This window comes from Macaca mulatta, chromosome X (genome assembly GCF_049350105.2).
Source record: "Macaca mulatta isolate MMU2019108-1 chromosome X, T2T-MMU8v2.0, whole genome shotgun sequence".
NCBI lineage: Eukaryota > Metazoa > Chordata > Mammalia > Primates > Cercopithecidae > Macaca > Macaca mulatta.
In genome coordinates this window covers 79,576,024-79,720,202 of record NC_133426.1, presented here as the reverse complement: position 1 = coordinate 79,720,202, position 144,179 = coordinate 79,576,024, and the positions used below count along the sequence as shown (strand labels likewise).

At 39.7% G+C, this 144,179-nt stretch overlaps 1 protein-coding gene and 3 long non-coding RNA genes across 4 annotated transcripts; 2 read left to right on the top strand and 2 right to left on the bottom strand.

The window, feature by feature from the left end:
* Nucleotides 1-75,623: 75,623 nt before the first annotated feature.
* Nucleotides 75,624-94,035, bottom strand: LOC144338750 (uncharacterized). Its single transcript, XR_013413101.1, has 3 exons — nucleotides 93,665-94,035; nucleotides 78,514-78,657; nucleotides 75,624-75,695 (listed from the first exon to the last, which is right to left on the bottom strand). It is a non-coding gene; the product is annotated as an uncharacterized LOC144338750 (long non-coding RNA).
* On the top strand, nucleotides 88,657-92,416 carry LOC144338751 (uncharacterized). The gene is made up of 3 exons (XR_013413102.1): nucleotides 88,657-89,659; nucleotides 90,158-91,147; nucleotides 91,905-92,416. It is a non-coding gene; the product is annotated as an uncharacterized LOC144338751 (long non-coding RNA).
* An 8,179-nt stretch (nucleotides 94,036-102,214) lies between the features above and the next one.
* LOC106995244 (uncharacterized) lies at nucleotides 102,215-104,539 on the bottom strand. The gene is made up of 2 exons (XR_013413100.1): nucleotides 104,451-104,539; nucleotides 102,215-102,274 (listed from the first exon to the last, which is right to left on the bottom strand). It is a non-coding gene; the product is annotated as an uncharacterized LOC106995244 (long non-coding RNA).
* Nucleotides 104,540-106,273: 1,734 nt separating this feature from the next.
* On the top strand, nucleotides 106,274-109,088 carry LOC106995243 (polyadenylate-binding protein 1-like 2). Its single transcript, XM_028841958.2, has one exon. The coding sequence runs from the start codon at nucleotides 106,958-106,960 to the stop codon at nucleotides 107,558-107,560; it is 603 nt and encodes a 200-aa protein (XP_028697791.1). The 5' UTR covers nucleotides 106,274-106,957; the 3' UTR covers nucleotides 107,561-109,088.
* The last annotated feature ends 35,091 nt before the right edge of the window (nucleotides 109,089-144,179 follow it).

Here is a 144,179-nt window from a genome sequence, read left to right as displayed (position 1 = left end):
TATAGGCTGTGATATTTGGTGCACATATTTTTATAATAGTTTTTTTCTTTTTGTTGAAATGATTATTTTATCAATATATAAAATCCTTCTTTTCTTGTGAAACAATTTTTGACTTCTAATTTATTGTATCTGATATTACTATAACCACCCTGATCTCCATTGTTTACTATTTGTGTGTAACATCTTTTTACATTTTTTAAAAATTTCAACCTAAGTTTGTCTTTATATGTGGAAAATCTTTTGTAGTCTGCATATAGTAGGGTAACTTTTTCAATTGATTCTACCAATCTGTGCTTTATTATTAGGGAGTTTCACCTATTTACATGAGGCGATTACTTGCTGCAAAGAACTATTTCTAATTTTCTATATCCTATAGTGCTTTTATCCCTCATTTTTTCCCTACAGTCTTCCTCTGTGCCTAGTTGATTTTTTGAAAATATATATTTAAAACATTTTTTTGTGTGTGCATTCTATACATTTTTTCTGTGGTTACTCATGGGAGTCACATATGATAAACTAATAACAATCAATTTTGAATTGATATAAACTTAACTTTAATCACATGCAAAGACAACTCCTTTACAGCTCTATCCCCTATCACCACCCTCCACACCTTATTATACTGATGTCACAAATTACATATTTATATATTGTATACCTATTAATATAGATTTATAATTATTTTTATACATTTTTAAATCAAGTAGAATAATTAAAAGTATAGTTATTAACCAAAATTACAATACTTTTCTTGTGTGTGTTTTTTTCCACTTAACCCACCAATCCCATCATTGGGTATATATCCAAATGAGCATAAATCATTCTATTATAAAGACACATGCACATGCATGTTAATTGCAGCACTATTCACAATAGCAAAGACATGGAATTAACCTAAATGTCCATCAACAGTAGACTGGCTAAAGAAAATATGGTACATATACACCATGGAATAGTACCCAGCCATATAAAAGAGTGTGATAATGTCCTATGCATCAACATAGATATCCTAAGCATCAACATAGTTGCAACTGGAGGCCATTATTTTTGCTTCCTTCAGGGTCTCTTGTAAGGCAGGCCTGGTGGTGACAAAATCTCTAAGCATTTGCTTGTCTGTAAAGGATTTTATTTCTCCTTCACTTATGAAACTTAGTTTGGCTGGATATGAAATTCTGGCTTGAAAATTCTTTTCTTTAAGAATGTTGAATATTGGCCCCCACTCTCTTCTGGCTTGTAGAGTTTCTGCCAAGAGATCTGCTGTTAGTCTGATGGGCTTCCCTTTGTGGGTAACCCAACCTTTCTCTCTGGCTGCCCTTAAGATTTTTTCCTTCATTTCAACTTTGGTGAATCTGGCAGTTATGTGTCTTGGAGTTGCTCTTCTCGAGGAGTATCTTTGTGGCATTCTCTGTATTTCCTGAATATGAATGTTGGCCTGCCCTACTAGGTTGGGGAAGTTCTCCTGGATGATATCCTGAAGAGTGTTTTCCAACTTGGTTCCATTTTCCCCCTCACTTTCAGGCACCCCAATCAGACGTAGATTTGGTCTTTTAACATAATCCCATACTTCTTGAAGGCTTTGTTCATTTCTTTTTCTTCTTTTTTCTTTAGATTTCTCTTCTCACTTTATTTCATTCATTTGATCCTCAATCGCTGATACTCTTTCTTCCAGTTGATCAAGTCCTTTACTGAAGCTTGTGCATTTGTCACGTATTTCTCATGTCATGGTTTTCATCTCTGTCAATTCGTTTATGGCCTTCTCTGCATTAATTATACTAGTTATCAATTCTTCCACTCTTTTCAAGATTTTTAGTTTCTTTGCACTAGGTACGTAATTCCTCCTTTAGCTCTGAGAAGTTTGATGGACTGAAGCCTTCTTCTCTCATCTCGTCAAAGTCATTCTCTGTCCAGCTTTGATCTGTTGCTGGCGATAAGCTGCGTGCCTTTGCAGGGGGAGATGTGCTCTTATGTTTTGAATTTCCAGCTTTTCTGCCCTGCTTTTTCCCCATGTTTGTGGTTTTATCTGCCTCTGGTCTTTGGTGATGGTGACGTACTGATGGGGTTTTGGTGTAGGTGTCCTTCCTGTTAGTTAGTTTTCCTTCTAAGAGTCAGGACCCTCAGCTGTAGGTCTGTTGGAGATTGCTTGAGGTCCACTCCAGACCCTGTTTGCCTGGGTATCAGCAGCAGAGGCTGCAGAAGATAGAATATTTCTGAACAGCGAGTGTACCTGTCTGATTCTTGCTTTGGAGGCTTCCTCTCAGGAGTGTACTCCACCGTGTGAGGTGTGGGGTGTCGGTCTGCCCCTAGTGGGGGATGTCTCCCAGTTAGGCTACTCAAGGGTCGGGGACCCACTTGAGCAGGCAGTCTATCCGTTCTCAGATCTCAACCTCCATGTTGGGAGATCCACTGCTCTCTTCAAAGCTGTCAGAGTTGTTTGTATCTGCAGAGGTTTCTGCTGCTTTTGTTGTTGTTGTTCTTGTTGTTTAGCTGTGCCCTGTCCCCAGAGGTGGAGTCTACAGAGAGACTGGCAGGCCTCCTTGAGCTGCTGTGAGCTCCACCCAGTTCGAGCTTCCCAGTGGCTTTGTTTACCTACTTAAGCCTCAGCAATGGTGGGCGCCCCTCCCCCAGCCTCGCTGCTGCTTTGCAGTTAGATCGCAGACTGCTGTGCTAGCAATGAGGGAGGCTCCCTGGGCATGGGACCCTCCCGGCCAGGTGTGGAATATAGTCTCCTGGTGTGCCCGTTTGCTAAGACCCTTGGTAAAGCACAGTGTTGGGGTGGGAGTTACCCGATTTTCCAGGTGTTGTGTGTCTCAGTTCCCCTGGTTAGGAAAAGGGATTCCCTTCCCCCTTGCACTTCCCATGTGAGGCGATGCCTCGCCCTGCTTCAGCTCTCGCTGGTCGGGCTGCAGCAGCTGACCAGCACCGATTGTCCCGCACTCCCTAGTGAGATGAACCCAGTACCTCAGTTGAAAATGCAGAAATCACCTGTCTTCTGTGTCGCTCATGCTGGGAGCTGGATACTGGAGCTGTTCCTATTTGGCCATCTTGCTCTGTCCTGGAGGCCATTATTTTAAACAAAGCAGGAACAGCAATCCAAATACACTATGTTCTCCCTTATAAGCGGGAGCTAAGTATTAAGTACATATAAACACAAAGAAGGGAGCAATTGACACAAGGTCCTATTTGAGGATAGAGTGGGAAGAGGGTGAGGATTAAAAAACTACCTATTTGTTATTATGCTTATTACCTGGGTGACAATCTGTATAGCAAACCCTCATGAAACATAATTTACCTATACAAAAAAATCCCCACATGTACCCCTGAACCTAAAATAGAAGTTTTAATAACTCAATAATACTACTTTCATATATTTGCTCCTGTATTTACCTTTATCAGATATTTTTATATCTTTATACGGCTTCAAGTTACTGTTTAGCATCCCTTTATTTCACCTTAAATAACTGACATGCTTTTCCATTTCTTGTAGGCCAGGATGAATCATAATAAACTCTCAGCTTTTGTTTATTTGGAAATGTCATAATTTTGCTGTCATTTGGAAAGACAATTTAGCAAGATATAGACTCCTCAGTTCACATTTTTTTTCATTCATCACTTCAAGCATATCATCTGTAAACCAAAAGTAAAATTCTTAGAGTCACAACCAAAAAAAGCACCCAGCTCTCAACTAAGGGGATCCAAAGAAACCTGAAAAACTAGTTTAGACCATGATAAGATGATGGGGAAGGGGGATGAGACGTGCCTCATTAAGCCCTTTCTCTTTTGAAGCTTAGACACAACTGACCATAATTAACATTAAGAGGGAGATCAGAAGACTCTTTGGAGCAATAAGATACCACCTCCAACCTAAGTTTTGTATAACATCATATGACAGATAATAGCCACTAAAAGAAATCAAAGTATTTTACCCCACAATGCATTTATTTGACATGGTTCTGCAAAGACTTCTCTTGCAGGCAAAATTTACATTCTACAGAGAATCCTCTCCCCTTTCCAGGTCTTTTCCTTATCCAGTAGAGATTTAATTGAGAGTCAGACACCTTTTAATGTCGGATAATAGACATTCACATCTGTCTCTCTGAAGTCTGCTATCTGGAACCTACATCTATACAAAAAGAACCTTTGCTTCCACAACACACCCCTTACCTTACTCAAGGTGATGTCAACTCTTCATATAGAGCTTAACTCAACCAATTTCCAATCAATAAATCTTTGAATTCACTTATAACCTGGAAGACCCACTTAAAGATGTCCCACCTTTCTGAGCCAAAACAATGTATACTTTACAGGTATAGACTTATGTTTCTGCCTTTAATTGCTATATTCATAAAATGTATAAAATCAAGCTGTAACCAAAACACCTTGTGTACATGTTCTTAGGATCTCCTGAGGCTGTGTCATGGGTCTGTGTCCTCACGTTTGGCTCAGAGAAAACCTTTGGAAATATTTTACAGAATTTGGCTTTTATTTTTGTAAACACATCCCAATGCCTGATAGCTTCCATGATTTCTACTGATAAATCTTTTGAAAATCTTATTGAGATTCCCTTGTATGTGACAAGTTGCTGTTGTTTTGCTACTTTAAAGATACTCTCTTTGTCTTTGAATTTTGACAGTTTTATTATAATGTGTTTCTGTGTGGGTCTCTTTGGGTTTATACTACTTGAAATTTGTTGACTTCCTTTTATTTTTATTTAAATATTTTCTCAAATTTGAGAAACGTTTAGCCAATTATTTATTCAAATAAGCCTTCTGTCCCATTCTCTCACTCTTCTCTTTCTGGAAATTCTATAATATGTATATTGGTCCTTATGATAGTGTCTTGTGTTCCTTAGGTTTTGTCCACTTTTCTTCATTTTTTTCTCCTCATACTCAATAATTTTAATTGTTCTGTTTTTGAATTCAATGATTCTTTTTTCTGTGTGCTTCAGTCATTTGTTGAAGTTCTCTAATGAATTTTTAAATCAGTTATTGAATTTTTAAGCTCCCAAATTTGTTTGGTCTCATTTTATAAATTCTCTTTGTAAACATTCTATTTTTTCTTTTTAGAGATGGATTCTCACTCTGTTGCCCAGGCTGGAGTACAGTGGCATGATCTCAACTCACTGCAACCTCCATCTCCCAGGTTCAGGCAATTCTGCTGCCACAGGTTCTCCAGTAGCTGGGACTACAGGTGCATACTGCCACACTCAGCTAATTTTTTTTGTATTTTGGTAGAGACGGGGTTTCACCATGTTGCCCAGGCTGGTCTCAAACTTCTGAGCTCAGACAATCCATCCACCTTGGCCTCCCAAAGTGCTGGGATTACAGGCATCAGCCACTGCACTCTGCCTAATATTCTAATTTTTATATAAAATTTCTCTGATATCCTTTAGATTTTTGTCTGTATATTTTGACAATTTGAGCACATTTAAGTCTGTTGTTTTAATTACTTTGTCTAGTTATGCTGATGCCTGTGTTTCTTTTTCTTTTCTTTACTTTTTTTTTTTTTTTTTTTTTTTTTGAGACAGAGTCTAACTCTGTTGGCCAGGCTGCAGTGCAGTGGCATGATCTCAGCTCACTGCAGCCTCCACCTCCCAGGTTCAAGTGATTCTCCTGCTTCAGGCTTCCCAAGTAGCTGGGACTACAGGTACTTGTCACCACACCCAGCTAATTTTTGTAATTTTAGTAGAGACTAGTTTCATTATGTTGGGCAGGTTGGTGTTGAACTCCTGGTCTCAAGTGATTCACCTACCTCAGCCTCCCAAAGTACTGGAATTACAGGCATGAGCCACCACACCCAGCCTGCCTGTGTTTCCTGAGTGTTGATTTTCACTACTTTAATTTATTTATTTCAATGGGCCAGGTTTTCCTGTTTCTATGAATGCCTTGTGAGTTTTTGTTGTTGTTTTTGCAGTTGTTATTGAAAATTGCACATTTGGAAAAAAGCCACCTCTTCTAATCTTTGCAGACTGCTTGTGCATGGGACGTCCTTCACTAATTAGCAGGGCATGTTCTGACCCTAGGGATCAGTCTGAGTAGAAAGATTAATATCTCTTCACTTCTTTTCTGAGCATACATATTGCCTGGGCTTATATGTTGCTTTTTCAATTCTCTCACATACATGACTGTTGCAGAAAGTCAGGGACCCCGAATGGAGGGACTGGTTGGAGCTGTGGCAGAGGAACATAAATTGTGAAGATTTCATGGACATTTATCACTTGCCTAATAATACTCTTATAATTTCTTACAGCCATCTTTACTTCAATCTCTGAACATAAATTGTGAAGATTTCATGGACGTTTATCAGTTCCCCAAACTAATACTTTTATAATTTCTTGTGCCTGTCTTACTTTAATCTCTTAATCCTGTTATCTTCAGAAGCTGAGGATGTATGTCACCTCAGGACCACAATAATTTTATCTAACTTTACAAATTAATTGTAAAACGTGTGTGTTTGAATAATATGAAATCAGTGCACCTTGAAAAAGAACAGAATAACAGCAATTTTAGGGAACAAGAGAAGACAATCACAAGGTCTGACTGCCTGCGGTGTCGGGAAGAATAGAACCATATTTTTCTTCTTGCAGAGAGCCTATAAATGGACGTGCAAATAGGAGAGATATCACTAAATTCTTCTCCTAGCAAGGAATATTAAATATTAAGACCCTAGGAAAAGAATTGCATTCCTGAGAGGAGGTCTATAAATGGCTGCTCTGGGAGTGTCTGTCTTATGTGGTTGAGATAAGGACTGAAATATGCCCTGGTCTCCTGCAGTACCCTCAGGCTTATTAGTGTGGGGGAAAAAATCCCACCCTGGTGAATTTGAGGTCAGACCAGTTATCTGCTCTCGAACCCTGTTTTCTGTTGTTTAAGATGTTTGTCAAGGCAATATGTGCACAGTCGAACATAGACCCTCAGTAATTCTAATTTTGCCTTTGCCTTGTGATCTTGCTTTTCCCTTTGCCTTGTAATCTTTATTGGCCTCAGAAGCATGTGATCTTTGTGACATACTCGTTGTTTGTACACCCCCTCCCCTTTTGAAATCCTTAATAAAAACTTGCTGGTTTTGCAGCTCAGGGGACATTAGGGACCTACCAATATGTGATGTTAACCCTGGAGGCCCAGCTGTAAAATTCCTCTCTTTGTACTCTTTCTCTTTATTTCTCAGATTGGCCAACATTTAGGGAAAATAGAAAGGACCCATGCTGAAATCTTGGGGGTTGGTTCCCCGATACATGCTGCTTTAAATATTTTAATTTTCCAAACACTCTCACCTCAGCTTTTCCTCAGGGCCTTCAATGGTTGAGTGTACATCTCCACTTGCGACATCTTGGCCCAGACATCTGTGGATCCTTTTATTAGTCAGGGTTCTCTAGAGGGACAGAACTAATAGGATATATGAATATACAAAAGGAGTTTAATAAGAATAGTTGACTCACACAAATGCAACTTGAAGTCCCACAATAGGCCATCTGCAAGTTGAGGGCAAGAAAACTAGTGGTGGCTTAGTCCAAGTCCCAAAACCTCAAAAGTAAGGAACCCAATAGTGCAACATTTGGTCTGTGGCCAAAGGCCCAGGAGCCCCTGGAAAGACACTGATGTGAGTCCAAGAGTACAAAAAGCTGAAGAACTTGTAGTCTGATAGTCAAGTGCAGGAAGCATCCAGCATGGGAGAAAGATGAAGGTGAGAAGACTCAGCAAGTCAGCTTCTTCCATCTTCTTCTGCCTGCTTTTTCTAGCTATGCTGGCAGCCAGTTGGATGTTGCCCTTTGAGTTTGCCTGAGGGTGGGTCTTCCTCTCCCAGTCCACTGACTTAAATGTTAATCTCTTCTGGCAACACCCAGAAACACCCAGATACACCCAGAAACAATACTTTACATCCTTTAATACAATCAAGTTGACACTTAATATTAACCATCACAATCCTAGTCCTACAGAAATTATACACCATATTTGCTGCTTTCTGCTGCTTTTTCTGACATGAGCTCTAAGATAGATACAACAGAGACTTGTTCTTCAGGCAGCTCTCAGTTTAGGACATGCAAATATTGTCCTCTTTTCTTCCTCCAGTTGGAAGGTGGAAGTTAAGAACTGGGCTACTGCCCCCTCCAGAGCAAGATTGTGTCACTCTGGAGAAGGTAGGTGGAGTGAGAAAAACCAAAAAATGTTTTACTATTTGGTATGTTATCCCGGCCCGCGGGATAGTCGAAGCAGGCCCTGGAGGAGGGGGTGGGAATTTGGGGAACAAGAGATACGAGAAATGGAGACAAGACAGTGCTCTGATCAAGTCTTGTTTAATGGCGGTAATGCAGTGCCTTATATACACTTGGAGGGGAAGGGGTTGGGCCAAGGCGAAAATGATCTCATAGTGGAGGCGTGGCCAGATAGGTATTGGTTTCTCTGGTCGAACGTCATGTTGCACCTGCGCTGTCAGGTAGTAATTTTCGTGAGCGCGGGAAAAATGGGTGAAGAAGAAGCAGGAAGAGTGCCATCTTTTATGAGGTATTAATACAGGGAAAAAGGTAAATCTAGGGAGGAGGTAGAAGGTGGAAATGAATAGAGCTCAGGCGTTTTTAATCGTCAGTTATTATTCGCTATGGCCGGGGCGTGCAGCTCCGGACAGGTCCCCCTTTTAATTATTTTATGATGAGAAAACGACCCCTCGGGAACTGCGCCTGTCTTAGGTTGGGTCAACTCATCCCCACCTTCTAGGCCCGTCATGGGATAAGGCAGCAGCAAGGGCGGCCCTCCTGTCTTAGGCTCCGATGGAGATAGTGTCCTCTTACCCGTCATTGACTGTCCAGTTCAGCACACAGGAGAAGTGGTCTTATTAAGGCAAATAAGACTCACCATTTTCAGTCATCTCAAGGCGATGATAATGGACCTGTATAGGTTTGGCCTGGAAGGCCTCGATTTGTTGTCTGACGAATGCCATAGCTTATTAAAGATTATAGGCCCGAGAGTGAGAAAGAGTAGAAGAGTAAGTAAAGGACCAAGAAATGGCAGGAGATAGGGGAGAAGTCCATCAAGTCCAGTCCACAAGGGATTAGCGACCAGACGTTTTCTGCGCTCTTCTAGTTCTTCCTGTAAAGTCTTTATCTTATCTCTGACGATTCCGGATTTGTTGGCGTAAAAACAGCACTTTTCATTTCCATGACTGGTCTGGCATTAGGTAAGCTGTCTTGCCCGAGCAAGTCACCTGGGTGATTCTGTCTGACGGAGGTTCAGATACCTGTCCCCCTCTGCAATCACAAGGCTGGCCGTATTGTTTTCATAATAATTCTCTTGCCTTACGAGGGTCACCAAAACCTGCATAGACTGTCACTATGTTATATAGAGCGATTATTCTCCAAAGGAATCTCATGTTAGGCTTCATTTTCTGAAAAACAAAAAGGAAAGAACTTCTCAGGGAGATTTATCTTCCCTGGACTGACAATGGTTATGATTTATTTGTCTTACCAATCTTTCAGGCAGCCATCTGGCTGCATCATTTTTTTGTGAGAAGATGCATACTGAGCCTCTTCCCCAAATTAAAACTGGATCGGGGCCATGCCATGAATTATCAAGTGGATCTTTCCATTTTACCATTGCAAACTGTTTTTGAGATTCAGGATGCCAGAAACGATCGGCAGCCGATTTTCCATGACTGTCCAAATTTAAAAAATTAAGGATAAACAGGGCATGATTATGTTTCTAGGGGTACCCTTCACGGGGTACCAGCTCCCCCCTTTTAATTTTGTGATAACAGTTTTTAAAGACAGATGAGCTCTTTCTACTATACCTTGTCCTTGGGGATTGTAGGGAATACCTGTGGTATGTTTAATTTGTAGGGTATTACAGAATTGTAAAAAGGTTTTGGCTATATAACCAGGGCCATTGTCTGTTTTGATTTGTTTGGGTATTCCTAAAATAGAAAAGCAATGCAATAAATGAGCTATGACATGTTTGGTGGCCTCTCCTGTTTGGAGAGTTGCAATAATGAATCCACTATAGGTGTCTATGCATACATGGATATATTTTAGCTGACCGAATTCTAAGTGGTGAGTAACGTCCATTTGCCAAATTTCGTTGGGGATGAGTCCTCGGGGGTTAACTCCTAGATAGGGAACAGGTAAATACGTTATGCAGTTGGCGCATTGTTTAACTATTTGTCGAGCTTGTTCTCTGGTAAGTTTAAACATGAGTCTTAAGGTTTGGGCGTTTAAATGATGCAAGGCATGTGCTTTTTGTGCTTGTTGCAAATTGTCTGTAGTGACTGTGACTATGATTTTTGTTGCCATGTCAGCTGTTGCGTTACCTTGTGTTAAAGGTCCCGGTAATCCTGAATGTGCTCTAATATGCCCAAGAAAAAAGGGAGTAGTCCTTTTTCGAATAAGTTGTTGACATTGTAAAAATAGGTCAGCTGTGTCTGAAATATGTTTAATTTGAGGCACGGTCTCTAAGAGGGGTATTGAATGAGCCAGATAGGTGCTGTCTGTGTAAATGTTAAGTGGCTGACAAGGAAAAGCTGATAGTGCTGCAATTATAGCTTGCAATTCGACCAGCTGAGCTGATGTATAAGTGGTCTGGAATTTAACGACTACATTATTGTAAGTGTAAGCGGCAAGTCCTGTGGAAGATCCATCAGTGAAAATTAATAATGCGTCATTGAGAGGTTCTTTGCTGGTAATATGGGGAAACACAAACGCATGAAGTTTACAAAATTGAATAAGTTTGTTAGGTGGGTAATGGTTGTCAATTGAGCCAGTGTAAGAAGCGCAAGCAATTGGCCAGGCTTCCGTATTTTGTAGGGCTGTATAATGGTAGAGGGTTCTATTCCAAAGTATTTTCTACTGTTTTCTCTTCCTAAGATAATTAGATCAGCTATGGCATCATAATAAGGCAACAAAACCTTTTTAGGGGAGGAGGGCAGGTGTACTGGTAACAAATTGTGTTGCAATGGCATGTTCTACCTGTTGGAGTGCCATTAATGCTTCTTTAGTAATGGACCTGGGAGATTTTGGATTAGAGTCTCCTTTTAATATATCGAAAAGAGGTTTTAACTCTCCTGTAGTGAGTTTTAAGTACGGTCGAAGCCAATTTATGTCTCCCAGTAATTTTTGGAAATCATTTAAAGTTTTTAAATGATCACGACGTATAACGGCCTTTTGATTAATGATTTTGGGTCCATTAATTTGAAAACCAAGATAGGTGTATGGATCTTGTAATTGTACCTTTTCTGGGGCTATTTGTAGTCCAGCTGCTGCTAACTCTTGTTTGAGTTGAGCAAAGCACTGTAAGACTTGTTCGCCAATTTCTCCTGCTATTAAAATATCATCCATATAATGTATAATATACATTTGTGCCCACGTTTTTCTGACTGGCTCTATAGCAGCAGCTACATATTTTTGACACAAGGTAGGACTATTAGCCATACCCTGAGGTAAGACTTTCCATTGATAGCGTTTCATTGGTTGTTTAAAATTTGTAGATGGAAGACTAAAGGCAAATCTTTTCTGGTCAGCAGGGTGAAGGGGAATTGTAAAAAAGCAATCTTTAAGGTCAATAATGATTTTAAAATATTTTTGAGGAATTGCAACCGGTGAAGGTAATCCTGGTTGTAAGGCACCCATAAGGATCATAGTGATATTTACTGCTCTTAAATCTTGTAAACGCAAAGCATGCCTACAAGACCAAAAACCTCATCACCTGGGTACATGGTAGATACGTAAATAATGGTCTGCACCCCAGACACAGCAAATCAGAAACTTGGAGGGCAGAGCTCTGCAAGCTGTGATTGAACAAGCCTCCCAAGTGAGTTTCATGCACTCTGAAGGCTGAAACTCAATGAGAACCATTGTTTTAACCAATTAAAATACAATCTTCAGGTGGTTCATATACACTGCCAAAATTGAGAAAGCTTGAGAATCACTGAATAGTAATAATTATTTTCAGATGGTACTCGACAAATTTACAAAAACTGCAAACATGCAAGACCCGCCCAGCCATCCGCACATCCACTGGGATCCACTCCCACGATCACCCTCGAGGGAAATGAGACCCTCCTCCGTATCTTGTGGAGGCCTCGCAAGGTTAGAATGGGAGCTCACCTTTAAAATATGCTCTGTCTGAGCGACCACAGCCACGACTTGCAGATCGACCTCCTTCCTATCTATTAAATCTCTAATGAGGTTCCAATAAGAGAAAACGGTCACAGGAATTTTTTCTGGCCCAAAAGTATTATAATAGTCCTGAAGACAATCCCCTACTCTACGCCATATTTTAATATCAATAGTTCCTTCCTGTGGGAACCAAGGGCAAGTATCTTTTACAAAATCAAAAAATTTAAACAAGTCATTACCTTTAACCTTTACTCCTCGTATCTTTAAAGCCTTTTTTAATTGTCCTACATATATTTGATGTTGGCTTAATTCTTGTCCCATTTCGGACGCCTCACTTACCTTCGATCCTGACGCGGCAGGTTCCCGCGGTGATCAGTTTAATTCCTTTTGTCTTTGTTAGCGGTCGACCATCCTCCGGCGTCCTCTTCCTCACAGTGTCCCTCGTTTCCAAGTCCCTGTTCGGGCGCCACGTATCCCGGCCCGCGGGATAGTCGAAGCAGGCCCTGGAGGAGGGGGTGGGAATTTGGGGAACAAGAGATACAAGAAATGGAGACAAGACAGTGCTCTGATCAAGTCTTGTTTAATGGCGGTAATGCAGTGCCTTATATACACTTGGAGGGGAAGGGGTTGGGCCAAGGCGAAAATGATCTCATAGTGGAGGCGTGGCCAGATAGGTATTGGTTTCTCTGGTCGAACGTCATGTTGCACCTGCGCTGTCAGGTAGTAATTTTCGTGGGCGTGGGAAAAATGGGTGAAGAAGAAGCAGGAAGAGTGCCATCTTTTATGAGGTATTAATACAGGGAAAAAGGTAAATCTAGGGAGGAGGTAGAAGGTGGAAATGAATAGAGCTCAGGCGTTTTTAATCGTCAGTTATTATTCGCTATGGCCGGGGCGTGCAGCTCTGGACAGTATGTGTTTTTTTTTCTTTTTTGTCCTTTCACTTAGTTGTTGACTCTTTTTCAGGGTTCCCAGAAGATTACTTTAGCCAAATTTTGGTTGCTTTTCAATATTTCCTTGGGGGAACAATGTATTGGACCTTCCTAGTCTACAATTCTACTGACATCACTCATACACAGCTGCATTCACGTGTCTTAATTTTCAAAAGAGTCTCACTCCAGCTTCTCCTCAGAGTGTTAGATGGCCTATTGTGTATCTCATGTATAATCTTTTTTCATTATTATACTTTAAGTTCTGGGATACATGTGCAGAACGCACAGGTTTGTTACATAGTTATAAATGTGCCATGGTGGTTTGCTGCACCCATCAACCAGTAATCTACATTAGGTATTTCTCCTAATGATATCCCTCCCCTACCCCCCACCCCCCCAACAGGCCCCAGTGTGTGATATTCCCCTCCCTGTGTCCATCTGTTCTCATTGTTCAACTCCCAATTATCAGTGAGAACATGCAGTGTTGGTTTTCTGTTCCTGTGGTAGTTCGCTGAGAATGATGGTCTCCAGCTTCCTCCATGTCACTGCAAAGGACATCAACTCATCCCTTTTTATGGCTTCCTGGTATTCAATGGTACATATGTGCCACATTTGCTTTATCTGGTCTATCATTGATGGACATTTGGGTTGGTTCCAAGTCTTTGCTATTGTAAATAGTGCTGCAATAAACATACATGTGAATGTGTCTTTATAGTAGAATAATTTATAATACTTCAGGTATATACCTAGTAATGGGATTGCTGGCTCAAATGGTATTTCTGGTTCTAGATCCTTGAGGAATCATCATATTGTCTTCCACAATGATCCAACTAATTTACACTCCCACCAATGGTGTAAAAGCATTCCATTTCTCCACATCCACTCCAGCATCTGTTGTTTCCTGACTTTTTAAGGATCGCCATTCTAACTGGTGCGAGATGGTATCTCATTGTGATTTTGATTTGCATTTCTCTAATGACCAGTGATGATGAGCTTCCTTTCATATGTTTGTTGGCTGTACAAATGTCTTCTTTTGAGAAGTGTCTGTTCGTATCCTTCATTTACTTATTAATAGGATTGTTTGTTTTCTTCTTGTAAATTTGTTTAAGTTCCTTGTAGATTCTGGGTATTAGCCCTTTGTCAGATGGATAGATTGCAAAAATTTGCTCCCATTCTGTAAGTTGCCTGTTCGTTCTGATGATAGTTTCTTTTTCTGTGCAGAAGCTCTTTAGTTTAATTAGATCCCATTTGTCAATTTTGGCTTTTGTTGCCATTGCTTTTTTGTTTTAGTCATGAAGTCTTTGCCCACGCCTATGTCCTGAATGGTATTGCCTAGGTTTTCTTCTAGGGTTTTTTATGGTTTTAGATTTTCAGTTTAAGTCTTTAATCCATCTTGAGTTAATTTTTGCATAAGGTGTAAGGAAGGGGTCCAGCTTCAGTTTTCTGCATATGCTTAGCCAGTTTTTCCAATACCATTTATTAAATAGGGAATCTTTCCCCATTGCTTGTTTTTGTCCGGTTTGTCAAAGATCAGATGGTTGTAGATGTGTGGCATTATTTCTGAGGCCTCTGTTTTGTTCCATTGGTCTATATATCTGTTTTGGTACCAGTACCATGCTGTTTTGGTTACTGTAGCCTTGTAGTATACTTTGAAGTCAGGTAACGTGATGCCTCCAGCTTTGTTATTTTTGCTTAGGATTGTCTTGGCTATACGGGACTGTTTTTGGTTCTGTATAAAATTTAAAGTAATTTTTTCTAATTCTGTGAAGAAACTCAATGGTAGCTTGATGGGAACAGCATTGATTTCATAAATTACTTTGGGCAATATGGACATTTTCGTGATATTGATTCTTCCTATTCATGAGCATGCAACGTTCTTCCATTTGCCTATGTCCTCCCTTATTTCTTTGAGCAGTGGTTTGTAGTTCTCCTTGAAGAGGTCCTTCACATCCCCTGTGAGTCGTATTTTTAAGTATTTTATTCTCTTTGTAGCAATTGTGAATAGGAGTTTAGTCATGATTTGGCTGTCTGCTATTCTATTATTGGTATATAAGAATGCTTGTGATTTTTGCATATTGACTTTATACCCTGAGACTTTGCTTAAGTTGCTTATCAATTTAAGGAGATTTTGGGCTGAGATAATTGGGTTTTCTAAATGTACAATAATGTCATCTGCAAACAGACACAATTTTACTTCCTCTCTTCCTATTTGAATACCCTTTATTTCCTTTTCTTGCCTGTTTGCCCTAGCCAGAACTTCCAATATGATGTTGAATAGGAGTGGTGAGAGAGTGCATCCTTGTCTTGTGCTGGCTTTCAAAGGGAATGCTTCCAGCTTTTGCCATATTCAGTATGATATTGGTTGTAGGTCTGTCATAAATAGCTCTTATTATTTTGAGATACTTTCCATTAATTCCCAGTTTATTGAGAGTTTTTAGTATGGAGGGGTTTGAATTTTATCAAAGACCTTTTCTGCATCTATTGAGATAATCATGTGTTTTTGCCATTGGTGCTGTTTATGTGATGGATTACATTTCTTTGTTGCATATGTTGAACCAGCCTTACATCCCAGGGATGAAGCTGACTTGATTGTAGTGGATAATTTTTTTTGATGTGCTGCTGGATTTGGTTTGCCAGTTTCTTGAGGAGTTTCACATTGATGTTCATCAGGGATATAGGTCTGAAATTTGTTGTTGTTGTTGTTGTGTCTCTGCCAAGTTTTGGTATCAGGATGATGCTGGCCTCACAAAATGAGTTATGGAGGATTCCCTTTTTTTTCTATTGTTTGGAATCATTTCAGAAGGAATGGTACCAGCTCCTCTTTGTACCTCTGGTAGAATTCAAGTGTGAATTCGTCTGGTCCTGGGCTTTTTTGGTTGGTAGGCGATTAATTACTGCCTTAATTTCAGAACGTATTATTGGTCTACTTAAGGATTCGATTTCTTTCTGGTTTAGTCTTGGGAGAGTGTATGTGTCCAGGAATTTATCCACTTCTTCTAGATTTTCTAATTTATTTGCATAGAGGTATTTATAGTATTCTCTAATAGTAGTTTGTATTTCTGTAGGATCAGTGGTGATATTCCCTTTATCACTTTTTTGTGTCTATTCGATTCTTCTCTCCTTTCTTCTTTATTAGTCTGGACAGCATTCTATTTTTTAATCTTTTCAAAAAAAACCAGCTCCTGGATTCATTGATTTTTTGAAGGGTTTTTCATGTCTCTATCTCCTTCAGTTCTGCTCTGATCTTAGTTACTTTTTGTCTTCTGCTAACTTTTGAATTTGTTTGCTCTTGCATCTCTAGTTCTTTTAATTTTGATGTTAGGGTGTCAATTTTTTTATCTTTTCTGCTTTCTCCTGTGGGCATTTAGTGCTATAAATTTCCCTCTAAACACTGCTTTAGCTGTGTCCCAGAGATTCTGGTACGTTGTGTCTTTGTTCTCATTGGTTTCAAAGAACTTATTTATTTCTGCTTTTTGTTATTTACCCAGTAGCCATTTAGAAGCAGGTTGTTCAGTTTTCATGTACTTGTGAGGTTTTGAGTGAGTTTCTTAATCCTGATTTCTAATTTGATTGCACTGTGGTCTGGGAAAGTGTTTGTTACAATTTCCATTCTTTTGCATTTCCTGAGGAGTGTTTTACTTTCATTATGAGTTAATTTTAGTATATGTGTGATGTGTTGCTGAGAAGAATGTATACGCTGTCGATCTGTAGTGGGGAGTTCTGTAGCTGTCATTAGGTCAGCGCGGTCCAGAGCTGAGTTCGATTACTGAATATCCCTGTTAATTTTCTGTCTCGTTGATGTGTCTAATATTGATGGTGGGGTGTTAAAGTCTCTCATTATGATAGTTTAGGAGTCTAAGTCTCTTTGTAAATCTCTAAGAACTTACTTTATGAGTCTGGGTGCTCCTGTATTGAGTGCATATATATTTAGAATAGTTAGCTCTTCTTGTTGTGTTGATCCCTTTACCCTTCTGTAATGCCCTTCTTTGTCTTTTTAGATCTTTGTTGGTTTAAAGTCTGTTTTATCAAAGAGTAGGGTTGCAACCCCTGCTTTTTTTGTTATTATTGTTTGTTTGTTTTGCTTGGTAAGCATTCCTCCTTCCCTTTATTTTCAGCCTATGTGTGTCTTTGCATGTGGCATGGGTCTCCTGAATACAGCACACTGATGGGTCTTGATTCTTTATCCAATTTGCCAGTCTATGTCTTTTAATTGGGGCATCTAGCCCGTTTACTTTTCAGGTTAATATTATTGTGTGTGAATTTGATCCTGTCATTATGACGCTAGCTGGTTATTTTGCCTGTTAGTTGATGTAGTTTCTTCATACTATTGATGGCCTTTACAATTTGGTATGTTTTTGCAGTGGCTTGCACCAGTTTTTCTTTTTGATATTTAGTGATTTTTTGAGGAACTCTTGTAAGGCATGATGGGTGGTGACAAAATCTCTCAGCATTTGCCTGTCTGTAAAGGATTGTATTTCTCCTTTGCTTATGAAGCTTAGTTTGGCTGGATATAAAATTGTGGATTGAAAATTATTTTCTTTAAGAATGTTAAATATGGGCTGGGTGCAGTGGCACATGCCTGTAATCCCAGCACTTTCAAAGGCTGAGGAGGGTGGATCACCTCAGGTCAGGAGTTCCACACCAGCCTGACCAACATGGTGAAACCCTGTCTCTACTAAATACAAAAAATTAGCCAGGTGTGGTGGCACATGCCTGTAATCCCAGGTACTAGGGTGGCTGAAGCAGAAGAATCACTTGAACCCAGGAGGCATAGTTCGCAGTGAGCTGAGATCATGCTATTGCACTCCAGCCTGAGCAACAAGAGTGAAACTCCATCTAAAAAAAGAGAATTTGAATATTGGCCCCTACTGTCTTCTGGCTTGTAGTGTTTCTGCAAAGAGACCTGCTGTTAGTCTGAGGGGCTTCTCTTTGTGAGGAACCTGACCTTTCTCTCTGGGTGCCCATAACATTTTTTCCTTCATTTCAGTCTTGGTGAATCTGACAATTATGTGTCTTGTGGTTGCTCTTCTCGAGGAGTATCTTTGTGGTGTTCTCTGTATTTCCTGAATTTTTATGTTGGCCTGTCTTGCTAGGTTGGGGAAGTTCTCCTGGATTGTATCTTGAAGAGTATTTTCCAACTTGGTTTCATTCTCCCTGTCATTTTCAGGTACACCAATCAAACATAGGTTTGGTCTTTTCATATAGTCCCATATTTCTTGGAGTCTTTGTTCATTCCTTTTCATTATTTTTTCTCTAATCTTGTCTTCATGCTTTATTTCATTAAGTTGATCTTCAATGTATGATATCTTTTCTTCCACTTGATTGATTCGGCTATTGATAATTGTGTATGTGTTACGAAGTTCTCATGTTGTGTTTTACAGCTCCATCAGGTCATTCATGTTCTTCTCTATACTGGTTATTCTAGTTAGCAATTCATCTAACCTTTTTTCAAAGGTCTTAGCTTCCTTGCATTGGGTTAGAACATATTCCTTTAGCTTGGAGGAGTGGGTTATTACCCACCTTCTGAAGCCTACTTCTGTCAATTTGTCAAACTCATTCTCCACTCAGTTTTGTTCCATTGCTGGCGAGGAACTGTGATCCTTTGGATGAGAAAAGGCATTCTGGTTTTGAAATTTTTCCATCTTTTTGCACTGGTTTTTCCTCATGTTTGTGGATTTATCTACCTTTGGGTCTCTGATGTTGATTAGCTTTGGATGAGGTTTTTGTGTGAATGTACATTTTGCTGCTGTTGCTGCTATTCCTTTCGTTTGTTAGTTTTCCTTCTAACAGTCAAAGCCCTGCAGGTTTGCTGGAGTTTGCTGGAGGTCCACCCCTGAACCTGTTTGCCTGGATATCACCAGTAGAGGCTACAGAACAGCAAATGATTGCTTCCTCTGGAAGCTTCATCCCAGAGGGGCACCCGTCAGATGCCAGCTGGAGCTGTCCTGTATGTGGTGTCCATCATCCCCTGCTGGGAGGTGTCTCCTAGTCAGGTGGCATGGGGGTCAGGGACCCACTTGAGGAGGCAGTCTGTCCCTTAGCAGAGCTCAAGCACTGTGCTGTGAAATCCGCTGCTCTCTTCAGGGCTGGCAGGTAGGAACGTTTAAGTCTGCTGAAGCTGTGCCCACAGCTGCCACTTTTCCCACGTTTTCTGTCCCAGGGCAACGGGAGTTTTATCTATAAGCCCCTGACTGGGGCTGCTGCCTTTCTTTCAGAGATGTCCTGCCAAGAGAGGAGGAATCTAGAGAGGCAGTCTGGCTACAGCGGGTTTGCCAGGCTGCAGAGGGCTTTGCCCAATTTGAACTTCCCATCAGCTTTGTTTTACATTGTGAGGGGAAAACCGCCTACCCAAGCTTCAGTAATGGTGGACTCCCCTCCCCCCACCAAGCTTGGGCATCCCAGGTCAACTTCAGAGTGGTGTCCTGTCAGTGAGCATTTCAAACCAGTGAATCATAGCTTGTTGGGCTCCATGGGGGTGGGATCTGCTGAGCTAGACCACTTGGCTCCCTGGCTTAAGCCTCATTTCCAGGGAAGTGAATGGCTCTGTCTCGCTGGTGTTCCAGGCACCACTGGGGTATGAAAACAAACCCCTGCAGCTAGCTTGGTGTCTGCCCAAATGGCCACCCAGTTTTGTGCTTGAAACCCAGGGCTCTGGTGGTGTTGGTACCTGAGGGAATATCCTGGATTGCGGATTGTGAAGACCATGGGAAAAGTGTAGTATGTGGTCTGGAATGCACCCTTCCTCATGGCACAGTCCCTCACGGCTTCCCTTAGTTAGGGGAGGAAGTTCCCCAACCCCTGTGCTTCCTGGGTGAGGCAACTCCCCACCCTGCTTTGGCTCACTCTTCATGGACTGCACCCACTCTCTAACCAGTTTCAATGAGATGAACTGTGTGCCTCAGTTGAAAATGCAGAAATCACCTGCCTTCTGTGTTGATCTCACTGGGAGCTGCAGGCTGGAGCTGTTCCTGTTCGTCCATCTTGACAGCCATTCTCACCTATAATCTTGGCGGTCAGGTGTGTGCAGCTCAGTAGACACCCAGCAGCTTTTAAAAGCAGGGTCGCAGCTTTTAAAAGCAGTACCACTGCTTTCTGCTGAACTTATTCTGAGTTATGCTGCTTTTCCTTGACTGATATCAGAGTTAAGCAGAACAGAAACTAGTCCTTTATGTAGGATTAGATGGATTAGAACATTGCAAGTACAATCTGTTTTGCTCCCTTGAATTTGAGGGAGTGAATTTGGAACTGGGTTGCCACCTCTTCCAGGATCAAACTAAATACTGTGCCAGGGAAAGGGTTGGGTCAGGGCTTGTAAAAATGCAATAAAATCTCCTGTCAGTTTGAATATGACTTTATACTGATGGGACATTTGCTTGGTTGCTGTAGACTTTTGAATGTTTTCCAAAGCTTAATTTAGCCATTTTTGGCGGTGATTGCTGTGTGTGTGTGTGTGTGTGTTCGTGCGTGTGTGTGTATGTGTGTGTGTGTGTCACCTGGGGAAAGGTTTTGGAGCTTATTAGATATTTTTCTGTCCTCTATTATTAACATCTTACATTGGCATGGTGCATCTGTTACAATTTATGAACAGTGTTAATATATTATGATCAACTAAAGTCCATTGTTTACTCAGAGTTCCTTCATTTTTACCTAAAGTCCTTTTTCTATTTCAGAATCTCTTCCAATGTACTATATTACATTTAGTTGTTATGTCTACTTAGGATGTTTTGGCCATGACTGTTTTTCTTGATTTTGATGTCCTTGAAAGTTCTGAGGAGGACTCATTAGTTATGCCCAGCCACTAGAATTTTTTAATTTTTTTTTTTTCAAATTATACTGGGACTTTGGGTTTTTGGAAGCAAGATCACAGAGATAAAATCACATTGATATAACGTGATACAGAGGTAAAATGTATCACATTATATCAAGGACACATACTGTCCATATGATTTATATCTATTGATGTCAATCTTGATCAGCTGATAGAAGTAGTTTGTTAGGCTTCTTCATTGTAAAATTTTATGTTTCTTCCCTATATTCATATCGTATCCTTTCAAAGCAGGTTAGTATGTGCAGTACGCATTTAAGGAGTGGGTATTTCTGCTCCCCTCTTTTAGGGTGTAGTATCTACATAATTTATTTGGAATTCTTCCACACAAGAGACTTTTCCCTTCATTTTTAATTTATTCAATCATTTATTTCTATCACTATGGATTCATGAATATCTATTTTACTTTTTGGGTTATAATTCAATACTATTTTATTTATTTATCTTGTTGCACAAACTTTTTCAGCTTATGCTATGGCTCGATCTTTCAGATAGCTTTCATACTTTTGACATACCCACTCAATATGATGTTTTGTTTAAGTATTTCCTTACTTTTGGCAATATAACCTCTAGGATGATTTTCTATGTTTCCTGCCTCAGTCCTAGAGGAAGCTGTTTCTCCAAGGAGCCCTAGTTCCTTATTGGAGAATAATATTGGAGATTAAGATCTGAGGGTTAAGTGTGGTTGTTGCTACAGGAATGTAATTTCTTTAAGCACTCTTAGTTGGCAGAACAAACCAATATTTGTGTGCACACCAGCCTGTGTATGTGCATATGCATACACACACACACACACACACACACACATATATATATCCATCTGCATTTGTATTGATTTAACATGAGATCCTACTGAAGTCTTCAATTCTAATCCATTGCTATGTGGATTATTCCCGCCTTCTCCCTTGCTAATTTGTAAATGTCCATTCCAATTGTGAAAAAAAAAAAAAACCTGGCTCCCTCAATTTGCTGTCCATTTACTTAATTAATTTCAGTATACATGCATAGCAGTATCAGGATTGTTCCCCATACCCCCATGGGAAAAACTTTATTTAGTAGAGTATATTACTTGTGTACAGTTTATTTTGTCTTTAAACTGACATATTGTATACATTTGAAGTTACTTAGGTGGGAAATTTTTCCCCACTCCCTTTAGTGAGTTATTTCGTACATTTATAATACAGTTTGGTTTTTTTGTTGCAGTATAAATGTATTCCTAATATCATGCAATCAACTAAATGATTTATTAAAATCTGCATATATTAAGTTTTACATTGTATCATAAAGTTCTGGATGTCTTGATACGTGCATAATTTCATATATCCACCCATGCAGCATGATACAAAATAGTCTTGCCAGTCTGAAAATTTCCTGTACTTCACCATTCATCCTAATTCTTTCCCCACTCCTTCTATACACACCTACCCTCTGGCATCCACTGAAATTTTTACAGTTGCTATAGTTTGGTCTTTTCCCAAATGTATATAACATGAATCACAAAATGTTTAGCCTTATCAGACTGATTCCTTTCCTCACTATATACACTTAAGGCCCATCTATAACTTTTCATGACTTCATGGTTAATTATTCATTTATTTATTTTCTCATTCATTTATTTTGGTGAATAAAATTTTATCATATTGATGTGCTACCATTTGTGTGTCCATTTATGAAAACTCTTGATTTCTTCCAGTTAGGGGACATAATGAATAAAGTGGCTATAAACTTTCATGGACAATTTTTGTGTCAATATAAATTGTCGACTCAACCGGATAAATACTTGAGACCATGATAGTTGGATTGTATAGTAAGACTATGTTTAGTTTGCAAAGAATCTGCCAAACTTTCTTCCAAAGTGGCTGTAACATTTTGCATTCTCATCAGCAAAAAAATGAGAGCTCCTGTTAATCCTTGCCTATGTCTGATATTGTCAAGATTTTTTCTTATTTTAGCCATTTTAATAGGTATGTAGTGGTATCTCATTTCTACTTTAGTTTGCAATTCTATCAGAATATATAATGATAAGCATTTTTTCACATGCTCACTTGCAATATGTATGTCCTTTCAGTAGATTGTATGTTGAGATTTTTTGGTCCACGTTTTTATTGAGTTGTCTATTTTCTTGTGGTTAAGTGTTAAGTGTCCTTTTTGTGTTTAGGATACAATTTATCAAATATGTGTTTTATAAATATTTTCTCCAAGTTTGTGACTTGTCTTTTTATTCTCTTAATGTGTCTTGCAGAGCAGAAGTTTTATGTGATAATAAAATCTAACATGTTTTTCATGGATTGTGCTTAGAGCATGTAAAGTGTTGTATCCGACTTCTCATGATCAAATTCAAGGTAACCTAGATTCTATGTAATTATCTTCTAGAGGTTTCACAGTTTTCTGTCTTACATTTAGGTCTATGATTCATTTGGAGTTAATTTTTGTGAAAGATATAAAGTCTGTGTCTATATTGTTTTTACACATGAACATCCAATTGTACTAGCACCATTTATTGCAACAATAATGGTTCTTCAACTTTGTCTTTCTTTAATATTTTGGTGACTATTTTTCCATTCCATATCAACATTAGAATAATTTTGTCAATATCTACAAATAGTTTGCAAGGATTCTGATTGAAATTACTTTCACCATACAGATCAACATACAAAGAATTGACATCTTAAAAATATTGAGTATTCTAATTCATGAACTAGACTATTTCACTGTTTATTTAGATTATTAATAATTTTATTGTGATTTTGCACATAAAGATTCTGTACATGTTTTGTTACACTTATACCTAATTATTTTATTTTCTTGATGTCAAATGGTGTTATGAATTTGAAATTAATTTCAAATTTTCATTTTTACTCACTGTTATAAAGGAAAAAATGGATTTTGTACTTTACTCTTGTATCCTGTGACCTTACAATAGTAGCACATTGCATCTAGGAGTTTTTGTTGTTGTTGATTCTTTGTCATTTTCTACATAGATACTTATGTTATCTGTGCACAATGATAGTTATATTTTTCCTTTCCAATCTGCATATATTGTATTTCTCTTTCTTGTCTTACTGCATTAGCTAGAACTTCCAGTATGCTATTGAACAGAAATGGTGAGAGGGAACATCTTTACCTTGCTGTCATCTTAAGAGAAAACATACAGTTATTCATCATTAAGTGATATTAGCCATAGGGTTTTTAAAGAAAATTTTTGTCGAGTTGAGGCATTTGCTCTCCATTTCTAGTTCACTGAGAGTTTTTATCACTACTGGGTATTTAGATTTGGTCAAACACTTTTTCTGCATTAATGATTATAAGCATTTGGTGTTTTTTCTTCCACAAGTTGATGTGGTGGATTAAATTATTTGAATTTCAAAAATCGAACCAACATACGTGGAATAAACCCCACTTAGTAGTATTGTAAAAAAGGGGGAAATGGTGGATAGGAGGCAGGACTAACTTGCAACTCCCAGTTAGTCAGACAGAGCAGCATATAGAGACCCACATCATGAACTTTTGCTCCAAAAACTACTACAGGAACATACCAGGAAAACCAAGAGAATTCACAGACCCTTTGAAGGAGGTGGATTGCCACTGCAGTCTTCATACAACAGCCAAGGAACTATGAATTTGCTTGTTTTCTTAGCTGGGCGGCTTGTAGCCTGGGGCAAGTTCTCTGCCCTGCTGACTGACTGGGTGAATTAAACAGTGCTATTGTGAAGGTCATGGTGAGAGTGAGACTGGGCCTTCAGTCTGTGGGCTGCATGGGAGCTGGGTGAGGCAGGTGGCTGCTGGATTCCCCCATTTCCCTGGCAACCTGTGTGACACAGCAGAAGCAGCCACAATCCCCCTGGGAACATAACTCCATTTGGCTGGGAACCACACTCCCATCTCCCACAACAGGCACAGGAAGCCCCGTCCAAGGAGAGTCTGAGCTCAGACAGGTCTAACCCCGCCCCCACTTGGTGGTCTTTCTCTACCTGCCCTGGTAGCAAAAAAGGACATAATCTCTTGGGAGCTCTACGGCCCTGCCCACCGCCAGATCCTTCCTATGCTACCGCAGCGTATGCACTCTTGAAAACGCCACCTCCTGGCTAGAGGCCAACCATCACAAAACCATAGCACTTAAGAAAAACACAATCGGGAAGGGGGACATCACACACTGGGGCCTACTATGGGGAGGGGGGAGGGGGATTGCATTGGGAGTTATACCTGATGTAAATGACGAGTAGTTGGGTGCTGACGAGTTGATGGGTGCAGCACAGCAACATGGCACAAGTATACATATGTAACAAACCTGCACGTTATGCACATGTACCCTAGAACTTAAAGTATAATAATAAAAAAAAAAAGAAAAACACAACCAAGGACCCTCACAGAGTCTACTTTGCTCCTACTACCTCCACCAGAGCAGGTGCTGGTATGCATGGCCGAGACCTGAATATGAATCACATCACAGGACTCTGAAGACACTCCCCAGTACCAGCCCAGAACCTGGTAGTTCTGGCTAAATCCAGAGGAGAAGAAAATCACTGCAGTTCAGCTCTCAGGAAGCCCTAACCCTAGGGGAAGGGGAAAGCACCACATCAAGGGATTGCCCCATGAGACAAAAGAACCAGAACAGAAGCCCTTGAGTCCCAGATCTTCCCTCTGATGTAAGTTACCCAATGACAAGGAATCAGATAAACAATTCTGGTAATATGACAAAACAACGTTCTTTAACACTCCCAAAATATCATACTAACTCATCAGGAATAGACCCAAACCAAGAAGAAATGTCTGAATTGCCAGAAACAGGACTCACTGATCAAGGATGCACCACAGAAAAGTGAAGTCCCAACCTAAATAAATTTAAAAATATATAAGATATAAATGGAAAAATGTCCAGTGAAATAGCATAAATAAAAAGCAATCGCAACTTCTGGAAATGAAGGACATAGAGAATTGGAAATGCACTGGAAAATCTCAGCAACAGAATCAAACAAGTAGAAGAAAGAATGGCAGAGCTCAAAGACAAGGCTTTTGAGTTAACCCAATCCAACAAAGAAAAAAAAAGAATTTAAAAAAAAATGAGCAAAACCTCCAAGAAGTTTGGGATTATGTTAAACAACAAAACCTAAAAATAATTGGCATTGCTGAGGAAGAAGAGTAATCTGAAAGTTTGGAAATTATATTTGAGGGAATAATCAAGAAAAACTTCCGTGGCCTTGCTAGAGATCTAGGCATCCAAATGCAAGAAGCTCAAAGAACACCAGGGAAATTCATTGCAAAAGATCATCACCTAGGTGCATAATCATCAGGTTATCCAAAGTCAAGATGAAGGAAATAATCTTAAGGGTTGTAAGGCAAAATCATCAGGTAACCAGGTAACCTACACAGGAAACCCTATCAGATTAAAGAGCAGATTCCTCAGCAGAAACTCTATAGGCTAGAAGGGATTGGGGTCCTATTTTTAGCCTCTTTAAAGAAACCAATTATTAGCAAATAATTTTGTATGCAGCAAAACTAAACTCCGTAAATGAAGGAAAGTTAGCCTTTTTCAGTCAAATGCTGAGAGAATTTGCCACTACAAAGCCAGCACTACAAGAACTGTTAGAAGCAGCTCTAAATTTTGAAACAAATTTGTGAAATAAACTAAAATATAAGCTCCTTAAAGCATAAGTCTCACAAGGCCTACAAAACAACAACATAATGAAAAAAGCCAAGATATTCAGGCAATAAATAGCACAATTAATAGAATAGTACCTAACATCTCGATACTAACGTTGAATGTAAATAGCTTAAATTCTCCACTTAAAAGATACAAAATGGCAGAATGAATAAGAAGTCACCAACCAAGGATCTGCTGTCTTCCAGAGACTCACCAGACACATAAGGACTTATATACACTTAAGGTAAAGGGGTGGAGAAAGATATTCCATGCAAATAAACACCAAAAAAAGGGCAGGAGTTTCTATTCTTATATCAGACAAAGAGAGACATAATATAATGATAAAAGGAGTAGTCCAACAGGAAAATGTCATGATTCTAAATATATATCCACCTAACACTGGAGAACCCAAATTGATAAAACAATTACTACTAGACCTAAGAGATGAGATAGACAGCAACACAGTAATAGTGGGGGACTTTAATACTCCACTGACAGCACTAGACAGGCCATCAAGACAGGAAGTCAACAAAGAAAAAATACACTTAAGCTGTACCCTGTAATAAATGAACTTAACAGATATTTACAGAACATTATATCCAACAACTATAGAATATACATTCTATTCATTAGCACATGGAACATTCTCCAAGACAGACCATATGATAGACCATGAAACGACTCTCAACAAACTTGGGAAAACTGAAATTATAGCAAGTATTCTCTCAGACCACCTTAGTATAAAATTGGAAATCAACTCCAAAAGGAACCCTCAAAACTATGCAAATACTTGGAAATTAAGTAACATCCTCCTGAATGATCATTGGGTCAACAATAAAATCAAAACAGAAATTAAAAATTCTTTGAACTGAACAATAATAGTGACACAGCCTATCAAAACTTCTGGAACACAGCAAAGGCAGTGCTAACAGGAAAGTTTATAACCTTAAATGCCTACCTCAAAAAGTCTGAAAAAGCACATAGACAATCTAAGGTCACACCTCAAGGAGCTAGAGAAATAAGAGCAAACCAAACCTAAATCCAGCAGAAGAAAAGAGATAACCAAAATCAGAGCAGAACTAAATAAAATTTAAACAGAAAATACAAAAGATAAATAAAACAGAAGCTGGTTCTTTGAAAAGATAAAACTGATAGATCATTAGCTATATTAACCAACAAAAGAAGACAGAATCCAAATAAGTTTAATTAGAAACAAAATGGGTAATATTGAAACTGATACCATAGAAATAGAAAAGATCATTCAAGGCTACTATGAACACTTTTATGTGCATAAACTAGAAAATCTAGAGGAGATGAATAAGTTCAGGAAATACACAACCCTCCGAGTTTAAATCAGAAAGAAATAGAAACTCTGAACAGACCAACAAGAAGCAGTGAGATTGAAATGGTAATTAAAAAGTTACCAATACGAAAAAGCCCAGGAGCAGGAGCAGATGGTTTAACAGCTGAATTCTACCAGAATTCAAAGAAGAATTGGTACCAATCCTATTGTCCTATTGACAATATTCCAAAAGATAAAGAGGGAATCCTCCATAAATCATTCTATGTAGCCAGTATCATCCTAATACAAAAACCAGGAACGGACATAACAAAAAAAAAAAAAAAGAGAGAACTACAGATCAATATCCTTGATTAACATAGATGCAAAAAACCTCAGCAAAATACTGGCTAACAGAAGCCAACAACACATCAAAAAGATAATCCTCCATGATCAAGTGGGTTTCGTACCAGGGATGCAGAAATTGTTTAACAAATGCAAGTCAAAATTGTGATACACCACATAAACAGAATTAAACACAAAAATCACATGATCAACTCAATAGATGCAGAAAAGGCACTTGAAAAAAAATCCAGCATTCCATTGTGATTAAAACCCTCAGCAAAATAGACATAGAAGGAACATACCTTAATGTAATAAAAGCCATTTATTACAAGCCCACAGCCAACGTTACAATGAGCGGGAAAAAGTTGAAAGCATTCCCCCTGTGAACTGGAAAGAGACAAGGGTGCTGCTATGGTTAATACTGAGTGTCAACTTGATTGGATTGAATCATACAAAGTATTGATCCTGGGTGTGTCTGCGAAAGTGTTGCTAAAGGAGATTAACATTTGATAAGTGGGCTGGGAAAGACAGACCCACCTTTAATCTGAGTGGGCACAATCTAATCAGCTGCCAGCATGGGTAGAATATAAGCAGGCAGAAAAATGTGAAAAAGAGAGACTGGCCTAACCTTCCACCCTACATCTTTCTCCCTTGCTGAATGCTTCCTGCCCTCGAACATCAAACTCCAAATTCTTCAGTTTTGGAACTTGGACTGGCTCTCCTTGCTCCGCAGCCTGCAGACAGCCTATTGTGGGACCTTGTGCTTGTGTGAGTTAATACTTAATAAACTCCCCTGAATATGTGTATCTATTCCATTAGTTCTGTCTGTCTAAAGAACCACTACTAATACAGATTTTGGTACCAGGAGTGTTTCTAGAAGAACAGAATATTAAGGATGGAGTTCTTTCATTGGTTTTGGGGTTTCTGGAGTTGGCTGCTTAATATGATTACATCTAAAAATGCTAAGGACTCCACTTCTAATAGTATGGAGAACACCAATAGTCCCTGGATTGAACTGTTTAGAGATTTATGCAAAAAAAAATGCATTTGAAACTCCTGATTTACTGCTCATGAGAGGCAAGGAATTTAGTGACTCTATAAATAATACCTTTGACAATACATGGACAACCAAGGAATATAATGAAGCTGGTTGGTTGGTCCTAAGTTCAGTGGACAAAGTGGTGAAAGAAAATGGTGAACTCGGGGTTTCTATCTCCTGGCTTCAGAAGCAGATACTGAGCCACAAATCTGCTAAGACTGCCCTGAGTGAGAGTCTTATCTCCTATAGAGAAAGAGCTGAGATTGTGGAAAAGTAGACTCAGACTCTTGCCATGTGAGTGGCTGACCTGCAACGAAAGGTGCATGCAGGTGTCTACTGCTAAAGTGAAGGAATTGATTGGAAAAGAACAGGACCTTGCAACTTGGCATGGGGACGTGTGAAAGGACCCTGATGAAGGTAGGGACACTGAGTTTGTAAATGCTAATGAACATTTTTTTCCCAGAGGAAACAGCTTTCCCATCTCCAGTAGTGGCTACACCTGCTCCCTGACCCATGCTGCCATCAGCCTTTCCACTTTTGCCTGAGGAGATAAACCCTGTGCTCCCTGAAGCAATAGTAATGACCTCCTGTGAGGCAGTTGCCAGGCAAAACAATGTTGATTCTCCTCAGGAGTTACCCTCAACTCCCCTGTTTGCTTTTAGATCTATAAATAGACTGAAGTCCTGGCAGGCCCCTTGAGGTGAGGTTGACAGTGTGACCCATGAGGAGGTGCACTTCACCCGTAAAGGGAGGCCAAGGCAGGCAGATCATGAGGTCAAGCAATCGAGACCATCCTGGCCAACATGGTGAAACCCCATCCCTACTAAAAATTCAAAAATTTCCTGGGCATGGTGGCGCACGCCTGTAGCCCCAGCTACTCAGGAGGTTGAGGCAGGGGAATGGCTTTAACCCGGGATGTGGGTGTTGCCCTGAGCCAAGATCACACCACTGCACTCCAGCCTGGCAACAGAGTGAGACCCCGTCAAATAAAAATAATAATTAAAAAAAAAAACAACTTGAGTTTTCTAATTAATATAAACAGAAATCTGGAGAACAGGCATGGAAATAGATATTAAGGGTGTGGGATAATGGTGGAAGAAACAGAGTTGGATCGGGCTGAATTTATTGATTTGGGCCCACTAAGTAGGGACTCTGCATTTAATGTTGCAGCTCATGGAGTTAAAAAGGGTTCTAATAGCTTATTTGCTTGGTTAACTGAAATATGAATTAAAAGATGGTCCACTGTAAGTGAGCTGATCTTCCTTGTTTTAATGTATAGGAAGAAATCCAAAGACTTAGGGAGATTGGGATGGTGGAATGGATTAGTCACTTTAGACCTACTCATTCCAGCTGGGAGGGCCCAGAAGATAAACCCTTGACTAATGTCTTGCAAAATAGATTTGTGAGGGCAGCATCGGCATCTTTGAAGAGCCCTGTAATTGCTCTTCTCTGTATGTCAGATCTGACAGTAGGAACCAGAGTCACTCAACTATGAAATTTAAATTCAATAAAAATAATTAGATCCTGAGTTGGCAGGGGCCAAGGGGTAGCACCCAACCTTCAAAGGCAAGGTGGGCATAGCTACTGTAATGGACAGAAGAGACAAAGCAGCAATCAGAATAGTCTGATTCTTGTAGAGCTCTGGCATTGGCTAATTAATCACAGTGTTCCTGGAAGTGAAATTGATAGGAAACCTACTGCATTCCCACTTAATTTATACAAGCAGAGAACTTCTAGGTCAAATGGACAAAAGACTAATTTGAATTATAAAAACAGAGAATCGTGGCCCCTCAGTCAATTTCCAAACTTGAGCCAGTTTACATACCCAAAACCCTTTGAAAGAAGAGGAGACTGAGTCCCCTTGGGGAAGGACCCCACTACATTACCAACAATTTATGCAGTAAATCTTTCTCCCATCATTCCCCAAAGAGACATCTGGCCCTTTACCAGGGTAACTGTGCTTTGGGGTAATGGAATTTATCAACCATTTCTGGGACTACTGGACACTGGCTCTGAGCTGACGTTGATTTCAAGAGACCCAAAACATCACTGTGGTCCTCCAGTGAAAGTAGAGGCTTATGGAGGTAAGGTAATTAATGGAGTTTTAGCTCAGATCTGACTTGCAGTGCGTCCAGTGGGTCCCCAGACTCATCCTGTGGTCATTTCCCCAGTGCCAGAATGTGTGATTGACATAGACATACTTAGTAGCTGGCAGAAACCTCACACTAGCTTCTGAATTGCCAAGGTGAGGGTTATTATGGTGGAAAAAGCCAAATGGAATCCATTAGAGCTGACCCTACTTATAAAAATAGTATGTCAAAAACAATATTGCATCCCTGGAGAGATTGTGGTGATTAGTGCCACCATCAAGGACTTGAAAGATGCAGGAATGGTGATTCCTACCACATCCGCATTCAACTCTCCCAGTTGGCCTGTGCAGAAGATAGATGGATCTTGGAGAATGACAGTGGATTATTGTAAGCTTAGCCAAGTGGTGACACCAATTGCAGCTGCTATACCAGATATGGTTTCATTACTTGTGCAAATTAACACATCTCCTGGTGCCTGCTATGCAGCCATTGACTTGGCAAACGCCTTTTCCTCCATTCCTGCCCATAAGGCCCACCAGAAGCAATTTGCCTTCAGTTGGCAAGATTAGCAATACACCTTTACTGTCCTACTTCGGGGTGTATCAACTGCCAACTTTGTGTTATAATCTCATTCGAAGAGACCTTGATTGATTTTGCTTCTGCAAGATATCACACTGGTCCTTTACATTGATGACATTTTGCTGATTGGATCCAGTGAGTAAGAATTAACAAACACACAGGACTTATTGGTGAGACAATTGCATGCCAGAGGATGAGAAATAAAACCAACTAAAATTCAAGGACCTTCTACCTCAGTAAAATTCCTAGGGGTCCAGTGGTCTGGGGTCTGTCAAAATATTCCTTCTAAGATGAAGGATAAGTTGCTGCATTTGACCCCTCCTACAACCAGGAAAGAAGCACAATGCCTAGTGGGTCTATTTGGATATTGGAGGCAATACACTGCTCATTTGAGTGTGTTACTGCACCCATTTATTGAGTGACCTGAAAGGCTGGCAGTTTTGAATGGGGTCCAGAACAGGAGAAGGCTCTGCAATAGGTCCAGGCTGCTGTGCAAGCTGCTCTGCCACTTGGGCCGTATGACCCAGCAGATCCAATGGTGCTTGAGTTGTTATTGGCAGATAAGGATGCTGTTTGGAGTCTTTGGAAGGCCCCCATGGGTGAATCACATTGGAGGCATCTAGGATTTCAGACCAAGGCCCTGCCATCTTCTGCAGGTAACTATGCTTCTTTTGAGGGGCAGCTCTTGGCCTGTTACTGAGCACTGTTAGAAACTGAACATTTGACTGTAAGTCATGAAGTCCATTTGACCTGAACTCCCTATCATGAACTGGATGTTTTCTGACTAATCTAGCCATAAAGTGGGTAGTGTACAACAGCATTCCATCATCAAATGGAAGTGGCATATACATGATCGGGCTCCAGCAGGTCCTGAAGTCACAAGTAAGTTACATGAGGAAGTGGCTCAAATGCCCATCGTCTCCACTCCTGCCATCCTGCCTTCTCTCTCCCAACCTGCACTGATGGCCTAATGTGGAGTTTCCTATGATCAGTTGACAGAGGAAGGGAAGACTAGGGCCCGGTTCATAGAGGGTTCTGTATCATATGCAGGCACTACCCAAAAGTTGACAGCTGCAGCACTACAGCCCCTTTCCAGGATATTCCTGAAGGACAGTGGTGAAAGGGAATCTTGCCAGTGGGCAGAACTTCAAGCAATGCACCTGGTTGTGCACTTTACATGGAAGGAGAAATTTCCAGATGTGTTATTATATACTGATTTATGTATGGTTGCACTGGATGTTTAGGGACTTCAAAGAAGCATGATTGGAAAATTGGTAACAAAGAAATTTGGGAAAGAGGAATATGGATGGACCTTCTCTTAGTGGTGAAAAACTGTAAAGATATTTATATCTCATGTGAGTGCTCACCAATGGGTGACCTCAAAGGAGGAGAATTTTAAGGATTTTAATAATCAAGTGGGTGGGATGACCCATTCTGTGGAGCCCACTCAGCCCTCAGCCTCCTTTCCCAGATACCCCTGCCATCACCCAATGGTCCAATGAACAAAGTTGACATGGTGGCAGGGATAGAGGTTACACATAGGCTCAGCAACATGGAATTCCACTCACCAAGGCTGACCTGGCTACTGTCACCGCTGAGTGTCCAATTTGCTAGCGGCAAAGATCAACACTGAGCCTTCAATATAGCACCATTCCTTGGGGTGATAAGCCAGCTGCCTGGTGGCAGGTTGATTATATTGAACCTCTTCCATCATGGAAAGGGCAGAGGCTTGTACTCAATGGATTAGACATTTACTTTGGATATGGATTTGCCTGTCCTACCTGCAATGCTTCTGCCAAGACTACCATCCATATACTCACGGAATGCCTTATCCACCATCGTGATAAACAACAAAGCATTGCCTCTGACAAAGGCACTCACTTTATGGCTAAATAAGTGTGACAGTGGGTTCATGCTCATGGAATTCACTGGTCTTACCATGTTCCCCACCATCCTGAAGCAGCTGAATTGATAGAATGGTGGAATGGCCCTTTGAAGTCACAATTACAACACCAACCAGGTGACAATACTTTGCGGGCCTGGGGCAAAGTTCTCCAGAATGTCATGTATGTTCTAAATCAGAGTCCAATATATAATACTGTTTCTCCCATACCCAGGATTCACGGGTCCAGGAATCAAAAGGTGGAAGTGGAAGTGGCACCACTCACCAGCCCCCTAGTGATTCATTAGCAAAATTTTTGCTTCCTGTTCTCACGACATTTTGTTGTGCTGGCCTAGAGGTCTTAGTTCCAGAGGGAGGAATGACGCCACCAGGAGACACAACAATGATTCCATTGAGCTGGAGGTAAAGATTGCCACCTGGACACTTTAGGCTCCTCTTGCCTTTGAGTCAACAAGCTAAGAAGGGAGTTACTATTTTGGCAAGGGTGATTGACCAGGACTATCAAAATGAAATCAGTCTACTACTCCACAATGGAGGTAAGGAAGAGTATGTATGGAATACAGGAGATCCATTAGGGCATCTCTTAGCATTACCATGCCCTGTGGTTAAATTCAATGGGAAACTACAACAGCCCAATCCAGGCAGGACTACAAATGACCCAGACCCTTCAGGAATGAAGGTTTGTGTCACTCCACCAGGAAAAAAAAAAAAAAAAAAAACCATGACCTGCCGAGATGCTTGCTGAAGGCAAAGGGAATACAGAATGAGTAGTAGAAGATGGTAGTCATCAATACCAGCTACAACCATGTGACCACCGGCAGAAATGAGGACAGAAATTGTCATGAGTATTTCCTCCTTCTTTTTTAAAAAACGTGTTTGTGCATGTGCACACTTGTACTAAGAAAATATCTTCATTTCATTTCCTTTCTCCTTTATCATGTGACATAAGATTTATTGATCTCACATTAGCATTTAAGTATTGTTAACTTTGTGTAATAGTATTTGGGTTGGGGGTTGGTGCCTTTCTGGTTGTACAAAGGATAGTTGCATTATGGTAGGTGTAATTATTACTTTATTATTGTCTTTATTTGAAGATTATGTATGATCTCAGGAGGTATTTATGGGTTCACATTGACAAGGGGGGAGCTTGTGATGGTTAATACTGAGTGTCAACTTGATAGGACTGAAGGATACAAAGTATTGCTCCTGAATGTGTCTGTAAGGGTGTTGCTAAAGGAGATTAACATTTGTGTCAGTGGGCTGTGAAAGGCAAACCCACCCTTAATATGGGTGGGCACAATCTAATCAGTTGCTAGTGTGGCTAGAATATAGGTGGGCAGAAAAATGTGAAAAAAAAAGAGACAGACCTACCTCCCAGCCTATATCTTTCTTCCATGCTGGATTCTTCCTGCCCTCAGACATCAAACTCCAAGTTCTTCAGTTTTGGAACTCGGACTGGCTTTCCTTGCTCCTCAGCCTACAGATGGCCTATTGTGAGACCTTGTGATAGTGTGAGGTAACACTTAATAAACTCATATATGTATATATTGTATATGTAAGTATTCCATTAGTTCTGTCCCTCTAGAGAACCCTGACTAATACAGCGGCCCACTGTCACCACTTCTATTCAACATAGAACTGGAAGTCCTAGCCAGAGCAATCAGATAAGAGAAAGATATAAAGGGCATCCAAATATGTAATGAGGAATTCAAACCATTGCTATTTTCTGATGATATGATCATACAACCGAGAAAACCCTATAGACTCCTCCAAAAAGCTCCTAGAACTGGTAAATGGATTCAGCAAAATATCAGGATACAAAATTAATGTAAACAAATCAGTGCCAAAACCCTAAAATACTTAGGAAGATGCTTAACTGAAAAAGTGAGAAGCCACTACAAGAAAAATGACATAACACTGCTGAAAGAAATCATAGATGACACAAACAAATAGAAACACATTCCATGCTCAAGGATTGTTTGAAACAATATTGTAAAAATGACCATACTGACAAAAGAAATATACAAATTCAATGTAATTTCCATCAAAATACCACCATAATTTTTCACAGAACTAGAAAAACAATACTAAGGTTTACATGAAACTAAGAAAGAGTTCACATAGCTAAAGCAAGATTAAGCAAAAAGAACAAATTTGGTGGCATTACATTACTCAACTTCAAACTATACTATAAAGCCATAGTCACCAGAACAGCATGGTACTGGTATAAAAATAGGCATATAGACCAATGGAACAGAATAGAGAACCCAGAAATAAAGTCATATATTTACAGTCAAATGATCTTCAACAAAGCAAACAGAAACATAAAGTGGGGAAAGAACAACCTATTCATCAAATGGCACTGGAGTAATTGGCAAGCTACATACAGATGAATAAAACTGGAACTTTGTCTCTCACCTTATACAAAAATCAACTCAAAATGGATCACAGACTTAAGTCTAAGACACAAAATGATAAAATATCTAGAATATAACTTTGGAAAAATCCTTCTAGACGTTGGCTTATGCAAAGACTTTATGACCCGAAATACAAAAGCAAATGCAGCAAAAACAAAGATAAATAGATGGGCCTTAATTAAACTAAAAAGCTTCTGTACAGCAAAAGAAACAATCAGCAGACTAAACAGACAACCCACAGAGTGGAAGACAATCTTTGCAATCTGTACGTCAAACAAAGGACTGATACCCAGAATCTACAAGGAACTCAAACAAATCAGCAACAAAGAAAGAAAAAAATCCCATCAAAAAGTGGGCTAAAGACATGAATATACAATTCTCAAAAGAAGATACACAAATGGCAAAAAAACACAATGCAATACCACCTCACTCCTGCAAGAATGACCATAATAAAAAAATAATAGATGTTGGTGTAGATGCAGTGAAAGGAAAACACTTTTACACTGTTGGTGGGAATGTAAACTAGTACAACCACTATGAAAAACAGTGCTGAGTTTCTTTAAAGAATTAAAAGTAGATCTACCATTTGACCCAGAAATCCCACTCCTGGGTATCTATCCCAAGGAAAAAAAGTCATTATAACAAAAAGATACCTGTACACACATTTTTATAACAGGACAATTCACAATTTAAAAAACTGGGAACCAACCCAAATGCCCATCAATCAATGAGTGGATAAAGAAAACGATTATATACATATATATACACACATACATATATATATATATATACACACACACATACATACATATATACACACACACACATACACACTTTGGAATACTACTCAGCCATGAAAAACAACAAAATAATGGCAACCTGGATGGAATTGGAGACCATTGTTCTTATTGAAGTAACTCAGGGCTGGAAAAGCAAACATTATATGTTCTCACTCATAAGTGGGAGCTAAGCCATGAGGATACAAAAGCATCAGAATAATACAATAGACTTTGGGGACTCAGGGGAAAGGGTGAGAGGGGGTAAGGAATAAAAGACTACACATTGAGTACAGTGTACGGTGCTCAGGTGAGGAGTGCACCAAACTCTTAGAAATTAACGCTAAAGAACTTATCCATGTAAGCAAACATCACCTGTTCCCCAAAAACTTATTGAAATTTTTAAAAAAGAAGCAGGAAAATAAATAAATAAATAAATAAATAAATAAATAAATAAAACCCCATTAGTCAGTGTATAAGTCTTTCATACACTGTTGGACTTATTTGCTAATACTCTTTTGAGCATTATTGCATCTATGCTCATGAGAAATCTTGGTCTGCAGTATTGTTTTTCTTGTAATGCTTTTGGTTTTTGTATGAGGTATTAGAGTAATGCTGATCTCATAGAATGAGGTAGAAAGTGGTTTCTCCTGCTTTCTGGACTTGATTGTAGAGAATTGGTATAATTTCTTACTTAAATGCTTTCCAAAATTTTCTAGTGAACCCATCTCGGAAGAGTTGCTTTCGTTTTTGGATTATTAAATCAATATTTTTAATAGTCATTGACAAGTTTAGAAAATCAATTTTTTGCATAAGCTTTGATTTTTGTGCCTTTCTTATTTTTTCATTATATTCACATTTTCATATTTATGGGTATTTAGTTTTTCAGTTGTCCTTTATTACTCTTTTTATGCCCTTAGAATCAGTAATGCTGACCTCTTATTTCTTAAATTTGTAGAGTTTCTTGCATGTGTAAATTAATGTATTTTATAGAATGAGGAACTATTAAAGAATTCAGAAAATTTGGGCCTATAATTTCTTCAAAATTTTTTCTCTTCATTTATTTATTCTTCTTCCACGACTCCCATAATGCATGTGCTCTTATGTTTGATGCTTGTGTTAGTTTCCTAAAGCTGCCATATTTAGGTAGCAGAAACAGAGTGGCTTAAAACAACAGAAATTTATTCTCTCACAGTTATAGAGGCTGGAATCAGAAATCAAGATATCAACAGAATTGATTTGTACTAGAGGCTCTGGGGGAGAATCTGTTTTTATGATTCTCTCCTAGCTTCTGGTGGTTGTCAGCAACCATTTCTGTCTCTTGGCTTATAGACCTATCACCCCAACCACCGCCTCTATCTTTCCATGGCATTCTTCCTCATGTCTATCTTTTCTGTTTTATCTTCCTATAACAATACCAGTAATTGCATTGGGGCCCATCCTAATTTCAGGTTGATGTTATCTTAACTAATTATATCTACATAGACTCTATTTCCAAAAAAGGTCGAATTCTAAGATTCTAGGTTAACACAAAGTTTTTTGGGGGGACTAGGCACTATTTAACCAGGAACAATGATGTTCCACAGGTCTTTAGGCACTGTTCATTTTCCTCTTTACCTCTCCTCAGACTAGATAATTTCAATTCGTCTAGCTTTGATTTTGCTGATTATTTCTTCTCTCTTCTTAAATCCTCTGTTTATCTCCTCTGGTATAATTTTCATTTAAGCCATTGTACTTTCAGGTCTACAATTTATGTTTGGTTCCTATTAATAATTTATGTATTTTAATTGATATTTTCTGTTTGTTGATATATTATTCTTATTTCCTTTAGTTCTTTGTTCATGAATGCCTTTAGATATTTGAGCATATGTAACACAGTTGACTTAAAGCATTTTTCTGGGAAGGTGGAGTAAGATGGCAAAATAGAAGCCTATACTATTTGTCCTCCTGCTGGAATAGCAAATTTTGACTACTATCTGTGTACCAATGCACCATTACAAGAACAAAAACTTAGCTACTAGCTCAGCCACAGTGGGGCAGAGTGATAAACAGGTTCTTGGGGACCCCGAGTCCAGGCCTAGGCTTTTGGACAGCATTTCTAGATCCACCCTGGACAAGAGGGGAGCCCACTATGCTGAAGAGAGAGTCCAAGACCTGGCAACATTCACCATGAGCTGACTGACAAGATCTTGTGCTTTAAGTCAACATTGGAAGTGGATGGGCAGAACCCCTTGTGGACCCGTGGTTGTGGTGGCCACATGGAGAGGCTCTTCTGCCTATGGAAAGGAAAAAGAAGGGTGGGAAGAACTTTGTATTGTTTGAGTGCCAGCTTAGCTGCAATGGACTATAATATTAGGTAAACTGCTAAGGTATTTTACTCCAATTTCTGGCTTCCAACAGCATCTTTATGCCCATCCATGTCATGGGGGAACTTGCTACACTGAAGGGAAGGGATTTCAGCAAGACCCAGTGCTATTCTGGCTTCAGGTCTGACCCAATGCAGAACCAGTGGTAGTGGCCACAGGAGTGCTTGCATAACCACACCTCTATTCCCAGGTGGCTCAGCAAAGACTTTCTCTTTAGGAGAAAGTAAAAGAAAAGAACAAGAGTCTTTACCTGGTAATCCACAGAATTCTTCCAGATTTTATCCAAGACAACCAAGACAGTACCTCTACAAGTCTGCAAGAACCACAGCATTATGGGACATGGGGCTCATGTCTCTCTGAATACCTAAAAAACCTTCCCATGAAGGACGGGCACAAACAAGTCCAGACTGTGAAGACTACAGTAAATACCTAACTCTTCAATGCCCAGACACTGACAAATATCTGCAAGCATCATCCACTTCCAGGAAAACATGACCTTACCAAAAGAACTAAATAAGTCACCAGGGACCAATCCTGGAGAAACAGAGATATATAACTTTTCAGACAAAGAATTCAAAATAACTGTTTTGAGGAAACCCAAGAAATTCAAGAAAACACAGAGAATGTATTCAGAATGCCATCAGAAAAATATAACAAAGATTGAAATAATTAAAAGAATCAAGTAGAAATTATAGAGGTGAAAAATGCAGCTAATATGCTAAAGAATGTATCAGAGTCTCTTAATGACAGAATTAAATAAGCAGGAGGAAGATAGTGAACCTAAAAGCAAGCTACATGAAATCAGTCAGAGGAGAAAATGAAAATAAAAAACAACAATAATAAAACATGCCTTCAAGAACTAGAAAATAGCCTCAGAATGGCAAATATAAGAGTTATTGGCTTTAAAGAGGAGGCAGAGAAAGAGACAGGGGTGGAAAGTTTATTCAAAGGGATAAAATCACCAGATTTCCCAAACCTACAGAAAGATATTAACATTCAAGTACAAGAAGGTTATAGAACACCAAGCAGATTTATATCAAGAAAGACTGCTTCAAGACATTTAATAATCACACTTCCAAAGGTCAAGGTTAAAGAAAGGATTATAAAAGTAGCAAGAGAAAAGAAGAAACAGCTAACATACAATGGATCTCCAATATATCTGGTAGGAGACTTTTCAGTGGAAACCTTACAGGCCAGGAGAGAGCGGAATGATATATTTAAAGGGCTTAAAGAAAAGTAATTTTATCCTAAAAGAATATATCCAGTAAAAATATCCTTCAAACATAAAGGAGAAATAAATATTTTCCCATGCAAATAAAAGCTGAGGTATTTCATCAACATCAGACCTGTCCTACCAGAAATACTAAAGAGAGTACCTCAATCAGAAAGAAAAGGATGTTAATGAGCAATAAGAAATCATCTGAAAGTACAAAATGTGCAGGTAAGAATAAACTCACAGAAAAAAAACAGAATAACATGACAGTATAATGGGGGTGTATTAACTACTCTTATCTTAAGTAGAAAGACTAAATAATGAACCAACTAATAATAATCACAACTTCTTATAACATAATACAATAAAACATAAAGAGAAACAAGAAAACATTAAAAAATGAGGGGATAATGTATAGTGTTTGTTAGTTTTCCTTTTGCATGTTTGTTTGTTTATACAATCAGTGTTAAGTTGTCATCAGCTTAAAATAACGGGTTATAAACTAGTATTTGCAAGCCTCATGGTAACCCCAAATTGAAAAACATACAATGTGTTTTAGGCCATTCTTACATTGAGGCAGGAAAATACAGTCTAGAGGCAGCGAACATAAGGCCAATTCACACTTCAGCTATAAGAGGAAATATCCTCTCCACAGGGCATATGCCATAAATGACTTTGTAACTTTACTTCATCCTCTTCATTTACACAGGGCGTACCCAAAGTAAACAATGGAATCCTCTAGCGGGGTATTTAAACTCCCAAAAATTCTGTAATGGGGACTTTGAGCCCCTAGGCTCAGGCCCACTCCCACACTCTGAGGTGTACTTTCATTTGAATAAATCTCTTCATCCCTTCCTTGTTTTGTTTGTATGTTTTGTCCAGTTGTTTGTTCAAGATGCCAAGAACCTGGACACCCTCCACCTTTAACATATTTTGGCAAGCCTGCCTGGAGGAAGAGGTAAGCCCAAAGTTTGGGATTTATTCTTCTCCTTTCTTCTTTCCCTTTCTGCTCCAATACAAGGGAATCTCTTTCTCTTTTCCTTTCCAACCTGGGACCCTTGGTGAGCAGTGCCTTAACATAGAAGCAACTGCAGGTTTCTGGCCATGGCCCCTGAAACTAAGGGGTTTCCATGTGGAGAATCTGACAACCACTGCCCAGTTTGCTTAAGGAACCTGAGTCTTTTTCACGGTTTCTTTTTCCTCTCTTTTCAGTCTTTCAGTGGCTGTTTCCTAGTAGCTCCTTGGAAATTGAGGGCAATTGGCTGGGGTCACTCCCCAGTACTGCCTGAAGACCTAGGAATGAATGGGAATAATTTCCCTGTCCCAAAGGGGGAAGAAATTCTTTTATATCTTTTCCAAGCATGGTCCCTGATCCCTATATGCGGCACAGCTCAGAGGAAATTCGCACATGTTTCAGGCAACTTAAATCTTCTTTTCATATGCTAAATTCTTCCCTTATTGTACTCAACTGGCTAAGGAACAAAAAGGCCCACCCAGCATCCAGTTCACATTACAGTTCATGGCTATTCTTATAAAGCCCATAGTGTGCTCTGGAGGGGAAGACCTGCATGTGGCACCTACCTAAGGCCAGAGACATTTGGAACTCGCTCCATGGGTTCTGTGGACCCCAACCACTCCAAAGAGAACACTCTTGGCAGAGGTTCTGAGGTCTAGTATTAAGCCCTCCTTAGAATTTTCTTTACAGGTTGCAATGCTGCTTGGGCCCAACATTGTTTGAAATCTGGAGTTTAATGTTGAATAAGAAAGTGGAATGGCTTTGCATGTATCCAGGCTTTTGTGTTGTGGTTCTAAGCAGGGAGCCTGGTTAATGTGTGATGCCCTCCTTTGGTACAGTTTGGCCCCAGGGCACTTTGGAGTCTAGGGAGGTTTGGCCTTTAAAAATCAAACTGCCATGAAGACTGCTTTACCCAAAATTTTGGTTCTCACCCTCCGTTGGATTATTTATTGGGGGAAAGTAAAACCGGCAAGCTTATATTGCTATCTCATGGCTAAGGTTCCAAGTTACTGGATCTTCATTTATGTGTGTGTATACAGGTCTAGATGTGTTTATTTGGATGCACACTCATTGTTATATGTTGTGTCTACCAAATTGGCTTATAAGTAAAAGAGCACTCATAAATTAAGTAAATAAGTCTAAGCAATTTTCAAGTTCATGTAACTTAAGGTATCACTTTATTAAATAAGCTAGTTTTAAAATTATTAGTGGAATAAAAATAGAAATGCCTTCAGAAGCTAAGCCGAAACAAAAGAATGCAGCAATTTGTCTCTCACCTGTGATCTGAAAGTTCACCAGCATCCTCACCTTGAGTTGTCCCACGTTTCCAGACCAAACCAATGTTTGTTTTACACATGTTGATTGATGTCTCATGTCTCCTTTGTTAAAAGTAAAAAGTTAAGTACAGTGAATAGGATGGGTGTCTTAGGTAAACTTTTTGTGTAAATTAAAATTTTATTTTTTTTATTTTATTTATTTATTTATTTTTTTTTTGAGACAGAGTCTTGCTCTGTCACCCAGGCTGGAGTGCAGTGGCTGGATCTCAGCTCACTGCAAGCTCCGCCTCCTGGGTTCACGCCATTCTCCTGCCTCAGCCTCCCGAGTAGCTGGGACTACGGGCGCCCGTCACCTCGCCCGGCTAGTTTTTTGTATTTTTTAGTAGAGATGGGATTTCACCATGTTAGCCAGGATGGTCTCGATCTCCTGACCTTGTGATCCACCCGTCTCGGCCTCCCAAAGTGCTGGGATTACAGGCTTGAGCCACCACGCCCGGCCAAATTAAAATTTTAGAGTTATTTTTAATGCTCTTTTGATATCTGGGTCAATTATAATAAGAAAGACATAATATGGAGAAATATGTTTATAAAATTGTGAAATTGTTCTTATCTATAAATGCCCATATCAAATACTTCAAGATTTCTTGCTTTTCGGGGTTTCACTAAAGTTTTAGGTTACGAAGGATGAAATTTTTTTTTTTTTTTTTTTTTTTTTTTTTTTTTTTTTTTTGAGACAGAGTCTCGCTCTGTCGCCCAGCCCAGGCTGGAGTGCAGTGGCGCGATCTCGGCTCACTGCAAGCTCCGCCTCCCGGGTTCACGCCATTCTCCTGCCTCAGCCTCCCGAGTAGCTGGGACTACAGGCGCCCACAACCGCGCCTGGCTAATTTTTTGTATTTTTAGTAGAGACGGGGTTTCACCGTGGTCTCGATCTCCTGACCTTGTGATCCGCCCGCCTCGGCCTCCCAAAGTGCTGGGATTACAGGCGTGAGCCACCGCGCCCGGCCACGAAGGATAAAATTCTAATTAACATGTAATTCTGTATACAAAATGTTCCAGAAAGAGTTATGTTATTCATGGAAAAAAGAATAATTTTGCCTAATTCAGAAGTTATCTAAAAGTTCACATTATAGATTTGAAAAAGTTATTTATAAAACAATGTAGTAAGGAATCAATAAGTAGGGGAGAAAAATGTGAGAAAAGTTTAAATTATAAAATATTCTTTTTTAAAATTTTTGTATTATAATTATACTTTAAGTTCAGGTACATGTGCACAACGTGCAGGTTTGTTACACATGTATACATGTGCCATGTTGGTGTGCTGTACCCATTAACTCATCATTTACATTAGGTATACCTCCTAATGCTATCCCAACCCCCCCTGTCCCTTCCCCACAATAGGCCCTGGTGTGTGATGTTCCCCTTCCTGTGTCCAAGTGATCTCATCGTTCAATTTCCACCTATGAGTGAGAACATGCAGTGTTTGGTTTTCTGTTCTTGCAATCGTTTGCTGAGAATCATGGTTTCCAGCTGCATACATGTCCCTACAAAGGACACAAACTCATCCTTTTTTATGGCTGCATAGTATTCCATGGTGTATATGTGCCACATTTTCTTAATCCAGTCTGTCACTGATGGACATTTGGGTTGATTGGAAGTCTTTGCTATTGTGAATAGTGCTGCAATAAACATACATGTAAATGTGTCTTTATAGCAGCATGACTTATAATCCTTTGGGTATATACCCAGTAATGGGATGGCTGGGTCAAATGGTATTTGTAGTTCTAGATCCCTGAGGAATCACTACACTGTTTTCCACAATGGTTGAACTAGTTTACAGTCCCACCAACAGTGTAAAAGTGTTCCTATTTCTCCACATCCTCTCCAGCACCTGTTTTTTCCTGATTTTTTAATGATTGTCATTCTAACTGGTGTGAGATGGTATCTCATTGTGGTTTTGATTTGCATTTCTCTGATGGCTATTGATGATGAGCATTTTTTCATGTGTCTGTTGACTGTATGAATATCTTCTTTTGAGAAGTGTCTGTTCATATCCTTTGCCCACTTTTTGATAGGGTTGTTTGCTTTTCTCTTGTAAATTTGTTTGAGTTCTTTGTAGGTTCTGGATATTAGCCCTTTGTCAGATGAGTAGATTGCAAAAATTTTCTCCCATTCTGTAGGTTGCCTGTTCACTCTGATGGTAGTTTCTTTTGCTGTGCAGAAGCTCTTTAGTTTAATGAGATCCCATTTGTCAATTTTGGCTTTTGTTGGCGTTGCTTTTGGAGTTTTAGACATGAAGTACTTACCCATGCCTATTTCCTGAATGGTATTCCCTAGGTTTTCTTCTAGGGTTTTTATGGTTTTAGGTCTAACATTTAAGTTTCTAATCCATCGTGAAAATTAATTTTCATATAAGGAGTAAGGAAAGGATCCAGCTTCCGCTTTCTGCTTATGGCTAGCCAATTTTCCCAGCACCATTTATTAAATAGGGAATCCTTTCCCCATTTCTTATTTTGGTCAGCTTTGTCAAAGATCAGACGGCTGTATATGTGTGGTATTATTTCTGAGGACTCTGTTCTGTTCCATTGGTCTCTATCTCTGTTTTGGTACCAGTACCATGCTGTTTTGGTTACTGTAGCCTTGTAGTATAGTTTGAAGTCAGGTAGCATGATGCCTCCAGCTTTGTTCTTTTGGCTTAGGATTGTCTTGGCAATGCGGGATCTTTTTTGGTTCCATATGAACTTTAGAGCAGTTTTTTCCGATTCTGTGAAGAAAGTCATTGGTAGCTTAATGGGGATGGCATTGAATTTATAAATTACCTTGGGCAGTATGGCCATTTTCACGATATTGATTCTTCCTATCCATGAGCATGGTATGTTCTTCCATTTGTTTGTGTCCTCTTTTATTTCACTGGCAGTGGTTTGTAGTTCTCCTTGAAGAGGTCCTTTACATCCCTTGTAAGTTGGATTCCTAGGTATTTAATGCTCTTTGAAGCTATTGTGAATGGGAGTTCATTCATGATTTGGCTCTCTGTTTGTCTGTTACTGGAGTACAAGATTGCTTGTGATTTTTGCACATTGATTTTGTCTCCTGAGACTTTGCTGAAGTTGCTTATCAGCTTAAGGAGATTTTAGGCTGAGACAATGGGGTTTTCTAAATATACAATCATGTCATCTACAAACAGAGACAATTTGACTTCTTATTTTCCTAACTGAATACACTTGATTTCTTTCTCTTGCCTGATTGCCCTAGCCAGAACTTCCAACACTATGTTGAATAGGAGTGGTGAGAGAGGGCATCCCTGTCTTGTGCCAGTTTTCAAAGGGAATGCTTCCAGTTTTTGCCCATTCAGTATGATATTGGCTGTGGTTTGTCATAAATAGCTCTTATGATTTTGAGATACATTCCATCAATACCGAATTTATTGAGAGTTTTTAGCATGAAGGGCTGTTGAATTTTGTCAAAAGCCTTTTCTGCATCTATTGAGATAATCATGTGGTTTTTGTCTTTGGTTCTGTTTATATGCTGCATTACATTTATTGATTTGTGTATGCTGAACCAGCCTTGCACCCCAGGAATGAAGCCCACTTGATCAAGTTGTATAAGCTTTTTGAGGTGCTGCTGGATTCGGTTTGCCAGTATGTTATTGAGGATTTTTGCATCGATGTTCATCAGGGATATTGGTCTAAAATTCTCTTTTTTGGTTGTGTCTCTGCCAGGCTTTGGTATCAGGATGATGTTGGCCTCAAAAAATGAGTTAGGGAGGATTCCCTCTTTTTCTATTGATTGGAATAGTTTCAGAAGGAATGGTACCAGCTCCTCCTTGTACCTCTGATAGAATTCAGCTGTGAATCCATCTGGTCCTGGACTATTTTTGGTTGGTAGGCTATTAATTATTGCCTCAATTTCAGAGCCTGCTATTGGTTATTCAGGGATTCAACTTCTTCCTGGTTCAGTCTTGGAAGAGGGTAAGTGTCCAGGAAATTATCCATTTCTTCTAGATTTTCTAGTTTATTTGCGTAGAGGTGTTCATAGTATTCTCTGATGGTAGTTTGTATGTCTGTGGGGACGGTGGTGATATCCCCTTTATCATTTTTTATTGCATCTATTTGATTCTTCTCTCTTTTCTTCTTTATTAGTCTTGCTAGCGGTCTGTCAATTTTGTTGATCTTTTCAAAAAACCAACTCCTGGATTCATTGATTTTTTGGAGGGTTTTTTATATCTCTATCTCCTTCAGTTCTGCTCTGATCTTAGTTATTTCTAGCCTTCTGCTAGCTTTTGAATGTGTTTCCTCTTGCTTCTCTAGTTCTTTTAATTGTGATGTTAGAGTGTCAATTTTAGATCTTTCCTGCTTTCTTTTGTGGGCATTTAGTGCTATAAATTTCCCTCTACACACTGCTTTAAATGTGTCCCAGAGATTCTGGTATGCTGTATCTTTGTTCTCATTGGTTTCAAAGAACATCTTTATTTCTGCCTTCATTTCGTTATGTACCCAGTAGTCATTCAGGAGCAGGTTGTTCAGTTTCCATGTAGTTGAGCGGTTTTGATTGAGTTTCTTAGTCCTGAGTTCTAGTTTGATTGCACTGTGGTCTGAGAGACAGTTTGTTATAATTTCTGTTCTTGTACATTTGCTGAGGAGTGCTTTACTTCCAATTATGTGGTCAATTTTAGAATAAGTGCTATGTGGTGCTGAGAAGAATGTATATTCTGTTGATTTGGGGTGGAGAGTTCTATAGATGTCTGTTAGGTCTGCTTGCTGCAGAGATGAGTTCAATTCCTGGATATCCTTGTTAACTTTCTGTCCCGTTGATCTGTCTAATGTTGACAGTGGAGTGTTGAAGTCTCCCATTATTATTGTATGGGAGTCTAAGTCTCTTTGTCAGTCTCTAAGGACTTGCTTTATGAATCTGGGTGCTCCTGTATTAGATGCATATATATTCAGGATAGTTAGCTCTTCCTGTTGAATTGATCCTTTTACCATTATGTAATGGTCTTCTTTGTCTCTTTTGATCTTTGATGGTTTAAAGTCTGCTTTATCAGAGACTAGTATTGCAACACCTGCTTTTTTTTGTTCTCCATTTGCTTGGTAAATCTTCCTCCATCCCTTTATTTTGAGCCTGTGTATGTCTCTGCATGTGAGATGGGTCTCCTGAATACAGCAGACTGATGGGTCTTGACTCTTTATCCAGTTTGCCAGTCTGTGTCTTTTAACTGGAGCATTTAGTCCATTTACATTTAAGGTTAATATTGTTATGTGTGAACTTGATCCTGCCATTATGATATTAACTGGTGATTTTGCTCGTTAGTTGATGCAGTTTCTTCCTAGCCTAAATGGTCTTTACATTTTGGCATGTTTTTGCAATGGCTGGTACCGGTTGTTCCTTTCCATGTTGAGTTCTTCCTTCAGGGTCTCTTGTAAGGCAGGCCTAGTGGTGACGAAATCTCTAAGCATTTGCTTATCTGTAAAGGATTTTATTTCTCCTTCACTTATGAAACTTAGTTTGGCTGGATATGAAATTCTGGGTTTAAAATTCTTTTCTTTAAGAATGTTGAATATTGGCCCCCACTCTCTTCTGGCTTGGAGAGTTTCTGCCGAGAGATCTGCTGTTAGTCTGATGGGCTTCCCTTTGTGGGTAACCCGACCTTTCTCTCTGGCTGCCCTTAAGATTTTTTCCTTCATTTCAACTTTGGTGAATCTGGCAATTATGTGTCTTGGAGTTGCTCTTCTCGAGGAGTATCTTTGTGGCATTCTCTGTATTTCCTGGATTTGAATGTTGGCCTGCCCTACTAGGTTGGGGAAGTTCTCCTGGATGATATCCTGAAGAGCGTTTTCCAACTTGATTCCATTTTCCCCCTCACTTTCAGGCACCCCAATCAGACGTAGATTTGGTCTTTTTACATAATCCCATACTTCTTGCAGGCTTTGTTCATTTCTTTTTCTTCTTTTTTCTTTTGGTTTCTCTTCTTGCTTCATTTCGTTCATTTGATCCTCAATCACTGATACTCTTTCTTCCAGTTGATCGAGTCGGTTACTGAAGCTTGTGCATTTGTCACGTATTTCTCATGTCATGGTTTTCATCTCTTTCATTTCATTTATGACCTTCTCTGCATTAATTACTCTAGCCGTCAATTCTTCCACTTTTTTTTCAAGATTTTTAGTTTCTTTGCGCTGGGTACGTAATTCCTCCTTTAGCTCTGAGAAGGTTGATGGACTGAAGCCTTCTTCTCTCATCTCGTCAAAGTCATTCTCCGTCAAGCTTTGATCTATTGCTGGCGATGAGCTGCGCTCCTTTGCCAGGGGAGATGCGCTCTTATTTTTTGAATTTCCAGCTTTTCTGCCTTGCTTTTTCCCCATGTTTGTGGTTTTATCTGCCTCTGGTCTTTGATGATGATGGTGACGTACTGATGGGGTTTTGGTGTAGGTGTCCTTCCTGTTTGATAGTTTTCCTTCTAACAGTCAGGACCCTCAGCTGTAGGTCTGTTGGAGATTGCTTGAGGTCCACTCCAGACCCTGTTTGCCTGGGTGTCAGCAGCAGAGGAGGCTGCAGAAGATAGAATATTGCTGAACAGCGAGTGTACCTGTCTGATTCTTGCTTTGGAGGCTTCCTCTCAGGGGTGTACCCCACCCTGTGAGGTGTGGGGTGTCAGACTGCCCCTAGTGGGGGATGTCTCCCAGTTAGGCTACTCAGGGGTCAGGGACCCACTTGAGCAGGCAGTCTGTCCCTTCTCAGATCTCAACCTCCGTGTTGGGAGATCCACTGCACTCTTCAAAGCTGTCAGACAGAGTCGTTTGCATCTGCAGAGGTTTCTGCTGCTTTTGTTGTTTACTGTGCCCTGTCCCCAGAGGTGGAGTCTACAGAGACAGGCAGGTTTCCTTGAGCTGCTGTGAGCTCCACCCAGTTCGAGCTTCCCAGTGGCTTTGTTTACCTACTTAAGCCTCAGCAATGGCGGGCGCCCCTCCCCCAGCCTCGCTGCTGCCTTGCCGCGATATCACAGACTGCTGTGCTAGCAATGAGGGAGGCTCCGTGGGCGTGGGACCCTTCCGGCCAGGTGTGGGATATAATCTCTTGGTGTGCCTGTTTGTTTAAAACGCAGTATTGGGGTGGGAGTTACCCGATTTTCCAGGTGTTGTGTGTCTCAGTTCCCCTGGCTAGGAAAAGGGATTCCCTTTCCCCTTGCGCTTCCCAGGTGAGGTGATGCCTCGCCCTGCTTCAGCTCTCGCTGGTCGGGCTGCAGCAGCTGACCAGCACCGATTGTCTGGCACTCCCTAGTGAGATGAACCCAGTACCTCAGTTGAAAATGCAGAAATCACCGGTCTTCTGTATCGCTCGTGCTGGGAGTTGGAGACTGGAGCTGTTCCTATTCAGTCATCTTGCTTCGTCCCCCCTGTTCATTTCTTTTTCTTCTTTTTTTCTTTAGATTTATCTTCTTGCTTCATTTCATTCATTTGATCCTCAATTGTTGATACTCTTTCTTCCAGTTGATCGAGTCGGTTACTGAAGCTTGTGCGTTTGTCACGTATTTCTCGTGTCATGGTTTTCATCTCTGTCCGTTCGTTTATGGCCTTCTCTGCATTAATTAATCTGGTTATCAATTCTTCCACTCTTTTTTCAAGATTTTTAGTTTCTTTGTGCTGAGTACATAATTCCTCCTTTAGCTCTGAGAAGTTTGATGGACTGAAGCCTTCTTCTCTCATCTCGTCAAAGTCATTCTCTGTCCAGCTTTGATCCATTGCTGGCCATGAGCTGCGTTCCTTTGGAGGGGGAGATGCGCTCTTATTTTTTGAATTTCCAGCTTTTCTGCCTTGCTTTTTCCGCATCTTTGTGGTTTTATCTGCCTCTGGTCTTTGATGATGGTGACGTACTGATGGGGTTTTGGTGTGGGTGTCCTTCCTGTTTGTTAGTTTTCCTTCTAACAGTTAGGACCCTCAGCTGTAGGTCTGTTGGAGATTGCTTGAGGTCCACTCCAGACCCTGTTTGCCTGGGTGTCAGCAGCAGAGGCTGCAGAAGATAGAATACTGCTGAACAGCAAGTGTACCTGTCTGATTCTTGCTTTGGAAGCTTCCTCTCCGGAGTGTACTCCACCGTGTGAGGTGTGGGGTGTCGGTCTGCCCCTAGTGGAGGATGTCTCCCAGTTAGGCTACTCAGGGTCAGGGACCCACTTGAGCAGGCAGTCTGTCCGTTCTCAGATCTCAGCCTCCGTGTTGGGAGATCCACTGCTCTCTTCAAAGCTGTCAGACAGAGTTGCTTGCATCTGCAGAGGTTTCTGCTGCTTTTTTTTTTTTCGTGTTGTTGTTTTTGTTGTTTAGCTGTGCCCTGTCCCCAGAGGTGGAGTCTACAGAGACTGGCAGTCCTCCTTGAGTTGCTGTGAGCTCCACACAGTTCGATCTTCCCAGGGCTTTGTTTACCTACTTAAGCCTCAGCAATGGCGGGCACCCCTCCCCCAGCCTCGCTGCTGCCTTGCCGCGATATCGCAGACTGCTGTGCTAGCAATGAGGGAGGCTCCGTGGGCGTGGGACCCTCCTGGCCAGGTGTAGGATATAATCTCCTTGTGTGCCCGTTTGCTTAAAGCGCAGTATTGGGGTGGGAGTTACCCAATTTTCCAGGTGTTGAGTGTCTCTGTTCCCCTGGCTAGTAAAAGGGATTCCCTTCCCCCTTGCACTTCCCAGTTGAGGTGATGCCTCGCCCTGCTTCAGCTCTCGCTGGTCGGGCTGCAGCAGCTGACCAGCACCGATTGTCCGGCACTCCCCAGTGAGATGAACCCAGTACCTTAGTTGATAATGCAGGAATCACCTGTCTTCTGTGTCGCTCGCGCTGGGAGCTGGAGACTGGAGCTGTTCCTATTCGGCCATCTACACTCTCGTATAGTGCAGACTTAGTCCAAAGTTTCTTCATTGATTTTCTGTCTGGAAGATCTGTCCAGTGCTGAAAGTGGGATGCTGAAGCCTCCAACTATTAGGGTAGTGGGATCTACAACTCTCCTTAGTGCTTATGCTTGCTTTATATATCTGGGTGCTCCAGTGTTGGGTTCATATATATTTACAATTGTTACATACTCTTGTTGAATTGATCCCTTTATCATTATATAATGACCTTCTTTGTCTCCTCTTATAGTTTATGTCTTGAAATCTATTTTGTGTGATACACATATAGCTCTTTTTTTTTTTTTTTTTTTGGCTTCCATTGGTATGGAATATCTTTCCCCATCCCTTTATTTTCAGTATATGAATGTCTTTATCCATGAAGTGTGTTTCTTGTAGGCAACAGATTCATTGATATTTTTATCCATTCAGACATTATATATGTTTTCATTGGAGAGTTTAGCACATTTATATTCAATGTTACTTTTTATAAGTAAGAACTTACTCCTGATTTTTTGTAATTTTTTTCTTGTTTTTTGGTCTTCTCTTCCTTTTTTTCTTCCTTTATGTGAAAGTGATTTTCGCCAGGCGCGGTGGCTCAAGCCTGTAATCCCAGCACTTTGGGAGGCCGAGACGGGCGGATCACGAGGTCAGGAGATCGAGACCATCCTGGCTAACACAATGAAACCCCGTCTCCACTAAAAATACACAAAAAATTAGCCGGGCGTGGTGGCGGCGCCTGTAGTCCCAGCTACTCGGGAGGCTGAGGCAGGAGAATGGCGGGAACCCGGGAGGCGGAGCTTGCAGTGAGCCGAGATCGCGCCACTGCACTCCAGCCTGGGCGACAGAGCGAGACTCCGCCTCAAAAAAAAAAAAAAAAAAAGAAAGTGATTTTCTCAGTCGATATGATTTGATTTATTGCATTTTACAATTTTTGCATCTGTTGTTGTATGTTTTTTGGTTTAAAGATAACATAAATGCTTGCAACTACTGTCTTAAAACCCACTTTTTAAGCTGATAACAGCTTGACACTGATTGCATAAGAAAACATACAAACAAGGGGAAAATATTAATGAAGACTCTATGCCTTAACTTCATTCCCCTGCTTATTAACCTTTTGTTATTTATATTTATATCTAGTTGTAGTGTCAATGTCATGAAAAGTTGTTGTAGTTATTATTTTTGTTGGTTCATTGCTCAGTCTTTCTATTTAAGATAAGAGCAGTTTAGATGCCTCAGTTACAATGTTATGATGTTCTGTGTTTTTCTGTGTGCTACTGTCAGTGAGTTTTGTACCTTCAGATGATTTTTTTTTTATTGCTCATTAACATTCTTTTCTTTCTGACTGAAGTACTCCTTTTAGCATTTATTGCAGGACAGGTCTAGTATTGATGAAATTCATCAGCTTTTGCTGATGGGGAAAGCCTTATTTCCCCTTCATTTTAAGGATATTTTCACCTAATATACTATTCTAGGGTAAAAATTTTATTCCCTTTAGCACTATAAATATGTCATGCCACTCTCTCCTGGCCTGTAAAGTTTCGACTGGAAGGTCTCCTATGAGACATATTGGAGACACATTGTTATTTGTTTCTTTGTCCTTGTTGCTTTTATAATCCTTTCCTTACCCTTGACCTTTGGAAGTTTGATTATTAAATGCCTTTAAATAGTGGTTTTTGGGTTAAATCTGCTTGGTGCTCTATAACATTCTTGTGCAGAGACTCGTGTTCTTTTCTCTTACTTTTTTTGAACAAACATGGTCTCTCTTTGTGTTCTGAGCCACCTGGAGCTGGGGGTGGAGTGACAAAAGAACTTTTGGAGTCACCACCACTAAAATTGTACTGGGTCAGACCTGAAGCCAGCACACTACTGGGTCTCATGTAAGGCCTACTCTGACCACTCCCTAGCTACCACCTATGTTTTCCCAAGGTCCTGGAGCTCTACAATCAGCGTGTAGCAAAACCAGCCACACCTGTGTCCTTCCATTCAGGGTGGTGAGCTCCCCCCAGGCCCTTGGCAGGTTTAGTCTGGGAGCCAGGGACTAGAGTTAAAAACCTTAGAAGCCCAACTGTTGTTCTACTGCACTATGGCTGAGCTGGCACTCAAACCACAAGATGTAGTCCTTCCAACTCTTCCCTACGCTTTCCCAAGACAGAGGAGCCTCACCCCATGGCCACTGCTGCCAGAAGTCCACAGGGAATACTGCAAGCCTACCATGAATATTTCCTTAAGGCCCAAGGGCTCTTCAGTCAGCTTTTGGTGAATGCTGGTTGGCCTGGGACTCACTCTTCAGGGAAGTGGGCTCCCGTCTGGCCCAGGGCAGGTCCAGAAATACCATCCAAGAGCTAAGTCCTAGAATCAAAGACCCCAATAACTTGCATCATGCTCTACCCACCCCCCGTGGCCAAGCTGTTGCCTAAGGTGCAAGACCAAGTTTCCTTTACTTTTGCTTCCATTATTTCTCAAGCGGAAGGGGTCCTGCCCAGTAGCCACCACAGCTGGGAATGTGCTGATTCTTACCTGAAGCCAGCAAGTCTCAGAGGCTTATCATTCAAAATTCTTGATGTAGTGCCTGGGTAACCCTTATGCTTATTCAGGGACCAAGGATTCTTCAGTTAGCAGGTAATGAATCTTGCCAGGACTGGGCACTTCCCTTAGGGGCAGCATTTTCCCTTCTGGTTGGCCAGCGGTGTGTCTAGAAATTTTGTCTGGGAGCTAGGGCCTGGAAAGGGGGTCTCATGACTGCGACCAGTGCCCTATCATGCTGTGTCTGATCTGGTATCCAAGATGCAAGAGAAAGTCCTCCTCACTCTTTCCTCTCTTCTCCTCAATCAGAGAAAACCTTTGAAAAGACCAATAACAAGCAGCAAGATTGAAATGGTAATAAAAAAATTGTTAAGAAATAAAGTTCAGGACGAAGTGAATTCACAGCTGAATTCTATCAGATATTCAAAGAATAACTGGTACCAATCCTATTGACACTATTCCACTGGATAGAGAAACACGGAATCCTCCCTAAATCATTCTATGATGCCAGTATCACCTTAATACCCAAACCAGAAGAAAACATAACAAAAAAAGAAAACTACAGACCAATGTCCCCGATGAGCATAGATGCAAAAATCCTCAACAAAATACTAGCTAACAGAATCCAACAGCATATCAAAAAGATAATCCTCCATGATCAAGTGAGTTTTATACCAGGGATACAGGAATCATTTAACATATGCAAGTCAATAAATGTGATACACCATATAAACGGAATTAAAACCAAAAATTACATTATCATCTCAATATATGCAGAAAAAGCATTTGACAAAATCCAGCATCCTTTTATGATTAAAACCCTCTGCAAAATCAGCTTAGAAGGGACATACCTTAAGGTAATAAAAGCCATCTATGACAAACCCACAGCCAACATTATAATGAAAGGGGAAAAGTTAAAAACATTTCCCCTTGAGAACCGGAAGAAGACAAAGATGCCCACTTTCACCACTTCTATTCAACATAATACTAGAAGTCCCAGTCAGAGCAATCAGACAAGACAAAGAAACAAAGGGCATCCAAATCAGTAAAGAGGAAGTCAACTGTCGCTGTTTGCTGATGACAAACGCATATATCTAGAAGACCCTAAAGTATTTTCCAGAAATATTCCAGAGCTGGTAAATGAATTCAGCAAAGTTTCAGGATACAGAATTAATGTATACAAATCAGTAGCTCTACTATACACCAACAGCGACCAAACTGAGAATCACATCAAGAACTCAACCCCTTTCACAATAGCTGCAAAAATAAAATAAAACACTTACAAATATGCCTAACCAAGGACATGAAAGACCTCTACAAGAAAACTACAAAACACTGCTGAAAGAAATCATAGATGACACAAACAAATGGAAACATCTCTGATATTCATGGGCAGGTAGAATCAACATTGTGAAAATGACCATACCGACAAAAGCAATCTACAAATTCAATGCAATTCTCATCAAAATACCACCAACATTCTTCACAGAACTAGAAAAAATAATCCTAGAATTCATATGGAACCAAAAAACAGTGAACATAGCCAAACTAAGACTAAGCAAAAAGAACAAATCTGGAGGCCTTACATTACCAGACTTCAAACTATACTGTACTGTAAGGCCATAGCCACCATAACAGTGTGGTAATGGTATAAAAATAGGCACACGGAACAATGGAATAGAATAGAGAACTCAGAAATGAAGCCAAATACACAGCCAAATGTTTTTCAACAAAGTAAGCAAAAACATAAAGTGAGGAAAGGACACCCTATTCAACAAATGGTGCTGGGATAATTGGCAAGCCACATGTAGAAGAATGAAACTGGATCCGCATCTCTCACCTTATACAAAAATCAACTCAAGATGGATCCTGATTCCAAAACCTGGCAGAGACAAAACAAAAAAAAGAAAATTTCAGGCCAATATCCCTGATGAACATTGATGCGAAAATTGTCAATAAAATGCTGGCAAACTGAATACAGCAGCACATCAAAAAGCTTATCCACCACGATCAAGTCGGCTTCATCCCTGGAATGCAAGGCTGATTTAACATATGCAAATCAATAAATGTCATCCATCACATAAACAGAACCAATGACAAAAAATACTTTATTATCTCAATAGGTGCAGAAAAGGCCTTCAATAAAATTCAACAACCATTAATGCTAAAAACTCCCAATAAATTAGGTATTGATGGAACATACCTCAAAATAATAATAGTATTTATGACAAACCAATAGACAATATCATACTGAATGGGCAAAAGCTGGAAGCATTCCATTTGAAAACTAGCACAAGATAAAGATGCCCTTTCTCATCACTCCTATTCAACATAGTATTGGAAGTTCTGGCCAGAGCAATCAGGCAAGAGAAAGAAATAAAGGGTATTCGGATAGGAAGAGAGGAAGTCAAATTGTCTCTGTTTGCGGGTGACATGACTGTATATTTAGAAAACCGCATTGTCTCAGCCCAAAAACTCCTTAAGCTGATAAACAACTTCAGCAAAATCTCAGGATACAAAATCAATATGCAAAAATCACAAGCATTCTTATACACCAATAACAGACAAACAGAGAGCCAAATCATGAGTGAACTCCCATTCACAATAGCTACAAAGAGAATAAAATACTTAAAAATACAACTCACAGGGGATGTGAAGGACCTCTTCAAGGAGAACTACAAACCGCTGCTCAAAAAAGTAAGAGAGAACACAAACAAATGGAAAACAAATTCCATGCTCATGGATAGGAAGAATCAATATCATGAAAATGACCATACTGCCCAAAGTAATTATAGATTGAATGCTATTCCCATCAAGCTACCACTGAATTTCTTCAAAGAACTGGAAAAGAACTACTTTAAATTTCATATGGAACCAAAAAAGAGCCTGTATAGCCAAGACAATCCTAAGCAAAAACAATAAATCCGGAGGCATCATGCTACCCAATTTCAAACTGCACTATAAGGCTACAGTAACCAAAACAGCATGGTACTAGTACCAAAACAGATATATAGACCAGTGGAACAGAACAGAGACCTCAGAAATAACACCACACATCTCCAACCATCTGATCTTTCACAAACATGACAAAAATAGGCAATGAGGAAAGATTCCCTATTTCATTAATGGTGCTGGGAAAACGGGCAGCCATATGCAGAAAACTGAAACTGGTCCACTTCCTTACACCTTATACAAAAAATAACTCAAGATGGATTAAAGACTTAAATGTAAAACATAAAGCCATAAAAACCCTAGAAGAAAAAGGCAATACCATTCAGGACATACGCATGGGCAAAGACTTCATAACTAAAATACCAAAAGCAATTGCAACAAAAGCAAAAACTGGAAATGGGATTTAATTAAACTAAAGAGCTTCTGCACAGCAAAAGAAACTATCATTAGAGTGCACAGGCAACCTAAAGAATGGGAGAAAATTTTTGCAATCTATTCATCTGACAAAGGGCTAATATCCAGAATCTGCAAGGAACTTAAACAAATTTACAAGAAAAAAACAACACCATCAAAAAGTGGACAAAGGATATGAACAGACACTTCTCAAAAGAAGACATGTATGCAGCCAACAAATACAAGAAGAAAAGCTCATCATCACTGCTCATTAGAGAAATGTAAATCAAAACCACAATGAGAACATCTCATGTCAGTTAGAAGGGCGATCATTAAAAAGTCTGGAAACAACAGATGCTGACAAGGATGTGGAGTAACAGAAATGCTTTTACACCATTGGTGGGAGTGTAAATTAGTTCAACCATTGTGGAAGACAGTGTGGCAATTCCTCAAAGATCTAGAACCAGAAATACCATTTGACCCAGCAATCCCATTACTGGGTATATACCCAAAGATTTATAAATGACTCTACTATAAAGACACATGCATGCATATGTTTACTGCAGCACTATTTACAATAGCAAAGATTTGGAACCAACCCAAATGCCCATCGATGATAGACTGGATAAAGAAAATCTGGCACATATAAACTGTGGAATACGATGCAGCCATAAAAACGAATCAAATGAGTTTATGTTCTTTGCATGGACATGGATGTAGCTGGAAACCATCCTCCTCAGCAAACAAACACAGGAACATAAAACCAAACACTGCATGTTCTCACTTATAATTCAGAGTTGAACAGTGAGAACACATGGACACAGAGAGAGGAATATCACATACGGGGGCCTGTCTGGGGGTGGGAGGCAAGGGAAGGGAGGGCATTAGGACAAATACCTGATGCACGAGGGGTTTAAAACCTAGGTGATGGGTCGATAGGTGCAGCAAACCACCATGGCACATGTATGCCCATGTAAAAACCTGCACATTCAGCACATGTATCCCAGAACTTAAAGTAAAATAAATAAATAAAAATAAAAATAAATTTTAAAAAAGAAAAAAAATTAATTGAGCATGTGGGGGGGGTGCCTTTAATCCCAGCTACTTGGGAGACTGAGGCAGGAGAGTTGCTTGAACCTGGGAGGCAGAGGTTGCAGTGGGCCAAGATTGCACCACTGCACTCCAGTCTGGGTGACAGAGTGAGATTCCTTCTAAAAAAAAAAAAAAAAAGTAGCAAGTATAATGATGGTTATCAGATGCTGACTTGGCTGGGGGCCAGAGGGTGGTTGGGCTGATGTCCAAAGGATACATAATTCCCGTTAGATATGTAAAGTAACTTTCAAGAGATCTATTGCACAGCAAGGTGACTATAGTCAATGATGATATATTGTATTCTTAAAAAGTGTAAAGAGAGTAGATATTACATGCTCTCACCACACAAAAAGACATGATAACTATGAAAGGTAGCACATTTGTTAATTAGCTAGATTTAACCATTCCACAATGTATATATACTTCAAAACATTATGTTGTAAAGGATACAAACATATGTTATCTGCCAATTTTTTAGAAATGTTAATAAAGGACCCAATTATGTTGCCTACAAGAAACACACTCTCTATGTAAAGATGAACTGTCTCAAATCAATGACCTCATAACCCATTTTAAGAAACAGTGGAAAATTTGGGCCAAAATAAGTAGAAGAAAGGAAATATTAGTGATGACAGCATAAATCAATGAAACAAAAACAGAAAGCTTCAGAGTAAATCAGTGAAACAAAAAACTATTTCCTTTGTTTAGATCAATGAAACTGATAATATTTTAGGTTAACTGTTTAAGAAAATAAATGAAAAAGGTCATAAATGACCAATATCAAAATTAGGCAGATGCCTTCACCACAGAGCATATAGGTATCAAAATGATAATAAACACATATTGTGAACAGCTGTATACCAGAAACTTCGACAACTTAGATGAAATGGGCAAATTTCTTGAAATACACAAACTGCCAAAATTTACTCAAGAAGAAATAAACAACTTAAAGGGTCTTATATCTACTAAAGAAATTGAATTTATAACTAATAAGTTTTATATCTACTAAAGAAACTGAATTTATAACTAATAACAGACCCATTAAAGAAATACAGGCCAGTTCCATACAGGCCACTGGCAAATTGAGCCAAACAGTCAAGGAAGAAATAATAATTCTATATAAACCTTTTCAGATAATTTTAATTTAATTTTCAAACTCATATGATGCCAGCATTAATTTGACACCAAAATAATAAAAAGATATAAGAAAGGGAAATTATAAACTAATATCACATGAGGAAGATGGAACACTTTAAAACAATATTTTAGCAAGTCTAATCCAACAATATCTTAAAAAGTTAATACATTGTGTCTAAATGGGGTTTACCTAGAAATACAAGATTCATTTAACTTCTAAAAAACAGACAATATAATTCATCATGTGAACAAACTAAAAACAGAAAAATCATATGCTCATCTCAGTAAAGCATTCATAAAATTTAACACCATTTCATGATAAAAGGCCTCATCAAACTAGGAACAGAAGGAAATTTACTCAACCAGATAATGGACACCTACGAATAACTGACAGCTAACCTCATACTTAATGATGAAAGAGCGAATCATTTCCCCTTCAGATCAGGAATAAGACATGGCTGTTCATTCTACCACTTCTATGTGCCTTCTAGCCAGGACAATTAGGCCAAGAAAGGAAATAAAAGGCATCCAGATTGGAAAGGAAGAAGTAAAACTATCTCACTGCAGATAATACAATCTTGTATGTAGAAAATCTTAAGGAATCCACAAAAGAGAAACTAGAACTAAGAAGTCAGTTTAATAAGGTTTCAGGATAGAAAATCAATATAAAGACTCAATTTTATTTTTATATAGTAGTAACAAGTGGTAAGAAATTGAAATAAATTTATAACAGCAAGCAAAAATATGAAATACTTAGGGATAATATTTTCAAGATCTATATATTGAAAACTGCTGCTGAGAGAAATTAAAGAGGACCGAAGCAAATTGAGGGACATTTCATTCTCACTGGTCAGAAGACTCAATATAGTTAACATGTCAATTCTCCCAAATTGAACTATAGAATTGATGCAATCTCATTCAAAATTCCAGATGGGATTTTTGCAGACTAGACAAGAATATTCTAACATTTGCATGGAATTACAAAGGGCCTGGAATAGCCAATATAACCATGAAAAAGGACAGAGTTGGAGAGTTAAGACTTATTATAAAGCAACAGTCATCAAGACAGTGTGATACTGCATAAAAATAGAAAAAAAAAATGGATGATGGAACAAAATAGATAATGCAGAAAAAAATACCCATATAAGGACAACCGATTTTTCTTTTCTTTTCTTTTTTAAATTTATTTATTATTATTATACTTTAAGTTGTAGGGTACATGTGCATAACGTGCAGGTTTGTTACATATGTATACTTGTGCCATGTTGGTGTGCTGCACCCATCAACTCGTCATTTACATCAGGTATAACTCCCAATGCAATCCCTCCCCCCTCCCCCCTCCCCCCTCCAGATGATAGGCCCCGGTGTGTGATGTTCCCCTTCCTGAGTCCAAGTGATCTCATTGTTCAGTTCCCACCTATGAGTAAGAACATGCGGTGTTTGGTTTTCTGTTCTTGTGATAGTTTGCTAAGAATGATGGTTTCCAGCTGCATCCATGTCCCTACAAAGGACACAAACTCATCCTTTTTTATGGCTGCATAGTATTCCATGGTGTATATGTGCCACATTTTCTTAATCCAATCTGTCACTGATGGACATTTGAGTTGATTCCAAGTCTTTGCTATTGTGAATAGTGTCGCAATAAACATACGTGTGCATGTGTCTTTATAGCAGCATAATTTATAATCCTTTGGGTATATACCCAGTAATGGGATGGCTGGGTCATATGGTACATCTAGTTCTAGATCCTTGAGGAATTGCCATACTGTTTTCCATAATGGTTGAACTAGTTTACAATCCCACCAACAGTGTAAAAGTGTTCCTATTTCTCCACATCCTCTCCAGCACCTGTTGTTTCCTGACTTTTTAATGATCGCCATTCTAACTGGTGTGAGATGGTATCTCATTGTGGTTTTGATTTGCATTTCTCTGATGGCCAGTGATAGTGAGCATTTTTTCATGTGTCTGTTGGCTGTATGAATGTCTTCTTTTGAGAAATGTCTGTTCATATCCTTTGCCCACTTTTTGATGGGGTTGTTTGTTTTTTTCTTGTAAATTTGTTTGAGTTCTTTGTAGGTTCTGGATATTAGCCCTTTGTCAGATGAGTAGATTGCAAAAATTTTCTCCCATTCTGTAGGTTGCCTGTTCACTCTGATGGTAGTTTCTTTTGCTGTGCAGAAGCTCTTTAGTTTAATGAGATCCCATTTGTCAATTTTGGCTTTTGCTGCTGGACAACCGATTTTTCAACACAGATACAAAGACAAGTCAGGGCAAAAAGGATAGACTTTTTAACAAATGGTGTTGAAACAATTGGGTAAATATAACCCCTCAAAAAAACATTGCTCCATACCTCATTCATAGGCCAGAATTGACAATATAGATCACAGACCTAAATGTAAGCTTAAATTCTAGGCAAAAACATATGAAAATCTGTTATGACCTTGTGTTAGGCAAACTTTTCTTTAATACAACATCTATCTGATAAAGGACTGTTATCCAGAACACACACATAGAACTATGTGTATATTCTCAGTAATAAAAATACAGCCAACCAAATTGAAAGAAGACCAAATATTAGAGCAAATTACTTTACCAAAGAAGAGACATGGATGAGAAATAAGCACATGAAAATATGTTTAATATTTCTGATCATGATGAAACTACAACTAAAAACCACAATTTCATACCACTACACATGTATTAGAATGGCTAAAATTAAAAAGACTCTCCATACCAAGTGTGGGATAGGATGTGAAGGAACTGGAACAGTCATATACCACCAATAACCATGTAAAAATGGTACAACCACTTTGGAAAACAGTTTTTACAACCTATTAAAGAGTTAAATATACACTTATATGCTTTGGGCATTTCATTCTAAGGGATTGACCCAAGTCAAATGAAAGCATATATCCACACAAAATTTGTACATGGATGTTCATAACAGCTTTATTTGTAATAGCTACAAATTAGAAACGTCTTAAATGTCCATCAACAGGTGAATGAATAAACTGTTGCATATCTATACAATAGAGTACTTATCAGCAATCAATAGGTCATCACTATTTATTAATATATTATAACACAAACAACACAACACATTCGTTACAACACAAAGAATTCCAAAATAATTATTCTGATTGAAAGAAGCCAGGCCAAAAGAGTTCATATTGTGGTGTGTGTGTGTGTCAATCACCAGTTGTGCATAATTCTAGAAAACAAAAAGTAATCTGTAGCCACAGAAAACAGATCAGTGGTTGCCTGGTGATGGAGAGGACAGTGTGAGGAAGAATTACAGGGAGGGAACGGAAGGGACATAAGTAAATATCTTTTATCTTAAATACACTGTTGAGACCTACTGCTCAGAAAAAAAGACTCCTTTCAAAATATTGCTACCCATTGACAATGTACCTAGAACTCTGATGGAGATAAACAAGAAGAGTAATGTTTTTTTCAGGCTGGCTAAACACAACACCATTCTGTAGCCCATGGATCAAGAAGTAATTTTGACTTTCAAGTTTTATTATTTAAGAAATAAATTTCATAGGGCAAAACTGCTATAGATGGTGATTCCTCAGATGGATCTGGGCAAAGTATATTGAAAATCTGGAAAGGATTGACCAGTCTAGTTGCCACTAAGAATATTTGTGATCAAATATTAACATTAACATTAAAGGGAATTTTGAAGAAGTTGATTGCAGCCCTCATAAATGACTTGAAGGGGTTCCAGACTTCAGCTGAGGAGGTAACTGCACAAGTGGTGGAAATAGCAAAAGAATTAGAATTAGAAGTGGAACCTGATGACGTGGCTGAACTGCTGCCATCTCATGATGAAACTTGAATGAATGAGGAGTTGCTCCTTACAGTTAAGTAAAGAAAGTGGATTCTTGAGATGGAATCTACTTCTGGTGAAGATGTTATGAACATTGTTGAAATGACAACAAAAGATTTAGAACATTATATAAACTCAATTGATAAAGCAGCAGCATAGTTTGGGAAGATTAATTCTGATTTCAAAAGAAGTTCTGCTGTGGGTAAAATGCTATAAAACGGCATCACATGTTACAGAGAAATATTTTGTGAAAGAGTCATTTGATATTATAAACTTTGTTATTGTTTAATTTTAAGAAATTGTCACAGTAAACCCAACCTTCGGCAACTATCAGCCTTATCAGTCAGTACCCATCAACATCGAAGCAAGAGCCTCCATCAGCCAAAGGATTACAACTCACTGAAGACTCAGATGATCATTAGCATTTTTAACAATAAAGTATTTTCAACTAAGGTTTGTACACTGTTTTTAAGCCATAATTATATTGCACAGTTAATAGACTACAGTATAGTGTAAACATATAGAAACTTTTATATGGACTGGGAAACCAAAAAACTTGTGTGACTCACTTCATTGCGATATTTACTTTACTGTGGTGGTCTGGAACAAAACCTGAAATATCTGCAAGGTATGCTTGTGTATATTGAAATTTTCCTGTGTGAGTTTTGAGGTTTTTTTTTTTTTACCATTTTGTCAAAAATGAGATCAAACACTTTACATTTTTCTGGAACTTCTACATTCACAGAAAAGGCTAACACACATAGATCGAATAAATTGTTTTGATTAAAATTTGCACAAACATCCACATTAAGAATAAACTGGACCTCATGTAACAATTCCCTGATTGTGTCTGATGTTTTATCTTTACAGATAAAAGACTTCACTCATTCTTATTATTTTTCCCTGTCTGTAATGTGTCTCTTTAATTAGCCTGCTTTTAAGAATTTTTCTCTACTTTTGTATTTTAGGCAATTTGTTTATTGTAGGTCTTGGTGAGCCCTTCATTTTGCTTCCTGTTTGGAGTTCATAGAACTTCTTGTAGCTGTGAGTTTATCATTTTCTTCATATTTGTAACATTTTTTAAACATTATTTCTTCAAATATTTTTCCATTCCCCACGCCCCACTCCCTTTTTCTTCAGAAACGCTAATTACGTGTAGGTTTAGTAACTCAGTATTGGCCTATAGGTCAGTGAGTTTCATTCCATTATTGTTTCTTTGATGTTCGAAGTTTTATTGAGGTATAACTGACATACAACAATAGATACATATAAAGTAAACAACTGAATAAGTTTTGACATAGGACCCACGGAATTTAATCTCCAATGTGGCAATATTGAGAGATGGGGCCTTTAAGAGATGACTGGGTTATGAGGGTTGAGGCCTGATGAATGTATATGTTAATAGATTACTGGGTTATCATAGGCATGGGAATGATGGCTTCATAAGAAAACAGAGACCTGAGCCAGTACACTCAGTCCCCTCACCCTGTGGCGCCCTATGCTGCCTTGGGACTCTGCAGAGAGTCTCCAACAACCAGAAGGCCCTCACCAGATATGGATGCTTGACCATGGACTTCTCAGACTCCATAACTGTAAGAAATAAATTCCTTTTCTTTATAAATTACCCAGTTTCCAATGTTCTGTTAAAAACAACAAAAAGCACACTAAGTCAAGGCCTTAGAATTTTTGGAATGATAATGAGCAATTCCAAATTTGAGCATTAAATTCAACTTAAAGTCACCAGCTACATTAGCTTCTAACCAGACACTTAGCCTGTTTACTGAAGTTTTGAAACTAGGCATTAACCTCGCCTCTCTAGCTATGAAAGTAATAGGTGCCATCTTCTTCAAATATAAGGCTCTTTTACCTAAATTGAAAATCTGTTTAATGTAACCACCTTCATCAATAATTTTAGCTAGATTGTCTGGATAATTTGCTGTAGCTTCTACACCAGAACTTGCTCCTTCATTTCGTACTTTTATGTTATGCAGATGGCTTATTTCCTTAAACCTCATGAACCAAACTCTGCTAGCTTCCAACATTTCTTCTGCAGCCCCCTCATCTCTCTCAACCTTCATAGAATGGAAAAGAGTTAGGACCTTGCTCTAGATAAGGCTTTGGCTTAAGGGAATGTTGTGGCTGGTTTGATCTTCTATCCAGACTACTAAAACTTTCTTCATAACAGCAATATTGCTGTTTTGCTTTTTTATTCATGTGTTCACTAGAGTAGCACTTTTAATTTTTTTTTAAGAATTGATCTTTTACATTCACGACCTGGCTAACCATTTGACATAAGAGACCTAGCTTTTGGCTTCTCTTGGATTTCTATATGCCTTCTCCACTAAGCTCAATCATTTTTAGCTTTTGATTTAAATTTAGAAGAATGGAACTTTTCCTTTCACTTGAACAATTAAAGGTCATTGTAGGGTTATTAGTAGGCCTAATATCAATAATATTGTCTCTCAGGGAATAAGGAGGCCCAAAGAGAGAGGAAAGATGTTGGAACAGTCAGAACACACATAACATTTATCAGTTAAGCCTGCTGTCTCACATGGGTGCAGTTTGTGTTGCCCCAAAACAACTGTAATAGGAACATCAAAGATGCCTGATCACATATCACCATCATAGACATGACAGCAATAAAAATGTTTGAAATATTGGGAGGGTTACCAAAGTGTGACAAGGACACACAAAGTGAACATATGATGTTAGAAAAATGGAGCTGATAGACTTACTGGACACTAGGTTGCCACAAACCTTAAGTTTGTAAAAAAATATATATATATATATTATCTGCAAACCACAGTAAAACAAAGCACAATTAAATAAAGTATGCCTGTGTTTGTATAACTTGAGAAAAGCATAAAATAAAACAGATAATTGTGTTCTCTGTAATCTCAAGTGTGTGAGATTGGATGGGGTTGCCATAGTAAGGGTATTGTTAACCTTTAAAAAAATACATCTGTGAATTGTTCTATCTGTTTCAATAGCATTCAACCAAATATTAATTTGGTAATATTTATAGACTCTGATAAACCAAGAGAGGGCAGCTCAGTGTAAAATAACATGGTGGTCACAGGATCAACTCTGGAACAAGACTGCCTTGCTTTGAATCACATTCCAGACTCTGCCACTTATATGTGAGATCTCAGGCAGGTCATTTGAACCCTCAGTACTGAAAGTTTTCCTATTTGTAAAATGGACATTATAATAACACTTATTTCATAGGTTGTTGTAGGCATTAGTGGCTTAATAATCAATTGCCTGTCTACCATTTAAGTGCTTGTGTGTGAGAGAGACATAGAGTTTGTATTTGATGCATAATTCAAATATAAATCAAACTCAAATGTGGATGAGGAGTACAGCAAGATCATGGAATAGAAAGCTTCACCGATCATCCCCCCGCAAGGACACCAAGTTAACAACTATCTACACAGAAAAAAAAAAAAAAAAAAAAACACCTTTATAAGAACCCAAAATCCGATGAGCACTTACAGTATCTTGTATTTGTCTGTTCCCTGCTGCTATAAAGAAATACCTGAGACTGGATAATTTATAAAGAAAAGAGACTGGATAATTTATAAAGAAAAGAGGCTCATGATTCCACAGGCTGTATAGGAAGCATAGCGGCTTCTGCTCAGCTTCTGAGGAGGCCTCAGGAAACTTACAATCATGGAAGAACACAAAGGTGGAACCAGCACTTCACATGGCTGGGGGAAGAGGAAGAGAGAGAGGAGGGAAATTCTACACACTTTTAAATAACCAGATCTCCTGAGAACTTACTCTTTATCAGGAGAACAATCCTAAGGGGGATGGTGTTAAACTATGAGAAACAACCCCCATGAGTCAATAACCTCATACCAGGCCCCACATCCAAGATTGGGGATTACAGCTCGACACTAGATTTTGGCAGGGACACAAATCCAAACCATAACACACCTGGTTTTAACTTCAAATCACTGAAAAAATGCACTGAAGAGATACAAAAAACAGTCCTGAATCAACCCCACCCCTTCCTCCCCACCCCACCCCCCACCACCACAGAGGCAGTGTAGTGTGGACAGCATCTCTGGGCACTGGGGGAAGGAGAACATAGCAGTTGTGAGGCAATGAATTCAGTGCTGTCTTGTTAGAGCAGAAAGGAAAGGTAGACCAAACTCAACTGACACCCATCCACGGAGGGAGCATTTAAACCAGCCCTAGCCAGAGGGGAATCACCAACCCCGGGGTCTAAACTTGAGTACCCACAAACCTCTGCAACAAGAACTACAGCATTGTGGGTCTCCAAGTAAACTTGAAAGGCAGTCTAGGCCATAAGGACTGCAACTCTAAGGTGAGTCCTATTGCTGAATTAGGCCCAGAGACAGTGGACTGGGGTAGGGGGGCACATGACATACAGACACCAGCTGGAGCAGCCAAGGGAGTGCTTTCATTATCCCTCCACTAATCCCAGGCTGCACAGCTCATAGCCCCCTTTAGGTTTAGGACCCCTTCCTTCCACTTGAGGAGACAAAAGGGAAGAGTGGGGAGGACTGTGTCTTACATTTAAGATATCAGCCCAACCACAGCAGGATAGGGCACCAGTCAGAGGCAGGAGACCTCTGTTTCAGGCCCTGGCTCCAAGATGACAATTCCAGACACACCCTGGGCCAGAAGAGAACCTATTGCCTTGAAGGAAAGAACCAAGCCCTGACAGTATTTATTACCTGCTAACTGAAGAGCCCTTGTTCCCTGAAAAACCAGTAGTGATACCCAGGTATTACATCAAGGGCCTTCTGTAAGCCTCTGAGACTTACTGGCTTCAGGTAAGACTCAGCACATAACCAGCTTTGGTGGCTACAGGGTAAAATTCCTTCTGCTTTAGAAAAGTATAAGGAAATGTAAAGAGGACTTTGTCTTGTACCTTAGGCGCCAGGAAGGATATAGGAGGATAGAGCACCAAGTAGGCTTTTGAGGTCCCTGATTTCAGGACTTGGATCTTGGATGGGATTTCTGGACCTGTCCTGAGCCAGAGGGGAGCTCACTGCCCTGAGGGGTGAGTCCCAGGTCAGGCAGCATTTATGACAAGCTGACTTAAAAGACTTTGAGCCTTCAGGAAACATCCATGGTAGTCTAGCAGTACTCCTCAGGGCCTGGGGTGCTGGTGGCTATGAAGCGATGCTTCTCTGCCTTTGGAAAGGGGAAGGAAGAGTAAAAGGGATTGTGTCATGTGGTTTGAAAGCCAGTTCAGCTGCATTAGAACACCAGGTAGATTTCTAAGGTTTTTAATCTAGTCTCTGACTCCCAGATGGGACACCACTTCTAAAACCATTTTTGGGCTTTAGGAATATCGCCACCAAGAAGGGAAGGACACGGGCCTGGCTGGTTTTGCCACTTGTTGATTATAGAGCCCCAGAGTCTTGAGAAAACATAGGGTTACAGCAGGCCTTGAATGAGACCCACCACTGTGCTGGCTTCAGTTCTGACCCAGTGCAGTCCAACTTGTAGTGGACACAGGGGTGCTTGTATCACTCCACTCTCAGCTTAAGGTGTCTCAGAACACAGACAGAGGCTTTGTATGGTTGGGAGAAAGTAAAATAAAAAAGAGACCAAGGGTCTCTGCCTGGTAATCCAGAAAAGTCTCCTAGGTCTTGTGAAAGACCATCAAGGCAGTACCTCTATGAGTCTGGAAGAATGACAGTGTTTCTGGGCTTGGGGTTTTCCCGTAAAGCAGATACAGCTTAGGTCATAACACCCAAGTCCTTTCAAAACTTTGGGAATTCTTCACAAGAAGGACTGCTACAAATAAGCCCAGAAAGTGAAGACTACAATAAATATTCAATCCTTCACTGACCAGGCAGTGAAGAAAACCTACTAGCTTTGATATGATCCAGGAAAACATGAACTCACCAAATGAACTAAATAAGGCCCCAAGGATGACCATTCCTGGAGAAACAGATATGTGAACTTTCAGACAGAAAATTCAATATAGCTGTGTTAAGGAAACTCACGGAAATTCAAGATAACACAGAAGGAATTCAGGAGTCTATCAGATAAATTTAATAAAGAGATTAAAATAATTAATAAGAATCAAGCAGAAATTCTGAAAATGCAAAATGCAACTGGCACACTGAAGAACACATCAAGATAACATCAGGAAAACTCTTCTAGACATTGGCTTAGGCAAAGAATTCATGATTGAGACCCAAAAGAAAATTCAACAAAAACAAAAATAAATAAATAGATGGGACCGCATTAAACAGAAAAGCTTCTGCACAGCAAAAGAAATAATCAGCAAACAGACAACCTACAGAGAGGGAGAAAATGTTTACAAACTATGCATCCAACAAAGGACTAATATCCAGAATCTAAAAGGAACTCAAACAAATCAGCAAGAAATAAAAAAAAATCCCTTCAAAAAGTGGCCAACTGACATGAATAGACAATTCCCAAAAGAGGATAGACAAACAGCCAACAAACATATGAAAAAATGCTCAATATCACTAATTATCGGGGAAACGCAAATTAAAGCCTCAATAAGATATGGGCTCACTCCTGCAAGAATAGCCATAATTAAAATGTAAAAAAATAATAGATGTTGGTGTAGATGTGGTGAATAGGGAACACTTTTACACTGCTGGTAGAAATGTAAACTAGTACAACCATTATGGAAAACAGCATGAAGATTCCTTCAAGAACTAAAAGTAGAACTACCATTCAATCCAGTCATCCTACTACTGGATATCTACCCAAAGGAAAAAAATGTCATTATGTGAAAAAGACACACACCAGCATGTTTACAGCCACACAATTGCAAAAATATGGAACCAAACAATGAGTGTATAAAGAAAATGTGGTATATATATATATATATACACACACACACACCATGGAAAAGTACTCAGCCATAAAATGAATGAAATAATGTCTTTTGCAGGAATTTGGATGGAGCTGGAGGCCATTATTTTAAGTGAAGTAACTCAGAAAGGAAAACCAAATATTGTATGTTCTCAATTTCAATTAGGCTCTAAGCTATGAGGATGCAAAGGCATACGAATGATATAATGGACTTTGGTGACTCAGCAGGGAATGGCGGAAGAGGGATGAGTGATAGAAGATGGCATATTAGGTACAGTGTACACTGCTCTGGTGACGGGTGCACCCAAATCCCAGAAATCACCACTAAAGAACTCATCCAGGTCCCGGAGCAAGATGGTGAATAGAAACAGCTCCAACCTCCAGCTCCCAGTGCAGGCGACACAGAAGATGGGTGATTTCTGCATTTTCAACTGAGGTACAGGGTTCATCTCACTGGGGACTGCCAGACAATCCATACTGCTCAGCTGGTGCAGCCCGATCAGGGAGAGCTGAAGCAGGGTGAGGCATCGCCTCACCTGGGAAGTTCAAGGGGGAAGGGAATCCCTTTTCCTAGCCAAGGGAATCTGAGACACACAACATCTGGAAAATCGGGTAACTCCCACTCTAATACTGCGCTTTACCAAGGCTCTTAGCAAATGGCACATAAGGAGATTATATCCCACACCAGTCTGGGAGGGTCCCACACACGCGAGCCTCCCTCATTGCTAGCACAGCAGTCTGAGATCTAACTGCAAGGCAGCAGCAAGGCTGGGGGAGGGGCGCCCACCATTGCTGAGACTTAAGTAAACAAAGCCTCCAGGAAGCTCCAACTGGGTGGAGCCCACAGCAGCTCAAGGAGGCCTGCCTGTCTCTGTAGACTCCACCTCTGGAGATGGGGCAAAGCTAAACAAAAAGCAGCAGAAACCTCTGATGATATAAAAGACACTGTCTGACAGCTTTGAAGAGAGCAGTGGATCTCCCAACATGGAGGTTGAGATCTGAGAATGGACAGACTGTCTGCTCAAGTGGGTCCCTGACCCCTGAGTAGCCTAACTGGGAGACATCCACCACTAGGGGCAGACCAACACCCCCCGCCTCACACAGTGGGGTACACCCCGAGACGAAGCTTCCAGAGCAAGAACCAGACAGGAACACTTGCTGTTCAACAATATTCAATCTTCTGCAGCCTCTGCTGCTGATACCCAGGCAAACAGGGTCTGGAGTGGACCTCAAGCAATCTCCAACAGACCTACAGCTGAGGGTCCTGACTGTTAGAAGGAAAACTAACAAATAGGAAGGACACCTACACCAAAACCCCATAGTACGTCACCATCATCAAAGACCAGAGGCAGATAAAACCACAAAGATGGGAAAAAGCAGGGCAGAAAAGCTGGAAATTCAAAAAATAAGAGTGCATCTCCCCCGGCAAAGGAGCGCAGCTCATCGCCAGCAATGGATCAAAGCTTGATGGAGAATGACTTTGATGAGATGAGAGAAGAAGGCTTCAGTCCATCAAACTTCTCAGAGCTAAAGGAGGAATTACGTACCCAGCGCAAAGAAACTAAAAATCTTGAAAAAAAAGTGGAAGAATTGATGGCTAGAGTAATTAATGCAGAGAAGGTCATAAACGAAATGAAAGAGATGAAAACCAAATGGCTACTGGGTAAATAACAAAAAGCAGAAATAAATAAGTTCTTTGAAACCAATGAGAACAAAGACACAACGTACCAGAATCTCTGGGACACAGCTAAAGCAGTGTTTAGAGGGAAATTTATAGCACTAAATGCCCACAGGAGAAAGTAGAAAAGATAAAAAATTGATACCCTAACATCACAATTAAAAGAACTAGAGATGCAAGAGCAAACAAATTCAAAAGTTAGCAGAAGACAAAAAGTAACTAAGATCAGAGCAGAACTGAAGGAGATAGAGACATGAAAAACCCTTCAAAAAATCAATGAATCCAGGAGCTGGTTTTTTTGAAAAGATTAAAAAATAGACTGCTGTCCAGACTAATAAAGAAGAAAGGAGAGAAGAATCAAATAGACACAAAAAAGTGATAAAGGGAATATCACCACTGATCCTACAGAAATACAAACTACTATTAGAGAATACTATAAATACCTCTATGCAAATAAACTAGAAAATCTGGAAGAAGTGGATAAATTCCTGGACACATACACTCTCCCAAGACTAAACCAGAAAGAAATCGAATCTGTAAGTAGACCAATAATACGTTCTGAAATTAAGGCAGTAATTAATCGCCTACCAACCAAAAAAGCCCAGGACCAGACGAATTCACACTTGAATTCTACCAGAGGTACAAAGAGGAGCTGGTACCATTCCTTCTGAAATGATTCCAAACAATAGAAAAAAAAGGGAATCCTCCATAACTCATTTTGTGAGGCCAGCATCATCCTGATACCAAAACTTGGCAGAGACACAACAACAACAACAACAAATTTCAGACATATATCCCTGATGAACATCAATGTGAAAATCCTCAAGAAACTGGCAAACCAAATCCAGCAGCACATCAAAAAAATTATCCACTACAATCAAGTCAGCTTCACCCCTGGGATGTAAGGCTGGTTCAACATATGCAACAAAGAAATGTAATCCATCACATAAACAGCACCAATGGCAAAAACACATGATTATTTCAATAGATGCAGAAAAGGTCTTTGATAAAATTCAATACCCCTCCATGATAAAAACTCTCAATGAACTAGGAATTAATGGAAAGTATCTCAAAATAATAAGAGCTATTTATGACAGACCTACAACCAATATCATACTGAATATGGCAAAAGCTGGAAGCATTCCCTTTGAAAGCCAGCACAAGACAAGGATGCACTCTCTCACCACTCCTATTCAACATCATATTGGAAGTTCTGGCTAGGGCAAACAGGCAAGAAAAGGAAATAAAGGGTATTCAAATAGGAAGAGAGGAAGTAAAATTGTGTCTGTTTGCAGATGACATTATTGTACATTTAGAAAACCCAATTATCTCAGCCCAAAATCTCCTTAAATTGATAAGCAACTTAAGCAAAGTCTCAGGGCATAAAATCAATATGCAAAAATCACAAGCATTCTTATACACCAATAATAGAATAGCAGACAGCCAAATCATGACTAAACTCCTATTCACAATTGCTACAAAGAGAATAAAATACTTAAAAATACAACTCACAGGGGATGTGAAGGACTTCTTCAAGAAGAACTACAATCCACTGCTCAAAGAAATAAGGGAGGACATAGACAAATGGAAGAACATTGCATGCTCATGAATAGGAAGAATCAATATCACGAAAATGTCCATATTGCTCAAAGTAATTTACAAAATCAATGCTGTTCCCATCAAGCTACCATTGAGTTTCTTCACAGAATTAGAAAAAATTACTTTAAATTTTATACAGAACCAAAAACAGTCCCATATAGCCAAGACAATCCTAAGCAAAAATAACAAAGCTGGAGGCATCACGTTACCTGACTTCAAAGTATACTACAAGGCTACAGTAGTGAAAACAGCATGGTACTGGTACCAAAACAGATATATAGACCAATGGAACAAAACAGAGGCCTCAGAAATAACGCCACACATCTACAACCATCTGATCTTTGACAAACCTGACAAAAACAAGCAATGGGGAAAGATTCCCTATTTAATAAATGGTATTGGAAAAACTGGCTAAGCATATGCAGAAAACTGAAGCTGGACCCCTTCCTTACACCTTATGCAAAAATTAACTCAAGATGGATTAAAGACTTAAACTGAAAATCTAAAACCATAAAAAACCCTAGAAGAAAACCTAGGCAATACCATTCAGGACATAGGCGTGGGCAAAGACTTCATGACTAAAACACTAAAAGCAATGGCAACAAAAGCCAAAATTGACAAATGGGATCTAATTAAACTAAAGAGCTTCTGCACAGAAAAAGAAACTATCATCAGAACGAACAGGCAACTTACAGAATGGGAGCAAATTTTTGCAATCTATCCATCTGACAAAGGGCTAATACCCAGAATCTACAAGGAACTTAAACAAATTTACAAGAAGAAAACAAACAATCCTATTAATAAGTAAATGAAGGATATGAACAGACACTTCTCAAAAGAAGACATTTGTACAGCCAACAAACATATGAAAGGAAGCTCATCATCACTGGTCATTAGAGAAATGCAAATCAAAATCACAATGAGATACCATCTCGCACCAGTTAGAATGGCGATCCTTAAAAAGTCAGGAAACAACAGATGCTGGAGTGGATGTGGAGAAATGGAATGCTTTTACACCATTGGTGGGAGTGTAAATTAGTTCGATCATTGTGGAAGACAGTATGATGATTCCTCAAGGATCTAGAACCAGAAATACCATTTGAGCCAGCAATCCCATTACTAGGTATATACCTGAAGTATTATAAATTATTCTACTATAAAGACACATTCACATGTATGTTTATTGCAGCACTATTTACAATAGCAAAGACTTGGAACCAACCCAAATGTCCATCAATGATAGACCAGATAAAGCAAATGTGGCACATATGTACCATTGAATACCAGGAAGCCATAAAAAGGGATGAGTTGATGTCCTTTGCAGTGACATGGAGGAAGCTGGAGACCATCATTCTCAGCGAACTACCACAGGAACAGAAAACCAACACTGCATGTTCTCACTGATAATTGGAAGTTGAACAATGAGAACAGATGGACACAGGGAGGGGAATATCACACACTGGGGCCTGTTGGGGGGGTGGGGGGTAGGGGAGGGATATCATTAGGAGAAATACCTAATGTAGATTACTGGTTGATGGGTGCAGCAAACCACCATGACACATTTATAACTATGTAACAAACCTGTGCGTTCTGCACATGTATCCCAGAACTTAAAGTATAATAATGAAAAAAGATTATACATGAGATACACAATAGGCCATCTAACACTCTGAGGAGAAGCTGGAGTGAGACTCTTTTGAAAATTAAGACATGTGAATGCAGCTATGTATGAGTGATGTTAGTAGAATTGTGGACTAGGAAGGTCCAATACATTGTTCCCCCAAGGAAATATTGAAAAGCAACCAAAATTTGGCTAAAGTAATCTTCTGGGAACCCTGAAAAAGAGTCAACAACTAAGTGAAAGGACAAAAAAGAAAAAAAAAACACATACCAAATAGTAAAACATTTTTTGGTTTTTCTCACTCCACCTACCTTCTCCAGAGTGACATAATCTTGCTCTGGAGGGGGCAGTAGCACAGTTCTTAACTTCCACCTTCCAACTGGAGGAAGAAAAGAGGACAATATTTGCATGTCCTAAACTGAGAGCTGCCTGAAGAACAAGTCTCTGTTGTATCTCTCTTAGAGCTCATTTCAGAAAAAGCAGCAGAAAGCAGCAAATATGGTGTATAAAATCTGTAGGACTAGGATTGTGATGGTTAATATTAAGTGTCAACTTGATTGTATTAAAGGATGTAAAGTATTGTTTCTGGGTGTATCTGGGTGTTTCTGGGTGTTGCCAGAAGAGATTAACATTTAAGTCAGTGGACTGGGAGAGGAAGACCCACCCTCAGGCAAACTCAAAGGGCAACATCCAACTGGCTGCCAGCATAGCTAGAAAAAACAGGCAGAAGAAGATGGAAGAAGCTGACTTGCTGAGTCTTCTCACCTTCATCTTTCTCCCATGCTGGATGCTTCCTGCACTTGACTATCAGACTACAAGTTCTTCAGCTTTTTGTACTCTTGGACTCACATCAGTGTCTTTCCAGGGGCTCCTGGGCCTTTGGCCACAGACCAAATGTTGCACTATTGGGTTCCTTACTTTTGAGGTTTTGGGACTTGGACTAAGCCACCACTAGTTTTCTTGCCCTCAACTTGCAGATGGCCTATTGTGGGACTTCAAGTTGCATTTGTGTGAGTCAACTATTCTTATTAAACTCCTTTTGTATATTCATATATCCTATTAGTTCTGTCCCTCTAGAGAACCCTGACTAATAAAAGGATCCACAGATGTCTGGGCCAAGATGTTGCAAGTGGAGATGCACACTCAACCATTGAAGGCCCTGAGGAAAAGCTGAGGTGAGAGTGTTTGGAAAATTAAAATATTTAAAGCAGCATGTATCGGGGAACCAACCCCCAAGATTTCAGCATGGGTCCTTTCTATTTTCCCTAAATGTTGGCCGATCTGAGAAATAAGGAGAAAGAGTACAAAGAGAGGAATTTTACAGCTGGGCCTCCAGGGGTAACATCACATATTGGTAGGTCCCTAATGTCCCCTGAACTGCAAAACCAGCAAGTTTTTATTAAGGATTTCAAAAGGGGAGGGGGTGTACAAACAACGAGTATGTCACAAAGATCACATGCTTCTGAGGCCAATAAAGATCACAAGGCAAAGGCAAAATTAGAATTACTGAGGGTCTATGTTCGACTGTGCACATATTGCCTTGACAAACATCTTAAACAACAGAAAACAGGGTTCGAGAGCAGATAACTGGTCTGACCTCAAATTCACCAGGGTGGGATTTTTTCCCCCACACTAGTAAGCCTGAGGGTACTGCAGGAGACCAGGGCATATTTCAGTCCTTATCTCAACCACATAAGACAGACACTCCCAGAGCGGCCATTTATAGACCTCCTCTCAGGAATGCAATTCTTTTCCTAGGGTCTTAATATTTAATATTCCTTGCTAGGAGAAGAATTTAGTGATATCTCTCCTATTTGCGCGTCCATTTATAGGCTCTCTGCAAGAAGAAAAATATGGTTCTATTCTTCCCGACACCGCAGGCAGTCAGACCTTGTGATTGTCTTCTCTTGTTCCCTAAAATTGCTGTTATTCTGTTCTTTTTCAAGGTGCACTGATTTCATATTATTCAAACACACACGTTTTACAATTAATTTGTAAAGTTAGATAAAATTATTGTGGTCCTGAGGTGACATACATTCTCAGCTTCTGAAGATAACAGGATTAAGAGATTAAAGTAAGACAGGCACAAGAAATTATAAAAGTATTAGTTTGGGGAACTGATAAACGTCCATGAAATCTTCACAATTTATGTTCAGAGATTGAAGTAAAGATGGCTGTAAGAAATTATAAGAGTATTATTAGGCAAGTGATAAATGTCCATGAAATCTTCACAATTTATGTTCCTCTGCCACAGCTCCAACCAGTCCCTCCATTCGGGGTCCCTGACTTTCTGCAACAGTCATGTATGTGAGAGAATTGAAAAAGCAACATATAAGCCCAGGCAATATGTATGCTCAGAAAAGAAGTGAAGAGATATTAATCTTTCTACTCAGACTGATCCCTAGGGTCAGAACATGCCCTGCTAATTAGTGAAGGACGTCCCATGCACAAGCAGTCTGCAAAGATTAGAAGAGGTGGCTTTTTTCCAAATGTGCAATTTTCAATAACAACTGCAAAAACAACAACAAAAACTCACAAGGCATTCATAGAAACAGGAAAACCTGGCCCATTGAAATAAATAAATTAAAGTAGTGAAAATCAACACTCAGGAAACACAGGCAGGCTGGGTGTGGTGGCTCATGCCTGTAATTCCAGTACTTTGGGAGGCTGAGGTAGGTGAATCACTTGAGACCAGGAGTTCAACACCAACCTGCCCAACATAATGAAACTAGTCTCTACTAAAATTACAAAAATTAGCTGGGTGTGGTGACAAGTACCTGTAGTCCCAGCTACTTGGGAAGCCTGAAGCAGGAGAATCACTTGAACCTGGGAGGCGGAGGCTGCAGTGAGCTGAGATCATGCCACTGCACTGCAGCCTGGCCAACAGAGTTAGACTCTGTCTCAAAAAAAAAAAAAAAGCAAAGAAAAAGAAACACAGGCATCAGAATAACTAGACAAAGTAATTAAAACAACAGACTTAAATGTGCTCAAATTGTCAAAATATACAGACAAAAAACTAAAGGATATCAGAGAAATTTTATATAAAAATTAGAATATTAGGCAGAGTGCAGTGGCTGATGCCTGTAATCCCAACACTTTGGGAGGCCGAGGTGCATGGATTGTCTGAGCTCAGAAGTTTGAGACCAGCCTGGGCAAAATGGTGAAACCCCGTCTCTACCAAAATACAAAAAAATTACCTGAGTGTGGCAGTATGCACCTGTAGTCCCAGCTACTGGAGAACCTGAGGCAGCAGAATTGCCTGAACCTGGGAGATGGAGGTTGCAGTGAGTTGAGATCATGCCACTGCACTCCAGCCTGGGCAACAGAGTGAGAATCCATCTCTAAAAAGAAAAAATAGAATGTTTACAAAGAGAAATTATAAAATAAGACCAAACAAATTCAGGAGCTCAAAAATTCAATAACTGATTTAAAAATTCATTAGAGGGGGCGGAGCAAGATGGCCGAATAGGAACAGCTCCAGTTTGCAACTCCCAGCACGAGCGACACAGAAGACCGGTGATTTCTGCATTTTCAACTGAGGTACTGGGTTCATCTCACTAGGGAGTGCCGGACTATCAGTGTTGGTCAGCTACTGCAGTCCGACCAGCGAGAGCTGAAGCAGGGCGAGGCATCGCCTCACCTGGGAAGTGCAAGGGGAAAGGGAATCCCTTTTCCTAGCCAGGGGAACTGAGACACACAACACCTGGAAAATCGGACAACTCCCACCCCAATACTGCGCTTTAAGCAAACAGACACACCAGGAGATTATATCCCACACCTGGCCAGGAGGGTCCCACACCCAGGGAGCCTCCCTCATTGCTAGCACAGCAGTCTGCGATATCATGGCAAGGCAGCAGCGAGGCTGGGGGATGGGCGCCCGCCACTGTTGAGGCTTAAGAAGGTAAACAAAGCCACTGGGAAGCTCGAACTGGGCAGAGCTCACAGCAGCTCAAGGAAACCTGCCTGTCTCTGTAGACTCCACCTCTAGGGACAGGGCACAGTAAACAACAACAAAAGCAGCAGAAACCTCTGAAGATGCAAACGACTCTTTCTGACAGCTTTGTAGAGAGCAGTGGATCTCCCAACACGGAGGTTGAGATCTGAGAAGGGACAGACTCCCTGCTCAAGTGGGTCCCTGACCCCTGAGTAGCCTAACTGGGAGACATCCCCCACTAGGGGCAGTCTGACACCCCACACCTCACAGGGTGGAGTACACCCCTGAGAGGAAGCCTCCAAAGCAAGAATCAGACAGGTACACTCGCTGTTCAGCAATATTCTATCTTCTGCAGCCTCTGCTGCTGACACCCAGGCAAACAGGGTCTGGAGTGGACCTCGAGCAATCTCCAACAGACCTACAGCTGAGGGTCCTGACTGTTAGAAGGAAAACTAACAAACAGGAGGGACACCCACATCAAAACTCCATCAGTACGTCACCATCATCATCAAAGACCAGAGGCAGATAAAACCACAAACATGGGAAAAAGCAAGGCAGAAAAGCTGGAAATTCAAAAAATAAGAGCGCATCTCCCCCGGCAAAGGAGCGCAGCTCATCACCAGCAATGGATCAAAGCTTCACGGAGAATGACTTTGACGAGATGAGAGAAGAAGGCTTCAGTCCATCAAACTTCCCAGAGCTAAAGGAGGAATTACGTACCCAGCGCAAAGAAACTAAAAATCTTGAAAAAAAAAGTGGAAGAATTGATGGCTAGAGTAATTAATGCAGAGAAGGTCCTAAACGAAATGAAAGAGATGAAAACCATGACACGAGAAATACGTGACAAATGCACAAGCTTCAGTAACTGACTCGATCAACTGGAAGAAAGAGTATCAGTGATTGAGGATCAAATGAACGAAATGAAGCGAGAAGAGAAATCTAAAGAAAAAAGAAGAAAAAGAAATGAACAAAGCCTGCAAGAAGTATGGGATTATGTAAAAAGACCAAATCTACGTCTGATAGGGGTGCCTGAAAGTGAGGGGGGAAATGGAACCAAGTTGGAAAATGCTCTTCAGGATATCATCCAGGAGAACTTCCCCAACCTAGTAGGGCAGGCCAACATTCAAATCCAGGAAATACAGAGAATGCCACAAAGATACTCCTCGAGACGAGCAACTCCAAGACACATAATTGCCAGATTCACCAAAGTTGAAATGAAGGAAAAAATCTTAAGGGCAGCCAGAGAGAAAGGTCGGGTTACCCACAAAGGGAAGCCCATCAGACTAACAGCAGATCTCTCGGCAGAAACTCTCCAAGCCAGAAGAGAGTGGGGGCCAATATTCAACATTCTTAAAGAAAAGAATTTTCAAGCCAGAATTTCATATCCAGCCAAACTAAGTTTCATAAGTGAAGGAGAAATAAAATCCTTTACAGATAAGCAAATGCTTAGAGATTTTGTCACCACCAGGCCTGCCTTACAAGAGACCCTGAAGGAAGCATTAAATATGGAAAGGAACAACCAGTACCAGCCATTGCAAAAACATGCCAAAATGTAAAGACCATCGAGGCTAGGAAGAAACTGCATCAACTAACGAGCAAAATCACCAGTTAATATCATAATGGCAGGATCAAGTTCACACATAACAATCTTAACCTTAAATGTAAATGGACTAAATGCTCCAATTAAAAGACACAGACTGGCAAACTGGATAAAAACTCAAGACTCATCAGTCTGCTGTATTCAGGAGACCCATCTCACATGCAGAGACATACACAGGCTCAAAATAAAGGGATTGAGGAAGATCTACCAAGCAAATGGAGAACAAAAAAAAAGCAGGGGTTGCAATACTAGTCTCTGATAAAACAGACTTTAAACCATCAAAGATCAAAAGAGACAAAGAAGGCCATTACCTAATGGTAAAGGGATCAATTCAACAGGAAAAGCTAACTATCCTAAATATATATGCACCTAATACAGGAGCACCCAGATTCATAGAGCAAGTCCTTAGAGACTTACAAAGAGACTTAGACTCCCATACAATAATAATGGGAGACTTTAACACCCCACTGTCAACATTAGACAGATCAACGGGACAGAAAGTTAACAAGGATATCCAGGAATTGAACTCATCTCTGCAGCAAGCAGACCTAAGAGACATCTACAGAACTCTCCAGCCCAAATTAACAGAATATACATTCTTCTCAGCACCACATCACACTTATTCCAAAATTGACCACATAATTGGAAGTAAAGCACTCCTCAGCAAATGTACAAGAACAGAAATTATAACAAACTGTCTCTCAGACCACAGTGCAATCAAACTAGAACTCAGGACTAAGAAACTCAATCAAAATCGCTCAACTACATGGAAACTGAATAACCTCCTCCTGAATGACTACTGGGTACATAACGAAATGAAGGCAGAAATAAAGATGTTCTTTGAAACCAATGAGAACAAAGATACAACATATCAGAATCTCTGGGACACATTTAAAGCAGTGTGTAGAGGGAAATTTATGGCACTAAATGCCCACAAGAGAAAGCTGGAAAGATCCAAAATTGACACCCTAACATCACAATTAAGAGAACTAGAGAAGCAAGAGCAAACACATTCAAAAGCTAGCAGAAGGCAAGAAATAACTAAGATCAGAGCAGAGCTGAAGGAGACAGAGATACAAAAAACCCTCCAAAAAATCAATGAATCCAGGAGTTGGTTTTTTGAAAAGATCAACGAAATTGATAGACTGCTAGCAAGACTTATAAAGAAGAAAAGAGAAGAATCAAATAGATACAATAAAAAATGATAAAGGGAATATCACCACCAACTCCACAGAAATTCAAACTACCATCAGAGAATACTATAAACACCTCTACACAAATAAACTAGAAAACCTAGTAGAAACGGATAATTTCCTGGACACTTACACTATCCCAAGACTAAACCAGGAAGAAGTTGAATCCGTGAATAGACCAATAACAGGCTCTGAAATTGAGGTAATAATTAATAGCCTACCAACCAAAAAAGTCCAGGACCAGACGGATTCACACCTGAATTCTACCAGAGGTACAAGGAGGAGCTGGTACCATTCCTTCTGAAACTATTCCAATCAATAGAAAAAGAGGGAATTCTCCCTAACTCATTTTACGAGGCCAACATCATCCTAATACGAAAACCTGGCAGAGACACAACAAGAAAAGAGAATTTTAGACCAATATCCCTGATGAACATCGATGCAAAAATCCTCAATAAAATACTGGCAAACCTGATCTAGCAGCACATCAAAAAGCTTATCCACCATGATCAAGTGGGCTTCATCCCTGGGATGCAAGACTGTTTCAACATTCGCAAATCAACAAACGTCATCCAGCATATAAACAGAACCAAAGACAAAAAACACATGATTATCTGAATAGATGGAGAAAACGCTTTTGACAAAATTCAACAGCCCTTCATGCTAAAAATGCTCAATAAATTCAGTATTGATGGAACGCACCTCAAAATAATAAGAGCTATCTATGACAAACCCACAGCCAATATCATACTGAATGGGCAAAAACTGGAAAAATTCCCTTTGAAAACTGGCACAAGACAGGGATGCCCTCTCTCACCACTCCTATTCAACATACTGTTGGATGTTCTGGCTAGGGCAATCAGGCAAGAGAAAGAAATCAAGGGTATTCAGTTAGGAAAAGAAGAAGTCAAATTGTCCCTCTTTGCAGATGACATGGTTGTATATTTAGAAAACCATTGTCTCAGCCCAAAATCTCCTTAAGCTGATAAGCAACTTCAGCAAAATCTCAGGATACAAAATTCATGTGCAAAAATCACAAGCATTCTTATACACCAGTAACAGACAAACAGAGAGCCAAATCATGAATGAACTTCCATTCACAATTGCTTCAAAGAGAATCAAATACCTAGGAATCCAACTTACAAGGGATGTAAAGGACTTCTTCAAGGAGAACTACAAACCACTGCTCAGTGAAATAAAAGAGGACACAAACAAATGGAAGAACATACCATGCTCATGGATAGGAAGAATCAATATCGTGAAAATGGCCATACTGCCCAAGGTTATTTATAGATTCAATGCCATCCCCATCAAGCTACCAATGAGTTTCTTCACAGAATTGGAAAAAACTACTTTAAAGTTCATATGGAACCAAAAAAGAGCCTGCATTGCCAAGACAATCCTAAGTCAAAAGAACAAAGCTGGAGGCATCACGCTACCTGACTTCAAACTATACTACAAGGCTACAGTAACCAAAACAGCATGGTACCGGTACCAAAACAGAGATATAGACCAATGGAACAGAACAGAGCCCTCAGAAATAATACCACACATCTACAGCCATGTGATCTTTGGCAAACCTGACAAAAACAAGAAATGGGGAAAGGATTCCCTATTTAATAAATGGTGCTGGGATAATTGGCTAGCCATAAGTAGAAAGCTGAAACTGGATCCTTTCCTTACTCCTTATACGAAAATTAATTCAACATGGATTAAAGAGTTAAATGCTAGACCTAATACCATAAAAACCCTAGAAAAAAACCTAGGTAATACCAGTCAGGACATGGGCATGGTCAAGGACTTCGTGTCTAAAACACCAAAAGCAACGGCAACAAAAGCCAAAATTGACAAATGGGATCTAATTAAACTAAAGAGCTTCTGCACAGCAAAAGAAACTACCATCAGAGTGAACAGGCAACCTACAGAATGGGAGAAAATTTTTGCAATTCTCATCTGACAAAGGGCTAATATCCAGAACCTACAAAGAACTCAAGCAAATTTACAAGAAAAAAACAAACAACCCCATCAAAAAGTGGGCAAAGGATATGAACAGACATTTCTCAAAAGAAGACATGCATGCAGCCAATAGACACATGAAAAAAATGCTCATCATCACTGGCCATCAGAGAAATGCAAATCAAAACCACAATGAGATACCATCTCACACCAGTTAGAATGGCAAAGTCAGGAAACAACAGGTGCTGGAGAGGATGTGGAGAAATAGGAACACTTTTACACTGTTGGTGGGATTGTAAACTAGTTCAACCATCATGGAAAACAGCATGGTGATTCCTCAAGGATCTAGAACTAGAAATACCATATGACCCAGCCATCCCATTACTGGGTATACACCCAAAGGATTACAAATCATGCTGCTATAAAGACACATGCACATGTATGTTCACTACGGCACTATTCACAATAGCAAAAACTTGGAATTAACTGAAATGTTACAGACTAGATTAAGAAAATGTGGCACATATACACCATGGAATACTAGGCATCCATAAAAAAGGATGAGTTTGTGTCCTTTGTAGGGACATGGATGCAGCTGGAAACCATCATTCTCAGCAAACTATCACAAGAACAGAAAACCAAACACTGCATGTTCTCACTCATAGGTGGGAATTGAACAATAAGATCACTTGGACTTGGGAAGGGGAACATCACACACCGGGGCCTATTATGGGGAGAGGGGAGGGGGGAGGGATGGCATTGGGAGTCATACCTGAAGTAAATGACGAATTGATGGGTGCCGACGAGTTGATGCGGGCAACACACCAACATAGCACAAGTATACATATGTAACAAACCTGCACGTTGTGCACTTGTACCCTAGAACTTAAAGTATAATTTTAAAAAAAAAAGAACTTATCCATGTAACCCATGTAACCAAAAATCATCTGTACCTTAAAAACTAGTGAAATAAAAAATAAAAATAGAAATAATTTCAAACATAGACAAGTTGCAAGACTAGTACAAAATTGTATGCTCTTCACCCATATTCACCAACTGTTAATCATTTTCCACATTTGTTTTATTATTTTCTCTCTGTAGCATACACGTATTGCTTTTTTAAAATATAAGTTTCAGATATCATGTCCCATTTACCATTAAATGTTTCAGAGTGTGTGCCAAGAACCATCTCTAAAACACAGTATAGTAATAATAATAAGAAGAAAAACTGGGAAAAGCAATGAATATAAATTGGTGTTGATAGGCATATAATGTATAAAAATATAGTTTGTATGACAATAATAGCATAAAGTAGGTAAAAGAAATGAAGCTACATAGGGGAAAATTGTATACTATTTAAGTTGGTATTATTCTCACTAGATTTTTAAGGTTTATATGTTAATTGTAATCACAGGGTAACCTCTAAAGAACTAACTTTGAATAATGTAGTAGAATAAATGTTAAGGGATTTAAAATAGTGTACTAAAATACCTATTGAACACATAAGAAGGTTGTTATAGAAGGATAAAGGGAGAAAAGATTGATAATATATAGAAATCAAATTGAAAAGTTTCAGATGTAAACCCTAATTTAAAAGTAGTTATATACAAATGTATTAAACACTTCAACTAAAAGCATCTATTGGCAGATGGATAAAAAATAAATGATCTATATAAATGCTCTCAAAAAGAACTACACCTTACAATAAATGAAAAAAAAATGGTTAAAAGCAAAAAAATAGAAAAGATATACTATGCAAGTAGTATCCAAAAGAGACTGGGAGTGGTGGTAATAGTATCAGATAAAACAGGCATAAATTTTTTTTACTAGATACCAAGAAAAGGAGGAAGAAAAAAAAGAATAAAAATTTTTTACTAGAGAGAAAAACATATACAGTTGATCTTTGAACAACACAGGGGTTAGAAGCACTGACACCAGGCAGTCAGAAATTCATGTATAGCTTTTTACTCCCCTAGATTTAACTTTTAATAGCCTACTGTTGACCAGAAGCCTTACTGATAACATAAAGTCAATTTACACATATTTTTATGTTATATGTATTATATACTACATTCTTACAGTAAAGTAAGCTAGAGAAAAGAAAATGTTATTAAGAAAGGAACAGAAAATATATTTACTATTCATTAGATAAAAATGGATCATCATCATAAATGTCTTCTGTTGGGGTCCGTGCCGGGGGTGGTGGAGAATGAAAGAACACACAAAAGACAAAGACACACAGAGAACATGGCGGCCACGCTCAGAGCCTCCGCCTCACTTTATTTATACTCCATAAACCCCACGTCAGCAGAAAGAATGCAATGCAAAACAAACTTTCTTTTCCCAGATGTAACCTTCTACTCAGTTCTTTGTTTCTATGCTCTTCCTTATCTGCCCGCCTTCTTGGCGCCTACGGGAGTTCATTAAAAGTTCAATTGGAGATACTGTCCTTGAGCCCTATCTATTCTCAGCATACTGTTTTCAAAGGCCCCTGCATTTCCCCCCCTTTTTTTTTTGTTTTGCCTCAATCCTAAAAAGGTAGCCCATATTTGTTCTTGTGTTTTCTTTTGTTTTTGGAGGCGACGGAGGGAGCATCAAATCACCAAAAGAAGTAGACCCAATCCAAGTGCCCAAAGCAATATACTTCCAGAGATTGTAGAAATCCATGTCTTCATCTGGGTCCATGGGTTAAAGGCAGCAAGGCGCTGACCCAGCTCCTGAAGGGTTACAGTTCCGGACAACACATGTAATTGTTGTCGAAATGCTTCGGAAATGTTCTGAGTGAGCTCTTGGATGTCCAAACTAATATTTTTATGGCCTATTAATAATTTTCGGATTATGGTCCAATTTTGAGAGATGTTAAAAAGCACAGGCGTTACACAAAATTGAGTGGAGTTCCAATCACATTGTAATGTTATCCGAGTACTGAGGACAGTGAGCTGATCTCCAAGCCATGTCAAGGCTTGTTCCATGTTGTCCAATCTTTCAGCAAGTTGAGAATCAATGTTTCGTTGTTGAAGCCATAACCGGTGAGATTGTTCGTGCCATTGCTGCACAAATTCAGCATTTTGTATGCTTTGATGAAGAGCGAGCCCTGCTACGGCCGCAGTGGAGACGATGGCGACAAGGCTCATCACCGAGGCAATTATAAGTCCAAGGGCACGGAGGGTTCACTGGAGAGAAGTCCAAATATAAGTCTCAAGAGGTGATGCCCCCCATGGTCACATAAGGTTAACAGGTAGCCAAATTTCCTTACGAGCCCTGAGGATATAAATATCCTCAGTAAAGTTGTGCCACCATGAATGATTGAGGCAAGACAAAAATGTACACGTATCTGTACAATGAACAATCCCCATATCATTATCCCATGTCAAATTCCCTGCTAATAATAGGTAGGGCTTACAGACACAAGCAATAATATATCAGAAGGTATTTCGATATAACTGAATATGAAAGGAGTTATTCGGGTTAGAAAGATTAAGGGGCATATTCCCCACAAAAATGCTAATGGCATCGCCTGCAGCTAACAACTTCCAAAGATGACTCTGTACTTAGGCCTCCTTCACGCCATACTAAGGTTTCACTATTGTTAGCAGCAATACTTTTATTTACCCGGTGCCATTTCAAAGGTATGTGACTAAATTTTGTTTGAAAATCACCGTGCACACTTCAATCAGTTATTTGCATCCCATTGTATTCTAATAAAATCCGGGGTTTATTTCCCCGACATTGTTGCCACTCCAGCACCTCAATATTAGGAGAAACTTCTGGAATATGACAAAAAGGTAAAGAACTAGGAATAGTTTCATTACTATATACAGTATGATTATAATAACAGTATTAGCAGCCACATGACTATGATTATAGCGAACAACCCAGGCTTCATGCGATTTTCAGAGACAATGAGAACTATTTCCCATGCATATTGGAAGTTCTTCCACTCCAAATTGGTATGTGTTGTTTATAATTCCCGTTTCCCGGTCTATATTGTCCTTGTCTATATAGGGGGACGGCATCCAAGTAGTGTCATTGGTGAAAACCTTAATTTCCGCCTCTCCCCAGGCAACTCCCTGATACAAGGGTGGAAAGGCAATATAAGTGCAATATTCATACAAAGCCTCACTAAAGGAAATAAGTCCCCTGCCAAGGCACATCCAACAAAGGAAGAAATGCATGCTGAATCCAGTTTTCTTTTCAACAGGGTTTCAATCATCTTGTAGGAAACCACTCAGGTCCGCTCCCTGTAAGGACAAGAGCATAGCCCCGTCCCTGTTTTAGAACTTGCCCTTGAACATACTTACCTTCTTCATTAGGATACCAAATCTTTAAATTGTCAGCAGGGACTATCACCGAGGGAGGTGAGGAAAGATGGGTTACGACAGCGGAGTCTTGCAATTGTCTCCATTGATTCAAAAAATAATTAAGGTAAAAAGAACCTTCAAAATCAAAAAAATTAAGGTAGAAAGGTTAACCTTCAAAAAAATCTGGTTTTTTGGGGGGCTCATTTCCCCCTTTTTGTTTTAGCAGTTGACTTTTTAAGGTTAAATTTGCACGCTTAACGATGGCTTGACCTTGACTGTTGCCCGGGATACTAGTGATATGTTGAATATTGTATTGCTGTAAGAAAACTTGTAATTTATGAGAAACATAAGCAGGGGCATTATCAGTTTTAAGTATAAGAGGAATGCCCATGATGGTGAAACAAACTAAGAGATGAGTAATAACAGAAATGAGAAAAGGTATCAATGGTATGATGAACATTTTAATCGTCCAAAAGAAGGGACATCTCGTGGATTAACCCCAGGATGGAAGGATGGAATGCTCAAAGGAGCACAGGAAGGACAAGCTCGAATAAGAGAACGAGCTTGTTTATGAGTTAAATGAAACCGTCGTTGAAGGCCAGAACTATTAGTGTGATGTAGAGTATATTTTTGTTCTGCAGCATGTAGGTGGCCGATTAAAAGCAAATCAATCTGAGTATTACCATGAACTAATGGTCCAGAAAGTTGAGAATGAGAACGAAGATGAGTGATGAATAAAGGAGCTCGACGTTGGCTCAAAGTAAAGGATAACAAAGAAAAGAATTTCTGAAGAGAAGTAGCACACAAAGAGGTAAAGTGGCCTGAGAAATATAAGTAGTAACATAAACGGCGTATTGAGAATCACTAAAAATGTTACAACCAGTAGTAGGGAAATCAAGTAACACCATGAGAATAGCAAACAATTCTCCCTGTTGCACCGAGGGATAAGGATAAACTGTAACTCAAGATTGATGAAGCTTCTTGCCAAGAATCAGAAGTTGCAAGAAGATAAGTGATCTGACTATGAGTGAATTGAGAGATAATTAAGGAAGGATCTCCTCCCCAAAGTTGTCGACAGTGATGCCGTCCTTTGATGATCAGTTCAGCTAAACGATCGATATAAGTTGCCAAGAGTTTAGATGTTTTATTGGACAAAAAGATCCATTCTAGCGGCCGATTGGTCTGATGAATCATTCCTGTAGGAGAATGTAAAGTATGAAATAAACAAAAGGAAAGGGGAACATCAGGAAGGGGCCTTTTAAAGTTGCTCTTCTACAAGCTGGAGTTCCTGTAAAGCCAAAGGAGTTAAATGGCGTGAGTTGTCCAAGTGACTGTCTCCTTCTAGAATAGAAAAAAGATGTTATATTCCTAAAACAGGACGCATCGTTTGAAAGTCATTTAATATTTTGAAATGATCACGTCAACTTTGAATTTTTTGGGGTCGAATATTTTGTGCTCCTAAGGTATAACCTAAATATTGAATAGGAAAATCCAGTTGAATTTTTTCTGGGACAATATTAAGTGAATAGAAAGAAAGCTGAGTTTGTAATGATGCAAAAGGACAAGTTCTTGACACAAGGTAGGGCTGTTTAACATACCTTGAGGTAAAACTTTCCATTGATATCGAGAAAGTGGCTGAGAATTATTAAAAACAGGGACAGAGAAGATCCATACAATGATAAATTAACACAGTTGGAAACTGATTTTTTACAGGATTTAAAGTCCTATGTACGAATTTTTGACATATAGTAGGGATATTAAGTATACCCTGAGGAAGAAGCTTCTGCTGATATTTTTGAATGGGTTGTCCATTATTATATTTAGGAATAATAAAGACAAACTGTTTACAATCTTGAGGTTGTAACTGAATAGAGAAAAAACAATTTTTGAGATCTATGACCATTAATTTTTAACTTTGTGGGATAAGGGCAGGATTAGGAAGACCAGGCTGTAAACTTTCCCTAGGTTTAATGTAAACATTTATAGTTTTAAGACAAGACAAAGACGGGAATTCCATGCAGAAATACGTGGCTTTATATTCCTCTCGGCCATTTGTTTTTTGACTTACTCTTTTAGAGTCCTAAGTATTTCTTTAAATAATGGTCACTGTTTCACCTAAATAGGAGTGGTGGCTATGAGTTTAAAGGATTGTAGCCCATTTTGAACATCATATTTTTGGCAGCTGAGGAAATATGAGGAATGTTTTAAAAAGCAGCAAATTGTTGTGAAAGATCTTGTTCCCAAAAATTAATATTGATAGGAACAATATAAAAATAAAAAAAACACTTGACCTTGTTGACCTTTAGGACCGACACAGGTTAAAGGTTCTACGTCTTGATAAACCACAGAAGCAGCACCCAAGCCAGTGAGTATAACTGAAACTTGTCTTTTTTCCTATTGTATAGGCCACTAATTTAAACAAATAATAGACATATTCACCCCCGTATCAATTAACCCTTTAAAAACTATTTCATTAATGTGCAATGAACATAAGGGCTTTTGATTAGAAACTAAAGTTTCCCAAAAAACAGTTTTTTCTGTGCTACTAAGCCCTCCCTATTGAGAATACGTTCCCCTGCCTCTAGGCATATAAATTGTGAGACTTGAACCATAATAAGAATTTTATTAGTAACATCATGTCCTTTTGGCAAAGGGCCACACACTCTAATAGCTAATTTATATACTCCTCTATTAGGAGACAAAGTATAAGGCTGAGTAATAGCTAAGTCAGCAGCGGTGCTCTGCTTAGTTGCCGCATAAGGCTGAGAAACTGGGGTAAGGTGTGGGATCCTTAAGGAGGACTTGAATTTATTCCTTGATGTTGTAGGCCATTGCTCACTGGGTATGGTATGCAGATTCAGTCAATAACAAATATTTGTAAACAAATAAGGTGATTACAGGTACAGAAATTCAGTTCGTAGCTTACTATTCAATAGAGTATCTGCTTTGTAAAAGATGGTGGACCACAAAATACTCAACGGATTTTGGTTTTCAAAACACAGTGATGCTATCCAAGGCTAAATGGATACTCGAAATTGGGATTGGATCTGGTGCTGAGATACAACTTTTACTTAGTTATTGATTTTTCTTTCCTCTGATTATTCCAAGGAGGGTGACTACCATTTTTGTACTTTATAGAGCAGTCTAGAGGAAAGGGTTAAGCATGTAAGCTCTGGGGACAGAAAGTCATATTTTCAAAATATAATAGCTATATGACCTTGGATACATTTATAAAACTGTCTTAACTCTGTTTTCCTGTCTACAAAATGGTAATAATTATAAAATTTGTCAGTCTTAAAGGGATGTTGGAAGAACTAAATGCAAGTGAAGATTTTTTCACAGTAGTGGACACATAGTAAGTACTCAGTATACTATGGCTATTATTACTGTTATTATTGTTAATATTACGTCTATTTATTTTAGCTCTTTAATGTAACAAGTGCAGAACCATAATCTCACATCCTTCAGAGTCACGCTGATCTTGTATTTTTTGGTCCTTTGACTAGTTTAGTGATTTATTACAAGAAACCTAGTTAGTTTGTGCATTCTTTTCCTTTCTTATATTTCTCATTTGTAAAGACTGACAAACCAACTACACTTTCAGACCTGGTGACATAAATTGTTGGGGCCCCAAGCCTGTGGGCCCCGGCTCCCATTTCCCAGGAGAGGAGACAGTAAATTTCCACTTTTATCAGTTTTGAAATGACATTTATTTGTCCAATGTCGACCTTTACCAAAACATTTGTACACCTCTGAAGGCAGCTTTCTGCCTTGAGGGATAAAAGTGTTCAATTTTTATGGCATTCTTTTTTGAAATGTCTAGGTTTACCACACTGAAAGCAAACACCTTGTTTGTTATTTCCTTTTAAGGCTTTAGACAAAACTCCAGCAAATAATTGAGCATTATAAATAGCCCCTCCAACACTAACACAAGTTTTAATATATTTATCTAAATTGGCCCCATTGGCCTTTAACGATTTTAACAATTTTTGACAGTCAGCATAAGCATTTTTAAAAGACAACGTTTGTAACAAAATTTTTGAAGCAAGGTCAGCACCCACAATTTTCAAGACAGCATCCTGAAGACGGGCTACGAAATCTGAATACTGTTCATTTGTGCCCTGTAAAATCTTCACAGAGGAAAGGGAAGATTTTCCTGTTATCTCAACCTTATTTTAGGCCCTTAAAAACAAAGTCTTGATTTGAGTAAGGGCAACATCATCTAGACCAGCCTGAGCATTAAGAGTAGCATATTGGCCCGTGCCTGTGAGTTGTTCCTCAGTGGGTCCAGGGGGATCACACATAACATTTTTCCTAGCCTGTACATGCGCCTTGTTCATTTACCAGCTGTGCAGTTGTAACCACTGAGAACGATCAAGAAAAGCCTTCCCCAAAGTCTTCCAGTCTATAGGAATTATGAAATTTTCTGATGAAAAAATATCAAGAAGACCAAGGATAGGGGTTCATAGTTAGAAATGGCAGCTTTCATTTCTTTTAAAAATTTAATTTGTAAGGCATTAAATTGGACATTATTGCTACCATTTGAAAACTGAGCATTAGGAGCAAAAGAAGCACAAATAATTGGAAACAGATCCAGCTCCTTAAATTTTTTTTTTTTAATCTTTTCCTTTTCTCCCTCCCCCAATGGCGGGCAAGGCACTGAGAAAACTTTGCCAAACAAAGGTAAAGATAAGGAAGCCAGGGGGTTGGAGGCACTGGAAAATCCTCTTTTAACAGGGCAGAAGGAAAAGAAACAGGGAAAGCTCACAAAGGTGAATTAGAAGAATGTATCTGTAATATTTGTTGAAGCATTTCCATAATACACTGCATGTCAGAATTTCCCTTAGAAGAAGGAAGAGCTGGCTTTTTCTCTTCTCCCCCTTTTGCTACCCTGGCACAAATGGGCTCCATTTCAGATTTATTTTATTTTATTTTATTTTTCCAAATCCTCAGATACCTTTCCTCCTGTGGCTACATTACCACACTCCGGATCAGTCTCAAGTAACTCTAATGTCTGAGTGATAGAGTTACACAAGGTCCACAATTTTAGAGGCATAATATCCCCTAACTGGAGAGCTCTAAGCAGAGCTTTTACTACCTGTAACCATTTTTTCCGATTCAGCTGCACTTTAGTCTGATACTGAAACCAGTAACAATGTTGTTCAACATGGGCAAACAATCGCTTCAAAGTCTTTTTCTTTCACTTCTACTCCCATAGACAGCAACAGTCCTTGAAACAGCCATAAATATTCTGAGGCCAGAGAGATGGAATTCCCATAATGAAAGCTTAAGAAGGTTCCCCTTAACAATATCCGAGCCTTACCCGCTCCTAGGGGGTTCCCCTTCTCATTCTCCCCTACTCACCCGTGCTGACCCTGCTCGCTGCGCCACTTGTTGGGGTCTGTGCCGGGGGTGGTGGAGCATGAAAGAACACACAAAAGACAAAGACACACAGCGAACATGGCGGCCGCACTCAGAGCCTCCGCCTCACTTTATTTATACTCCATAAACCCCACGTCAGCAGAAAGAATGCAATGCAAAACAAACTTTCTTTTCCCAGATGTAACCTTCTACTCAGTTCTTTGTTTCTATGCTCTTCCTTATCTGCCCGCCTTCTTGGCACCTACGGGAGTTCATTAAAAGTTCAATTGGAGATACTGTCCTTGAGCCCTATCTATTCTCAGCATACTGTTCTCAAAGGCCCCTGCAGTCTTCATCCTTATCATCTTCACATTGAGTAGTCTGAAGAGTAGGAAGAACAGGAGGGGTTGGTCTTGTCTCCAATGTGGCAGAGGTGGAAGAAAATCTACGTATAAGTATACCAGTGCAGTTCAAACCCATGTTGTTCAAGGGTCAAATGTATTTTATAAAGACAAAGAGCTCAATATATCAAGAAGACATAATAATTCTAAATCCATGTGCACATATCAACAGAGTTGAAAAATATGCAAAGCAAAATCTGACAGAATTGAAAATAAACAACTCAGTGAAGAAGTTGGAGACTTCAATGACCACTTTCAATTTCTTTTTTTTTTTAATTTATTTATTATTATTATACTTTAAGTTGTAGGGTACATGTGCATAACGTGCAGGTTTGTTACATATGTATACTTCTGCCATGTTGCTGTGCTGCACCCATCAACTCGTCATTTACATCAGGTATAACTCCCAATGCAATCCCTCCCCCCTCCCCCTCCTCATGATAGGCCCCGGTGTGTGATGTTCCCCTTCCTGAGTGCGAGTGATCTCATTGTTCAGTTCCCACCTATGAGTGAGAACATGCGGTGTTTGGTTTTCTGTTCTTGTGATAGTTTGCTAAGAATGATGGATTCCAGCTGCATCCAAGTCCCTACAAAGGACACAAACTCATCCTTTTTTATGGCTGCATAGTATTCCATGGTGTATATGTGCCACATTTTCTTAATCCAATCTGTCACTGATGGACATTTGGGTTGATTCCAAGTCTTTGCTATTGTGAATAGTGCTGCAATAAACATACGTGTGCATGTGTCTTTATAGCAGCATAATTTATAATCCTTTGGGTATATACCCAGTAATGGGATGGCTGGGTCATATGGTACATCTAGTTCTAGATCGTTGAGGAATCGCCATACTGTTTTCCATAATGGTTGAACTAGTTTACAATCCCACCAACAGTGTAAAAGTGTTCCTATTTCTCCACATCCTCTCCAGCACCTGTTGTTTCCTGACTTTCTAATGATTGCCATTCTAACTGGTGTGAGATGGTATCTCATTGTGGTTTTGATTTGCATTTCTCTGATGGCCAGTGATGATGAGCATTTTTTCATGTGTCTGTTGGCTGTATGAATGTCTTCTTTTGAGAAATGTCTGTTCATATCCTTTGCCCACTTTTTGATGGGGTTGTTTGTTTTTTTCTTGTAAATTTGTTTGAGTTCTTTGTAGGTTCTGGATATTAGCCCTTTGTCAGATGAGTAGATTGCAAAAATTTTCTCCCATTCTGTAGGTTGCCTGTTCACTCTGATGGTAGTTTCTTTTGCTGTGCAGAAGCTCTTTAGTTTAATGAGATCCCATTTGTCAATTTTGGCTTTTGCTGCTGTTGCTTTTGGTGTTTTAGACATGAAGTCCATACTGCAGATTCAATGCCATCCCCATCAAGCTACCAATGAGTTTCTTCACAGAATTGGAAAAAACTGCTTTAAAGTTCATATGGAACCAAAAAAGAGCCCGCATCTCCAAGACAATCCTAAGTCAAAAGAACAAAGCTGGAGGCATCACGCTACCTGACTTCAAACTATACTACAAGGCTACAGGAACCAAAACAGCATGGTACTGGTACCAAAACAGAGATATAGACCAATGGAACAGAACAGAGTCCTCAGAAATAATACCACACATCTACAGCCATCTGATCTTTGACAAACCTGAGAGAAACAAGAAATGGGGAAAGGATTCCCTATTTAATAAATGGTGCTGGGAAAATTGGGTAGCCATAAGTAGAAAGCTGAAACTGGATCCTTTCCTTACTCCTTATACGAAAATTAATTCAAGATGGATTAGAGACTTAAATGTTAGACCTAATACCATAAAAATCCTAGAGGAAAACCTAGGTAGTACCATTCAGGACATAGGCATGGGCAAAGACTTCATGTCTAAAACACCAAAAGCAACGGCAGCAAAAGCCAAAATTGACAAATGGGATCTCATTAAACTAAAGAGCTTCTGCACAGCAAAAGAAACTACCATCAGAGTGAACAGGCAACCTACAGAATGGGAGAAGATTTTTGCAAGCTACTCATGTGACAAAGGGCTAATATCCAGAACCTACAAAGAACTCAAACAAATTTACAAGAAAAAAACAAACAACCCCATCAAAAAGTGGGCAAAGGATATGAACAGACATTTCTCAAAAGAAGACATTCATACAGCCAACAGACACATGAAAAAATGCTCATCATCACTGGCCATCAGAGAAATGCAAATCAAAACCACAATGAGATACCATCTCACACCAGTTAGAATGGCGATCATTAAAAAGTCAGGAAACAACAGGTGCTGGAGAGGATGTGGAGAAATAGGAACACTTTTACACTGTTGGTGGGATTGTAAACTAGTTCAACTATTATGGAAAACAGTATGACGATTCCTCAAGGATCTAGAACTAGATGTACCATATGACCCAGCCATCCCATTACTGGGTATATACCCAAAGGATTATAAATTATGCTGCTATAAAGACACATGCACACGTATGTTTATTGCAGCACTATTCACAATAGCAAAGACTTGGAATCAACTCAAATGTCCATCAGTGACAGATTGGATTAAGAAACCGTGGCACATATACACCATGGAATACTATGCAGCCATAAAAAAGGATGAGTTTGTGTCCTTTGTAGGGACATGGATGCAGCTGGAAACCATCATTCTTAGCAAACTATCACAAGAACAGAAAACCAAACACCGCATGTTCTCACTCATAGGTGGGAACTGAACAATGAGATCACTTGGACTCAGGAAGGGGAACATCACACACCGGGGCCTATCATGGGGAGGGGGGAGGGGGGAGGGATTGCATTGGGAGTTATACCTGATGTAAATGACGAGTTGATGGGTGCAGCACACCAATATGGCACAAGTATACATATGTAACAAACCTGCACGTTATGCACATGTACCCTACAACTTAAAGTATAATAATAATAATAATAATAATATTCATATGAAAAAAAAAAAGACACACAAGAAGTGACGAAAGCGAGCATCCTCGTCTTGTTTCTGATCTTAGGAAACAGCTTCCAGGTTTTCACCACTGAGTATGTTAGCTGATGGTTTTTCATAAATGCCCTTTATCATATCAGAGATTTTTCTGCTATTCCTAGTTAGCTGAGTGGTTTTCTAATTGTAGAAGAGGGCTAACTTTTGTCAATTAAATGATTTTCTGCATGTATTGAGATAAGGCTGTGCCATTTTTTCTTCATTCTATTAATAAAGTGTATTACATTGATTGATTTTCATATGTTGAACCATTCTGGTATTCCTTAGATAAATCCCACTTGTTCCTGGTTTATAATTATTTTAATGTATTGTTGCATTTGGGTTGCTAGCATTTTGTTGAGAATTTTAAAATCAATAGTAATAAGGTAGTAGTAGTCTATTTTTTTCTCTGGTGGGATTCTTTAACTAGCTTTGACATTTTATTTTCCTCTTTTTAATTTGGTTTTGAGATCTCCCTCAGGAGGATGGCTAAAAACTCTAGCCCTTCCAGTCAGGGCTTCAAGGTATTTGGTCATGAATGTTTACAGTATATCTTTTACAGGATACTTCTTTATCCTGGTGAATGGCCTAATTCCTAAGGGTCTGAACCATGACCAGATTTCCCTCTCACAGAAAACTTGTTTTCACTGGTAGACATCATGTGGCTCCTGTCTGATCTGTGTCCAGTTTATTCCTACCAAGATAGATACTCTCTAGGAGAGCCCTGACCCAGAAAGAAGTTAGGTTTAGGGGTCTTGGTCAGGTAAGACAGGGTAGGCAACTCAACAATACACATAAAATTAAAGAAACAGCATATTCATTTAGTTGTTATTCATTGCTTTCTTTCATCATAGTTTTGTAGCTTTCCTAATATAGGTCTTGTATATATTTTGTTATATTTATACCTATGTATTTCATTTTTTGAGTATGCTAATGTAAATGGTATTTTGTCTTTTTAATGCACAAACATCAATTTTATTTTTCGATAATGGCAATAAGCAATGCAAAAAGGAAATTAAAACAATTATATTTATAATAGCATCACAGAATAGCAAACAAATATATAATTGTTTATAATATTTATTATAAACAATTCTATTTATAATAATATCACAAAAAAAAATACTTACCAATATATTTAGCAAAATAAGTGCCAAACCTATGATCTGGTAACTACAAAACATTGTTGAAAGACATTAAAGAAGATAAATGGAAGAACATTACATGTTAATAGATTGGCAGACTTAAGATGTTAAGATGCCACTACCCTCCAAATTCATCTGCAGATTAAAATTCCACTTCATTTCTTGTATATAGGAAAACAGCTGACATTTTTCATATTAACCTTGTATATATATTTTTAATTGTTATTGAGTCGAAGTTTCACTCTGCTGCCCAGGCTGGAGTACAGTGGCGTGATCTCAGCTCATGGCAACCTCCGCCTCCCAGGTTCAAGCGATTCTCCTGCCTCAGCCTCCCGGGTAGTTGGGATTACAGGTGCAGGCCACTGTACTCGGCTGATTTTTTGTATTTTTAGAGAGACGGGGTTTCACCATATTGGCCAGGTTGGACTTGAACTGCTGACTTCAGGTAATCTGCCCGCCTTGGCCTCCCAAAGTGCTAGGGTTACAGGTGTGAGCCACAATGCCTGGCCATTAACCTTGTATTCTTAAACCTTGTTATAACCATTTATTAGTTCCAGAAGGTATTTTTTGTTGACTCTTTGGGATTTTTTTTACATAGACCTTGTCATTTGTGAACAAAGACAATTGCATTTATTCCTTCTCAATATATATACTTATATTTTTATTGTCTTATATAATTATCTAAGACGTCCAGTAAAATGTAGAAAGCAGTGGTGAGAGGGGACATTCTTAGCCTTGTTTCTGCTATTAGAAGGCTAGCTTCAAATTTCCAACCATTGAGTATAATGTTAGCTGTATTTTATTGAAGAAACTATTTACCAAGATGAGGAAGTTATCCTCTATGTCTTGATTATTTGGGGTTTTGCTAATGAATGAGAGCTGGATTTTGTCAAACACTTTTTCCTCATCTACTGATATAGTCATGTGATTTTTCTTCTTTAGCCTGCTGAGGTGATGGGTTACATTAATTGATTTTATTTTAAAAAATTAAGTAACTGATGTTATAATCAAATATATATATGTAATGAACAATATGAAATTTAGATATATGTATAGATTGGGGAAAGTAAATCAAACAAATTAAAATATTCATTACTTCACATATATTTTGAGATGAAAATATTTAAAATCTACTTCCCCCAATTTTTAAGTACACAATACAGTGTTACTAAATATAGTTTCTGTGTCATACAAAAGATCTCTTGCACTTACTCCTCCTGTCTGCATTAATTAATTTTGGATTTTTTTTTTTTAATTTAACTTTCATCAGGATTAACCGCCCTCTAGTGGCCCACCTTAAAATGTGAAGAAATGTGGCCCTTGTGGCCAACATTATTAGAGATTCATTAAAAGGTGAATGAAGAGATTCATTTGAAAAGGCTTGTGTTGCTTTTCAAAGCCCAAAAAATTCAATTAAGGTTTCAGAAGTGGATGTCAATGAACAGCAGTCTGTTTGGAAAAGAGGATATAGAAAGATGGAGGAGAGGCTAAGGGAAGGGGAGGGGTGCTAATATCCTTATTTTATGGGAAACTGACGAAGGTGTATGCTAGAAACTGAGAGTTAAGCATATCACTTAAAGTTACTAGAGTCACCAACAGAAGAACTAAAGATCAAAAGATGTAAAAATTGCCAGAAAGAAAGAGAGGGCAGATTGAAGATAGTGTGAGTGAGTTAAATCCTCCTCTCTGGTAGAGGATGGTCACTTGATGATGTCTGAAGTTGGTGAATTATTGAATTAGCAGATTAGGCATTTTCTTTAGATATAAGGAGGTAATGGTCAGAACACTGCAAACAGAAATTGTTAAAGTGGTCTACTCTGGGAAGCACAGTTGGAGAGCAGGAAATGATGGGACCTTGAATCTTTGCTTTTTATCATAAGCTCTTTTGTACTTTCTGATCATCCCTATTATATTTACCATGCATATATGTGTGTGTGTGTGTGTGTGTGTGTGTGTGTATTTAAATTAAGAACAATTATTTGGAGACAGTTCTAAAAAGATGATCTGTATGGGAGGAAGCTCCAAGGTTAATCACCTTGACATTAGCAAGATTTACCACATCGAAGGAGATTTCATTTTACATGTATTAAACAAAGTGAAAACCTAAAATTGATCAGCAGCTCACGATACTGGATATCAGCCAACTCACGCTTCAGTAATCCATGAATGCATCCCATCACAATGGTGAATATTGGTAATATTGTTCCAGAGACATCATGGAGACATCAAAGTGTGTTCGGTAGCCTGTAGCAAAGAAGCTGAAGGAGTATATTACCTTACAGTAAATTACCTCTCAAATGGCCCCCAAGATGTTGCTCAAAAGGATGAATAGCAGTTGACAGAAAATTCTCTCCCATCTCAATATCCCATTTTTGTTGAGATCATGTTATTAAATCTTCTGGGTGGTTTCCTTGAGTACAGAAAATGCCATGCTTTCATGTGTTAATTAATGTGCAAGACCCTGGGCCTCCAGAAAATAAGTAAGTGGATCATAAAAAGGTCCTGTGGTTGGGACTAGCACGGAAAAGCTCAATGAGAGTGTGAGCTACGCGAGTTCAGGCCAGAGAACCCAGAGGATCAGACTCCCTCTGTACTGACACTTTGCTCCTGGTTAGAGAGAAAATTTCAGGCTGCCTGGAGCACCAGAAAGACAAGACACTGGACCTTCAAAAACCAGCTGAACAAGCACATCCCCAGGACAGAGGGCAATAAGATTAATAAGGAGTCTCTTGTATTGGGCATTGAATGCATGTCAGGCACTGTGAAAAACATTTACCATACATTATCACTTGTTATCCTTATAAATATCCCTTTCTACAGATGAGGACTCCAAAGCCAAGATGGAAAAAAAGGGGGTTAAAGTACCTTGACCAAAGTAAGCACAACTATTAAGTCACGGCCTGGGTTGTATCTGTAGGTATATTGTTATAAAATCAGTTCTGTGAATTGCCTAAAATTATAACAAAGAAGGGCATGAGTTAAAGCTTTAAGCGTGTGTTAGAAGGTGAATTGGTTCTCAGAGAGAAAAATATCTGGAATGCTGTGTAAAAACCATCAGTCAATACAGCCCTTTGGCTCGGTTTCTAAGCAGAGCTGGGGCAAAACTACTTGTTACAAAGGAAATTTGTAAGATGCTTAATTAAGGTTTCTGAAATTCAAACTCTGAGCACACACAGAGGCTCAAGAGTGGTTAAGTGTTTTGCTCTGAAATTCAGCTTACCAGCCAATCTGGCTCCAAGGCCCATCTCCTTTTGTTTGCACCAAAATGACGAAAACAAACCTGCTTTTCTCGCCTGGTAGTAGCACATTCTGGAAATCCCCTTAAATCTGCTTATATAGATATAACTCATACTTGTTAATGGTTGTATAATAATCCTCAGAATGGCTGCACTGCCAATGTATCAGTCATTCCTCAACTGATGCATACTTGCTCTGTGCCCTAATTTGCCCAATATGAATGTTTCTGTGATAAACACATACATATTTCATCATGTCCTGGGGTTCTTATCTCTCCAGGACTCACTACCATTCCATCCCTGCCCCATATACAAATCTGTCTCCGTCAACTCTTCACTTTTTAAGGACCCAAAGGACCGTTTGCTAAATTTGTTGTATTGACTCAGGACAACTTAGTAATCATTGTTGTCATTTATTAAACAACAGGGGCATATCCAAACGCTTTCCAATTCTCCCTAAATAACAGCCTAAGGCTCGCGGTTTTTGTTGGCCTGTATCTCATAATTATTTTTATTTAGAGGAATTTGGTAGTGGTGGGGTTGGGGTGGGAGGTGGCGTGTGGACGGTGCGAATTGACAGAAACAATTTCCTACACCAAAATACAGGTGTTTTCATTCTCTATGCCCCCAAACACCCTCCCTGCAGCTATGCAACGAGCAATTCACGGGAAGAGGCTTCCTTACATAGACCCCTGTTTTTGGTGTTTTGGTTTACTTTTGTGTGTAGAGTTGATCTGTCCCTCTTCCCATTGGTGTCCTCCCCCACACCCACCCCCAGTCCTCTTCCTTCTTCCTTCTTTTCTTCTCTTCTCCTCTGCTCTCTGAACTGCATTCCCACTCCTTCTGATTTCTCCCTCCTGAAAGGAAAAGGGAGATGGGCCACATGAAATAGCAGAGCAGTGCCTACCCCACTCTTTGAAGTTCTCTGCATCTGAACCTCTCTCTCTTTTGAAAGCTCCACTGAGAAATTATCAGCAGGCGAAGTCCAAACCCAAGCACACAAAGTTGTTGTTGTCCCATTTTAAACCAACTCCCATGCATTGTACAGCTAGGAGCATGAGAGCAGAGTCTCAATGAGGACATTGAGGCTGGTGATGAAAAGCCTTGGCGAGAAGTTTAGACACGTTTGGACATGCAAGGCCTTAGAGAGGAGTCCTGTTCACTGTCCAGTCCTTCTGAATCTCCTTTGCTGGCTTGTGTTCCCCACCCAACTTCTAAATGTCAGAGTATCTCAGGGAGTAGCCCTGTACCTTCTTCTCCTGGCTATACTCTCTCTGGGTGATCCTATTCAGTTTTGTGACTTTAAACCCTAACTGTGTCCTGTTGTCTCAACAATTCTGTTTCTCCAGCCTCTATGGATGACAAGCAGACTTCAGTAACTAAGCCTGTGCAAATAGGAGTTCTTGACACACACACCCATCCATCTTTCTGCCTTCTCCAAATCTACCATGCCCACTCTCTGTCTTTCCTATGACCGTACATAGACCTCTGATGAGGATGTCCAAGAAAACACTCTCGTAGTAATCGTTCATTTCTTAAGTTTGTTCCCTGGTTGCCTCTAATCCACTCGCAAGTGCTGTCTCTCCCACTTCCAAAACACCATGTGAATCCATGCACTAGTCTCCACATTGAGGCTTCCAGTCTGGGACAAGCCCCTGCTCTCTCTGGACTGGACTACTGCAAGAGCCTCCTAACTGGTCTCCCTGCTTTCCTTTGTGCCCTGCCCACTTGTGATATTGCCCACACAGAAGGGCTAGAGAGAAACCACTCAATAAGCATTAGATTATGCTACTACCTGCTTCAATCCTTTCTCTGGCTCTCCTGAGCCCTCTGAAGAAGAACCAGACTCTTCATCATGGCACCACCCACCACTGCACCTTCCTCCCTTTCTTTCCTCTATCCCCGCTCACACTGGGCTCCATGCAACATTGGCACCCTTTCTGCCCCCACTCCCACCCCCAGTACCCTCTCTTTTCTGCCACAGGGCCAGGGGAATTGCTGTTCCCTCTGCTGGGCAGGTTTCCCCCTTGGTTCCTTGAAAGACTGGCGGCTCATCATTGTCCTCAGAAAGGCCTTCCCTGAGCTTCGTGTCTCCCGTTTTGCCACTTTTCTGGGGTTCTAGGCAATATGTACCAAATCACCTTGTTTATATGCCCGAGAGCATTCACAGCAACCTTTAACTGTTTTCATATTCCCTCATCTGTCCATTGTCTGTCTCCCCACTAGAAAATGAGCTCCCTGAGTGCAGGGACAGTCTGGCTGGCAGAATACTCGGTACATAGAAGACCCTCCAGGAATATTTCTTGAATCACTGAATAAATAAAATCAGCAGCACTTCCTCCCACAGGAAAGGAAACTTCCTCTCCCTCTGTTGAGGCTCCACAGGGTTCTTTATTTTTGCCCCTGTCACAGTGTGTAATGGTCAGAACACATTCCATTTGCAGGTGGCAGAAACTGACCACAAAGCAACTTTAAAAATAAAAAACAAAAGGGAGGTGGAAACTCGACTCCATGGAAGCCCCTGAGAAAGGACTTGGGGAGCAGTCCCAGCTGTGTCCTTGTCTCTTTGGTACCCCTGTTCCTGTTGCTAGAGCTTCAGGATCCTAGGAATTGTTTTCAGGTTTGGGGATTTGCTAGCCATTGCATGACTTCCCTGAACTTCCTTCTCCTGCTGTTTCACTGATTTCGGTTGGCTCTGTGTACTGGAAACCAACACCAGAGAAGGAGATCTTGTTGAGTCCTGGTCCTCGACTTGGTCTTCCTTGTCATTTCTGTTTCCTAACAATGGGCCGAGAAGCTCTTCTCATCCTCGCCACATCCCCTACCCCTCTGCGAGCATGGCTTCCCCCTTGGCCTCTGCCTTCTCAGGTCCCTCTTGGACACCAACCTGGAAATGGCGAGGCACAGCTTCATCTGTTCCCTGCCTGCAAGCAACCTAGACCCCCAGGAGATGGCTCTTAACAGCAGTGACAGTGATCACCTTGGTCAGGCATGCGCTGTACAGCAGGCTTTTCCTAGGTCTCTGTCCCTTGCCTTTGCTGGCTCTAGCCCTGCCTACAGGCAGAGAGCTGGACTTTGCAAGCTGGAGAGGTACATGTCTGTGTATCTGCTTCTCAGCCACCTTGGGATGCTTTCCAGCCAGCGATGAAGAGTTCTCACTGCCTCGCACCCCACAGTGACTCAGTCACTTCCTCAGGTTCACGGTTGTTCTATCATGTATGACGGACAAGATCCAGCCATCACTGCAACCACAGAACACGGCTTTACTTACCCAAACAAGGCAGAGGAGGAGAGGATGAGAGAATATGTGCCGGGCAGGTGAAATTCCATGGCCACCATAGTCCAATCACATAGCACTTACAGTCCTCTGCTGACACTTCTGTTTTCTGTGGGGGCAGGCTGAGCTTTAGCAGAGTGCAGGCATCCTGAGGGAAGGCACTATGGTTTTCTCTTTTTAAATATCTGGCCCCACTGGCTCACGGTAAATGTGAGACCCCTATTTATGGAATGAAAAGGGACAGAGGGAAGGATTGTTCAGACTCTTTTTGAATTGGTCACATCTGACTTTCTTCCTTGTGTTCTGTCAGCCCTGTCTTGGTTTTGTACGTGCGTGTACGTGTAAATGTGCACTTATACATGCACATTGATGTTTAATTTGTACTCATTCTAAAGTTCTGATCATACTGCTTCCCTCCTTGAACACGCTGAGTGGTCCCTGTGACCTTGGGTATACAGTCGAAGCACCTTAGCTTGACTCTCAGGGTCCCACACCTTCCAGCCCTGTCTGCTACCATGTACTCTTGGAGACCATGAGCTCTGGCCCTGCCAGATTATTAGGCATGGCCAGAATGCCTTCCTTCCTGCCTTGACATGGTGGACTGCTCCTCATGTTTCAGAGCCCACCTCGGGGGTTCTGTCTCTGGTGCAGCCTCACTTAATTGCTACCAAGAAGAGTTAGGGGTTGGTTCTCCTTTCTGGAGGAAGCGGGACTGTAGCTTCTGTTACACTCAGCTCTCATGGTGGCTCCCTTGTCTATACGCCCAGCATCTGGCTCTGTGTGGCCTCTCTGCTCACCACACACACACTGCTCACCTCTTCTCACCCTGCTCCACACCTCCAACACATCGACACTCCCTGCTCACTTAACACATTGTGGGCCCCTTAGCCCCCTGTACCAAGTACCTGATAAGCTTTCCATAAATATTAGCTGGTGATCTGGGACCAGGCACTTCATTCTAGAGAGCGAGCTCAGGTTTTGTTTTGGTTTATCTTTTGAACCTGAATATGTACTTCTTGGTCCAGGTTGGGAACCTCAGCGCCTTGAGAGCAGAGCCAAGAATAAACAAGTGCCTGGCTCTGGACCAGGCCCTGTTCCCAGCCCTGGGTTTGGCTTTCCTCACCTTATCATTGAGGACAGTACTAGGGACAGGGTGCTCTTGATTCCACCACTTCCAGACTGCATGTCCTGAGGCCTTGAGTGTATCCTCAAGGCCACCCCAGCCTCTCCTGCAAGGTACTTGATTTAATCATTTAAACGTTCCACTATGTGGAGAGAGGGGATACAAATAACGCTCCCTTCCGAATCGAACCCTTATCCCTTCGGTCTACAGCGCAGCCCTTTCCCTGGCGCCCTTTTCATAAATATCCAGGCGACCCGAGGGGCTGAGCACTCCCGCCCCCGCTCCCTCTACTGCTGGCGTCCTCTCCCACCGCCCGCGGCCCCGCGGCCCCGCGGCCCCGCGGCCCCGCAGCAGCCACAGGGGGAACCAAAGAGACAGAAGCCTTCCCAGCTGCCCGGACGACAGACGCCAACACCCCCCGCCCCCCACCACACGCTGCCTGCCCGCCCGCGCCCCGCACCCTGCGCGCTAGCCCACGACCGAGCGGCGGCGGCAACAGCAGCTGGCTGCAGGCTGCTGCGACTCGCACCGGCGCGCTCCTGGCAACACCTGCCATCCCAGGTGACTTGAACTCGCCAGTTCGGTTCCCCTGCGCCAGCTCCCGCTTGCGCATCGGGTCTGGATTCCGGCACCCACCGGCCCTCCTGCCCTCCCCCGCCTCTCCGTCCCCCAGCTCGTGGGAAGGGAGGTCGCGGCAGCGGCCCGGCAGCAGCGGCGACCGTGGCGACAGCAGCGACAGTGGCGGCGGCGGTGGCGGCAGCGGCTGCGGCGGCGGCGGCGGCGGCGGAGGCTGCGGCGGCGACCGTGGCAGAGGCCGTGGCGGAGGCTTCCGTGGCGGAGGCGGAAGCAGAGGTGGAGGCTGAGGTGGAGGCCGAGGCCTCAATAGAGGAGGCAGCATCCGAGGCCACCCCTGGGGAGGCGGAGGCCGCCCGGGCGGCATCGGCGGTGGCGGTGGCGGAGGGCAGCGCGGCCGAAGCCGCCGCCGCAGCGGAGGCTGCAGGGACCCCCTTGGGGGAGGCGGATGCGGATGCGGATGCGAATGAGGGGGTGGCGGCCGCTGTGGCGTCTGCGGCGGCCGCCGCCGATGCAGATGCGGATGCTGAGACCCGCGGGGGCTGTGAGGGGAACCCAGATTTTCCGATGGCCTCCCTGTACGTGGGCGACCTGCACCCTGAGGTGACCGAGGCAATGCTGTACGAGAAATTCAGTCCAGCTGGGCCCATCCTCTCCATCCGCATCTGCAGGGACAAGATCACCCGCCGCTCATTGGGCTACGCATATGTCAACTACCAGCAACCGGTGGACGCCAAGCGGGCCCTGGAGACCCTGAACTTTGATGTCATAAAGGGCAGGCCAGTGCGCATCATGTGGTCCCAGAGGGACCCGTCGCTCCGCAAGAGCGGGGTGGGCAACGTCTTCATCAAGAACCTGGGCAAGACCATCGACAACAAGGCGCTGTACAACATCTTCTCGGCGTTCGGCAACATCCTTTCCTGCAAAGTGGCCTGTGACGAAAAGGGGCCCAAGGGCTACGGGTTCGTGCACTTCCAAAAGCAGGAATCCGCGGAGCGGGCCATCGACGTGATGAATGGCATGTTCCTGAACTACCGCAAAATTTTCGTCGGGAGATTCAAGTCGCATAAAGAACGAGAGGCCGAAAGGGGAGCCTGGGCCAGGCAGTCCACTAGTGCTGACGTCAAGGATTTCGAGGAAGACACCGACGAGGAGGCCACCTTGCGATGAAGACATCCCAGGAGCTAGCCAGCCAGCAGAGCCAAACCTTGGTTCACACCCGGTTTACAACCCCCCACCCCCAGCCCTCCCCCGCCAACCCACCAGCAGTGTATTTATTGTATTGGGAGTGCAGGTCTCTCTCTCTCTCCCCCTCTCTGCTCCCCCCTTCCTATTTTCTCTCGCCACCTCTCCTCTCCTTCCCTTCCTCTCCCCTGCCCACCCCTACCAAGGGCGTTGTGAATAATCTTACTAATCTGTGCCATTTGTAGGTTAAAGGCTGCCTCTTCTCCCTGTGGTTTGGTTTAAAAAGCATTTTCATTCTCTCTTTGTTTACTGCACAGGTGATACCATTTCATGGTAGAAACATCAGGAAGGAGAAGGATGTTAGATGAGGGAAGAAACAAGAGAGTAATTGCTCCCCTGGTCCTACTCCCCAGAGAGAACCACTTTTACCTTTTTGGTGTGCTGCTTTTCCAGGCTCTCTTCTCTCCCTCTCTCTCCTTTGCTCACCCCCACCCCGCCTTCCCTTTTAACACACTGTTATAGAATGGTTCATGTATGTGGTGTTTCTTAACCTGCTTTTCAGCAACTAAAACCAAACAAAAATCAACCCATTGAACTTCTTTCCATGTTATCAACAGGCTTATGAAACGTCATCTTCAGTGCCTGCAGAGTGCTCCAGTGTATCCGTGGACCTTAACATTTCTGTAATCATTCCCACGTTGTTGGACATTCAGGTGGTGCCTAGTTCTTTCCCTGTGTTTAAGACCAACATTGCGTGCTCTGTGCTTTGATGAGTGAATCCTTCCTTGTCAAGCCAAATCTTTGCCAGCATCCCGGTGGGGTGGTCTCCTTAACTGTGGACTTGCAAGATCCACATAGAGACATTTTAAAGACTTTTCCTGTGTGTTGCCAAAAGGCTCCCTTCATAAGCATTGTACCGATTTGCACTCGTGCCGGCCAGCGCAGCTAGTAAAGAGTATGCCCGTTTCCCCTGCATAGTCTCTTGGTCACCGTAATTGATGGTATGTGTGTGTGCATGTGTGCGTGTGTGCCTGTGTGTGTGTGTGCGCGCATGTGTGTGTGTGTGTCTTGGCCAGCTTGGCAGGCTGCAAAGGGTATTTCACTGTCCTCGGTGGTTTTGCTGGAATCAAGCACTGCTTATGACCCCATGCCCTGTGCCCAATTGCTGTCCTTTTCCCTGTTGTCAGAAAAGTAATTCAGCGTCATTGCAGGAAAAAAAAAAATCACAAAGCAGACAAGTCACCAGAAGAAAATTAAAGTCACCAGTAATCATTTCTGATGATTACACACACATTCCAGAAACATTTTCGTGCACACCTCTCTGAGATTTTCAAGAACTACCTGAAACATTTTTGTCCGTAGGTCTAGTTTTTTTCTTATGCATATATCATATATGTATATTATGGTGTACAGACCGTTTTTATATCTGCTTTTCACACGTAAATGTGTGTGTATTTATACATACGCATACTCTTGAACTTCATTTCATGTCATTAAAGATGCTTTTAAAATATTTTCTCTGGCTCTTAATATTCTATTGAATTCATGACTAGGTAGAAGGTTAGATATATATGTGTACATATGTATCTATGTCTATATCTCTGTGTGTTTGTGTGTCTTATGTATGTTTTAACTCTTTTCTCGTTGTTGAACATCTAGGTTGTTTCTGTTTTTCCTTTATGTAATCTAAAGCTGCCATGAAGTTCCTAGTGCACAAAGCATGCTGACTTTCAAGATTATTTCATGATGAGTCATTGCTAAAAGTAGAATTCATGTGTCAAAGTATATGGGCAGTTTGAATGTTTTTTGGAAGGGAGGAAGAATGTGTTATTCAATGGCCATCTGTAATTATAGTACAAGTTCATCTTCATGAGGTGCATCAGTGTTGTTACAGGACCCAGATACCTGGATGATTTTCTGCACTTGCTATTACATTTGTTTCTGCAATTCACCAGTATTTTCTCAGGGACATAGGAACTTTTTTGTTTTTATTTATGTTATACATTTATTTTTATACAAATTGTACAAAATTATAATAGAAACTATTTTTTTAAATTGCTAATGTAAGAAAAGAAAGTTGAAATCCTAATACCCCTCCTAATACCACTACTTGACAAAATAAATTTTCAATAATAGGTATCTACCTACCTTTATAACACAATATGCATTGTTTCGTTAGAGGGTGTTTCACTATTACAATTATCCGGGATCATCTCTGTAAATCATTAAATATTGTCCTGCAATTCTGTTGTTACATATATTCTGTCATTGGGATAAGCTATGATTTCTGCAACCAAGTATCCTTTGGGGCTATGTTTAAAAAGATTCTGATTTTTTTCCCTTGTAAGATCAGTTCTATGATGAACAACTTTTTACCTGAATGTCTAGGTATATTTTACTGTTTTTTATTCCTTACTAGTGGAATAACAGAATAATAGACATGAACATGTTAAATATTTTTCTTGGTCTTTGTATCCACTAGTTCGTATCCACTAGTTTATATCCACTACAGTGGTGGATATAAACATGTAGAAAAGTGCATGTATCACATCCCATCTTCTTAAATTGATCAAAGTATTTTTTAAGTTTTGTTAAGCTGAAAAAGCTTACCAATTTTTCTATTATTTCATTTTATAAACATTTTTAAAGACAGAGATCTAGTACATTAAAATATAGATCAAAACCACTTTAGATTTTTTTTATACAGTCTGCTACTATCCATCCATAAGCATTTAAAACCAATTATAGAATTATACTGAGCATATTTTGCCATGATTTGTTTTTCAGTATCTTGCAACGTCTAAAACATCTATGGCTATTCAGTTTTCTCCTGAAACAATCATTGTGTAAAACTGGAATTTTATTTAGGAGTTTACCTATTAAGGATATTAAAGTAGTTGTTAAGATTTCCCCCATTAAACCCAAGGTATGATGAACAATTTTGCAGTTGAATTGCCTCCCTCTCCTAGGGCAAAGCGTTTGATATTCCTTTGCTTTGCACGGGGTGTAAATGAACAATTAAAAAATTAAGACAAGCATCAGAAATAATGATTTTAAGAGAACAAAAAGGAGCACCTTTTAAAAACCACTTAGAAATAAAAGTTTTACAAACTCTAAAGTGAATAAAACAGAGCCCCTGCCTCGGTGGAAGAAACAAGCTAATTTATGATGTTTAATACTTTGATGCAGACCCTTCATTCAGTTCAAAGCAACTTTGACAATTTGGCAAAGCTGAAAAACAAAGAAACCCTTGTTTTAGGGTTTATTCTTGTAATAGCAATAAGGATTGCTATTATTTCTTAATATAAGTTATATGTTAAAATACATCTGTTACTTTATTTGTTTAGCCCATCACAGAAGGGGTTCGGAAATAACCCTCTATGCACCAAAGCTAACAGCTACTGGTATGACACGAAGGGTCCATGTTCAGTACACAGAGAGATCTGTCCTTAGCTTGAATCCAATCAGAACAAAATTATTCTTATCATTACTGGGAAAATAAGCTAAGAGTAATGCAAGAGAGAGAGAGGCAAATCAGTTTGTCAGTTTCTACAAAGAAGACAGCTGGAATTCTGATGAGGATTGTGTGAAATATATAGATCGATTTGTGTACTATTATCACATTAAAAATACTGTTTTCCAATTTATGAACATGGAATGTTTTTTGTATAGAACATTTTTCTTTCAACAACGATTTGTAGTTTTCAGAGTAGCAGTTTGCAATTACTGGGTTCAATTTTTTAAGTATTTAACTCTTTTGATGCTATTGTAAAAAGAATTGATTTCTTAATTTCAGTTTTGGTTGGCTCATTGCTACTGTATAGAAATACAATAGATTTCTGTATATTGACCTTGTGTCCTGCAACATTGCTGAAGTCATTTATTAGTTCTAATATATATTTGGTGAATTTTCTAGGATTTTCTATATAAAGTCATGTTATTACAAAGCTATAGTAATCAAAACAGTTTGATAGTGGCATAGAAACAGACACATAGACCAGTGGAACAGAATAGACAGCTCAGGAAAAAAAACCTAGGCATATATGGTCAACTAATCTTCAATAAAGGCACAAAAGATACACAACAGAAAAAGGATAGCCTCTCCAATAAATGGTGTTGGGAAAACTGGATATCTGAATGGAAAAAAAAAAAAAAAAAAAAAAAAAAAAAAACTTGGATGCTTATGTTACACCATACAGAAAAATCAACTCAAAATAGATTAAAGGTTTAAACATAAGACATGAATCCATAAAACTCTCAGAAGAAAACACAGAGGAAAAGTTGCTTTGGTCTTGGTAATGATTTCACGAACATGACACCTAAAGCACAGACAATAAAAGCAAAAATAAACAAGTGGGAATACTTCACATTAATAAGTTTCTAAGCAGCATAAAATCAAAGAATGAAAAGGCAACCTAAGGAATGAAAAAAAATTGGGAAACATATCCAATAAGGGGTTAAAATCCAAAATACATAAGGAACTCACACAATTCAATGGCATTAAAACAAAAACAAAAACAAAAACAAAACAACCTGAATTAAAAATTGGCAAAAGACCTAAATGGACATTTTTCCAAGGAAGATTTTTAAATCACCAACAAGTACATGTAAAGGTGCTCAACATCACTAATCATCAGCATCAGGGAGATGCAAGTCAAATTCACAATGAGATAACACCTCACACCTTTAGGATGTCTATTATCAAAAAGGGAAATGATAGCAAATGTTGGCAAGCATGTGGATAAAAGAGAATCCTTACACATTGTTGGTAAGAATGAAAATGGGTGCAACCATTATGGAAAACGGTATGTAGTTTTCTGAAAAAATTAAAAATAGAACTACCATATAATCCAGAAGTCTCACTTCTGAGAATATATCCAAAAGAAAGAAAATCACTATCTGGAGGAGGCATCTACAGTGCTATGTTAATTGCAGCATTATTCATGATAGACAAAATATAGAAACAACGTAAGTGTCCATCAGCAAAAGAATAAAGAAAATGTGGTGTTTATACACATGGAATATTACTCAGCCTATGAAAGAAGGGAAGTCTGTTTTTTGTGACAACATGGATGAACCTGAAACACATTATGCTATGTGAAATAATCCAGACACTAAAAGACAAATACTGCATGATCTCACTTATATGTGGAATCTGAAAAAATGAACTCATAGAAATAGAGAGAAGGGTGGTTACCAGGGGTTGGTGGCGGGGTTGGGGAAAATGGGAAGATGTTGGTCAAAGAGTACAAATTTGCAGTTATAAGGTGAGTAAGTTCTGGAGACCTAATGTACAGCATGGTGACTATAGTTCATAATAATCTATAGTATACTCAAAATTTTCTCAGATAGTAGATCTTAAGTATTCTCACCACAAAATAAAAATTGTGTGAGGTGATGAGCATGTTAATAAGCTTGATTGTGGTAAACATTTCACAACACATACACATATCAAAACAACAGCTAGTACACCTTGAATATGTAAAACTTTATTTCACAATCATATCTCAATTAAGTGAAAAAAGATCACATCATCTGTGAATAGAAGTAATTTTAATTCTTTCTTTCCCGTCTGGCGGCGTGTTATTTCATTTTCTTGCCTAATGACCTTAGCTAGAACGTCCAAATATGATGTTAAATAAAAGTGGTAAAAATGAATATCCATGTCTTGTTCCTAATGTTGGAGGAAAAGTACTAAGTTTTTCACCATTAAGTATGATGCTTACTGTGGGGTTTCTGTAGATCATTTTTTCAGACTGAGGAAGTACTCATCTATTCCTGAATTACTGAGTGTTATAAAAGAGTTTTAGATTTTACCAAATGCTTTTTCTGGATCTGCTGAAATAATCCTTGTGAGTTTTTTCCCCCATTGTTCTAATTATCTGGTATATAACATTAAGTAATTTTCAGATATAAAAACAATGTATAACTCCTTGGATAAATTCTGTTTGGTAATGGATAATCGTCTTTATGTATTATTGAATTCAGTTCGCTAGTATTTTTAATCTAAACATTATTGTGGTAAGGTATGCCATAACATGAAATTTACCATGTTAACCATTTGTCAAGTTCAGTGGTATTAAATACACTCACAATGCTGTGCAACATTCACTACTACACATCTCCCAAACTGTTTCATCATCTCAAGCTGAAACTCTGTGCCGACTAAAAAGTAACTAACTATTCCGTATTCCTCCCTTGCCCCAGCCCCTGGTAAACACTATTCTGCCATTCTGTCTGTAAAAATTGACAATTCTAGGTGGGTCATACAAATGGAATCACACAACATCTGTTCTTTTGTGTCTGACTTGTGTCACTTAGCATAGCATCTTCAAGGTTCCTCCATGTTGTAGCATTCATCAGAATTTCATTTTTTAAGGTGAAAGAATATCTTGTTGTATGTATGTACCACATTTTATGAGAAAGTATTTTTAATTGTGGTGAGAACACAAAACGTGAGTTCTGCTCTCTTAACAAAAAGTTTAAATGTACAATACGTTATTGTCGACTATAGATACGATGCTATCCAAGCATATCTCGAGAGCTTATTCATCGTGCTTGACTGAAACTTTATGCCCATTGATTTCATTTTCCCACATTCCTGCCCCTAGCAACAACCATATCACTCTTTGATTCTATTAATTTGACTATTTTAGATACCTCGTATAAGTGGAATCATGCAGTATTTGTCTTTCTGTCACTGGCTTATTTCACTTAGCATAATGTCCTCAAGATTCATTTATGTTGTCACATATTATAGAATTTTGTTTGTGTTTTTAAGACTGAATAGTATTCCATTTCATGTATATACCACATTTCTTTATTCATTCATCCATCGATGGACATTGAGGTTGTTCTCCCATATTTGCTATTATGAATTATGCTGCAGTGGACATAGGAGTGTTAATTTACCTCAGAGATCTTGATTTCAAGTCTTTTGGATAAATATCAGAAGTGGAATTGCTGGATCATATGGTAGTTCTCTTTTTAATTTTGCAAGAAACCTCCATATTATTTTCCCTAGCAACTGTACTATTTTGCATCACTACCAACAGTGTGCAAGTGTTTTCTTTTCCCCACATCTTTGCCTATATCATTGTCTTCTGTTTTTTATAATATCCTTTATGAGAGATGTGAAGCAACATTTCATTGTGGATTTGGTTCGCATTTCCTGGACGATTAGACATGTTATTACCTTTTCATATACCCATTGGCCATTTGTATGTCTTTTGAAAAAACATCTGTTCAAATTCTTAGCCCATTTTTTAAATTCAGTTACAGGTTCCTTTACAGTTGAGTTGTAGGTGTTTCTTATATATTTCATAAATCGATCCCTTATCAAATGTAAGGTTTGCAAATACTGTCTCTCATTCTGTAAATTGCATTTTCACTCTGTTGTTTCCTTTCCTGTTCAAAAATCTTTTTAGCTTAATGTAGTCCCACTTTTTTATTTTTTATTTTTGTTCCCTGTGCTTTCGGTGTTATATCCATGAAATCATTGCCAAAACCAACGTTATGAAACTTTTTTCTTATGTTTTCTTATAAGAGTTTTACAGTTTCAGGTCTTGTTTTAAGTCATTTTTAGTTGACTTTTGTGTATAGTGTAAGATAAAGATGCAATTGTATTCTTTTGCATGTCAATATTCGGTTTTCACAGCACCATTTATTGAAGAGGTTGTCCTTTCCCCAATGTATATTCTTGGCACCTATGTCATAAGTGAATTGATTGGAAATGTGTGAATTTATTTCTGGGTTTTCTATTCTGTTCCATTGGTCTATGTGTTTGTTTTTATGCCAGTATTATGCTGATTTGGTTAACATAGCTTTGTAGTATGATTTGAAGTCAGGTAATGTGATCCTTCCCACTTCAATGAAACTGATTCCATGTTCTCCTGGGGTATAGAAAGTTTTCAATTAGTTTTTGGTTTCTCGAAAAGGAAATTTGTCCATGAATTCAGGCTCAACTGGTGTGTTTGTGGGGGAAAGGAGAGTTTCTACTTCACCATGTTGTGAACCCTGGGTTTTGCTACTATTTTGTTGATGATTTTTTTTCCCTAAAGAAATGAGTATATAAACATGTCTACATTCATAAGACATATTGTTTTGTAGTCTTCTTGTGATATCTCGTTTGGTTTTGTTATCAGGATAATATTGGCCTAATAAAAGAATTGCGAAGTGTTTTCTTCCTCTCTGTTTTCTGGAAAATATTGTAATAATTTGGTATAAACTTTTCTGTAAATGATTGGTAGCATTAACCTACGAAGCCATCTGAGTCTGGGCTTTTCTTTGAAGAGAGTTTTGAAGATTTTATGTACTAACTCAACCTCTTTATTTATTGTAGGTCCATTCAGATTTTAGGTTATTTTTTGAGTCAGTCTCTAGTTTGTGTCTTTAAACGAATTATTCCATTTCATGTAAGTGATCTAATACAGTGGCATACTATTGTTCATAGTTTTCCCTTACAGTCCTTTTCAAGTTTGTAAAGTTACTTTCTATATACTTTTCTTCATCCTTATTTTATTAATTTGATTCTTATCACTTTTTTCTTGGTCATTTTAGATAAATGTTTGTCAATATTGTTGATCTCTTCAAACAACCAATCTTAGGGTTTATTGATTTTTCACTGTTGTTTTGCTGCTCTCTATTTCATTAATATCTTAATATCTTCTGTAATCTTTTATTATTTCCTTTCTTCTGCTTGCTTTAATATTAGTTTGCTCCTCTTTTTCCAGTTTATTAAGTGGAAGTTCAAGTTATTACATTAGGATCTTCTTTCTATCTTAATATGGCATTTATAGCTATCAGTTTCCCTCTAATAACTGCTTTAGCTGCGTCCCATGTTTGGAATAATCTGTTTTCAATATCATTCATCTCAAAATATCTTTTTTTTATTTTTTAATTTTTTATACTTTTTATACATTTTTTATTTTTTATTTTTTATTTATTTTTATTTTTTTAATAATACTTTAAGTTCTAGGGTACATGTGCATAATGTGCAGGTTTGTTACATATGTATACTTGTGCCATGTTGGTGTGCTGCACCCATCAACTCGTCAGCACCCATCAACTCGTCATTTACATCAGGTATAACTCCCAATGCAATCCCTGCCCCCTCCACCCTCCCCATGATAGGCCCCGGTGTGTGATGTTCCCCTTCCTGAGTCCAAGTGATCTCATTGTTCAGTTCCCACCTATGAGTGAGAACATGCGGTGTTTGGTTTTCTGTTCTTGTGATAGTTTGCTAAGAATGATGGTTTCCAGCTGCATCCATGTCCCTACAAAGGACACAAACTCATCCTTTTTTATGGCTGCATAGTATTCCATGGTGTATATGTGCCACATTTTCTTAATCCAGTCTGTCTCTGACGGACATTTGGGTTGATTCCAAGTCTTTGCTATTGTGAATAGTGCTGCAATAAACATACGTGTGCATGTGTCTTTATAGCAGCATGATTTATAATCCTTTGGGTATATACCCAGTAATGGGATGGCTGGGTCATATGGTATTTCTAGTTCTAGATCCTTGAGGAATCGTCATACTGTTTTCCATAATAGTTGAACTAGTTTACAATCCCACCAACAGTGTAAAAGTGTTCCTATTTCTCCACATCCTCTCCAGCACCTGTTGTTTCCTGACTTTTTAATGATCGCCATTCTAACTGGTGTGAGATGGTATCTCATTGTGGTTTTGATTTGCATTTCTCTGATGGCCAGTGATGATGAGCATTTTTTCATGTGTCTGTTGGCTGTATGAATGTCTTCTTTTGAGAAATGTCTGTTCATATCCTTTGCCCACTTTTTGATGGGGTTGTTTGTTTTTTTCTTGTAAATTTGTTTGAGTTCTTTGTAGGTTCTGGATATTAGCCCTTTGTCAGATGAGTAGATTGCAAAAACGTTCTCCCCTTCTGTAGGTTGCCTGTTCACTCTGATGGTAGTTTCTTTTGCTGTGCAGAAGCTCTCTAGTTTAATGAGATCCCATTTGTCAATTTTGGCTTCTGTTTCCGTTGCTTTTGGTGTTTTAGACATGAAGTCCTTGCCCATGCCTATGTCCTGAATGGAATTACCTAGGTTTTCTTCTAGGGTTTTTATGGTATTAGGTGTAGCATTTAAGTCTCTAATCCATCTTGAATTAATTTTTGTGTAAGGAGTAAGGAAAGGATCCAGTTTCAGCTTTCTACTTTTGGCTAGCCAATTTTCCCAGCACCATTTATTAAATAGATAATCCTTTCCCCATTTCTTGTTTTTCTCAGGTTTATCAAAGATCAGATGGCTGTAGATGTGTGGTATTATTTCTAAGGACTTTATTCTGTTCCATTGGTCTATATCTCTGTTTTGGTACCAGTACCATGCTGTTTTGGTTACTATAGCCTTGTAGTATAGTTTGAAGTCAGGTAGCGTGATGCCTCCAGCTTTGTTCTTTTGACTTAGGATTGTCTTGGAGATGTGGGCTCTTTCTTGGTTCCATATGAACTTTAAAGCAGTTTTTTCCAATTCTGTGAAGAAACTCATTGGTAGCTTGATGGGGATGGCATTGAATCTATAAATTACCTTGGGCAGTATGGCCATTTTCACGATATTGATTCTTCCTATCCATGAGCATGGTATGTTCTTCCATTTGTTTGTGTCCTCTTTTATTTCACTGAGCAGTGGTTTGTAGTTCTCCTTGAAGAGGTCCTTTACATCCCTTGTAAGTTGGATTCCTAGGTATTTGATTCTCTTTGAAGCAATTGTGAATGGAAGTTCATTCATGATTTGGCTCTCTGTTTGTCTGTTACTGGTGTATAAGAATGCTTGTGATTTTTGCACATGAATTTTGTATCCTGAGACTTTGCTGAAGTTGCTTATCAGCTTAAGGAGATTTTGGGCTGAGACAATGGGGTTTTCTAAATATACAATCATGTCATCTGCAAACAGGGACAATTTGACTTCTTCTTTTCCTAACTGAATACCCTTGATTTCTTTCTCTTGCCTGATTGGCCTAGCCAGAACTTCCAACACTATGTTGAATAGGAGTGGTGAGAGAGGGCATCCCTGTCTTGTGCCAGTTTTCAAAGGGAATTTTTCCAGTTTTTGCCCATTCAGTATGATATTGGCTGTGGGTTTCTCATAAATAGCTCTTATAATTTTGAGATACATTCCATCAATACCGAATTTTGAGAGTTTTTAGCATGAAGGGCTGTTGAATTTTGTCAAAGGCCTTTTCTGCATCTATTGAGATAATCATGTGGTTTTTGTCTTTGGTTCTGTTTATATGCTGGATTAGGTTTATTGATTTGTGTATGCTGAACCAGCCTTCGTCCCAGGGATGAAGCCCACTTGATCATGGTGGATAAGCTTTTTGATGTGCTGCTGGATCCGGTTTGCCAGTATTTTATTAAGGATTTTTGCATCGATGTTCATCAGGGATATTGGTCTAAAATTCTCTTTTTTTGTTGTGTCTCTGCCAGGCTTTGGTATCAGGATGATGTTGGCCTCATAAAATGAGTTAGGGAGGATTCCCTCTTTTTCTATTGATTGGAATAATTTCAGAAGGAATGGTACCAGCTCCTCCTTGTACCTCTGGTAGAATTCAGCTGTGAATCCATATGGTCCTGGACTTTTTTTGGTTGGTAGGCTATTAATTATTGCCTCAATTTCAGAGCCTGCTATTGGTCTATTCAGGGATTCAGCTTCTTCCTGGTTTAGTCTTGGGAGAGTGTAAGTGTCCAGGAAATTATCCATTTCTTCTAGATTTTCTAGTTTATTTGTGTAGAGGTGTTTATAGTATTCTCTGATGGTAGTTTGTATTTCTGTGGGGATGGTGGTGATATCCCCTTTATCATTTTTTATTGCGTCTATTTGATTCTTCTCTCTTTTCTTCTTTATTAGTCTGCTAGCGGTCTATCAATTTTGTTGATCTTTTCAAAAAACCAACTCCTGGATTCATTGATTTTTTGGAGGGTTTTTTGTATCTCTATCTCCTTCAGTTCTGCTCTGATCTTAGTTATTTCTTGCCTTCTGCTAGCTTTTGAATGTGTTTCCTCTTGCTTCTCTAGTTCTTTTAATTGTGATGTTAGAGTGTCAATTTTAGATCTTTCCAGCTTTCTCTTGTGGGCATTTAGTGCTATAAATTTCCCTCTGCGCACTGCTTTAAATGTGTCCCAGAGATTCTGGTATGTTGTATCTTTGTTCTCATTGGTTTCAAAGAACATCTTTATTTCTGCCTTCATTTCATTGTGTACCCAGTAGTCATTCAGGAGGAGGTTATTCAGTTTCCATGAAGTTGAGCAGTTTTGATTGAGTTTCTTAGTCCTGAGTTCTAGTTTGATTGCACTGTGGTCTGAGAGACAGTTTGTTATAATTTCTGTTCTTGTACATTTGCTGAGGAGTGCTTTACTTCCAATTATGTGGTCAATTTTGGAATAAGTGTGATGTGGTGCTGAGAAGAATGTATATTCTGTTAATTTGGGCTGGAGAGTTCTGTAGATGTCTCTTAGGTCTGCTTGCTGCAGAGATGAGTTCAATTCCTGGATATCCTTGTTAACTTTCTGTCTCGTTGATCTGTCTAATGTTGACAGTGGGGTGTTAAAGTCTCCCATTATTATTGTATGGGAGTCTAAGTCTCTTTGTAAGTCTCTAAGGACTTGCCTTATGAATCTGGGTGCTCCTGTATTGGGTGCATATATATTTAGGATAGTTAGCGCTTCCTGTTGAATTGATCCCTTTACCATTATGTAATGGCCTTCTTTGTCTCTTTTGATCTTTGATGGTTTAAAGTCTGTTTTATCAGAGACTAGTATTGCAACCCCTGCTTTTTTTTGTTCTCCATTTGCTTGGTAGATCTTCCTCCATCCCTTTATTTTGAGCCTGTGTATGTCTCCGCATGTGAGATGGGTCTCCTGAATACAGCAGACTGATGGGTCTTGATTCTTTATCCAGTTTGCCAGTCTGTGTCTTTTAATTAGAGCATTTAGTCCATTTACATTTAAGGTTAATATTGTTATGTGTGAACTTGATCCTGCCATTATGATATTAACTGGTGATTTTGCTCGTTAGTTGATGCAGTTTCTTCCTAGCCTCGATGGTCTTTACATTTTGACATGTTTTTGCAATGAGTGGTAGCAGTTTTTCCTTTCCATGTTGAGTGCTTCCTTCAGGGTCTCTTGTAAGGCAGGCCTGGTGGTGACAAAATCTCTAAGCATTTGCTTATCTGTAAAGGATTTTATTTCTCCTTCACTTATGAAACTTAGTTTGGCTGGATATGAAATTCTGGGTTGAAAATTCTTTTCTTTAAGGATGTTGAATATTGGCCCCCACTCTCCTCTGGCTTGTAGAGTTTCTGCCGAGAGATCTGCTGTTAGTCTAATGGGCTTCCCTTTGTGGGTAACCCGACCTTTCTCTCTGGCTGCCCTTAAGATTTTTTCCTTCATTTCAACTTTGGTGAATCTGGCAATTATGTGTCTTGAAGTTGCTCTTCTCGAGGAGTATCTTTGTGGCATTCTCTGTATTTCCTGAATTTGAATGTTGGCCTGCCCTACTACGTTGGGGAAGTTCTCCTGGATGATATCCTGAAGAGTGTTTTCCAACTTGGTTCCATTTTCCCCCTCACTTTCAGGCACCCCAATCAGATGTAGATTTGGTCTTTTTACATAATCCCATACTTCTTGCAGGCTTTGTTCATTTCTTTTTCTTCTTTTTTCTTTAGATATCTCTTCTCGCTTCATTTCATTCATTTGATCCTCAATTGCTGATACTCTTTCTACCAGTTGATCGAGTCGGTTACTGAAGCTTGTGCATTTGTCACGTATTACTCGTGTCATGGTTTTCATCTCTGTCCGTTGGTTTATGGCCTTCTCTGCATTAATTATTCTGGTTATCAATTCTTCCACTCTTTTTTCAAGATTTTTAGTTTCTTTGCGCTGGGTATGTAATTCCTCCTTTAGCTCTGAGAAGTTTGATGGACTGAAGCCTTCTTCTTTCATCTCATCAAAGTCATTCCCTGTCCAGCTTTGATCCATTGCTGGTGATGAGCTCTGTTCCTTTGGAGGGGGAGATGCACTCTTATTTTTTGAATTTCCAGCTTTTCTGCCCTGCTTTTTCCCCATCTTTGTGGTTTTATCTGCCTCTGGTCTTTGATGATGGTGACGTACTGATGGGATTTTGGTGTGGGTGTCCTTCCTGTTTGTTAGTTTTCCCTCTAACAGTCAGGACCCTCAGCTGTAGGTCTGTAGGAGATTGCTTGAGGTCCACTCCAGATCCTGTTTGCCTGGGTGTCAGCAGCAGAGGCTGCAGAAGATAGAATATTGCTGAACAGCGAGTGTACCTGTCTGATATTTGCTTTGGAAGCTTCCTCTCAGGGGTGTACTCCACCCTGTGAGGTGTGGGGTGTTGGTCTGCCCCTAGTGGAGGATGTCTCCCAGTTAGGCTACTCAGGGGTCAGGGACCCACTTGAGCAGGCAGTCTATCCGTTCTCAGATCTCAACCTCCATTTTGGGAGACCCACTGCTCTCTTCAAAGCTGTCAGACAGAGTCGTTTGCATCTGTAGGGGTTTCTGCTGCTTTTTTTGTTGTTATTGTTGTTGTTTTTGTTGTTTAGCTGTGCCCTGTCCCCAGAGGTGGAGTCTACAGAGTCTGGCAGACCTCCTTGATCTGCTGTGAGCTCCACCCAGTTCGATCTTCCCAGGGCTTTGTTTACCTACTTAAGCCTCAGCAATGGCGGGCGCCCCTCCTCCAGCCTCACTGTTGCCTTGCGGTTGGATGGCAAACTGCTGTGCTAGCAGTGAGGTCCCTCCGTGGGCATGGGACCCTCCCGGCCAGGTGTGGGATATAATCTCCTGGTGTGCCCATTTGCTTAAAGCGCAGTATTGGGGTGGGAGTTACCCGATTTTCCAGGTGTTGTGTGTCTCTGTTCCCCTGGCTAGGAAAAGGGATTCCCTTCTCCCTTGCACTTCCCAGGTGAGGCGATGCCTTGCCCTGCTTCAGCTCTCGCTGGCGGGGCTGCAACAGCTGACCAGCACCAATTGTCCGGCACTCCCCAGTGAGATGAACCCCGTACCTCAGTTGATAATGCAGAAATCACCTGTTTTCTGTGTCGCTCGCGCTGGGAGCTGGAGACTGGAGCTGTTCCTATTCAGCCATCTTGCTCTGCCCCCCCATCTCAAAATATCTTATAATTTCCTTTGTGATTTTTGCTTTGACTCAGTGGGTTTTTATCAGTGTGTTTAATTTTCATATATTTGTGAAAATTCCAAATTTCCCTCAGCTATTGATTTCTATTTTTATTTCATTTTATTTGGAGAATATACATTGTATAATTTCAACTATGTTAATTTATGTGGTTTGTTTAATGCTCTAAAATATGGTCTACGCTGGAGAATGTTCCGTGTGCAATTGAAAAAATGTTTGTTTTGCTATTGTTTGGTGGGATGTTCTCTAGATGTCTCTCTGGTCTATTTGGTTTATAGTGCATTTCAAGTTTTCTATTTCAATGTTGATATTTGCCTGGTAGTTGTGCCTATCCATTATTAAAAATGATGCATTGCCGGGCGCGGTGGCTCACGCCTGTAATCCCAGCACTTTGGGAGGCCGAGGCGGGCGGATCACAAGGTCAGGAGATCGAGACCATCCTGGCTAACACTGTGAAACCCCGTCTCTACTAAAAATGCAAAAAATTAGCCGGGCGAGGCGGCGGGCGCCTGTAGTCCCAGCTACTCGGGAGGCTGAGGCAGGAGAATGGCGTGAACCCGGGAGGCGGAGCTTGCAGTGAGCCGAGATTGCGCCACTGCACTCCAGCCTGGGCGACTAAGCGAGACTCTGTCTCAAAAAAAAAAAAAAAAAATGATGCATTGAAGTTGCCCCCTATTGTTGTTGAATTTTATATCTCTCCTTTTAATTTATCTTAGTTTTCGCTTTATTTGTTTTAAGGCTGTGCTGTTAGGTGAATGTGTTTATAATTTTCTTTCTTCCTGAGGTAGTAAAACATATTTCATTATAATATCTCCCCTTATCACAGCAATATTTTTACTTTAAGTCAATTTTGCATATTAGTGTAGCCACTCCACACTACGTATGCTTTCTTTACATTTATTTATACCTTTCAATCTACAGTGTGACTCCTGTAGAAAATACATAACTGTATTTTGCTTTTTAAAATCTCATTTGATTATCTCTGCCTTTTGATTACATTGTTTATTTTATCTATTCACATTTAATTTTATTATTGAAAGAATTGGATTTACACCTGCCATTTTACTGATTTAAAACAAATTTTATGTTTTTCTGTTCCCATATCTCTTCTTTACTGTTGTTTTTTGTAGTAAGTGAATATTTTCTAATGTGGCATTTTTATTACTTTAACAATTTTCTTCACAGCATATTTACCTTAATTTTTCACTGTAAATTTTTTATTATTTGCTTTGAGGTTTGCTATATACTTTTTTAAAATTAATTTTTAATTTTTATGGTCACATGGTAGGTATATATATTTATGGGATACATGAGATATTTTGACACAGGTATAAATGTGTAATAATCACATAAGGGTAAATAGGGTATCCATCAACTCAAGCATTTATCATTTCTTTGTGAAACAAATATTCCAATTTTTAACTATTTTAAAGTGTATAACCAATTATTGTTTACTGTAGTCATCCTGCTATCAAATACTAGAATCTATTCATTCTCTCTAACAAAATTTGTGGACTCATTAACCATGCCCACTTTCTGCCCCCACCCCACTACACTTCCCAGGCAATGATAACCATTATTCTGCTCTCTATCTCCATGAGTTCAGTAGTTTTAATTTTTAGCTCCCACAAATGAGTGAGAGCATGTGAAGTTTGACTTTCTCTCCCTGGCTTATTTCACTTAACATAACGATCCCCAGTTTCATGTTGTTGAAAATGACAGGATAACATTTTTTTAAATGGCTGAACATTACTCCACTGTGTATATAGATCCCATTTTCTTTATTTATTTACCTGTTGATGGACACTTAGGTTGCTTCCAAATCTTGGCTATTGCGACTAATGTTGCAATAAACATGGAAGTGCAAAAATCTTTTCAATACACTAATTTTTAAAGGTATACACACAGCAGTGGGATTGTTGGATCATATGGTAGTTTTATTCTTAGTTTTTTAAAGAACCTCCAAACTGTTATCCACAATGGTTGCACAAATTTGCATTCCTGTCAAAAGTGCATAGGGGTTTCCTTTTCTCCACAACCTCATCAGCATTTGTTATTGCCTATCTTTGGATAAAAGTCATTTTAATTAGAGTGAAATGATATCTCATTGTAGATTTAATGTGCATTTCTCTGATAATCAGTGATGTTGAAAACGTTTACATACCCCTATTTTCCATTTGTATATCTTTTTAAAAGAAATACATATTCAGCTATTTTACCTATTTTTTTTTTTATTATACTTTAAGTTCTCGGATACATGTGCAGAAAGTGCAGGTTTGTTATATAGGTATACATGTGCCATGGTGGTTTGCTGCACGCATCAACCCGTCAACTACATTAGGTATTTCTCCTAATGTTATTCCTCCCCTTAGCCCCCAACTCTCAGACAGGCCCTGGTATGTGATTTTCCCCTCCCTGTGTTCATGTGTTCTCATTGTTCAACTCCCACTTATGAGTGAGAACATGTGGTGTTTGATTTTCTGTTCCTGTGTTAGTTTGCTGAGAATGATGGTTTCCACCTTCATCCATGTCCCTGCAAAGGACATGAACTCGTCCTTTTTTATGGCTGCATAGTATTCCATGGTGTATATATGCCACATTTTCTTAACCCAGTCTATCATTGATGGGCATTTGGGTTGGTTCCAAGTCTTTCTATTGTGAACAGTGCTGCAATAAACATGCATGTGCATGTGTCTTTATAGTAGAATAATTTATAGTCTTTTGGGTATATACTCAGTAATGGGGTTGCTGGGTCAAATGGTATTTCTGGTTTTAGATCCCTGAGGAATCATCACACTGTCTTCCACAATAGGTTGAACTAACTTACACTCCCACCAACAGTGTAAACGCTTTTCTATTTCTCCACATCCTCTCCAGCATCTGTTGCTTACTGACTTTTTAATTATTGCCATTTTAACTGGTGTAGGATAGTATCTCATTGTGGTTTTGATTTGCATTTCTCTAACGACCAGTGATTATGAGCTTTTTTTTATATGTTTGTTGGGCACATAAATGTCTTCTTTTGAGAAGTGTCTGTTCATATCCTTTGCCCACTTTTTGATGGGATTGTTTGTTTTTTTCTTGTAAATTTAAATTCCTTGTAGATTCTGGATATCAGCCCTTTGCAAGATGGATAGATTGCAAAAATTGTGTGCCATTCTGTAGGTTGTCTGTTCACTCTGATGATAGTTTCTTTTGCTGTAGAGAAATTCATTAGTTTTAATTAGATCCCATTTGTCAATTTTGGCTTTTGTTGCCATTTCTTTTGGTGTTTTAGTCATGGAGTCTTTGCCCATGCTTATGACCTGAATGGTATCACTTGGGTTTTCTTCTAGGGTTTTAATGGTTTTAGGTCTTACGTTTAAGTCTTTCATCCATCTTATTTTTTTTGTATAAGGTGTAAGGAAGGGGTCCAATTTCAGTTTTCTGCATATGGTTAGCCAGTTTCCCCAACACCATTTGTTAAATAGGGAATCCTTTCCCCATTGCTTGTTTTTGTCAGGTTTGTCAAAGATCAGATGGCTACAGATTTGTGGTGTTATTTCTGAGGACTTTGTTCTGCTGCATTGGTCTACATGTCTGTTTTGGTACCAGTACCATGCTGTTTTGGTTGCTGCAGCCCTGTAGTATAGTATGAAGTCATGTAACATCATGCCACCAGCTTTTTTCTTTCTGCTTAGGATTGTCTTGGCTATATGGGCTCTGTTTTGGTTCCATATGATATTTAAAGTAGTTTTCTCTAATTCTGTGAAGAAAGTCAGTGGTGGCTTGATGGGAATAGCATTGAATCTATAAATTACTTTGGGCTGTATGGCCATTTTCACAATATTGATTCTTCCTATCCATGAGCATGGAATGTTTTTCCATTTGTTTGGGTCCTCTCATTTCCTTTAGCAGTGGTTTGTAGTTCTCCTTGAAGAGGTCCTTCACATTCCTTGTGAGTTGTATTCCTAGGTATTTTATTCTCTTTGTAGCAATTGTGAATATGATTTCACTCATGATTTGTCTCTCTGCTTGCCTATTATTGGTGTATAGGAGTGCCTGTGAGTTTTGCACATCGATTTTGTATCCTGAGACTTTGCTGAAGGTGTTTATCAGCTTAAGGAGATTTTGGACTGAAGTGATGGGTTTTCTAAATATACAATCATGTCACCTGCAAACAGGGACAATTTGATTTCCTATTTTCCTAATTGAATATCATTTATTTCTTTCTCTTGCCTGATCGACCTAGCCAGAACTTCCAACAATATGTTGACTAGGAATGGTGAGAGAGGGCATCCTTGTCTTGTGCCAGTTTTCAAAGGAAATGCTTCCAGCTTTTTCCCATTCAGTATGATATTGGCTCTGGGTTTGTCATAAATAACTCTTATTATTTGGAGATATTCCATCAATGCCTACTTTATTGAGAGTTTTTAGCATGAAGGGGTGTTGAATTTTGTCAAAGGTCTTTTCTGCATCTGTTGAGATAATCATGTGGTTTTTGTCATTGGTTCTGTTTATGTAATTGATTATGTTTATTGATTTGCATATGTTGAAGCAGCCTTGCACATCCCAGGGAAGAAGCCTACTTGATCGTGGTGGATAACCTTTTTGATGTGCTGCTGGATTTGGTTTGCCGGTATTTTATTGAGGATTTTCACATTGATGTTTGTCAGGAATAATGGCCTGACATTTTCTTTTTTTGTTGTGTCTTTGCCGGGTTTTGGTATCAGGATGATGCTGGCCTCATACAATGAGTTAGAGAGGAGTCCCTATTTTTCTCTTGTTTGGAATAGTTTTAGAAAAAAAAGATACCAGCTCCTCTTTGTACCTCTGGTAGAATTCAGCTGTGAATCCATCTGGTCCTGTGCTTTTTTGTGTTCATCGGCTGTTAATTAGTGCCTCAAATTCAGAACTTGTCATTGGTCTATTCAGGGATTTGACTTCTTCCTGGTTTCATCTCAGGAGGATGTATGCATACAGGAATTCAGCCATTTTTTCTAGATTTTCTAGCTTATTTGCATAGAAGTGTTTATAGTATTTTCCAATGGTAGTTTGTATTTCTGTGGGATCGATGGTGATATCCCGTTTATCATTTTTTATTGTGTACATTTGACTCTTCTCTCTTTTCTTTATTAGTGTGGCTAGTGGTCTATCTATTTTGTTGATCTTTTCAAAAAACCATCTCCTAGATTCATTGATTTTTTAAGGGTTTTTCGCGTCTCTATCTTTTTCAGTTCTTCTCTCATCTTAGTTATTTCTTGTCTTGTGCATTTGTTTGCTCTTGCTTCTCTAGTTCTTTTAATTGTGATGTTAGGGTGTTGATTTTAGAACTTTCCTGCTTTCTCCTGTGGGCATTTAGTGCTATAAATTTCCCTGTAAACACTGCTTACCTGTATCCCAGAGATTCTGGTATGTTGTGTCTTTGTTCTCATTGATTTCAAAGAGCTTATTTATTTCTGCCTTAATTTCGTTATTTACCCTGTAGTCATTCCAGAGCAGATTGTTCAGTTTCCATGTAGTTGTGCAGTTTTGAGTAAGTTTGTTAACCCTGAGTTCTAATGTGATTACACTGTTGTCTGAGAGACTGTTATGCTTTTCATTCTTTTGCATTTTCTGAAGAGCGTTTCACTTCCAATTATGTGGTCAATTTTAGAATAAATGTGATGTGGTGCTGAGAAAAATGTATATTCTGTTGATTTGGGCTGGAGAGTTTTGTAGATGTCTATTAGATCTGATTCAACCAGAGCTGAGTTCAAGTCCTGGATATCCTCGTCAATTTTCTGTCTTGTTGATCTGTCTAATGTTGACAGTGGGGTGTTAAAGTCTCCCACTCTTATTGTGTGGGAGTCTAAGTCTCTTTGTAGGTCTCTGAGAACTTGTTTTATGAATCTGGGTGCTCCTATATTGGGTGCATATATATTTAGAATAGTTAACTCTTCTTGCTGCATTGATCTATTTACCACTGTGTAATGCCCTTCTTTGTCTTTTATGATCGTTGTCAGCTTAGAGTCTGTTTTATCAGAGACTGAGATTGAAACCACTGCTATTTTTTGCTTTTCATTTGCTTGGTAAATATTCCTCCATCCCTTTATTTTTAGCCTTTGTGTGTCTTTTCACATGAGATGGGTCTCCTGAATACAGCACACTGATGGGTCTTGACTCTATCCAATTTACCAGCCTGTGTCCTTTAATTGGGGGCATTTAGCCCATTTACATTTAATGTAAATATTTTTATATGTGAATTTAATCCTGTCATTATGATGTTAGCCGGTTATTTTGCTTGTTAGTGGATGCAGTTTCTTCAAAGTGTCAGTAGGCTTTACAATTTGGTATGTTTTTGCAGTGGCTGGTACCGGTTTTTTCTTTCCATATTTAGTGCTTCCTTCAGGAGTTCTTGTAAGGCAGGCCTGGGGGTGACAAAATCTCTCAGCATTTTCTTGTCTGTAAAGGATTTTAATTCTCCTTCACTTATGAAGCTTAGTTTGGCCCGATATAAAATTCTGAGTTGAAAATTCTTTTGCTTAAGAGTGTTGAATATTAACCCCAACTCTCTTCTGACTTGTAGAGTTTCTGCAGAGAGATCCCCTGTTAGTCTGGTGGACTTCCCTTTGTGGGTTTCACGGCCTTTCTCTCTGGTTGCCCTTAACATTTTTTTCTTCATTTCAACCTTGGTGAATCTGATGATTATGTGTCTTGGGATTGCTCTTCTCAAGGAGTATCTTTGTGATTTTCTCTGTATTTCTTAAATTTGAATGTTGGCCCGTCTGGCTAGGTTGGAGAAGTTCTCCTGGATAATATCCTTAAGAGAGTTTTCCAATTTGGTTCCATTCTCCCCATCACTTTCAGGTACACCAATCAAACGTAGGTTTGGTCTTTTCATATAGTCCCATATTTCTTGCAGGCTTTGTTCATTCCTTTTCATTCTTTTTTCTCTAATCTTGTCTTCATGTTTTAGTTCATTAAGTTGATCTTCAATCTCTGATATCCTTTCTTGCACTTGATGGATTCAGCTACTGATACTTGTGTATGCTTCACAAAGTTCTCGTGCTGTGTTTTCCAGTTCCATCAGGTCATTTATGTTCTTCTCCAAACTGGTTATTCTAGTTAGCAATTCATCTAATTTTTTTTTCAGAGTTGTTTACTTCCTTTCATTGGGTTAGAATATTCTCCTTTAACTCAGAGGAGTTTGTTATTACCCACCTTTTGAAGCCTACGTCTGTCAGTTCTTCAGTTTCATTCTCTGTCCAGTTTTGTTCCCTTGCTGGCAAGGAGTTGTGATCCTTTGGAGCAGAAGATTCATTCTGGTTTTGGGAATTTTCAACCTATTTGTGTTGGTTTTTCCTCACCTTCATGATTTATTTACCTCTGATCTTTGATGTTCGTGACCTTCAGATGGAGTTTCTGTGTGAACATCTTTTTTTGTTGATATTGATGCTATTCCTTCTGTTTTTTAGTTTTCCTTCTAACAGTCAGGCCCCTCTTCTGCAGGTCTGCTGGAGTTTGCTGGAGATCCACTCCAGACCTTGTTTGCCTAGGTATCACCAGTGGAGGCTGCAAAATAGCAAATATTGCTGCCTGTTCCTTCCTCTGGAAGTTTTGTCTCAGAGGGCACCTGCCAGATACCAGCCGGAGCTCTCTTGTATAGGGTGTCTGTTGACCCCTGCTGGGAGGTGTCTTCCAGTCAGGACACATGGGGGTCTGGGGTTCACTTGAGGAGGCAGTCTGTCCCTTATCAGAGCTCAAGCACTGTGCTGGGAGATCTGCTGTTCTCTTCAGAGCCAGCATGCAAGAAAGTTTAAGTCTGCTGAAGCTGTGCCCACAGCTGCCCCTTCCCCCAGGTGCTTTGTCCCAGGAAGATGGGAATTTTATCTATAAGTCACTGACTGGGGCTGCTGTCTTTCTTTCAGAGATGCCCTGCCCAGAGAGGAGGAATCTAGAGAGGCAGTCTGGCCACAGTGGTTTTCCTGGGCTCTGCCCAGTTGGAAATTCCTGGTGGTTTTGTTTACACTGTGAGGAGAAAACTGCCTACTCAAGCCTCAGTAATGTCGGACCCCCCCACCTCCCACCAAGCTGAAGCATCCCAGATCAACTTCAGACTGCTGTGCTGGCAGCAAGAATTTCAAGCCAGTGGATCTTAGCTTGCTGGGTTCCATGGGGGTGGGATCCATTGAGCTAGACCACTTGGTTCACTGGCTTCAGCACCCTTTCCAGGAGACTGAACGGTTCTGTCTCTCTGGCATTCCAGGTGCCACTGGGGTATGAAAAAAAAAAAAAAAAAAAAAAAAAAAAAAAAAACCTCTTGCAGCTAGCCCAGTGCCTGCCCAAATGGCCGCCCAGTTTTGTCCTTAAAACCTAGGGCCCTGGTAGCATGGGTGCCCAAGGGAATCTCTTGGTCTGCAGGTTGTGAAGACCATGGTAAAATTGTAGTATTTGAGTAGGAGTGCACCATTCCTCATGGCAGGGTCCCTCATGGCTTCCCTTGGCTAGGGGAGGGAGTTCCCTGACCCCTTGTGCTCCCTGGGTGAGGCAATGCCCCACTCCACTTTGGCTTGTTGTCCACGGGCTGCACCCTCTGTCTAACCAGTCCCAGTGATATGAGCTGGGTACCTCAGTTGGAAATGCAGAAATCACCCACCTTCTGTGCTGATCTACCTGAGATCTGCAGACTGGAGCTGTTCCTGTTTGGCCATCTTGCCAGCCACCTTATTTTGCCTGTTTTCATGGGATTACTAGATTCTTTTCCTATTGATTTTCTTGAACTCCTTATGTATTCTGGTTATTAATCTCTCATCAGATGGATAGTTTGCAGATATTTTCTCCCATTTTGTGGATTGTCTCTTCTTCTTGTTGATTGTTTCCTTTGTTGTGCAGAAGCTTTTTAACTTGATGTAATCCCATTTGTCCATTTTTGCTTTGTTTGCCTGTTTTTGGGTATTGCTCAAGAAATAATTGCCCAGACCAATGTCCCAGACAATTTCCCCAAAGTTTTCTTTTTAGTACTTTCATAGTTTGAGATCTTAGATGTAAGTCTTTAATCCACTTTGATTTGATTTTTGTATAATGGCAAGACATAGGGTCTAGCTTTTATTTTCTACATAAGGATATCCAGCTTTCCCTACACAATTTATTGAAAAAGTTGTCTTTGCTCCAATGTCTGTTCTTGACGCTTTTGCCAAAAATGAGTTTACTGTAGATGTGTGGATTGATCTTTGGGTTCTCTATTCTGTTCCACTGATCTATGTGTCAGTTTTTATGCTATTATAATGCCATTTTTGATCACTGGAGCTGTGTGGAATAATTTGAAGTCAGGTAATATGATTCTTCCAGTTTTGTGCATTTTGCTCAGGATACCTTTCTTCAGAGTCTTTTATAGATCCCTATACATATTAAGATTCTTTTTCTAGTTCTGTGAAGAATGTCATTGGCATTTTGTTAGGGATTGCATTGAAACTATAGATTGTTTTAGATAGTATGAACATTTTAACAATATTGATTCTTCCAATCTATTAACATAAAATTTCTTTTCATTTTTTGTGTCATCTTTGATTCCTTTAATCAGTATTTTACTGTTTTCATTGCAGAGATCTTCCAGTTCTTTGGTTAAGTTAATTCCTAGGTATTTTATTTTATTCATAGTATTTTAAATGAATTACTTTCTTGATTCCTTTTTCAGATTGTTCACTGTTGGCATGTAGAAATGTTACTGATTTTTTAATGTTAATGCATCTTGCAAATTTACTGAATTTATCAGTTCTAATAGGCTTTTTGGTGGAATCTTTAGGTTTTTCCAAATATGAGATTATGTCATCTGCAAACAAGGATAATTGGGCTTCCTTCTTTTTAATTCAGATTCACTTTGTTTCTATCTCTTGTCTGATTGCTCCATCTGGGACTTCCAGGACTATGTTGAATAACAGTGGTAAAATTGCACATCCTTGTCATGTTCCAGAACTTAGAGGAAAGGTTTCACTATTTCCCCATTCAGTATGAAGCTAGCTGTGGGTCTGTTATATAATACTTTTATTGTGTTGAGGTTTTATCTTTCTTTACCCAGTATTCTGAGGGTTTTTATCACAATGGATTGTTGAATTTTATCAAGTGCTTTTTCGACATCAATCAAAGAGATCATTTTTTTTTTGTCATTCTGTTTACATGATGTATCGCTTTAACTGATTTCTGTATGTTGACACATTCTTGCATCCCTGAGGTAAATCCAGTTTGCTCATGAGGTATTTGACCTGCAATAAAAGGTGCACACTCAGTCTTGCCAGGTGTCTACAGTTAAAGTGAGGACATTGATTGGAAAAGAATGAGACAATACAACTTGAAATGGGGACATGTGGGAGGATGCTGATGAAGCTGGAGACACTGAGCTCATAGAGTCTGATGAGATTTTCTGTCAGAAGAAACAGCCAACCCACCCCCAGTGGTGACAACATCCCCTCCCCCACCTATGCTGCCATCAGTCTATCCACCTTTTTCTGAGGAGATTAACCATGCAGTGCCCAAGGCAGCAATGATGGCCTCGCCTGAGGCAGTTGCCAGGAATGACAATGCTAATTCTTTTCAGGACCCACCCCCAACACCTCTGTTTGTTTCTAGACCTGTAACTAAACTAAAGTACTGGCAGGCCCCTAGAGGTGAGGTTCAGAGTGTGACCCATGAGGCGGTATACTATACATCAAAAGAACTGCTTGAGTTTTCTAATTTATATAAGCAGAAATCTGGAGAAAAGGCATGGAAATGGATATTAAGGATGTGGGATAATGGTGGAAGGAACATAAAGTTGGATCAGCCTGAATTTATTGATTTGCACCCACTAAGCAGGGATTCTGCATTTAATATTGCAACTCAGGGAGTTAAAAAAGTATCTAATAGTTTTTTGGCTTGGTTAGCTGAAATATGATCAAAAGATGGCCCCCTGTGAGTGAGCTAGAAATGCCTGATCTCCTTTTGTTTAATGTAGAGGAAGGGATCCAAAGGAATGGGGAGATTGAGATGCTATAGTGGATTAGTCACTTTAGACCTACTCATCCCAGGTGGGAGAGTCCAGAAGACATACCCTTCACCAATACCTTGTGAAATAGATCGTGAAGGGAACACCTGCATCCTTGAAGAGCTCTGTGATTGCTATTCTCTGTATGGCAGCTCTTACAGTGGGAACTGCAGTCACTCAATTACAAAATTTAAGTGGGATGGGAATAATTGCATCCTGAGGTGGCAGGGGCCAAGGAGTGGCCCTCAACCTTCAAAGGCAAGGTGGCTGTAGCTACCATAATGGACAGCAAAGGCAAAGCAGCAATCTGAAAACTCTGACTTGTGTAGAACTCTGGCATTGACTAGTTAATCATGGTGTTCCTAGAAGTGAAATTGACAGGAAGCCTCCTGCATTCTTATTTAATTTGTATAAGCAGAAAACTTTCAGATCAAGTGGGCTAAATGCTAATTTGAACTATAAAAATAGAGAATCATGTCCCCTCAATCAATTTCCAGATTTGAACCAGTTTATAGACCCAGAACCCCTTGAATGAAAGGGAAGCCATGTCCCCTGGAGGAAGGACCCCACTCTACTACTGACAATTTATACTGTTAATCTTTCTCCAATCCTTCCCCAAGAGGACCTTCAGTCTTTTACCAGGGTAACTGTGCATTGGGGAAAGGGGAAGAAGCAGACCTTTGGGAGACTACTGGACACTAGCTCTGACCTGACGTTGACTCCAAAGGATGGAAACGTCATTGTGGTCCTCCAATTAAAGTAGGGGCTTAAGGAGGCCAGGTAAATGATGGAGTTTTTGCTCATATCCAACTTACAGTGAATCCAGTGGGTCCTTGGACTCGTCCTGTGGTCATTTTCCCAGTGCCAGAATGTAAAATCAGCATAGATATACTTAGCAGCTGGCAGAACTCCCACATTGGCTCCCTGATTGGCAGAGTGAGGGGTATAATGGTGGGAAAAGCCAAATGGAAGCCATTAGAGCTGCCTCTACCTAGAAGAATAGTAAAACAAAAACCATATTGCATCCCTGGAGGAACTGCAGAGATCAGTACCACATCAAGGACTTGAAAGATGTAGGGATTGTGATTCCCACCACATCCTCATTCAACTCCCCTATTTGGCCCATGCAGAAAACAGATAGATCTTAGAGAATGACAGTAGATTATCGTAAGCTTAACCAAGTGGTGACTCCAATTGCAGTTGCTGTACCAGATGTGGTTTCAATGCTTAAGCAAATTAACATGTCAACTATTATGTAGCCATTGATTTGGCAAATGCCTTTTTCTCCATTCCTGTCCATTAGGCCCACCAGAAACAATTTGCCATCAGTTGGAAAGGCCAGAAATATACCTTCACTGTCTTAACTCAGGAGTATACCAACTCTCTAGCTTTGTGTCATACTCTTGTTTGGAGATATCTCCATTGCTGTTACCTTCCACAAGATACCACACTAGTCCATTAAACTGATGACATTATGCTGATTGGACCCAGTGAGCAAGAAGTAACAAACACACTGGACCTATTAGTAAGACATTTGTGTGGGTGGGATGGGAAATAAATCTGACTAAAATTTAGGGGACTTCTGCCTCAGTGAAATTTCATGGGGTCCAGTGATGTGGGGCCTGTTGAGATATTCCTTCTAAGGTGAAGGATAAGTTGTTGCATTTGACCCTTCCTATAACCAAGGAAGAGGCACAATGCCTCTTGGGCCTATTTGGATTTTGGGGGCAACATATTTCTCATTTGGGTGTGTTTCTGTGGCCCATTTATTGAGTGACCTGAAAAGTTGCCAGTTTTGTGTGGGGTCTAGAACAGGAGAAGGCTCTGCAACAGGTTCAGCTGCTGTGCAAGCTGCTCTGCGACTTGGGCCACATGACCCAGCAGATCCAATGGTGCTTGAGGTTTCAGTGGCAGATAGGGATGCTGTTTGGAGACTTTGGAAGGCCCCCATAGGTGAATCACAACAGAGGCCTCTAAGATTTTGGAGAAAGGCTCTGGCATCTTCTGCAGACAACTACTCTCCTTTTGAGAAATAGCTCTTGGCATGTTACTGGGCTTTGGTATAAACTGAATTTTTGACCATGGGTCATCAAATCACCATGCAACCTGAACTGCCTATCATGAACTGGGTGCTTTCTGACCCATCTAGCCATGAAGTGGGGCATGCACAGCAGCATTTCATTATCAAACGGAAGTGGTATATATATGATCGGGCTCCAGCAAGTTCTGAAGGTACAAGTAAGTTATATGAGGAAGTGGCTCACATGCCCATCTTCTCCACTCCTGCCACCCTGCCTTCTCTACCCCAGCCTGCACCAGTGTCCTCATGGGGAGTTCCCTATGATCACTTGACAGGGGAACAAAAGACTGGGTCTTGGTTTACAGATGGCTCTGCATGATATGCAGTCACCACCTGGAAGTGGACAGCTGTAGCACTACATCCCCTTTCTAGGACATCCCTGAAGGACAGCGGTAAAGTGAAATCTTCCCAGTGGGCAGAACTTTGAGCAATGCACTTCATTGTGCACTTTTCTTGAAAAGAGAAATGGTCAGGCATGCGACTATATACTGATTCATGGGCTGTAGCCAATGGTTTAGCTTGATAGTTGGGGGCTTGGAAGAAGCATGATTGCAAAATTGTTGACAAAGATATTTGAGGAAGAGGTATGTGAATGGACCTCTCTGAGTGGTCAAAAACTGTGAAGATATTTGTATCTCATGTGAGAGCTCACAAAAAGGTGACCTCAGCAGAGGAGGATTTTAATCAAGTGAATAGGATGACTTGTTCTGTGGACACCACTCAGCCTCTTTCCCCAGCCACCCCTTTCATCACCCAATGGGTCCATGAACAAAGTGGCTATGGTGGCAGGGATGGAGGTTACACATGGGCTCAGCAACATAGACTTCCACTCACCAAGGATGACCTGGCTCTGGCCACTGCTGAGTGCCCAATTTCCCAGCAGCGAGACCAACACTGAGTCCTTGATATGGCATCATCCTCTTGGTGATCAGCCAGTTACTTGGTGGTGGGTTGATTATATTGCACCTCTTCCATCACGGAAAGGGCAGCGGTTTTTCTCCACCAGAATAGACACTTACTCCGGATATAAGTTTATCCACCCTGCACTCAATGCTTCTGCCAAAAATACCGTCTGTGGACTCATGGAATGCCTTATCCACTGTCATGGTATTCCACATAACATTGCCTCTGACGAAGGCACTCACTTTATAGCTAAAGAAGTGCAGCAGTGGGCTCATGCTTGTAGAATTCACTGGTCTTACCATGTTCCCCATCATCCTGAAGTACTGGACTGATAGAATGGTGGAATGGCTTTTGAAGTCACAATTACAATGCCAAGTAGGTTACAATACTTTGCAGGGCTGGGGCAAAGTTCTCCAGAAGGCTGTACATGCTCTGAGTCAGCATCCAATATATGCTACTGCTTCTCTCATAGCCAGGATTCATGGGTTCAGGAATCAAAGGGTGGAAGTCCTATCACTCACCATCACCCCTAGTGACCCACTAGCAAAATTTTTGCTTCCTCTTTCTGCCACATTACATTCTGCTGGCCTAGAGGTCATAGTTCCAGGGGGAGGAATGCTGCCACCAGGAGACACAACAATGATTCCATTAAACTGGAAGTTAAGATTGTCACCTGACCACTTTGGGCTCCTTCTATCTTTAAGTCAACAGGCTAAGAAGGGAGTTACAGTATTGGTTGGAGTGATTGACCCATACTATCAAGTTGAAGTCAGTCTACTACTCCACAATGGAAGTAAGGACGAGTATGTATGAAATACATGAGATCTTTTAGGGTGTCTCTTAGTATTACCATGCCCTGTGATTAAGGTCAATGGGAAACAACAACAGCCCAATCCTGGCAGGACTACAAATGGCCCAGACCCTTCAGGAATGAAGGTTTGGGTCACTCCACCAAGTAAAAAACCATGACCTGCTGAGGTGCTTGCTGAAGGCAAAGGTAATACAGAATGGGTGGTAGAAGAATGTAGTCGTCAATATTAGCTATGACCACGTAACCTGTTGCAGAAATGAGGACTGTAATCATCATGAGTATTTTCTCCTTATTTTATTACAAGCATGTTTGTGCATGTATATACTTATATTAAGAAAACACCTTCATTTAATTTCCTTTATTTTTCCTTTATCATGTGACATTAGATTTATTGACTTCCTATCAGAATTTAAGTGTTGTTAATTTTGTGTATTAGCATTTAGGTTAAGGATTGGTGTGTTTCCAGTTGTACAAAGGACAGCTGTATTATGTTAGGCATAGTTTTGACCTTTTTAATGTATTTATTTGAAGATTATGCATGATTTCAGGAGATTGTATGGGTTCAACTTAACAAGGGGTGGACTTGTGATAATTAATATTGAGTATCAACTTGATTGGATTGAAGGATGCAAAGTATTGTTCCTGGGTGTCTGTGAGGGTGTTGCCAAAGGACATTAACATTTGAGTCGGTGGACTGGGAGAGGCAGACCCGCTCTCAATCTGGGTAGACACCGTCTAATCAGCTGCCAGCATGGCCAGAACAAAGCAGGCAGGAGAGGGTGGAAGAGCAGACATTCAGAGTCTTCTGGTCTCATGTTTCTCCCGTGCTGAATGCTTCCTGCCCTTGAACATTGGACGCCAAGTTCTTTAGCTTTTGGACTCTTGGACCTACACAAGCAGTTTGCCAGGGGCTCTTGGGCCTTTGGCCACAGACTGCACTGTTGGCTTCCCTCTTTTTGAGGTTTTGGGACTCGGACTGGCTTCTTTGCTCTTCAGCTTTCAGATGGCCTATTGTGGGACTTCACCTTGTGATCATGTGAGTTAATATTCCTTAATAAACTCCCCTTTATATATACACCTCTATCTTATTAGTTCTGTCCTGTTAGAGAAACCAGGCTAATACAATGGGAAATAAGTCTTTACAATATTGTAGTATATCTCCCCTGAGAACAGTTGGGTCGTTTACTTTAGTTCCCATATACATGGGCCTTCCAGTTATAATGTCATGAGGGGATAGATGATGTTTTCCATAAGGGATAGATCACAATGTAAATAGTACCAGGGGGAGTGCTTTTGGCCAGGGGAAGTGAAACAACTCTAGGAACTTAGCCAATTGTATTTTAATTATTCCATTGGTCCATTCCATTAGCCCTGAGGACTAGGGGTGGTAGGCACAATGAAAATATTAACATATGGGAGAAGTTTTGAAAATATTTTATTAACCTGGTCAGTAAAATGAGTTCCTTTATCACTATGAAGTTCAAAGGGGACTCCCAATAGTGAAATACTTTTCTTGAATAGGATTTTTCCAACTGCCATTTCAGTCCATTGCCTGCAAAGAAAAGCCACAACCCATTGGGAAAATATGCAGATTATTACAAAAACATAGTTGTAACATTGACATGATGTCAGATGGATAAAATTAAATTTCCATGTATCAAAAGGTCCAGCTGCAAGGAGAAAATGACCATGGGCCTTTTGGAGGGGATTCCCTGGGTTATGTTTTGGACAAACAACATGCTGAAAATAAACCTTTTCTGCCACCATGAAGGACAGTTTCCAGTAATATTTTTTACACCAGGATATTATTTTATGTGAATTCCAATGTGTCAGATTATGAATATGTTCCATAAGGGGCACCTGACATCCTATTGAAATAATGGGTTTAGTATTAATTATGTCCATATCATATTTCAGTTTCAGGATAAAAGTATCCTCCTTTTTGTTTCCAAGTAGATTTTTCTTTTGGTGGGGCTACGCCTTGGGACTTTTTAAACATGATTTTAAGTGACTCAGGTTTTATGGCCATTCTGTGGATCTGGGCTGGGTGGCTCAAATGCTGCTCTTTTAGCTGTAGTGCCTATAAATTGGTTACTCCGACTTTCAGTGGTGTCCAACTTAGAGTGACCTGGAACTTTCACAATCATGAAAAGTTTTGATTTTAGAATTGTTGCTAACAGCTCTTACACTTTTCCATTTTTATGGGTTGTCCTAAGTAGGTTAAAGATCCTCTCTCCCTCCATAGCATCCTAAAGTCATGGGCAACCACAAAAGTATAGTGACTATCAGTGTATATATTCATAGTCCTTTCTTTTGTAATTCAATTGACAAGCTCAGGTCAGGGCAATCGATTCAGCCACTTGAGTTAATCTGGCTTTGGGAAGAGGACTGACTTCAATGACCTCTAACGAGAAAACCATGGCACTTTCCTCTCTAAAACTACCATCCTCCCATCTTAAGTAAGACCTATCTGTAAACCACTCTATCTCAGCATATTCAGTGGCATCTATTGTAGGTCCATCCTGGAGGTGAGAAATTGGTCAGCTGTGAGAATACATTCATGAGGGGTATCATCAGAAGGACCTGGTAATGTAGTAGTCAGGTTAAGATTGTTAGAAGGAAAAATGGTAATATTTGAAGATGAAGTAAGTAAAACTTCATAGGAGCTTAACCTATTGACAGACAGGTATAGAGCATGGTGAGAGTTTAGAAGGGTTTCAAGAGAATGTGGTGCAAACATGGCAATAAAGGAACCCATAATTATTTATTCAACAGACTTGTACAGAAGGGTAGTGGCTGAGATGTCTCACATACTAGGAGGCAGCCCTTGAGCCACTGGGCTTGGCTGTTGGCTATGGCATCCTATAGGTCTCCGATGATTAGCATGTTTCTGAGTTAGTACCCAATATGAAGAGGGAGAAAGGTAACTTGTAATTAGGGTGCCCTATGGCTGGAGTATTTGTTAGGGTTTAGTTTATTCATTGTACGACATATTGTTCATCTGGACCCCACATGGTGGGATCAGGCTGTTCATTTTTTAGGTATGTATACAGAGGTTGAGCTATTAGGGAGAAATTTGGTATCCAGTTTCTACAATAGCTGGCCAGTCCCCAAAACTCTCTAAGTTGTTTCTTTGTGATGGGCATTAGGAAAGCTAAATTCCTGTCTCTATTAGGGGTAATGCTGAATCCCTCCACTGAGATACTGTGCCCCAAATACTTAACTTGGGGCAAGCATAGCTAGAGTTTGTCTTTGGACACTTTGTGCCCCTTATTAGCTAATTGAGTAAGTATAGACTATCATCCTGAGAAGAAGAGAGTGTGTCTGAGCAAAGAACATCATCTACATATTGATTGAATGTCGAGCCCTGGGGAATTCTTAAATTCTCTAAATCAGCTTTTAATAGTCGGGAAAAATAAGTGGGGCTCCCTGAATATCCTCAGAGCACCACACTCCAGGTATATTTTTCTTTACAAGTGAAGGCAAATATGTATTGGCTGTCTGAATCTACAGGAATGCTAAAGAAAGTACTACAGAGACCCACAACTGAGAAGTACCGGCTGGTAGCAGGCATAGCAAACAGAAGGGTATGTGAGCTAACACTAGACACTCTGCAAGACTGGGAGCTCAACTTGCATTGTAATTCAGCCAATGGCAGGATGAGGTTGTGCATTTGATTTCAGCAGTTTCAACCTTATGGCTCTAGTTGTTAAGAGCACACCTAGAAGAACTTATGTCATTTATGTGGTGCTTGAGCTGAGAATTCAAATCCTTGAGCTCATCTTCTTTTCATTACTTTGTCCAGTAATATTAGGAGCAACCAACTAACATTAGTATATTCCTTAGTTTTCTGAATGCGTTTAAAAGTATCATATACAGAGTAACTTAGCTCCTTGCTTCTTACAAGTGGTTGATTAGGTGAATTCAGTGCAAATACTTTGTGTATCTCTATAAACAGTTCATGTCACAGACTATCAGTGCTCCCTTTATTACTAGGAATAGTCATTAGTGTTTTTAAATCTCATTGGATTAGACAACCAATTCCAGAAACCCTAGAAAAAAATTCAGAAATTTTATCCTAAAAATTCTGTTTTCTAGAACAACTCTCAGTACCAAAAATTGTTATTAGTCATGATTCTCCCAAGACATAGAATGAATAGGAAATGTATATTATGGGAACTGGATCGTGTGATTATGGATGCTGAGAAATCCCACTATCTGCCATCTGCAAGCTGGAGAACCAAGGCTGCCAGTGATGTAATTCAGTCCAAGTCTGAAGACCTGAGAAGCAGAGGGACTGCTGGTATAAATCCCAGAGTCCAAAGGGCTGAGAACCAAGAGCACCAGCATAGGAGGGCAGGAGAAGATAAATATCCCAGATCAAGAAGCAAGGGAAAATTCACCCTTTATCCACCTTTTTGTTCTATCTGAGCCCTCAGTGAACTGGATGATGCCTGCCCACACTAATGAGAGCAATCTTCTTTACTCATTCTATTAATTTAAATGCTTATCTCTTCTGGAGACATCCCCACAAACACACTCCGAAATAATTTTTTGTCAGTTATCTGGGCATCCTTTAGCCCAGTCAGATTGACATTTAAAATTAACCATCACAATCTAAAATCGACAACCACAATCTCCACCATAAGCAATTTGAAGAAGAATGAAATAAACCCAAAGCAAGAAAAAGGAAGGAAATGAGACAAGTATAGCAGAGATAAATAGAATAGAGAACAGAAAAAAATAGTCGTTAAACAAAATCAAGAATTGGATCTTAGAAAAGATCATAAAAATGGACAAGACTTTTGTCAAATTGATGAAAAAAGGGAAGTCACTGTTGACTAAAATATGAAATGAAGAGGATATTATTACCAATTTTATAGAATTTAAAAGGATTATAAGAAAATACTATGAAAATTGTATACCAAAAATGGATAACCTAGGTACATGAAAAAAATCCTAAAAACACACAACCTATCAAGACCAAATGATGGAGAAATAGAAAATATGAAATGACCTAAAATTAACAGAGATTGAATCAGTAATCAAAACCCCACCCCCAACAGAAAATCCCAGATGTCTTCACTGGAGAATTCTGTCAAACATTTAAAGAAGAATTAAGACCGATTCTTCTCAAACTCTTCCAAAGAATTGAAGAGGAAGAAACACTTCCAAATTAATTCTACAAAACCAGCATTACCTTGATACCAGGTCAAAAACCCTGCAAGAAAAGAAAATTACACACCAATGTCCATGATGAACATTGATGCAAAAATCCTTAAGAAAATACTTGCAAACTGAATTCAACAGCACATTAAAAAGGTTATACACCAGGAACAAGTGGGATTTATTACTGGAATGCAAGAACTATTCAACATACAAAAATCGACAAACGCAATACACCATATTACCAGAATAAAAACAAAAGCTACACGATTATCTCAACTGATGCATCATGGTGGTTTGGATCTGTGTCCTGCCCAAATCTCATACTGAATTGTAATACCCAATGTTGGAGGTGGGGCCTGGTGGAAGTTGACTGGATCATAGAGGTAGATTTTTCATGAATGGTTTAGAACCACCCCTTTGGTGCTATTCTTGTGACAGAGTTGTAGTGAGATATGGTTATTTAAAATTGTGTAGTACCCCCTCCACCCTTCCTCCTGCTTTGGCCATGTGAAGTGCTGGCTTCTCCTTTGTCTTCCACCATGATCTAAGCCAAGCAGATGCTGCCATGCTTCCTGTACAGCCTGTGGAACTGTGAGCCATTAAACCTCTTTTCTTTGTAAATTTTCCATTATCAGGTATTTCTTCATTAGTGAGAGAATGGACAAATACAATGCGGAAAAAGCATGAGCCAAAATTAACACCTCTTGCAATAAAAACATTCCACAAATTAAAAATAGAAGAAAATTACCACAACATAATAAAAGTGATATATTAAAAAAAGTGAGCATCATACTCAATGGTGAAAAACTGAAACCTTTTATCCAACATCTGGAATAATATAAGGATGCTCATTCTTGCCACTTCTATTCAACACAGTAATGGGAGTTCTAGCTTGAGCAGTTTGTTGAAAAGAGAAGAAGGAGGATGAGGAGGAGAAAAGGAAAGAAGAAAGGAAGGAAGAAAGGCAGGAAGGAAAAAAGGGTGTCTAAATTTGAAAGGAAAAAAAATCTGTTCACAGGTTACATGATCTTATATCTAAGTAACACTAAAGATTCCACCAAAAAGTATCATAATCAATAACAATTTCAGCAAACTTAAAGGATATACAATCAACACACAATCAGTATTGTTTCTATACACGTAGAGTAAATAAACTAAAGGGAAATTAAGAAAGTAATTTCATTTATAGTATACAAAAGAATAAACTACTTAGGGATGAACTTAACTGATAAGAAAAAAAAGCGTACATTGAAAAGTAAAAAAAAAAAATCTTTGAAATAAATTAAAGAAGAAAACAATTAATGAAATGATATTCTGTGTTTATGAATATCATAAGACTTGCTATGGTTAAGATGTTAATACCAGCCAAATTAATCCACAGATTCAGTACAATTTTATCAAAATCCCGTCAACATCGTTTGTACAAATAAAAAAAAAAAAATCCATCCTAAAACTTACTATGGAAATACCAGAACAATTCTGAGAAGAAAACAGTGGG

Bases quoted from the DNA above. Each gene is read 5' to 3' on its own strand.
- LOC106995243 (XM_028841958.2), top strand. From the start codon at position 106,958: ATGGCCTCCCTGTACGTGGGCGACCTGCACCCTGAGGTGACCGAGGCA.